At 49.6% G+C, this 106,914-nt stretch overlaps 1 protein-coding gene across 2 annotated transcripts; it reads right to left on the reverse strand.

Annotated features, from left to right (window-relative positions):
- Positions 1–2,354: 2,354 nt before the first annotated feature.
- Positions 2,355–103,108, reverse strand: ACACA (acetyl-CoA carboxylase alpha). Of its 2 annotated transcripts, XM_054287459.1 has the most exons (56): positions 103,062–103,108; positions 98,952–98,998; positions 98,061–98,313; positions 87,360–87,492; positions 86,183–86,321; positions 85,882–85,991; positions 85,365–85,446; positions 84,908–85,006; positions 83,916–84,022; positions 83,449–83,559; positions 83,132–83,341; positions 82,247–82,417; positions 81,483–81,644; positions 81,069–81,232; positions 80,066–80,216; positions 79,503–79,606; positions 78,912–78,993; positions 77,546–77,691; positions 76,756–76,906; positions 75,443–75,577; positions 74,930–75,076; positions 74,569–74,757; positions 73,956–74,056; positions 73,763–73,851; positions 72,677–72,801; positions 69,208–69,321; positions 67,400–67,513; positions 66,780–66,869; positions 66,192–66,310; positions 60,338–60,361; positions 57,818–57,961; positions 56,626–56,722; positions 55,283–55,390; positions 52,556–52,612; positions 52,195–52,239; positions 49,414–49,455; positions 48,828–49,043; positions 48,165–48,320; positions 46,331–46,534; positions 43,783–43,938; positions 42,476–42,622; positions 35,050–35,319; positions 34,014–34,111; positions 33,414–33,534; positions 32,846–32,956; positions 22,247–22,390; positions 22,022–22,142; positions 20,349–20,445; positions 18,899–18,995; positions 18,151–18,286; positions 13,464–13,641; positions 12,741–12,853; positions 6,444–6,598; positions 5,708–5,878; positions 2,824–2,960; positions 2,355–2,633 (listed from the first exon to the last, which is right to left on the reverse strand). In XM_054287459.1, exons 3-56 carry the CDS (start codon positions 98,285–98,287, stop codon positions 2,507–2,509), a joined length of 7,044 nt encoding a protein of 2,347 aa, XP_054143434.1. In that variant the 5' UTR covers positions 98,288–98,313; positions 98,952–98,998; positions 103,062–103,108; the 3' UTR covers positions 2,355–2,506. The 2 variants fall into 2 exon arrangements, with proteins under 2 accessions (XP_054143434.1, XP_054143435.1); XM_054287460.1 differs by lacking the exons at positions 98,061–98,313; positions 98,952–98,998; positions 103,062–103,108 and adding an exon at positions 91,092–91,164.
- Positions 103,109–106,914: the final 3,806 nt, after the last annotated feature.

Below are 106,914 nucleotides of genomic sequence, written 5' to 3' on the forward strand. Positions count from 1 at the left end.
TTTAATATGGAGATATTTTAGGCTAAAGAGTTTTAAACATGATGCTGGAGTTCAGTAGGGTCTGTCCCCTCACCACCCCCCAAATTTTAACTATCCGGATTCTGGTTTGAGAAATGTGCAAAAATCAACTGCTGGAGTTGTGGTGGCTCATGTGGGCACATTTAAATCTCACCTTTCATGGGGACCCCTCCAAAGGTGTTGGTGGATCAGCTCCCAGGGACATCCTTTAAATAAAGTCCTGCTGGGCCTTTCCTACTGAGCAGGGCATGAATGAGGCTGGAAAAGGCCTCCAAGATCATCCGGTGCAGCCATCGCTGCCCCAGAACAGCCCTGCAAGAGGGTCCCAAGGTTCTCCCACCTCAGCAGCAGCCACTGGGGCTTGGGGTTTTCTCCCTGTGTGTTCCATTCACTGTGATGTTGAAGATGGGAATGGGGAGTGGCCACCATCAGGCTTGGGGACACCTGGGGACACCTGGGATGGGGCAGAGCTGTGGGATGAGCTGGGACTCGGGGCAGGGTTGGAGGGTCCCACAGAGCCCTCTGTGCAGTCCTGGCCTCGGGCAAAGCTCAGCTCCCCAGGCCAGGGGTGACAGATTGCACTCACAGCAGCAGCAGAGCTGTAATTCATTCTTTTTATTAAAAGAAATTGAGGTAAGTGAAATACTTCAGCACCAGCGAGAACCGTTCGTACCCAGGGGGCTCCCCCCACCCCGTGACCCCCCCAAACCCCCCTGGGGACATCTCAGGTGCTGCTGCCACAGCCCCAGCAGGCCCAGAGCCCCCCGGGCGCTGCCAGAGCCCGGTGCCACCCAAGGGATGCTCTGGGGCCAGGCCCGAGCCGGTGCTGTAACACTGCAATGGGGCTGCTCTGTGGGCACAGGGACCCTCCCACACGTGTCCTGCAAGGGGGACTCTGGTGACACCACCACGGGGGATCCTGGGGACAGGGAGAGCCCACCAGGCCCGGTCCTGCCTGGCTGACACATTCTCTGTCTGCGTGTCCTGCTGCAGCCCAGCCTGGCGTAAGCAAAAGCGTCTTTGGGGCTTGTTCAGGGGGCTCTAGTGGGAAAAAAAAAATCTCTTGAATCAAATTAGGGTTCTTAACTATTAAGAAAAAGCAAGTCCTGCGGGTGGCCGAGCTCTGCTGGCCACGGGCAGGGGAGCAGCGGCCCCGGGCTGGCACCTCCAGTCACTGGCAGCACTGGCAGAAGGGCTGCATTGCACTTCAGGAGCAAACAGGGACAGGGGAGAGGCACTGGCAGCATCATTGATCCATTCTCTCCTCAAACAGCCCTTCTGTACCGCACTTCTGTCCCACAGCCCTTCCTGCTGGACTAAGGAGGGGCTGCGAAGGCTGAAATTGTTCCAGGACCATCACTGGTGAGCCCGGAGAGCCCAGCCCTGTGCAGGAGCTGTGTGTGAGGGCTGGGCTGTGCTTCCCTCCAGCACTGCAGCTTCTCGGAGCTTTTGTTACATAAAAAACATGTACAAAGAGGTTGGGGATCTGGGCTGGCCTGGGGGCCCTGGGCAGCTGCCACCCCTTCCTGCACTCAGCTGCCACCCAGTTCTTCCTGACCATTGCCACGAGATTCCAAACCCAACATTTTGTCACATTCCCAGGTAAGAGTGGCCCCTCCCAGCCATGCCCAGGCAGCTCTGGGGCAGGGCAGGATGATGGAGAAAGCTCTCCACAGACTGAGATTTCCTTCTGCACTTCCAGCCCCACTGGGGCATTTGGCTCTGTCCCTTCTCCTGCCTCACCTCAGCTGCCTGGAGCTGCCCTCAGGGAGGGATGAGCACTGTTAGCCCTGAAAACATCAGGGGAGGGAGAGCAGAAACGCTGAGCAGCTGCACTTTGGTCTCTTGTGCCCCCTCCCAGAAGGGCCTTTCACAAAATTCACAGCCTGCTCTAAAGGACTTGGGCACAAAGGCAAAGCCACGGGGGTTCAGCCCCCAAAATCCTGCCCCCCAAAACCCTTCACAGCCCTGGGGAGCCTCCTGGGGGCACGGCACAGCAGCTAAAGGCTGGTTTTCCTCTACCTAGGAGACAGGACAGACGTGGGGCACACAAATCAAATCACCACTGACAGAGGGTGACACACGAATCACCGGTGACAGAGGGGAGGGCACGGGGGGACGTTGGCACTTGTCAGCACGGAGCTGCCGCTGCCGCCGGGCACGGGGAGCAGGGGAGGAGGGCAGGGGGTCCCTGCAGGGGCAGGGTGTCCCTGGAAGGACAGGAGGGACAGGGGTGTCCCTGCAGGCCCTGCCGCGCCAAGGCCTCGCGGTTCCGGAGCGCCCGGCCCCGCTCTGAGCAATAAATAAGGTCCAGGAGGCCGGCGGGGCTCCGTCCGCTCGTGTGTGTACGTTTGCCTCGTGTCCCTGCCAAAGGACGCGCTCCCTCTGGTCTGCAACAGTCCAGGTGTCCCTGCAGCAGCTCCCGGAGCCTCCCGAGCACACCAAGGGCAGTTCCCACCCCGGGCAGGGCCGGGAGCAGCCCCGGCTCTTACGTGGAGGAGGGAGAGTCCATTGTGGAGAGGATCCGCACCACCTCGGCCCGCTGCGTGGGGGACATGTGCTGGGTCATGTGCACGATGGAATCCATGGCAACCTCGGGGTTGGCCTGCACCAGGCTGTGGAGAGCACAGAGGGGAGAGTGAGGCAGCTCCGGAGCTCCCAGCAGTGATTCTGGGGGATGCAGTGTGAGGCTGGGAGTGTACATAGCCCTGGGAGCTCCCTCAGACCCCGCTGGGCTGGGGAATCCTCAGTGCGTGCCCGCTCTGCAGCCAGCCCTGCTGCCACCCGGCTCCCCTCCCTGCTCACCTCCTGATCTGCTTGAGCACATAATCCCTGGAGATGTATTTGATGTTCTCCTCCACCACCGAGCGAACGCCCTCCTCCTCCGTCAGCTGCTTCTCCAGCCACTCCACCAGGTCCTTGTTGCTGTCCCACAGGTAGGCCTGCCAAAATGCCACAGCTCAGCCTGCACCCAGCCCTGCCACTGCCCGGATTCACCCCACAAACACACCTAACAATCTGCACGAGGTCAAGGATTATCCATTTCCTTTGCATCCTGCCATAAATGTGATGGAAGGGGACCAAGGAGGTGCTTGGTCAGCACTGCAGGAACGAGCTGCAGCTGTCCCAGATAAATCCCAGTCTCCCTGGTTATCAGCTCCCCAAATTCTGGTGGAACATGGCTGACCTGACATGCAGCTGCTCTGGGGATTGTCCCAGTGCTAAATCATCAGCAGGTTGGAGTGCCTGGACCCTCAGCCACGACCCCCTTTGTGCCTTTCACAAGATCATTTCACCTGATATTTGCTAGATAGTTGGCTGTGTAATAACTCAGGAGAGTGTGAGCCCCTAACAGCCTTCTCTCCTCTCCTCTCATTTTCTTTACAAATCATTTAAGAATCGTTTTGTTAATGGTTTCCGGAAAAGCAAGTACTGCCATTAGCACTCATTCATATTTATGTCATTTTATTTGGGTAATTAAACACAAAGCTCCTCATTTAAAGGTGCACTATCCTTCTCTGTTATCACTAACCAAGTCAAAGGCAGAATGACAATGAGCTGGGGGTGGTGACACCGTGGTGGCACCTCTGGGACACAGAGCCAGGAGTCACAGAGTCACTGGGGCTGGAAAAACCTTCAGGGTCATTGAGTCCAACCATTCCCCACACTGCCCAGGCCACCACTGACCGTGTCCCCAAGTGCCACATCCACAGGGATTTCAAATCCCTCCAGGGATGGGGACTCAGCACTGCCCTGGGCAGCTGTGCCAGGGCTGGGCAGCTCCTCCCAGGGAAGAATTTCCTTTTCCATTGAGGATTTTCCTTTCCAAGGAGGAATTTTCCCAATATCCAACCCAGACCTCCCCTGGCCCAGCCTGGGGTTGCTCTCTCTCCTCTGTCCCTGTTCCCTGGCTGTCCCCTCCTGTCAGGAGCTGTGCACAGGGGACACCTCCCACTGTCCCAGCCCTGTCCAGCCTGTCCTGGGCACTGCCAGGGATGCAGGGGCAGCCCCAGCTGCTCTGGGCACCTGTGCCAGGGAGGAATTTTGGTGTCAGAGCCCATCCCAGCCCCTGACACACTTCAGAAATCCAGGATTATTTCATTTCCTTTCACTCAATGTCTCTGATTGTCTCAGCCCGGTGATGTCACTTGAAGATTTTGCTTATTTCATTGTTTTTCTCCTTGTTAAGGTTTGGAACTCGGAGTTTTGCTCCCTGCCCGTGCCCCTGGCAGGCAGCAAACAGTCCCTGCATACAAAGGCACTTCCAGGGAAGGGGGGAAGCCCAGCCCGGGAAGCTGCAGCACAGCCCCAGACCTGTGGAAAGCTCCATTTACCCAAGAATCCCAAAGCTTTTCGTTTAGGAGAATATTTAATACTCTTATTAATCATTTTTAATCCGTTTGCTTTTAATTAAGAAACAGCATGATGCTTCCCTATCAACATATGCCAGGGAGCAGATTAATTGTGGCTTAAGATAACTCTCCTTGATTGGTGTAATGTATTAGCTAACGAGCTGCCTGCTTTTGGAGAGCTCAGGCTCTACCTTGGAAAGGCTGCTGCCCTCCAGAGAACATCCCCCCTTCCCTGGAACCCCTGCGTGTTGGGGACTTCAAAAACAGAATGAAAAAAAAAATAGATTTAAAAAATAAAACACTCAAATTTAAAATATAAAGTAAAATAAATAAAATAAAGTAAAATGAAATAAAGTAAAATAAATAAAGTAACAAAGTAAAATAAAGTAACATAAACTAAAATAAAATGAAACAAATGAAACAAACTGAATAAATAAAATTGAATAAAGTAATATAGAAACAAAGGAGAATTAAATAAATACATAAAATTAAGCAACATAAATAAAATTAGATTAAATAAAACCAAATAGAATAAAATAGAAAAAATAGAAGACTAGAATAAGATAGAATAAAATAGAATAGAATAAAATAGAATAAAATAGAAAAAATATAAGAATAAAATAGAATGAAATAGAAAAAATAGAAGAATAGAATGAAATTGAATGAAATAGAATAGAATAACATAAAATAGAATAAAATAGAATAGAATAACATAAAATAGAATGAAATATAGAAATATAGAAAAAGTATAAAAAATAAAATAGAATAAAGTAGAAAAACAGAAGAATAGAATAAAACAGAATAAAATAGAATAGAATAAAATTAAATAGAATGATAGAGAATAGAATGAAATAGAATAAAATAGAATAGAATAAAATATAGAATAGAATAAAATAAAATAGAATGAAAGAGAATAGAATGAAATAAAATAGAATAAAATAGAATAGAATAAAATATAGAATTGAATAGAATTAAATAGAATAGAATAGAATAGAATGAAATAATAGAATAGAATGAAATAGAATAGAATAGAATTAAAATATAATAAAATAAAATAGAATAAAATAGAATAGAATAAAATATAGAATTGAATAGAATTAAATAGAATAGAATAGAATAGAATAGGATGAAATAATAGAATAGAATGAAATAGAATAGAATAGAATAGAATAGAAATAGAATAAAATATAGAATAGAATGAAATAGAATAGAATTAAAATAAAATAAAATAAAATAAAATAAAATAAAATAAAATAAAATAGATGCTGGCAGGGGGTCAGGGTGGTCAATGCCCCCAGCCCTGGCAGGACAGGTGGGTGCCCCCAGCCCACACTGACCTTCACCGTGCCCTCCACCTCGACGAACCAGCGGCGCAGCATGGCCTGGATCTGCCCGTCCGTCAGCTCGGGGTTGGCCTCGTGGATCTTGCTCTTCACGGCCTCCTCCAGCAGCAGCCGCCGCAGCCGCCAGTAGAAAAACGTGCGCGAGGTTTTCCAGTCCAGGACGTCCTGCCCGGGGCACGGGGACAGCAGTGAGGGACGGCAGGAACAGACACGGCTCGTTCCCAAATTAAAACCCGGGCTGGGACTCCATGGAGATTCCCCCAAGGATCCCACCCTGTCCCACCCGGAGCTGCACGGGGTGATGGAGGCTCTGCTCCAGCCCTGTCCCCAGGGAAGCTGCGGGACACCAGGAGCTGCACAGGGCCATGGAGCCTCTGGCTCCAGCCCCATCCCCAGGGAAGCTGTGGGACACCAGGAGCTGCACAGGGTCACACAGGCTCTGGCTCCAGCCCCATCCCCAGGGAAGCTGTGGGACACCAGGAGCTGCACAGGGTCACACAGGCTCTGGCTCCAGCCCCGTCCCCAGGGAAGCTGTGGGACACCAGGAGCTGCACAGGGTCACACAGGCTCTGGCTCCAGCCCCGTCCCCAGGGAAGCTGTGGGACACCAGGAGCTGCACAGGGTCACACAGGCTCTGGCTCCAGCCCTGTCCCCAGGGAAGCTGCGGGACACCAGGAGCTGCACAGGGTCACAGAGGCTCTGGCTCCAGCCCCCTGCCCAGGACACTCACGGTTATGGCTCCTTTCTCCTGCATCCTGCCGGGGGTGTCGTGCAGGTCAGCGAACTGCATGGCCACCTGCTGGTAGATGGGCACCAGGAACTCCTCCCTCTCCTTCAGCTTGGCCTCCAGCTCCTTCCTGTCGGCCGGGCTCAGCTCGGGGGTGCCTGAAACCACACACAGATCAGAATCCAGGGATACCTGAAACCACACACACATCAGAATCCAGGGTGCCTGAAACCACACACAGCTCAGACCCTGAGGTCTCAGGGGTGCAGCTCCAGCACTTGGGAAAGCCAAAGGCCAAGCCCCAGAGCATCAGCTCCCAGCAGTGCCCAGCAAATCTCTGCTCCAGCCCAGATTCTGTGCCACAGAGACTCTGGCGAGGGCTCTGAGGGTGTTTTCACCATGGAAACTCTGCTCCATTTAAATGCCAACCATCTAAGCCATCAATTAAGTGACATTTACAGGGCTTACTCCTAAAAGAGAATAATGTCCCAACACTGCTGCTCATTTAGCAGGAAACACAGAGCGTGGCACACCACCTCCACCACTGCAAGCTCTCCTTTAGGAGAACTCTTAGGGGCTCTGCAATCACAGCAGGAACCAGAGCACCCCCAAGCCCACAAACCCAGCTCAAACCACTGGGCAGAAGCTCTACAGAAACCCCAGGAGGGACCAGCCTCACCCAGTGCACAATCCAAGGCTGGAACTCACTGCCACTGGGCCCAAAGGGGCTCACAGAGGGTGATCAGACAAATGCATGCAAGGAGATTCCAGCACAGGCTCCTGAGCATGAAGATCAGACATTAACCTGTGCTCAGGAAGCCTCTAAACCACATCTGGGAGCTGGGACAGCATCCTGGGGGCTCCATCCCAGGATGCTGCTGCTCCTTCCACGCCTCATTCCCACAGGCACGATAATCCAAGGCTGCTGGTCCAAAGGGAGGAGGGCCTGCTCACACACCCCATATTTGTATGATTTCAGTGCCTCTCACACACCCCATATATGTGTTTTTCAGTGCCTCTCACACACCCCATATATGTTATTATTTCAGTACCTGCTCACACAACCCATATTTGTATGATTTCAGTGCCTCTCACACACACCATATATGTTATTATTTCAGTACCTGCTCACACAACCCATATTTGTATGATTTCAGTGCCTCTCACACACACCATATATGTTATTATTTCAGTACCTGCTCACACACCCCATATTTGTATTTCTCCAAGGCACAAGCCCTCCAGACAGAGATCCTTGCCAAGGAAGGAATGTTTTCCCTGTGCCTACCAATACAAATGTTACCTAACCCTTCAGACGCGAGTAAGAAGGTTTTAATTAAGAGAAGCTCCCCTTGTAACCTTCAGAATAAAAAATTATCTGTATTTATCCAGGCTGAAGGCCCAGGCTCCCTGGTTTCAATGGCAGCACAGGCACTCAGGGCAGCCCTGCTGGTGAATTCCAGCCCCTGCCACCGAGTCCACCCAGGCAGGCCCAGTAATGATTTAGGTGAGATTAACAAATATGTCAATGTCTATTTTCTGCTTAATTTAAAAGCAGCGTCTATAAAGATTTTTGACTTCTGAACCCTGTTCTCCTGGAAGAAAGAAGGTAACAATGAGGAGGGGGGATAAAGAGTGATTATCCCATCATCGATCGTTTGTCAGGAGCATTTCTTATTCACTGCACCATTGTAAAAAGCTAAGCTCTCGATCAATCCCGTAAGCCCCCTGTACAATTAAATATCTTGGAATGGTTTTCTTTCTTTCCTAGTCAGATCTCGAGGCCTCAGGGTTTTTCAGAAAGCCTGGGTATTTATTTATTTATTTCTTAAGGTAAAAAAAAAAAATAATAAAAGGGAAAAAAAGAAGTCTCCTTCCACAAATCTTATCCTGGCAAGGAGAGGGGAGTTAAAATATGGGATTCCTTTGCTCCAGAGGTACTTGACAGTTAATGAAACTGTTAAAGTTTAAATCATAGGAGCATTATAGACCTCTAGGTATGGATTGGCTGCTAATCAATAGGGAAACAAAAGGAGCAGTGCTCCAGACAGCCCCATTCCATGGGGACAGAGCTGGCACACAGGTGGGGCAGCACCAGGGGCAGCAGTGACCGTCCTGGCCTGGCAGGGAGCACAGGGCAGGCTCTGCAGGGCCAGGGAATGGCACCTTTCCCTTGGAATGCAGCTTCCCTGGCACCATAGCTCTGGAAGGGGCTGGGAATCATCTCAGCTCTGCTCCAACACCCCCAGAGCCCCCCAGGGCAGGGAGCACCCAGCACCTCCTGCTTCCACAAGCTGTGCTCTCTTCTTCTTTAATCAGCAGCAAAATTGCCCTAACCAGGTTGGAAAGGTGCCCTGGGGAAGCAGCAGCCTGGGGTCCCACCTCACTCCACACCTGCAGCAGCAGCCTCACACCTGAACCTCACCTCCTCTGCTTCTGCCTTGTGCAAAACAGTGCCAGAGACGAATTTATTCCCTCCTGTGAGGGTGGGAGGCACAGGGTGCCCAGAGCAGCTGGGGCTGTCCTGGATCCCTGGCAGTGCCCAAGCCAGGCTGGATGGAGCTTGGAGCACCTGGGATAATGGAAGGTGTCCCTGATGGGCTTTAGGGTTCCTTCCAATCCCAGCCATCCTGGGATTCCAGAAAATTCAGCAAAAATGCCAAAGGTGTCCAGGCTGCCCAGAAACGCCCCCAGCCAGAGGGGAGAGGGAAGGTCACAGGGAGCCACTCACGTCCCCGGAGAGACAGGCGTTTTTGGATTGTCTCTTGTTTCTTTAAATGAGACAGGCTGTAATTGCTTCACTAAATATTCAGCAGGATTTATGTCAGAAAGGTGCAGCATGAACAGCCAGTGAAGGTCACACCAGCCCGTGGCACAGGCTGCAAACATCCCTGCACAGAATCCCTGTGGTTCCCACCCTGCCCTTCCCTCCCTCTGCTCCTCAGGTCTCATTTCCCAGCACCTCAAGTGCGGCAGGGACACAATTCCAATAAAATTCCAACCCCAGCTCCTCTGGGAGGATATCCCAGTGCCAAGGAGGGGCTGAGAGAAAGCAGGGCTTGCTCTGGGAGCCCTGTGATTGTGAATTAACACCAATTTAAATGCAGCAGCACCGGCACAGGGATGCAGCTGCTGAAACAGCATCACCCACAAAACCAAGTTACAACCTGTGTTTATCCAGCACCCCATGAGAGGTGGGATCAGAGGAGCAGTGTTCCTCCCAGGTTTTCCTGAAAAACTGGCAGTGAGGGTCAGTTCTGGTCCTGCACCCCAAAATGTTCATTTCCAGAGAGGAACTGCTGTGCTGAAGTGGAGCTGAGGGGTGAATATCTGAGCGTTCACTCATTATTTGGAAATGTAAAGGCAGTTTGGATACTCAAGTAAGGTGTGAACCAAGCCCCAGCAGCACGGACTGACTGCCCTAGGAAATGAAATAAATGAAATAAATGAAACCAGAGGTGCATTCAGCACACAGGAACACCTCACAGGAGCAGCAAGGACATCCCACTATCACAATGTACATCAGGCGATGGCTGGATGCTGCCTTTTCCCTACAAGAAACACGGAAATGCAATAGCCAGCCTTGCTGTAACTGGAGCCATTCTCCATTCCTCTCACCCACATTCCACCCCATTTTTGCACCCATTTCCCTGCACCTCTGACACAGAATCTGTGCAATGAGGCTTATTTTCACTACATGTTTTAGTCCAATTTAATAAATAAATAAATTTGAGTCTCTGTACTTTAAACTGTGGCCCAAGGCTTGCAGGCTGCCCCGCTGCCACATTTCTGGGTGATCCCTGCACACCTGTGGGATGTCCCTGCCCACGTGGGGCCGTGCCCTGGGCCCGGGCCACCCTGTCTCCCCTCGCTGGAGCAGCCCAACCCTGAGTGACACTTTAATAAACCACGGGGGGGCTAATCAACATTTCAGCAACGCTGCTGCAGAATTGATAATGAACAGATTTGTGTCAAATGATTCAATACCTCCCCAAGCGCCGCGTCCAGCCGCGGCGTGGGCCGGGGGAGAGCAGCTCCCGGTGCTGCTCCCCAGAGCTGCGGGCAGGATGACAGCCACTCAGGGGTTAAAGAGAGGCAGTGAACCCCCAGCTAATGAGTAAGAATTCAGCAGGCAGTGTAAGATAAATGGAGCTTTCTCTGCTTCTGCTGGAGTCAGCATGAACCGCGGCCCTGCGGCTTGTTTGTGGCAAATGGAGTGCGCGAAATATCAAAGGGCAGTGATCCAGAAGAAGACCGACTTTGACAAATTTTAAATTGGCCAGAAAGAAAACCGGCAAAAAAAAAAAAATAGGGAAAAAAAAAAAGGGGAAAAAATTATGCAATTCAGTGTGTCCTGCAATCCTGGCTCTGCTGCTCTGGTATGGAATTAGTGGCAAAACAACAGCGATGATCAGGCGGTGCTGGCAGCAATTACAACCATCTCAGGGAGATGCTTATCAGTGACTGAAGCTTTTAGAGCTCTCCCTGTGTACAGTTGTAAGTGACTCGCTCTTGTGTTGCAGTCATTTTAATTAAAGTGTATGGAGTTTGCTGGGAGTAATTACCCTGTAGAGGAACAGGGGGGAAAAAGCCCTGATCAGGCTCCTGGCTCCTCACACGGAGCTGGGTCTGTGAGGCTGTTGGCAGAAACTCTCCCATCTTTGCCCTTGTGGGTTTTTTCAGTGTCCCAGAGGATTCAGGGGTGTCCTGCAGCCACAGAGGGGAGTGAAGGCGATGCTCTGTTCCCTCTCCCTGCAGTCCTGAGCTGGGTCCCCATGGTTTGGGGTGGTCGCTGTCCCTTTGCTCCTAAAGGGACACTCAAATCTGACAGAGGCCAAAAGTGAGGTTTGCTGAAAATAACCTCCTTGCTGCAGCTGCAGACTTTTAAACTGGGATTTAAGTCATGGAATAACAGAATGGTTTGAGTTGAAAAGGACTTTAAAGATCATTTAACTGGACACCTTCCACCATCCCAGGGCACCCCTCACCCTTCACCCGTTACTATTCCCTTCCCGAGGCATATCAGGAGGGTTGTTTTGTATATAAATTGTTGCCCTGCCATAAATTAAAAAAAAAGCAAAACAAATAATAAAATGTAACTGCAGCAATAGCCCGGATTTATCAGTCATTTGCAGAACACTTTTCCTCCTGAAGGATCCCAAAAGGCTTTATAAATTCAAGCCATACCCACATGGCACGCTTCTCCCTCCACTGAAATGTAGTCAATTTTGGAGGTAAAAGGAGGCTCTGTAAGATTATACTCTTATAGTAAGAGCCAGTAAAGGACTATTTAAAAAGCCTATTCCCCCAAGAGAGAACATATCTGATATTAAGTGCATTTTGCTGAACACTCTGTATTTTGGGATGTTGAGTGTACAGCAGGCGCTGGGATCACTCGGAGTGGTAATAACACAACCCAGCACTGAGCCCTGCTCACAGAGACATGGACAACGTTCCTCATTCCCTTGGAACTGAAGAGCACACAGACATCATTACTGCAAACTACCCCAGACACTCAGTGACAGTCCAGCAGCCCAAATGTCTCTGATCAAACCCTTCCTTACGTGAAACAACGCTGACTGAAGGCCTGGCCCACAAACCTTTAGTGAGCTGAGCAATTGCTGAGCTGGAAATCAGACCCAAGCATCTGCAGTGAGGGGCTGTTGTGAGACCCAGTCAATAAAATATAACAAAAAAGAGAAATCAGCTCAAAACCCCACAATATTCCACACCCTGGGTATGCTGAGCATGCATGAGCATCATCTCACAGGTACACACCTGTCACAGACATCTCTTATGGAAAATCCTTTCTTTAGGATTTGTCCTCCTGAGAAGCTGAGAGGCTTCAGGAACAAAATGTAAATAATGGTTATCTGCTGCTGTGGGATGCAACAGGTGCATCTGTGATTGGCCCATGTTGGTTGTTTCTAACTAATGGCAAATCACAGCACAGCTCGCTTGGACAGAGAGTCCAAGACAGAGCCTTTGTTATCGTTCTTTGCTATTCTATTCTTAGCCAGCCTTCTGATCAAATCCTTTCTTCTATTCTTTTAGTATAGTTTTAATGTAATATATATCATAAAATAATAAATAAAGCCTTCTGAAACATGGAGTCAGATCCTCATCTCTTCCCTCATCCTCAGACCCCTGTGAGCAGGGTCACACACACCTGCCGTGGTCTCACTGGTTTTCTTCCCAAGTCAGACAAATAAAACTGTCAGTAAATAAACCTGTCAGTAAATAAAAGCGAAAAGCAGTGCTGAGCTGCCCCCGAGGGGTGCCCGGGGCTGTGCCACGTACCCAGGCGCTCGGCCAGGCGCATGTACACGGGGTCCACCCTGCGCATGGTCTTCACCAGGTCCTTCCTGCGGAACCGGATCTCCACCGTGCCCTCGGGCTCCAGGATCCCTCCCCTGCAGGAGAAAACACAAAAGCACTTCTTGCACCTGACCTTGTGTCATCAGACACTAAACTGAATGGTTCAACCCCTGCTGGAAAGCGTGGGGAGGGAGACAGGACAAAGGGAGAATTGTCACTGTCGTATTTTGTGAAAAATCCCCTCTCCAGGATTTCCTCTCCTGGGAAGCTGAGAAGCTTCAGAGAAAAATGAAAACAATATTATCGCATTTACTTCTCCTGTATTTTGCTACTTTGGAATGTAGTTTAGAGATTGTTTATCCAACACGTGAATTGTTTTTACTTAATGACCAATCCCAGTCAGGCTGTGTCAGGACTCTGGAGAGAGTCACAGCTTTTTCAGCAGTATCTTGTTAAGCCTTCTGTAAATATCTGTGATATCTGTATAGTTTAGTATAACATTCTTTAATATAACATAATACAAAAAAACAATAAATTAGCCTTCTAAAAACACGGAGTCAGATGTTCAATTCCTCCCCCATCCGGGAGACTGGAGGAATTTTTAGCTCCACTTTCTCCAAGCCGAAAACGCAGACGAGGCCCCACATGTCCAACCCCATGGAAACCACCCAGGCCATGAGGAGTGTCCCAGGCAGAGGTGTGTACCTGCTGTCCCTGTCAGCGTACATCTCCATGTGCCTGGGGTTGATGGTGGGGTCGATGACCACCCAGGAGCCGCCGCGCAGCTCGCCCTGCGGCGGGATGTACACCAGCACCGGCTGCCGGTACTCGCGCAGGCCGTCCACGATGTACGCGCCAAACTTCAGCACCTGGTCATACATGTCTGGGGAGGGACACACAGATGGTCAGCATGGCTGGGGAGGGACACAGAGATGGTCAGGATGGATGGGATGGACGCAGAGATGGTGTGGAATGGCTGGAGATGGACACAGACATTGTCAGGATGCATGGATGGGACACAGAGATGGTCAGGATGGAAGGGATGGACATAGAGATGGTCAGACATGGCTGGGGAGGGACACACAGACTGTCAGGATAGATGGACAGGACACAGACATGGTCAGGATGGATGGGGATGGACACACAGATGGTCAGACATGGCTGGGGAGGGACGCAGAGATGGTCAGGATGCATGGACGGGACACAGAGATGGTCAGGATGGATGGACGGGACATAGAGATGGTCAGACGTGGCTGGGGATGGACACGGAGATCGTCAGGATGGATGGACAGGATATAGAGATGGTCAGGAATGGATGGGATGGACATAGAGATGGTCAGAATGGATGGGGATGGACACAGGCACAGCTGGGGATGGACACTGAGATGGTCAAGCATTGCTGGGACAGGGACAAACAGCCTGGAGTCACAGCTCCAGTGACTGCAGGTGCCCTGGGGATGATCCATCCCTGCCTTCCCAGCCCACAAACACTCCCACAGTTTGGGGAATCAGCCTGGCTACATCTGCACTGCCCAATTTCAGACTCACTACCCCAGACCTCTCCCACAACTCATGTAATGTGAATAAAATGCACCTAAGGGCAGCAGAGCTCTTCCAGATCTTCATAAAATGTGTGTGGAGAGGGATGGGGAGCAGCACTCTGCTCTTCCTCCATTAAAATTTGTTTAAGGCACTTTGCTCAAAATTAATAAGAACAACTCCACTGTGTAAAGACAGTACATTGAAAATATCAGCCCCAAAGGTGATTTAAATAAAAGAGAAAAAGGGAAGGCAGAAGAATTTCTATGAGATGATATAGTTTCTAATGGATACAGCTTGTAATGGAAACGGGCACTCTTGAATATATATATATTTTGTTACATATAATTATATCTACAAGTATTAAATCAAAATAGAAGAAATGAAAAACATTTATTAGGCTCATCTAGCCCACCTCTTTGTTCACACAGGACTGTTTCTGCCACAGTGCTTTTGAAAGCTCCCATTTAGAAACCCCAAACAATAAATCTGCTTCTTTAGGGGCATTTCCACAGTCCAACAGACGAGATTTCCCTCAGAACTCAGCCAAACTTCCCCTCCCTCCCCATTAATTTCATGTCACTACCCCTTGTAGCACCTGCACAATGCCTGCTCTCCTTCAGGCTCACCACAAACAGCAGCAGGATCAGTGGGGTTTGTCCTTCTGCAGGAATCCATCTCTCAACCCTTCCAACCTCCTCCATAATTTGGGTTTTTGCTTGGACCCTCCCAGTTTGCCTCATTAAAATACCAGTGCAGAGAAAATAAAAGATCTGCATTTATGTACTCACACCTGCTGCAACAGGAACAGTCTGGGAACACTGAGACACTTTTATTCATCTAAAATCCTCCTATCCCTCGAGAAAAGCCAAGGTGCCTTTGTCATTTAACCCTCATTTTAGTGTTAAGCATTAACAGGAACATAATTAAGCAATTAACTCTTTGGGAAACACTCTTTTATACTTTATGTTTATATAAATATATATTTTAATATTTATAATATTTTATATTCATATATATATATATGTGTGTATATATATATACAAACAAATATAGAAAAATATATATTAGTACCACAGGCACTGATAGGATCTTTCCATTTCATTTCCAAGGTCATTGCCCAAACACCCAAGAAAAGGAATTTCATGTTATTTAAGAGGTATCAAATGCTGACAAAAGGAAGAACAATTTATTCCCTCTAATTGGGAATAAACATAAATCCCAGCAGAGACAGTGAAGAGTGAGAACAAACAAAACTCCAACCTTTCCCTTTGTCCTGAGCAAAGAAAAAGACTCAAAAGGGGTGACAAATTTATTACTAATTATACAATTATTTTATTATGTAGTGCTAGTAATAAACCACTTGAAGTACTTTCAGCTAATTCTAGTGTTAAGAAAATAATTGCTTGATTCAAATTATTTTAACTGAATTAATTCTTTACTAGACATTTTTTACTAGTGCTACATAATAAAATAATTGTGTAATTAGCAATACATTTTTCACTCCTGCCACGGGTGTATATTTTACTCAGGTGAAGTGCAGGGAAGAGCAGCACTAATTGTTTGAACAGGGCAGAGGGAGGAGAGGCAGAGGAACTGGGGGAACCTGATGCATTCTCAGAGCTCCAAGGTGTGATCAGGAAGGGATTTCATTTCCCAGGAGCCTGCAGGTGCTCAAGGAAGTGTTTCTGTGCCTGTGGATGCTTTTGGATCCTTTCTGTGCCTGAGGATCCTTTGGGATCCTTTCTGTGCCCATAGATCCTTTGGAATCCTATTTGTGCCTGTGAATTCTTCTTGGGATCCTTTCTGTGCCCGTGGATCCTTCGGGATCCTTTCTGTGCCCATAGATCCTTTGGGATCCTATTTGTGCCTGTGGATACTTTGGGATCCTTTCTGTGCCCGTGGATCCTTTGGGATCCTTTCTGTGCCTGTGAATTCTTCTTGGGATCCTTTCTGTGCCTGTGAATCCTTCGGGATCCTTTTTGTGCCCATAGATCCTTTTGGATCCTTTGTGTTCCCGTGGATCCTTTTCTGTGCCCATGGATGCTTTTGGATCCTTTCTGTGCCTGAGGATCCTTTGGGATCCTTTCTGTGCCTGTGAATCCTTCTTGGGATCCTTTCTGTGCCTGTGCATCCTTTGGGATCCTTTCTTTGCCCATGGATCCTTTGGGATCCTTTCTGTGCCTGTGCATCCTTTGGGACCCTTTTTGTGCCCATAGATCCTTTGGGATCCTTTCTGTGCCCACAGATCCTTTGGGATCCTATTTGTGCCTGTGCATCCTTTGGGATCCATTCTGTGCCCGTGGATCCTTTGGCACAGGCACAGGAAGGACGTGCCTGTGCACAACCCAGAATCCAGCCCCACAACCCATCACTCACCATCCAACCCAGAATCCAGCCCCACAACTCAGAATCCAGCCCCAGAACCCAGCATCCAGCCCCAGAACCGAGGATCCAGCCCCACAACCCAGGATCCAGCCCCACAACCCATCACCCACCACCCAGCCCAGCCTCTCCCCTCTGCTTTCCTCTTTCTTTTCCCTTTATTTGATGTTGTTGGGGCTCTGTCCCGGGCAGAGGGGAGCACAGTGGAACCCCAGCCCCGCCAGGGGGATCAGGGCTCCCTGTGGGAGGTTTCCATGTGCTCAGCCCCGCTGCAGGAGGACCCTGGTGCTCATTCCCAGGGAATGTCACGCTCGGGGTGTCCCCGCCGTGGGTCAGCGCCGCCTCACCCAAACGGAGCCCAAACCAGCCCTGCCAAATGGCTCCTCCAGCACAACGTGCCAGCCAGATCTTCAGCATTTCATCCTCATTGTGCTCAGGAGCCTTCTGGCCACAGAAGGGGACAGCACCACACCACAAGCTGCCTTCATTTAGGGGGTTTTTTATATATTTATTTATTTTGCAGCAAGAATTAGACCTCCCAGGCTGACTGGGAAAGAGGGGGTTTAATTTTTTCCCTCTTATTTTTTTTTTCCTTTTCCTCCCCCTTCACTAATGTCAATTTTCAGCATAGCAAGAGCTGTCTCTAATCTTTTCCTACTCATTACACACAATTTTGGAGTCATTTTACCCACAGTGCAGTCAGCTCCTGGCAGTGTGTTTGTGTGCACTGAGGGGTGGCATAATTGTTTATTTTCCCTCCCTGCATAATCCCCAGCCAGCACTGAAACCAAAACTGCAAACAACTCCCCGAGGGACCCCGGGAGTGTCAGGAGACACCAGCAGCAAGCAGGAGGCTGGAAAATGCAAGGAGCAAGGTGCAAACTGCAATGGCTCTGTCCTGCCCTCCTCCTGCTGCCAGCTGCCTGGAATAACTTGGGATGTGCAATATAAATATTAACATCCTCGTGCTGCCTGTTCCACACAACCCCAAAGCTCAAACTCAGCTTCTGAGGAACCCAGCAAGGCCAGACCTGACATTTTAAGGTAAAACAATATTTAAGGACTAAATAAGGTAAATAAATAAGCTAAAATTACATCAACAGCATCCCAGTGAGTTGTGTGGCTGGGAAAGCAGCTCATGTAGGGGGTGCAGAATAAGCAAACGGAGCAGAATCCACCTCAAAGGCAAATGGTGTTTTCCAGAGGGAAGAATTTTGCCCTCTTTTGCCACCTTTGCCTCTGCAAACTGAGAGGCTTTGCCTTGTGCCCAGCAGCCTCTGCCACCCTGAGAGCTCCAGTGCTCCCTCACATAGGCAAGAGGCCCTGATCCAATCTTTCACTTCACATTTTACAGCATCAATCTCACATCCCTGGCACTTCAGCACACTTCAAGCAGCACTCTGTGGTGCCCTGAGCAGCCAAGCCAGAGCCCAAACCAGACCCAGGACAGCTCCAAAGTGCTGCTTACCTTTCATTCCCCCAGAGAAGCCTCTCCAGTTGGCAAAGACCATCAGGGGCAGCCCTTCCCTGTTGAAGTCCTTGATTGCCTGGGCTGTTTTGAAGGCAGAGTCAGGGAACCACACCTGCCCAGCCTGCTGGATTATCTGGTGGCAAGAAAAATCCACTGTCAGGCCCTTGAAGCGCATTAATGTAAAAGTTAAAACACAGAAAAAAACATCAGGAGCTGTGATGTGGGATAAACAACGAGGAGCATGGCAGGTGAAATGCGTGGGACCTGCTTGGCCGTGGGAAAACTGGGACAATCCTTTTGTCACCAACTTCAGCATTCCCATTAATTCAGCTAAGAAAAGAGAGTGTGGACAGCCTGACACTGATGCTGTAAGGAGAAGAGAAAGAAAAGGAGATGGAGAGGAAAAAGCCCTGGAGAGATGAAGCAGGGCCAGGGCTGTGAAACCAGGCAGGGGAACAGCAAAAGGAAGGTCATGGAGCACTGCAGTCACACAAGAGAGCAGGGAAGGGATTTTTGCTTGTCACATCTCCTGATCCCTGATCCCTGCCCCTCCCTGAGTCCTGAGGGAAGCAGGGCTGCAGGGAATCTGGGAATTCCTGGAGGTCAGGAATGTAGGAATGGTCACACAGCAGAGTGCAGGCAATGCCAGCTCCCCAGGAATGGGAACCACACCTGGGGAAAGGAGGGAACTGCACAGGGACACTGGCAGGGGACACACAGGGACAGGGGCACACGGCCCACCCACCTTGGCCTCCGAGTCCAGGTTTGCAGGATCAGCAGGAATGCTGAGCTCCACCGTCCTCGTTTCCACAGCAACCACTCCTACAGGTATTCCTCCCAGCCTGCAAACAGGTGAGACACTGAAATTCCTGCTTCACACAGCCAAACACCCAGGGGGGACAAGGAACAGGAGCAGAGTTGGGGCTGGAGAGTTCCAGAGAGGTCACAACCCTCAAAGCAAAATCTACTCCAAAGATGAGCACATTCCTATCTAAAAATCAAACATAATAAACCACATCCAGATTTTGAGTGGTAAAGTAAATCTGTGTATCCATCACCCTTTCCCTGCCATCACCCAGATTTTGGTACTGGTGGATTTGACCATGAAAAAACAGAGAATCCCAGAAGGGGATGGTATTTAGAGGGACTTTAAAGAATTTCTGTGTTTTCCCCAGATCTGCTCTGCAGGGTGACAGTCAGGGGGACAGGGAGCAGGGACAGAGGGACGGACAGCAGAGCAGGCACCAGGGAAGATCCCAGCTCTGCCTCCCAGGGCAGCCAGCCCTGCTGCACACAAAGGCCATGGAAGCCCTGCTGCCAGGCCAGTCCCAGCAGAGCCCCTCTCCCTCCCCAGGCAGCCCAAGCTGATTTCCCACAGCCAGGGCAGAGACAGGGCCCATGTGCACCGAGGGGCTGAAATATTCCCATTCCCTGTGATGAAGAGTCTGCTGGAACCCCATAATTGCAGGAGCCGTCCTAAATCGGTAACTTATAACTTCTGTATTAGGGCCCATGTGACCTAATAAAGAACATCTTTATCCAAGTATTACAGTTATTTATTGAACTTGAAAACAGCTCAAAACAACTTCTGTTTTCCATAATACTTCATATAAATTTTATCAGGCTAGCACATGAAGATGCTACATCTTGTTTTATAGTGTGTCCCTGGACAAGTTGCCATAGAATAATAAAAGACAATTTACAGCCAACAGCACACATATTCCAAACATACATATGAGAGATGAGTTTTGGCAGCACTTACAGTAACAATCCCAGAAGAATACATTCATATTTGTTTTTTTTCAAAGTGCCACTGCTTTTGAAAGGAGTCTGTTTCATTTGTGTTATATATCCCTGCTGTGTGAGAGTCCAAAGCCACTCGGAATTTGTCAGAAGAAAGGAGCTGCAAGTGAAGCTGAGCATGGACAGAGAGCTTCTGGCTTTGCCAAATCATTGATTTCCACCCCTGGCACACTGCTTGGCCTGGAAGCCTTTAAATTATAGAATTATAGAGCCATGGAATGGGTTGGAAGGGACCTTAAAGGTCATCTCATCCCTTTCTTTTCAACTCCTTCTATTAAATATATATAGACACAGAGAGAGAGAAGGAAATAATCACAGGAATGTTGTGTTCTAGAGAAATGCAAAGCTAATCCAAACTTGATTTCTACAATTGCACAAAACACAGAACTTACCTTGCTCTCCCCACCACCACTGTCTGTGCCCAGGGCTGCATGATCTCCATGAATGAGCCATGGTCAAAGAAGCCACTCAGCCACTGCCCTTTCTGATCTAAAAGGAAGGGGAAAAAACGAAAATCAAAGGAGGAAGGAGAGAGGGAAGAAAGAAAACAGAATATCAAAGCAACAAATCAAACTTGCTTAAAAATGCCAGCTGGAGAACATGGCACTGTCTTTTTATTTATTTAATTTTAAATAGATGACAATACAAGGGAACATTAGACAGCTGAGCATTTGTCTGCCTTCAGCCATCATGTCTTATTTCATTTCCTAGTCTGCATAAAGACAGCAATTTATCAGCAAAAGCATCATTTATTGTTAAACGATGGGGTTCGGAGAGCAGAGGGACTTCCCGTGCTTTTAAATAAATAACTCTGCTTTTTTCAAGACTACAAACATTTGTCAAAAGGCAGTAAAGTCATTAAAGATGGTTTTCAACACATCTATTTCTATTTTAAAACTTATCTCATATTCTTCTCTTGATCCTGCCTAATCTTTCTTTGAAAGAAGGAATGCTGCAGAAACCCAGGAACTAAATACGAAAATTTCAATGGTATTTCAGAGTCAGTTACAGAAATCACAATTCTGTGGGGCAGCTGCTGTGCACTGGGGTTTTGGGAAGCTCTGCATAAAAATAACCCACAAAAAAATCCTCCCAAAACCCCAAATCCCTCCCAGCCTCACCCCCTGGCACAGAGCTCCCGAGGAACTCTTCCCTCTGCTTCTGCAAACCCAAGTCCAAAACCAATTAAAAAGTGGAGATCCGAGCACGCTAACCTCTGCTGACTTAAACAGGATGGAGAGTGTTTTATCAAGCCCAAACTTGTAATTACTGTGTTCTACATTCTTTGCCTCTGTGGCCCCACTGTAAAATGTGACCATCCATTTCAGAATTATCTCTTTATCGCGAGCCCGAAGCTGATCGTTGAGATTCTGGCCTCGTGTCGGGCGTCACTTTGAAGAATATCACGGCAATATCTCCTCTAATAAATGGCTTTAACTTTTCACCTAGGAGATATCTGCTTTAACTTATCACAGGGAATCATCTGCTTTCCTTAACGCTTCCACTAAATTAAAATCTGAAGTCACTCGATTTGGAGGCCGGCGTTTGCGGCGCCCGGACAGCTGGATGAATTGCTTGAGAGATGATGAAAAAATATTATCCAAAACCAGAAAACTTAGTTTATCACAAATCTCATTTCAGCCCCCCAAACTCATTAATAACAGCGGGAGTAATGGTCACCCAGTTTGCAGCTTGTACCTACACAAGGCTGCACAACCCCAGTGGTGCCAACACAACAACTCCCCAAGATCTGCAGGAATATTGTGATTCCCTCTGTGGATGGACTTTCCCTAAATCATAAAAAGAAATCCATAGAAGTGCCTATTCTCAGTATATAGATCATCTATAAAAGTATGGTGTCCTTGAGCGCTCAGGATTTACATGCTACTTTTAAATATTGTTTATAAATAATATAATTGATTAATATTATTATGTGTAAATATTTATATATTCTAGCCATACTGCTCAGAACTAATTATTTTACAGCATCTGAAATATATCTGGGTAGCAGACACGTGGCAAACAGCCTTGGAACAAGGTGAGCTGCTGCATGTCCTGGCCTTACTTGGGTTGGGGCGTCCAGCCAGCATCCAGCGAGGGTCGTAGGGGGCCTTGGTGGGAACAAAGTCAATGGTCCTGTCTATGGGGTCCTTGGCCTTCAGGATGGGCACAGGGCTGTGGATGTTCTAAGGGAAAAAGGGAAACACAGAAGGAAGTGAGAGCCCCTTTCCCAAAACCCTGCAAACACAGCAAACAGTGGCACCTCTCACCTGGCAGGCCCAGGAATTACCTTTGGCATGTAGGAAAGCCACTGCAGAATGGTGTAGACCCCTTCAAAGTCATCACACACAGTGCCATGGGTCACCCCGTTGTTGTGCATGATCTGGATCCCTCCCAGCTGGTTGTTGGAGGTGTAAACTTCCCGTCCAAGCACCTGGGGGAAGAGAAATGGGAGAGCCATCAGGGCTGGGGTGTGAGCAGGAGGTGCTGGCCAAGGAGGGACACACAAACCCAGCCCTGCAGCACCTCAGCATCACCTGGAAATGGAAAGGATGGAGCAACCTCTCCCAGCACAGCCTCCCAAGCCCTGTGCGCAGATAAGAGCTGCTGAACAGTGATCCCCAGTGAACAGAGGGCAGGGGTGAGTGGGATATTGGGAAGGAATTTTTCCAGGGGAGGCCCTGGCACAGGATGCCCAGAGAAGCTATGGATCCCTGGAAGTGTCCAAGGCCAGGTTGGACTGGGGTTGGAGCAGCCTGGGATAATAGAAGGTGTCCCTGCCCATGCCAGGGGTGGAATTGGATCTTTAAGGTTCCTCCCAGCCCAAACCATTCTGGATTCTATGAACCCCAAGGGGAATGATACCAGTGGGGAAACTGAGGCAGCTTTCCCTCTCGCCCTCCCCAAGCAGCAGTGTGACCAAAGCTCCTGAGTGCTGAGCCCAGCTCAGCTCACTAATCCCAAGCTGCTCCAAGAAACTGTGGGTGGATGTATTGAAATATATAACTGAGAAAAAATAAAAAACAACAGACAAAGGCCCATGAGCTCCTGGGAGAGGCAGGCCAGAGGCAGGCTGGGGCTGCTCATTCCCTTGCACAGCTCCATCTCTAATCTGAGCCTGGGCAGCACAGCTCTTTTCTCATTCTCCTGCTGTCTCTTCCCATTTGCCCTCTCCCTGACTGATACACTGATCTCTCGGTCACTTGGCTTTCTGCTCCACTGACTCCATATTACTAATAACACCTCTGCCACGGCCAGTTTACCTCATGAAGGCAGGAGCACATCATTACAAAATAAACTCATAACTTTGACATTCCAGCAAATACACGCCGTTTGTTATTTTTATGGGTTGAGTCTTTCTAACAGACAGAGGACATTACACACCTGCTTCATTTGGATCTTCAAAACCCCCTCAAACACACAGCACCAGCCTGGCCTCCCCCAGACACCCAGCACAGCTCACTCTGGGCACTGAGGAGCTGGCACATGCCAGCCAAGGTTTATGTAGAGAAAAAACCGAGGCACAGATGTCACAAACCTAACCCCAAATATAGAATTCAGGGTGTGTTTTAGCACAGGGATGTTCCCGGCTCTCCCTTCTGAGCTCCAACACCTTCCTCCTCCTCCTCTAACAGAATCAGTGCCAAGCAAAGCCGTGGTAGAGAAGACAGCAGCACAGATTTAGGTTCAAGGATAAGAAAAGCCCAGGCCTCCAGATGCCAGGCACAAGCCTAGCTAAATGCTTCCCACAGAGGAAAATAAAAATAAAGAGGATTTAAACTGCCCCTCTCTGAACCAATGCAAACGCGTGTACATGCAAAATGGGCCTCTGCTCCTGCTTATCTGGAGACTCTGCAGACAGCTCAGGTTTAGCACTGCTGACAGGCAATGAAACAGCCTAACATAGCACTGCTCTCACCCCTAAATCCCTTTTTAGAGATGCAGATAAACACACAGCTCCTTCTGAGAGCTGCAGCCCTTCCAGCAGAGCCTGCGGCAGGGGGAGAGCCCAGAGCAGGAGGGAGCCAGGCAGAGGGAGCCCAGCTGCAGGGAAAGGTGCTTGAGGAGAGCCTGTGCTGGGGCTGGGATGAGCTGGAGGGGCACAGGTGAGAGGGGACAGTGCTCTGAGTCACAGAGCCTCAGCACAGCATGGGCTGCTCCATCCCCTGCCTGGCACTGGGGGTTCGGGAGGGCTCAGGGGGCTCAGGAGGATCATGGAACCGAGAATGGTCTGGCTGGGAAGGGACCTTAAACTCTTCCCATGAAGGAATTCCTCCTAGTGTCCAGCCTGTATCTCCTCTTGTGCTGCCATTTGTTACCTTGGAGAAGACCTCCAAAATATTCCAAAATACTTGGGGCAGTGTTGCCAACACTGAGTTCATAAGATCTTCAAAAAACCCATGAGGAAAGCACATTTTTTGTTATTTCAGAGGATCCTTTGGCAAGCACGAGCAGAGCCAGGATTCCAACAGCCTCTGAAGGATGGTCCTCAACAGGTTCATAGGCCCATCATGTGCATATTTATAATTTTCCAGCACTCCAACCCATGCTGAGCAGCTGCTTTCCCCTCTCAGAAGCTGAGCTGCTGGAGAGTTGGGACTTTCCCTGCAAAGCTGGGCTGGCTCATCTGTTTCACCCAGGCTGAAAGATCTGAAAACATGACAGCTTGGAGGGCTTGAATGGGAATCATTATGTAACATAAGTGCTGTTATTATTCCAAGCATATCATGTGTTCATATCAAATATAAGTGCCAGATTTTTATCCAAATAATTTCAATAATTGCAATTCCCATCCCACAATTTATATTGTCTGCCAGGAACACGAAGCAGGAGAGGCATATGCACGTCCTATAAATAGCCTATTTTTCATAAACAGGCAGAAATGATGGGAATGAATGTCTCATCAGAAAAAATGTAGGAACACAATGCAGGAACTTCAAACCTGACTGCTATTATGTGCAGCCAAGCCTCGACAGAGCTCAGTGCTCATTTCCAGCTCTTCCCCCACACGGATCACGCATTAGAGGGGAAAAGCAGCAAGAGGGAAGAGAGCACAGAATGCAGAGCCCCGTGCCTGGCACTGGGAGCACAGACAGCTCCTCTCTGCCCTTCCTGCATTGCTAATCCTGGCTCTGTGCAGTTCCTGCACTCGGAATTTACGAGCGTGCGGTGGGGGACCCTTCTGACTGGGGAACAGATTGGCTCGGTCTAATGCTTGGAGATTATTAAAGGCAGAGCTATACTCCACTATCAAGTCTACAGATCTTTTATTTAGAAGATATGGTGCTCTAAATGCACAAAGAGCTCCCTGTCACCTTCACATTAAAGCCCCTAGTGCCTGGTAAATGGAATTATATAGCTGTCATCTCCTTTCCCCAAAGTTTTAAGAGTACAATGGGCTCATTTTTTCCCACTCCATCCCAGCTTCAGAACTAAGAGACCTACTTTGTATTGATTTAGAGTCTCGGAAATAAATAAACCTGCTTCTCCAATGTGATTCACAAGAAATTCATGATACACTATTGCATGATATATTTCAAGCTGCAGCCCCGGCTCTTTTTTCCCTTTGGTGAGTGATGGGGGAGGTGGGAGCTGGGGGGAGGTGGGGAGCTGACAGCCTGATGGTTATTGGGGATGGCTCCTGACTGCAAATCCAGGGGCAGGTCCTGCTGCTGGAGTCCTTCCCTGCTTCCATTTGGTGAGATCAGAGGGGGAAGGGGCAAAAAAGCAATTGCACTTCAGCAGGGCAAGGTGCAGCCAGGAGCACGTGGAAATGCAGCTCCTGCTCCTCCCAACGCTCCTCACAGACACACAGGGAGCAGGGCTCCACAGCTGGTCACACACACCACAGGTTCTGTCTGTCTGTCTGTCTGTGTGTCTCCATCACACATTTTTGGTGGGAAGGTTTTCCCACCTTGCGGTTACTGAGGAAAATTTCTGGGCTGCAGCAGAAAAATCAGGTTTTGCCATCTTGAGGGCTGAACTACAAACTCGAGATCAGACAGGCTCCAAATGACCTCTAAAATATCTGCTGTACGTATTAAAAATAAAAATTAATTTGGGAAGAAAATCAGCTGGGAAATGAGAACCGAACAACTTTTCATTCGACCCAAAAAATTCCTGAGAAGAAGCTCATCCAAACTGATACTTCTTCCTGAAGAGCTCCAGATTCAGTGAAGTGGCATTTCCAAATGAAAAATGTCTTGTCAAAACCCTCGTGCCCCTCTCTCCTCTCCCTGCGTGTGTTTTGCTCAAGGTCACTCCCTCAGCCAGTGGTAAATCAAAAGGACTCAATTCACTTTGCAAACTAAAATTACAGCCCCTCTTCTGCATGGTGCCAACGCCCATAAATCCCACCTGTCCCAGCCAGGGGTTCCCTAAGCTAGATATGAACCCCATAAACAACATCAATGGCTGTCTCCAACGCAAAGATCTTGGTCATTTCCTTTGTCACCTTCTGGACCCCAGAGAACCTTCTGGACCCTGTCACTGAGAGACCCTGGGGCAGAGGCTGCAGTGCAGGGACCTCTTCACCAGCACACTGAAACTCTGCTCACTTTGCAGTGTGAATTTAGGTTCAGTCATGAGAAATGCTCCAATGCAATTCTCCAGTGCTGTTCCCGCAGTTCCCATCATGTGTCCAGAATCACAGGGAATTCTTACAGAACACACCCCAGGCTGCTCACCCCAATGTCCCCCTGGGGACAGCCCAGGAGGGATGGTCTGGACCAATAATTCTGGGATATTTTTGAAAAGTTCAGCTCCTGTGGAACATCAGGGAGCAGAGTTAATGCTCCAGTGAGAACACAGCCTGCAGGATCCCCAGGAGCAGGGCACAAACCTGGGGAAGAGCTTTGGACAGGCAAAATATGGCCCATGATGGCAAACTCGTGTTTAGCAGAATTAAACACACACAGAGCCCCCACCCACACAGATAAACTGAGCCAGATCTGTATTAAAAATGATAGAAGGAGGGAGAATAAAAAAAGTCAACAGAAATCTATTAGACTTCCCTCCCTAAGCAAACACCAAGGGACTGATAATGGCATGCCTGGAACGTAAATTGTCTCTAATGGGAACAATACACAAATATCACCACTTAAAGAAAGGCAATTAAAACAAAAATGCAGCCACGGAGGGTGAGGGTGGTTGTTTATCTGCACTGAGGCCAGGCATCCATCCTGCCTGCATGCACTGCTCCACACAGAGCAAGAGAACACGACCTCCCCCTGGGCCCACCCTTGTTCTCAGCACCCAGGGCACAGCTAGGTTATCCCTCCTGCTCCCCAGGATAACCTTGGGCAGCCCCAACCTCCACACAAGGAGCCAACCCTCGATGCTGGTGAGTGCTCATTTCTGGTTGACATTCCCAGCCCTCCTTGCTTAGCATTCTCCAACACCCTGCACCCATCCAGATCTCCCAACAGTCCTGCTGTGCCACTACAGAATGATTCATATCATGCATTAATAATTATAATGCTCCTTTGAATGACAGGGCTGGCACTTGCTGTTCTAACTCACATGATTGCTCTCACATGATTGCTTTGATCTAATCCCAGGACTGGAGTCATCTTGAGCAGATACTGAGCTATCCCTGCCTTGAATCTCAAAAAAAAAAATAGCTTTCCACAGTACAAACCCCAAACAGCATCAGGCTCACAGGGCTTTTATTTATTTTTGCAGATTGTGAAATTGAAGGGTAAATATTGCTGTTGGCAATCACTCCCCAGGCTGTGTGAGCCTCCTGTTCCTCCCTGAGGAGCCTGAGAGCTGCCCAGACCTCTCTCACAGCCCCCCGAGCAGCCCTGACCTATTGTCTCATCCTGTTCTGTGAATCCCAGAGCATCCAGAACGTTCTGCAGCACAATTCAGGACCAAATCAAAACCACAAAGATATTCTCTTCTGAACTCGTGCAAAGGAATCCAACAAGACCAAATAACACTTTTTTTTCTTTTTTGACCCATTCTGGTCATAAATGCCACCCCATGACCAGGCAGGGAGATGAAGCCCAAAGTGCTGAACTGTGCCTTGAATGTTTCATATTTCAGTTTGTGGCCCCTCATCCTCCCTGCAGAGTCCTGGCAGGTGGGGTTTGTCCAGCTCACCCCTGGTGCTCTGAGCAAACCACGGCGAGCACAGGGCAAGTCAACACCAGAGGGTTTGGGGGAAAATAAAGCTAAAACAGGAGGGGAACAAACCAGGGCTGGTCAGAATTCTGTCACCTCTGGCAGCTTCGGGGCAGCTCTTCATCACCATCACAAAATGAACTGTCTGAGAGCCTGGCTGAGCATGTACACAACAAACTGATGGGAATCCTGCTCCCGAAAGTCTCAGCCTAACCTGGCTTCCCTCAGGAAAAGCCCAGAACACCCATCTGCAGGGAAAACGTGACTGAAAGCCACTATTTGTTTCCATTAACACAACAGCCTCCAAGACGGGATTTCTTTTAAACACAAAAGACAAGGAGGAGCAAACTGATTAAAAATAGGTCAGAGGCAGACTCTGGAACATCCTTGGAAGGGCTGAAATGGAACACAGCCCTGGAAGCAGTGCAGGAATGGGGAATGCCAGGCTCTTTGGTCTGACTTCCATCAAAAAGAAAACCCGTGGAAATGGAGGTGTTGGTGCAGGGCACAGCACGTCAGGTCTGAAATCACCCCGTGCTCAGGTTATCATGAGGCAAGGGAGGGAGGGAGGGAGGAAGAAGAGGAGGAAGGTTTGGGGGCAGAAAAAGGGGGAGGCAGGGGAAGTTTAAAAAAAAAAAAAATAAAAATCTCTGCCTCAGCAAAAGTTTTCATTAAAATTTTAGACAAATGATCTCTGTGTCCTTCTCCCATGCTGCCTGGGGCTCCATGCTATTTCTATGCAAATAACAACCTCGTGGTTTATATCTTATTATTTCCACCGGAGCTGCGGCGACATGACCCGAGACGTGTGTGAGGTGGAGACAGCGCCAGAGAGAGAGGGAGAGAAAGAGAGGGAAGGGAGGGAGGGAGATGGAGTGGCTGCTCGCTGAAGTGTGAAAAAATATTGTCAGGAGTGAGCAGCAAGAACAAAAAAAAAAGGGGGAAAAAAAAAGAAAAAATTGCAGGGATAACGTGTTTATTTCAGCCCCTCTCCCCATGTGAACCAGCATCTTTTAAAATTCATTGGGCATCAGGCGATCATGCACAATCCATCTGCTTTCACTTTATCATTTGCATTTCATGCCTCCTGGCTTTTGATGTGCTGATACTTTGATGCAGTCAGGAGACGCGCATTATCATTATTTCAATTTGCAGGGGGGTCAGCGGGCTCGGCACAGCGCGGCACACGCTCACCCCGAGCGGGGAAATGGCATTTCCACCCCTCCAGCCACCCCTGCTGCAATGCTCTGGGGACACAAAAGGGGCAGGGAAACACAGCCCTGTGTGCCCTGTGCTGGCACCTGGGGCATGGCACCTTCACCTGGGCATGGGGACAAAGCTCCACCAGGGAAACCCTGCACAGCCCTGCTGAAATGCTCTGGGGACACAGAAGGGGCAGGGAAACACAGCCCTGTGTGCCCTGTGCTGGCACCTGGGGCATGGCACCTTCACCTGGGCATGGGGACAAAGCTCCAGCATGGAACCCTGCACAGCCCTGCTGAAATGCTCTGGGGACACAGAAGGGGCAGGGAAACACGGCCCTGTGTGCCCTGTGCTGGCACCTGGGGCATGGCACCTTCACCTGGGCATGGGGCCAAAGCTCCACCAGGGAAACGCTGCACAGCCCTGCTGAAATGCTCTGGGGACACAGAAGGGGCAGGGAAACACGGCCCTGTGTGCCCTGTGCTGGCACCTGGGGCATGGCACCTTCACCTGGGCATGGGGACAAAGCTCCACCAGGGAAACCCTGCACAGCCCTGGGAAATGCATGGGGGACACAAAAGGGGCAGGGAAACACGGCCCTGTGTGCCCTGTGCTGGCACCTGGGGCATGGCACCTTCACCTGGGCATGGGGACAAAGCTCCAGCATGGAACCATGCACAGCCCTGGTGGTTCCCTTCCAGGGAAGGGCTGCAGGGTGCTCTAACCCAGCTGTCTCCCCAGGATGTGCCCTGTGCTCACCAGCAGCACGTGAGGAGCCAAGCCCAGAAGGCACCAGGAGCTGCAGCTCCAAGCGACACTGACCTTGAGCTCATCATCTGAGTTAGAGGTCACCCCTGGCTCTGGCAGCTGGACCTTTCCCTCCACACCTAAACCCTCAGGCTGCTTTTACATAATGATAATGAACAAGACCAGCAGCAGCTCTGGCTGCACATAATGTTTGTCACCATTCCCCTCTGCTCCCTTTGTAAATTAGAAAGAATCCAGCGTTTCACAGGGAAAAAAATAAAATGAAACAACTTCCCAGAAAGGCCTGCCTGCTCTCTGAAAGCCCAATTGTCTCCATTGCTGCAGGAACAGTTTTGTGCTGCACGTTCTGCTGGCGGACAGGAGACATTTTGAAGATGTGCTTGCATGGATCAGCATCCACTGCTTGCTTCAGATCAGCCAGACTGAGCTCAGACATTCCAGGCTAGCCCTGGACACCAGCTCCCTGCTTCAAACACATTTCTGGGACACAACTGTAGCTGGATTCCTCCAGGAAGCCCTGAGCAGCACTGCAGGCACTGGAAACTGAGGATCTCTGAAGGAGCAGACATCACACGCACCCAGGAGTGAGGGGACTGGTCAAGGGCAGGTGAACACTGCTGGGGCTGGCTGGGAAAGCTGGGGAGGATGCAACAGGTTCCTCCCTCACCTTCAGGCAGGTAGAGCTGACACAAGCATCCCAGCAGAGCAGGGAGGAGGGGAAGGGACACACAGGATTTTGTTGAGCCCACTGAAATTCTCAGGATGGGATAAATCCCCCACAGAAAGCAGCTCCTTCTGCCTGTGCCTGCTGGCAGAGGTCAGGTGCTTAATTCACTCCATACTATTAATTTTTAAGTGCCTAAAATTCAGTGGGATTAAAGGAGTCCTGTGCAAACAGGCACTGAGAGCAGGGGCAGGGAGTGCAGCTAAACCTGGAAGAGGGGAGAGCTGAACAGCCTGGCCCTGCCATCTGGGAAACTCTGCAGGGCCCCAGCAAGTGACAGCTGGAACCAGGCAACTCACTGCACTCCAGCAAGCACTAAACTGACTCAATTTCTTTTTAAAGGCTGGATCTTCAAATGCCTCTTTTCCTCCCATTGATGCAGGTGTGTGTGATGTGTGTAAGAGATCTAACTGAGGGTGCTGCAGCCTAGAGTTGATAGGATCAATGCTTCATTTTCTGCAGAGCCCCCTTTATTCAGGAGAATAATTCAACAAGAGCCTGTTTTCCTTTATCTCCCATTGTCAGGCAGGCACTCCTGGAAACACAGCTTGCCATGGAGTACAGGCACCCCAGGTGCTGAGAGTGCCTGAGAACAAAGCTGCTCGATGGGGAAGGGCACTCACAGCACACAGCCCCAACTCAGGGAAACAAAGCCCTCAGGGACAGCCATGGAGCAGAGTGGGCTGGGAGCTGTGTCTGCACCAGGCTGCAGCCTGGGGGATTAATGGGCTTGGGGCAGCAAGGGACAAGAAAATCTGCCTCTGGAGTGGGGGGGAAAAAAGAGCCACTTTAGCAGTGAGGCTGTAAGTTTTCTTTGTAACAGCCCCAGTTATTCCTCCTGTCCCCACACAGCTGAGGTTTCCAGCAGGAGATCTCGCTCCCAGCCTAGAAAAACAGTATCCAAGCTCCTCAGAACTTACACAATGCTGGGGGTGGCCAGAATTCAGGGGACTCTGGGCCATGTATTTTGGAGCAGGAACTTTCAGACCCTGAGATTAGCCCTGGTTCCCCTCACAGCCCTCAGAGGGTGGGAGAAGGCCCTGCCTGGGATTCAATGCGTGCCCACAACTGTCGCAGACATCTTTTTATTGAAAATCCTTTCTTTAGGATTTTTTCCTCCTGAGAAGCTGAGAGGCCTCAGGAACAAAATGTAAAGAATGATTATCTGCTGCTGTGGAATGCAACAGGTGCATCTTTGATTAGCCCGTCTTAGATGTTCATAATTAATGGCCAATCACAGCCCAGCTGGCTTGGACAGAGAGTCTGAGGCAGCTGCCTTTGTTATCATTCTTTCTGATTCTATTCTTAGCTTAGCTGGCCTCCTGAGATGAAACCTTTTCTTCTATTCTTTTAGTATAGTTTTAATGTAATATATATCATAAAATAATAAATCAAGCCTTCTAAAACATAGAGTCAGATCTCCGTCTCTTCCCTCATCCTCAGACCACCATCACACACAACCTCTATGGAGAGCTGCTCTCCTCCTTGAGCCCACACCATGCCAGACTCCATGAGCACCCTGAGGGCTTCTCTCCTCCTTGAGCCCACACCATGCCAGACTCCATGAGCACCCTGAGGGCTTCTCTCCTCCTTGAGCCCACACCATGCCAGACTCCATGAGCACCCTGAGGGCTTCTCTCCTCCTTGAGCCCACACCATGCCAGACTCCATGAGCACCCTGAGGGCCCTGAGGGCTTCTCTCCTCCTTGAGCCCACACCATGCCAGACTCCATGAGCACCCTGAGGGCTTCTCTCCTCCTTGAGCCCACACCATGCCAGACTCCATGAGCACCCTGAGGGCCCTGAGGGCTGCTCTCCTCCTTGAACCCATACCATGCCAGACTCCATGAGCACCCTGAGGGCTTCTCTCCTCCTTGAGCCCACACCATGCCAGACTCCATGAGCACCCTGAGGGCCCTGAGGGCTGCTCTCCTCCTTGAACCCATACCATGCCAGACTCCATGAGCACCCTGAGGGCTCTGAGAGCTTCTCTCCTCCTTCAGCCCACACCATGCCAGACTCCATGAGCACCCTGAGGGCCCTGAGGGCTGAAATGCAGGCACTCACCTTGTTGAGGGCCCCACAGCCCGTGAGGATGATGTGGGAGTTCTCCACCTGGATGGTTCTCTGGCCCAGCCGCACGATGTAGGCCCCGATCCCGATCGCCCGACACGTCACCTGGGGAAAAAGGGAAGAAGGGAAAAAAAGGAAAAAGCAACGGCATTGATTTCTGTCTCTCCACACAGCCACAACCTATTGATTCAAACACTGAGATGAAACTAGGTGTGTTTGTAGTACAAGGCCATGAAATCTAGTCTCACTGGAAAATTCCAGAATCCAGTGCTTTGTACAACACAGGATCTGAACATAAATGTATTTTATTAAAAAAAAAACAAAAAAGACAAGCAGCAATTTTCAGACGGAGCAAATGTGAGGCCAAATGCCTGAAGTGTTTTAAATTGAGTGTGGAGGGGACCCAGCCCTGCACTGGTGCCAGGAGCATTGCTCAAAGCCTACAGGAGCCCATTTCCATCAGCCAGAAGGCCGATCCCAGATGGATGCTCGGGATATCATCACAGGATTTTTAGCTGAAACAGACAATACATTTGAAGAATAGAAAGCAGTGGGGGATTACCAAGCTGATGGTGATAACACTATCATAGGCTAAAGATGATTCTCCAGCAATCATGCCAGATGCTCTGAGGTTCTCTACTCCAAGCCCGTCCTCCTTGCCGATAATATCCGTTATCTTGTACCTGAGGGAGACACACACAGCCCCTGAGCCACAAGGTCCACTGATTTGCTGAATCAGTTTGCTACAAAGAAAATGGAAAGTGACTAAATATCATTAAGGCTCCAAGGGGAAATGTGCATGAAGCCCGGGCAGGGGCTGGGCAGGGCCCGTCCTGCAGCACCATGGAACCTTCCCACAGGAGCAGCACTGCAAGGGGAAAGGCCAAGGGAGAGCGAGGCCTGGGGAAAGTGTCCTGTCATTCCCACAGGACCTGAGGAGCAGGCTGATTAATAGGAAAATTAGGAAGGGAAAGGGAATTACGAAAGGAAGGGAATGCAGACAAAGGGAAAGATGAAAAAAACAAGGATTACAACAAGACTCTCACCTTTTCTTCATTTCCTTCTCCCATGCCTCCATCCCCTACCCTAGGGAATGCCCCAGCTGAGGACAAGGACATGCCCTGCATGCCCCAAGGATGAACAGAAAGCTTTCCATGCCTACCTGGACTCTCCATTTTCCTCCACGTGCTCACAGTGAACAGAGTTCAAGGCACTGACTTTCTTGTAGTCTTGAGGAGTCAGGTACAGGTATTTGTATCCCTGCAAGGAAAAACAGCTCGTTCATCCCAGTCCCACCTGTAGCCCCTTCCTCATCCCCTGTAACTCCTTCCAAAACCAAACTTCCACAGAATTAAATTCCACAGAGTGGTAAGAATATTCTCTCTACATTGGAGATGCAGCTGAGGCCAGTGAAAGTTGGGAATGGTGCAATATTTGGCTGGGGATGGTGCAATATTTAGCACTAACTCCTTCTAGATGCCAACCTGCTGTTTGGGAGATGGTAAAATCCTGTTATGGAATGGTTTGGGTTAGAAAAGACCAGGTTGCTCCCAGCTTCATCCAGCTTAGCATTTCATCCAGCATGGACAATTCCAGTGTTCTACATCCAATACTGAGGAGAACCTTGGACACAAAACTGTGAAATCCTTACCCTCGCCTCTGCTAGAAGAGGTGCTGTCACAGTTATATTTTCTGGAAAAATCTTTTTGTTTAGGATTCTTTTCCTGGGAAGCTGAGAAGTCCCAGAGAAAAAAGAAAACAATATTATCTCATTGCTTCTCCTGTGTTTTGCTGTGTTGGAATGTGTTTGGAGATTGTTCCATTAGCTTCATGTGAATCGTTTTGACTTATTGGCCAATCACAGCCAAACTGTGTTGAAGCTCTGGAAAGAGCCACGAGTTTTCATTATTATCTTTTTAACCTTCTATAAGGTTAAAAATATAAACTTATACCTGCATAAGTACTCTTATAAATAATATAAACTTATACTTCTCTAAGTATTCTTTCCGTATTCTTTAGTATAGTTTAATATAGTATTCCTTTATATAATATCGTATCATAAAATAATAAATTAACTTTCTAAGAACACAGAATCAAATCCATCATTCCTTCCTCTGTCTGGGGAGCAAATACAACAAGGTGCTATCAAAGCAAGCCTGCTGTGGGCTGCTGCAGCGTTCCCCCTGTGTTTCCCTCACCTTGTAGGGGTTGTCGGGGTCCTCCCAGGCCACGTGGAACATGTGCCGGATCTCCTCGGCCAGCCCGATCCTGGCCCCGCTGTTGGCAGCCACGTAGATGCGGGGGATGCCCTGGGCCCGGGCCAGCTCCGAGGCCCTGAGGAACAGCACGTCCTCCTGGGGCCCAAAGGAGCCGATCTTGTACGTGATGTCGTTGCCTATGACAATGATATCCCGGCCCTCCGGGTACTCGGGGGTCTTCAGGGTCATCTTCCAGGCCACCATGCCGATCTGCAGGCCAGGAGAAGAGAACGGCACTAAATGAACACTGTGTCCTCAAGGTGTGAGGGAAAGGAGTCACACAGGAATTCTCTTGGACTTGGCGTATTTTCCTGGGGGTGACAGCAGCTCTGATGGGCACTGCCAGTGCACAGCACAGCTGGAAGCACTTGATGCTTCCCACACTCCTTGGAGCACGTTCTGCACTGCCCTCACTCCACCAGGACACTCACACTGGTTCTCCCTCTCCCTTTTCAGGGATTTATCACAGGTCCAACACATCCCTCTCGCAGGGAGCTGTGCATTCCCTGTGCTCCCAGGGTGAGCTGGGATGTGCTGCTGCTCAGCCTTCCCAGGTATCACCCCACACCCTCATCCCCCTCACCCAACCCTCATTTTAAGCCCCTTTTCACTTCATTGCTATCTCAGATATCCCTTCATTTCTTCCTCTCTTCCCTTCTCTCTTCCCCAGTTTCACAGCAGCTCCATCCCAAAACCGCCTGGCTAAGCAACGCCTTTTGCCACACATTTTTCTTCCCCGAAAAATCACTGATCTCTGCTGCCCCATCTCCTGGAGGATCAGCAGCATCCCTCAGATCCCTGCTTGCCCCGTCCCTCCCTCCTTTCCCTGGCTGCCCCATCTCCTGAAGGATCAGCATCCATCCCTCCCCTGGCTGCCCCATCCCTCAGGCAGCGCTCGGGGCTCCGAGTGCCATTAACAGATGGGAGCAGCAGCGTCCCTTGAAAGCCACATGCATCACCCAGTCCCCGCTTGCCCAAGGATCATAAGCCCTGAGTACACATTCCTCAAGCCGATTGCACATCCTCTGCAATCAGCAGGGCTGAGGCTCTCATTGTGGAGCCTCGGAATTCTGAGCATGATGAACTAAAGCGGGAGGGGGAGAGGCAGCAGATAGATCTGTGCCATTTAATCCACATCCAAATGGCACAATACACAGCCCAGATCCAATCAGCATCTGCAATAAGATATGCCATAATAGGCTCATTAAAAAAAATAAAGAGGCAGAGGAATTAATCAAAGGGTCATTGGAAGTAAAGCAGGCAGCAATCCAAAAATATTACAGCCAGCTACTGGCAGATCCTTCCTTACACCTCCCCTTCCAAGAGCTGAGATTGCAAGTTAACAGAGTGTTGCAGTTCACCTTCTCCTTGCATTCCTCCACTCCTACTCTGACAAGTCGGAACAGAATAATCTTTTTGCCTCTGAACATTTGCAGATCTACAGTTCCCCCTCAGCATCCAGCTGCAGGGTTTGGAACAGAGAGATGCTGCAGCTCCAAAGAAGGGAGCAGAAATCCCTGACAGTTGTTTCCCTACAGCCACACTGACCCCACCAGCCAGGGCTGAGGGACCAGTGATGGACCAGGGAGTCCCCAGGGCTGGTCCCACACTCCATCCCACCTACAGGATGTAAGGGATTTTCCTCACTTTCAGCAGCTTGATGATTTTTAACAGCACAGGAAACAGGCCAATTTAAGGCATTTCTTATTTAGAAAATTCAGATTGTAACAGAGGTGTTGGAATAGTTTCCTAACCCAAGGTCGTGGGTCCTGTACACCAGTAAAGTCCCTTTTGCCAGTGCTCACCAGCAGAACAGAAACAACCTAGCCAGGGCACAAACTCCTGAAAACAGTTTACAGCTGACAAATATGGAACAACCCTATACAGTTTAGGAAGAAAAAAATTAAAAGTGCACCACTATTAACTTGGGTGTCTTTTACCTCCCCAATTCATCACATGTTTTGTGCCATTTATCCAGTAATAAAAGCCACGGGGATCTGCACAACTAAGGATTTTTTTTTGCTATGAATTTGCTAGATTCAGTTGAGATTTATGGGCAGTGGAGAATGACTTTCTATTCCAGAAAAAAAAAAAAAAAAAAGAATAACGAGATTTTTAAGTTAACGGCAGCACTCCAAAAACTGGAGAGTTCCCAGGTTAATTAGCCAGGCTGAGCTAATCACCTAAGAGCACTGGCAGGCAATGGTAGGTGATGGTGAGCAGCCCTGGCTTTGGAACAGGCTCCTTTGAAGAGGCAGCACAGTTTGGAAGTGCTGCTCCTGCCACGGCTCCATTCCCAGCACACCCAGGAGTGAAGAAGAGGCAGAGGAAAAATAAAAGCAGGAACCATCTTATTTAACTGTTTTTATGTTGGCAAAATGATTTGTGCCCTGGTATTTCCATAAGAAGTGGGACCATTATTCTCCTGTAGGAACACATTTGGTTTGAAAAGTATCAGTGGGCAGCACGTGAAAATCAAAGGGGATGAATTATTCACAAGCCCCGATCAGAAGTGATCATTATTTCTGATGCTCCAAACTGTGATTAGGATTCAGTGCTCAGCTGTCATTTGCTCCCTGAACGGCCCCAGCCCCGCAGACACACGGAGATGACACCCAAGTTTCAGATGTATAATTTTACACACACCTTCTCCCACTCCATCCTGGCCTTAATGGAAGCATTAAGAGCCAGTAAAACGGGCGCGCTAACGAACGGCGCTTCCCCGGCGCTCGTAAACGCCGCTCGTTTGACACCCAGTGTCAACACTAATCATGGCCTAAAATTAACACCAAAATTGACTTCAACATTAATTGCACTATCGATGGGAACAGTAATACACACACTGATGCAGTTCCAAATTGACTGCCGGTGGCAGGCAGAGCTGTTGACAGCAGGCTCCGAGGGGAGCGGGAAGGAGCCGATCCCAGGCTCGCTCCGAGCAGAGGGAGCCAATGCCACTGGCAGCTGGGGACAGGGAGCTTTGCAGCCTCTCTCTGGCAGGTTCTGTAATTCCTGCAAAAGCACAGCCAACAGAATCACGGAATATCCTGAGCTGGAAGGGATCATCCAGTCTAATTCACAGCCCTGCACAGACACCCTGACAATCCCACCTTGTGCATCCCTGAGAGCGTTGTCCAAACACTCCTGCAGCTCTGGCAGCCTTGACCACTCCCTGGGGAGCTTGTTCAGTGCTCCACCACCCTCTGGGAGAAAAACCTTTTCCTAATATCCAACCTAAACCTTCCCCTGGCACAGCTCCAGCTGTTCCCTTAGGTCCCATCACTGGGAACCAGAGAGAAGAGATCAGTGCTGGTTTATTCTACTTCCCTCACTACAGGATGGTGCTGAGCCTGGGGACTGAAGGCCAGGCTTCATTTTATCCATTCACATTCAAATTTTGAAAGCTGAATGTGGGTATTTACTTGGTGCAGATGCAGCAATTTTGGCATTTCATCATTTGAATCTGCTGTCTGGAACTTCAGAACTAAGACTCTCTGCACTTACACTGTGCAGAGCTTTTGAGTTTTTACCTGGAGCACAAACCAGCTCCCAGGAAAAGGGCAGAGTGCACGTGGCTTGCCAGAGGCATTCCAGCTCCGTGCCTTGAGAAGGGTGGAGTGCCAAAAGCCAGGATTCCTTCTTGGCTCTGGAAAAGGTGTCCCTCAGCAACCCAAGCGTGGTGGTGGCAGCCCAGCCAAGCACGCTGGCACGATCTGAGCAATGGCAGGGAACAGCTCCAGCGTGACACCAAGAGCTCAGGGAAAGGTGTCACAGAGCTCCTGAACCACCCAGGTTTGGAAAACATCTCCAAGATCATCGAGTCCAACCTGTGACCCATCCCCACCTGGTCACCCAGACCAGAGTGCCACATCCAGTCACTGCTTGGACACCCCCAGGGATGGGGACTCCGAACCACCCTTCAAGTGCCACCCTTTCCATGGGGAAATTCCTCCTGAGGTTACAGATGGTAAAGATACATGACAGAGAGCAACACACAGCCTTCATCGGGGGCTTTCCTGTGGGCAAGAACATTCCTGTATCCTTGTGAGCCACATACACCTGTTCAAACATCTGTATGAGCACAGAGAATAAAACTGTGCCACCTCTCCCATCCCTGCTCCTGGAAGGATTTGGAGGATTTGAAAACCCTCCAAGAAACCTGCAGCTCTGGCTGCTGTTTTAATTCCCTGTGCCTGCCATAAAATGCAGGAACAGGGGGTGACAAAGCAGAACATGCAGCTCAGCAATGAAGCTGTGCTTGTATAAAATGCATTAGCTACACCTTCCTGCCTCTGGCAATGTGGGAAGCCACCAGAGCAGCGTTCCAGGAGCCCTCTGCCATCCCGAATTTCCCCTGCCCAAACCTCCCCAGCTAGCCAGGAGAGGTGCAGCAGCCAAAGCTCCAGCCAGCAGCGGTGATTGTGGATTATTTCTGATCCTCGTGCTGCTGAGGAGGAAAAACTGTGACATCTAGTGCCAGTGGGGAAAATGACATTTTCCATGGGCACGGGCAGCAGAGGGATGAGGGGGGATGTGGGGTGTTGCTGCAGGCCCTCCTTACATCACTTTCTCCTTGTCCTTGAAGATTAGTTGGCTCTTATCAGCAGCTGGTGCTTTCCTGGTGCCAGAGGATCAGGGGAAATTGTAGTCAAAATACATAAAGTGCTATAGAAAAGCATCCCAATGCCTGGCTCAGGACTGACAAGGAATTTATTGAGTTCTGCAAGGGGCTGAGGGAATTACCTTTTCACACTGAGATTTGTGCTAATATGCTAATCTGGGGAACAAAGCCCTGGGCTTTGCAGGGGGTGTCACCGTGCTCCAGGTCTTGTCTCCAGCACGGTGATTTACACAGTGCTGGAGACACTCCCAAACTGCTCTGTGCTCACCAATTCCCAGCCCTTTCAGAGAATTCCCCATTTCAGCACAGCCCCACGGCAGGGGTGGAACAGGATGAGGTTTAAGGTCCTTCCAACCCAAACCAGTCTGGGAGTCTGTGACAAAGTGGAAGAGGAGGTGTCCTCTGGATGGTCAGGGGATGGAAAAGGCCCTGCAGCGATGGTGCTGTGCCCCAAGGGCAGGGCCAGCCCACAAGAACTGGGACCCTCTGCTCTGGAGCAGCCTAGGAATAAAGAGCAACTTGTATTTTCACAGTCCATTAATTCCCTGGCCTCTTTGTTGAGACCACAGCAAAGAGCTAATTACTGCAATGGGGTGGTGGGCAAGGGGAGTGGTCCTGAGCTACCAGGAAAACCTCTGGGATTGGGAGAAGCCCTGAGACCTCCAGATTGTCCTGAAAACACAGATTATTGCCCAAAATGCTGCTGGCCAGCTCTGTGAGGACAGGGAGAGCCCAGGCTGGAGCTCCTGCCCTGCCCTGTCAGAGCAGGGACTGCAGCCCTGGCTGCCCACACATCTCCTGATTTTCTGCTGCTTTCTCAATTCCTCCCATCAGCTCAGACACTCGGGGCACTCAGCTCAGCTGAATGCTGTAACAGCAGGGGTGCCTTGACCCCTTTTGACACGGAGGAAATGCACCTGTCAGCAAGGCCAAGCCCTGATCCCCCGGTGCCAGGCTCCCACTGCAATGTGGGAATGGCTCTGAGCCTCTGATCCAAAACAAGGAGAGCAGGAACCTGGATGTACCCAGCAACAACAACCTTTACCACAGACAGCAATTCCCAGCAGACATCTCCTCTTTACTAGAAAACACAATGGGCAACCTCTCCAACGAGTCTGAATTCAGAGAACCAGCACCTTTTGCTGGCAAGAAAGAAAAATAATAACAAAAATCTCACATTTCCCTGAGAAGTTCCTATTTCACCTGTCAGCCAGCTCACTGGGACCAGCTCTGGATGTCTGGGGCACAGACTCAGAGTTGGAGGGACCTCAGTGCCCACCCAGTGCCACCCCTGCCATGGCAGGGACACCTTCCACTGTCCCAGGCTGCTCCAAGCCCATCCAGCCTGGCCTGGGGCACTGCCAGGGATGGGGAGCCCACAACCTCTACAACCCCTCTGGGCAAGAAGACATTTGAGAGATCACATCAGATCAGATTAATTTAAATACCAACACCGCACACACCACAACAGCCATGTGATTTCTTCACAGACCCAGCACAACCAAGGGTTAAAAAAAAATCTCCTAATTTTTTTTTTTGGTGGTCTTTGGGTACAGAATCTCTTATAATAAGACTATTTGTATTCATACTGGCAGAGTAAACACTACATGCTCATGCCCAGGCAGCTCTGTGCTTGTAATTTCAGCAAGAACAGAGCGACGTCCCTGAGGGACTTTGCTATTTCCCCAGCCACCATCCACTCCAGCGCTGAATGAGAGCAGGGAAGGAGAGAAAGATGATGGCACAGGGCTCCCCAGCAGCCCCAGCCTGCCCTGGGAACAGGGAACAGCTCATTCCAGCTTTAATCAGAGCAGTTCAAACATTTCTGCTCCAGTCCAGCAGAAGACAAGGCCGCAGCGACCCCACGGACACCATCAGGGGTAATTTGCAAAAATCCTGTTCCAAACCTTCCCCCCTGACAAGATGCATGCAGGAAATTGTGAGGAAAACCTCTGTTTCCTTGCATCCCTACCCTGATGGGTTTAACAGAGCCTTTGCAAACCTTAAGCTGTGCTTTTAGGAAAATATAGTTCAACGACACCAAGAAAAAATAAATGATACCATCACTTAAGGCTGTTCAAATTTAAATTACTTTAGAACATTCACTTACTAATTCCCACAAAAATAACCACCACATCTTCCAGTGGTTCTCTTTACTCTGCAGTCATTCCAAAGCTGCAATTTTTTTGCACCCAGCAAAACCCCACCATGACAGCAAAGTCTCCTGCTCGAGCTCCAGGAGTGACCCTCAGCATCAGCTCGTTGTAACCCTTGAGTAAATCCTGCTCCAGAGTGGGAGGTTCCACACACCTTGGTACCAGCTGTGTGGGGAGGATGGAAATGGAAGCATAAAACAGATTTTTCTGTGGTTAGGGTTTTTCTCAGCAAATGAAAATATTTCTATTTAGTCTTGTAAAACACATTTTGCTCAAACACAAACCCCAGTTACCTGGAACAGCTGAATGAGCATTTTTTAATTATGAAGGAAGCCCAGCATAGGCACAGGTTTGAAATGGAACCATCATTTACTAGGGAAGTTAAAATACCCATTGTAGGGAAGGCATTAATTTTTAATGAAACAAAAAAAATCTCATTTTCAAGAGTGAGATTCCATCTGTGAGAGGCTGAAGGGATGGATTCTGTGCCCGGCTGGTAAATTCTCATTACAATGGCCAAACCCAGCCCAAAGCACGGGGTCCTGAGGGGCAGGGAAGGAGCAGCAGCAGGCAGGGAAGGGGCACTTGCCTCGTTTCCTCCTGGCAGCCTGTTCATGTGCACGAGCTGGCCCTGGTCATCCAGCACCAGCTCCGTGTAGGTCAGGATGTCCGAGGGCAGCGGCGCTGGGGGCAGGACGGCGTGCTCGCTCATGGAGTTCCACAGCTTGATCAGAGACTGGGGACAGGAGAAATCCTCGTTAGCACTGCCACCCACAAATATTTGTATTCAATATTGATATTTCAATCTACTTAATATTTATATTAACATTATCATAAATATAATAACATTATATTAATATAATGATATTGTTATATAATAGTATAATTATATACATATAGTTATATTGCATAATATGAATATCATATAGATATAAATAATAATATAATATATTTATATTATATATAAATATAATAATTTAAATGTAAATATTTACATATCGTATATAACACAAGTTATATTGACATTATATCATATACATCGTAAATGTAACGTTATATTGTATATAACATAAATATCTACGTCAATATTGATATTTCAATCTACTTAATATTTACATTAATAGTATTATAACTATAATAATATTATATTAATATAATAATATTGTTACATAATAGTATAATATAAACATAGTTATATTACATAGTATAAATATAATATAGATATAACTAATATAAATATAATAATTTAAATATAAATGTTTACATTATATAATATATAATGCAAGTTATGTTTACATTATATCATATATATTGTTATATTGTTGTAAATATATTGTAAATACAATGTTATATTGCATATAACATACATATCTACATAATATATATATATAACATAATATGTAACATAAATATAACATTATATTGTATATAACATAAATATCTGTGTTAATATTTATATTTCAATCTACTCCAGTGTGGTATTCCCAGCAGAATTTGGGGGCATTCCCAACTCAGGGCACCCTGAAATATCCCTCTCCTGCCAGCGTGACTGACAGTATTCCAGGGACAGCACCTGCTCTGGGATTTGCGTTGTGAAACAGTTTCACCCAAAGTGAAATGTGAATGAGGTGGTTAGGGATAGAAGCAGCAATTTAGAAATGCCTCCTAGGAAAGGCAAATGAGATCATGGGAAAGCAAACAGCAACAAGAGAGGGGAGATGGTTTATGTTTCACTGTTTGACCCATTGATGGAACTCCAGTTTATCCTAATTTCATTCAAAGTAGATTCAACCCATAGCTGATAATCCCTGGGGACCACTGGCAGCCGCTCCAGGCTCCCCCAGCAATGAGGATGGCAAAGACAGGAGCAACAAGGAGAGCCCAAGGAACACTCACCTGCCTGAACATCTCAGGAATGTCATAGACATAGGATGTCCCCAAGGTCTGTGCCTGGAACCTCTTGGACTGCAGCAGGTCCTTGGTCACGTAGGGAGTGTTGATCAGCATCCCGTGGAGCGGCCCCTGCTTGTCTCCATACGCCTGGAACATGATCTGCAGGACAAACCAGGGGTGGTTCTGAACATTGAGCTGACCCAGCCCTCAGCAAACCCCCCAGGCTGCTCCAGCCTGCTCGTCCCTGCCCTCTGCAAGGCTGGCACAGCCAGGCTCCATCACTCACTGCTGCCCTTTGGGGACACCTCAGGACCGTCACTGCACCGTCCCACACTCACTGCCCATCCCAGAGGAGCACACAGAGCCACTTCCCCAGCACAAACTGGGCCCTGGGAGGAGCTCCCGGTGCCCAGCAGCTCCCTGAGCCCTGTCAGTGCCCAGGGATGCTGGCAGCAGCCAGGAGAGCTCCGTTATTTACGGATGGGGATCCGCGGCTGCGCCCGCCTGCCGGGTCAGGACTCGCGTATGTCATGGGGCTTGAAGTTCTGATATTGTAAGTCTAAAAGATTTTCCCAGAGTAGCAACATGAATTATCAACTGCCGTGCTGCACGGCACTATATATTCTGGGCAGGCAGGACTTGGAAGGGAAGCTTTCCAAGGGAGAAACAGGAGGAGATAAAAACGGGATAAAAACGCCTCAAACGGCCCAAACCCTGTTTAACAGGGACACACCTGGCAGAGGGGACATGTTCAGGATGTGTTTCACAGAATTTGGCTAAGTGAAGAGGAATGAATTGAAGAGTTACACAAAATTCAGTTAAGCCTATTTTTATTTTTAGATCAAACCAGCAGTTTATGCTCTCTTCAGGCTGCACAAACATTGATTTGGGAGGCAGCTTCTTTAATGGGAGAAGCATTTATTCAGGGTAATGAGTGTTTGTGGCAATGCCTGTCTTGGGATCTGCCAGGATCTGCACTTGGAAATTCTCCTTAAATCTCTGGAAAGCTCCACAGCAGCTCTGAAGGGAACTGGAGAAGTCTGTGCAGAGCATTACCACTTATCACTACTGAGAAACAAGAGATCAGGGTCATTCTCTCACCATGAAGCCATCCTCCCATTCTTCAGAAGTCATGAAAGTACCCAGCGCATCAGAAATATCTGAATTTTTTTGGAAAGATTTCTCTAAGTTTAAAAGAACCCTCTGGAAAGACAGGAAAAATCCCCAGATCTGAACTTGCCCTATAAACCTCCACCACGAGGACGAAGCTTCCTAAAAATATCAGTGTATTTTTTTTACTAAAATGTGGTTAATATTCTGGAAAACAAATCAAATTTAATACTGGAAAGCATCTAAAGCCTCACACATCCACAGGAGCCCATTCCCCAAGCTTTAAATAACAAAGCTCATCAGTTCAGAGTTCACTTGTGACCTTCACAAGTGACTGACCCAACTCAAGGGTTAAGCTGAGCTGCTGGAGATTATTAAAATGTTCTTTTCTTTCCTCATCTCCCCTCAAAGGCAGGAATGAGGTAAAACACACTGACACTATCTGCTCTGGGATCTCAGAGCTGGATGGACTCCACGGCCAGCACTGGAAAAATTAAATGGAAAAAGGGGGAGAAAGGTGACTCAGCACTTTGTGTGCTACATTCACAGCGCCCAAGTGATTTATTCTGCTGCTTCTCCTGCCTGGCAGAGAGATGATTACAGAGGGAGATGTAAACATTTCTCTATTTAAATATTTTCTATGCATCCCATGCTCCATGGATTTTAGCATATGTAGGTATTGCAGTTAACCACACTGTTCCCACACCATGGAAAACAGAAATGCCACAACAGCCACAACCATTCCAAAAGAGCCCATTACGCTTCAGAAAAATGATATAAAAGCACCTTCCATAATTTTACATCTTCCTATCCAGGTCATCCCTTATATCTTTAGAATTTAAAGGACATGTTCACACATTTTCTTCTATCTACTCAGAAAAATGTACAATTAATAATATCTTTTTATTACAACCTACAGGATGAGCATCAGCAGTGATTCCTCTTCTAGTATTTTTTTGAGCACTCTGAGGAAAACCGTTGGGGAAAACAGGTGCCCAACTGACTGAGGGCACAAAACAACCAGAAATCCTGACTGATTTAATTGCTCACATTTTCACATCTGCTGCTGCAAGTTTATTTTTCCATTCTCCTTCCTTTGGCTAAGCTGAACGGCAATTTTGTGTTAAATTAAAATGTATTATGGGGCTTGAAGCAACCTGGTCTAGTGGAAGGTGTCCGTGTGAGGATGTGCCACTTCATCACTGCATTGCCTCCATTTTCTTGTGCCCTTCAGCACAGAAAGTTTAAAATTCCCAGCACCCAGGACTCCAACATCCATGCCCAGGGCAGGGGGCTGGAATGGGATGAGCTCCAGGGTGCCTCCCAACCCAAACCATTCTGTGATTCCCTGGAAACACCACAGCCCACAGAGGAGCTCCACCAGGTGGAACATGTCCCCTTCCCGACGGTCCCACCCAGCCCCGCATCCTCAGGCACGCACCTGGCCCGTCCTGGAGTCTGTCACCTCCTTGTAGAGGCTGATGTCCAGGTAGTAGCCCGACTCGTTGGTGAGGAAGAGGCGGATGGGGATGGCCTTGCCCGTGGGCGTCAGGCGGATGTTGATCTTCAGCTCGGCCTGCAGCACCCGCAGCTTCCACAGGCGGCTGCCGTAGCGCATCACCATGGAGCGCACCGACTCCTCGATCTGCATGGGGGAAAGGGGGAAAAGCCTTCCTCAGCAGGGCTCTGAGGCTTCCTCAGCAGGGCTGGGAGGTGGCCCTGCCTGTGCCAGGGGCTCTAAGGTCCCCTCCAACCCAAACCATTCTGGGATTCCTCCTGGATCCATCACTGCTCTGCGTCCCTCTCTTCCCACGGCTCCAAGGTGGTGAAGAAGCACCACACATCAGCACAGTGTGCCCGGTGCAGTGACAGCACCTTGGTGACCCTGTCCCTCCTCATCCTAAGCCTTGAAACACGCAGGAACTCCACCTGGGGACTGATGTAGTGGGACAGGGCTGGATTCACATCCCTGCTTCCTCATGGCACACAGAATAACAGAATAATTAGGTTGGAAAAGATCTTGGTGATCATCAAGCACAACCAACACACCCCACCCCAGCACAGGGAGCCCCTGCCTCCCCTGCACAGGCACCACTCACACCTGGGAGCTACAGAATCCAGGGAAGCCAAATCCTTGGCAAGCAGTTTTGTAGCCCTTGTATGCACAATAATCACATTTCACTGCCTGCACGGAGCTTTAAATCAACAAAGCAATTACCACTTGGAGCTGGGCCTTCTGCTCTTCTATTAAACTTTATAAAATACCACTGTGGGCAAAGCACATATTAAAAGAAGGCAATTTATAGGCTGGGTTAAGCATTTTTCCCAAAAAAAGTCTCTTTTGCACAGCAGCTCAAGGAAAAGTCATGGTTTGTATCTGAGGGCAGCCCAACTTCCAGGGATGAATATTCCAGCTTCTTCTGAACTTCCTGGGAACCAACACCTCTGGATGCACGAGGAAAGGCTCATCCAAAAGGGATTTAAGCCACCAATTTCTAATCATGATTTAAAAGTCAGCAAGCAAGAGAGAGTTATTTTGATACCCAATTCATCTTTCTAACTTTCGGCTGCTCTCCTCAGGAAAGGTCAGCTCTCATCTTAGGGTACCCATGAACTGAATGCTGATTTCCAGCTAAGTTCAGCCTGGGTTTGGGACTTGCTTTGTGGTGATTCTGCTAGCCACAAACCTCCTTTATGCCTGAACACTTTCATTTGTGCATCTACAAAATTTAATGTTCATTTATTTATAACGTTCATCTCTGTGCTTTTGCACCAGAGACTGAAAATGAGCTACTTTAGTAGCTGAATTTACAGATTCTTTTTAAGCTCCTAATTTATCTCATGTTTTATTTGCATGGAATCTCAACTTTTGCAACAAACAGAAGACCTGCTTCCTTATTAAAACTGTTTACCTCAAACACACAATGAAAAAATAGGTTTGGTTTCAAACACAAAACATATTTCCAATAATTGTCCCTCAGTTTACACAGAGGAGCTGAGCTGCACAACAAAACGGCTTTAAAGTGCCAGAGGGCAGGGTTGGGTGGGATATTGGGAAGAAATTCCTGATTATGAGAGTGGGGAGGACCTGGCAAAGGCTCGGAGTGTCCAAGGACAGGTTGGATGGGGCTTGGGACAGTGGAAGGTGTCAGGGTTGGAACAGGATGAGCTTGAAGGTCCCTTCCACCCAAACCACTCCATGATTCTATGAACAGAAAACATTTTATTTCTGACAAGTGAAGCCCTGGAAGGACGAGCTGGGCAGGAGGTCCCACCTTGGAGGGGTCCATGATGACGGTGGGCACGAAGTTGAGGAAGATGTGGTTGCAGTCCGTGCGCACGTTGGTGTTGTTGAAGGCCACCTCCAGCTCGTCCATGGCCTCCAGCAGCAAACGCTCACCCTCGTTCTGCAGGTACTCAAAGGAGGCTTCCTGCCAGGAGTGCCAACAAAACACTGAGTTCTGGCTCACAAATCACTGCCACACAGAAAGCAAGGCTTGGAGAGCTGCGGGAGGGTGGGATGGAGAGGAAAATGGAGAGGAATTCTCCACAGCTTGGAGAGCTGCAGGAAGGTGGGATGGAGAGGACAAACCCCACGTGCAGCCCTGGAGCAGATCCATCCCCAGCACAGAGCCAGTGCTCCCAGTGCCTGGGTCCCACCCCTGGCTGCCCTGTGCCCTCCTTTAGCTCACAGTAAATCTGAAACTACACAGGGCAAGCCACTGCTGCCTCCAGATCTAAGGATTTATAGCTCTCATCTTGGGCCCTGAAAAATCTCCCTCGAGCACAGGAACTCCAAAGGGCTGGTTCTGAGAGCAGCACCAGCAAGGAGAGGGCACCACCCCAGCCCTCCACACAGGGAATGGTCCCTTTTGGCTCCTGCAGCTCCCCAGGGTGACCCTGGCGTTACCCACAGCCGTGCACGGGCACAAACCCACCTTGGTGACCAGGTCCGAGTGCCTTATGATGGCCCTGACGAAGAACCTGTAGTCTGTGACCTCTGTGCCCACCTCCACCTTGGCAGCCCCCAGGTAGAGGTGCATCTTGTGGTTGGCACAGGGGATGGCCGTCAGGTCAAAGTTCCTCATGCGGTTCAGCTCCAGCTGGAAGGCCAGGGCAGGCTCCAGGTGCCTGTAGATCCTGTCCTCCTCAAACTGCAGGGACACAGCACAGGGGGGAAAGAGGGCATTGGAGAGGTGAAACACTCAGGGAAGAACCCCACAACGCCCCTTATGAAATTTCATATTTGACTCAAACTCCAAAAATTCAAACAAATCCAACCCAGACTCTTCCATCTCACGCAGCACTGGGAGCTGTGAAGTTGTTGAATAACACAGACTGCAGGGCAGCAAGTTCTCAAGCCCACCCCCCTCAAAAAACCTTGTTTTCCACAGAAACCAGAAGGTTTTGTCCTGATTCTTTTCCACAGAAACCAGAAGGTTTTGTCCTGATTCTGAGCAGTGAATCACCGCACGCAACTCCAAGCCAACACTTGGAGAGAAGTATTAAGAATATCCAACTCACCTTATCCCGGGCACGGAAGGTGAAGAACTTGGGGAACTCCCTCTGTTTGAAAATGAAAACAGCAGTGTTAGTGCCCCCAAAGCAAGCACTGATGTGCCCAGAGTGCTCCCAGGCCACTAGCACAGCACAGCAGGTGACACAAGCTGTTCCCAGCTACCTCCCCAACATCACAAAGGGGGTGGAAAACCAAATCACCTTCAGGACAGCAGAGGCAGCTCAAATCTGCCCTCACTAATGCAGAAGAGGCTGCTTGATTGGCTTTAGATTATTATTGTCAATTATTAACAGATAACAAAAGTGTCCAGACAGTAGAGGGAAACTTTTTCTAGATTTGTTATGATTAAAATTCCAGTGGAAACGTCTGGAGTGATAGGAACACTCTGTTATGGACGCAGACGTACACACAACAATGATCTTATTCTACAACTCTCTCCATACCATTACTGCCAGAAATACTCTCTTCCCAAGGAAAACTGGGACTTGCAATCAAATCACTTTGTTCTCCTGTATGAAGCAGCAAAAACATTACAGAAATCCCCCATCTACCACTCAGTTTCTCTGGTTTTCTGTTGCATAGGTAAAACCCTGGCAGAGCCTTGAGAGTTTTTTGAAATATTGTAGAAATCTGAGATGAAGAGAGGAAGCCTGGACAGCATCCAGTGCCTCCAGCTCCACCCAGGCAGATCCATCCCCTCCTCTGGAACTGGAGTTTTACTGGGCAGGGCTTTGGTCAGTGCTCGCCCCACGTGGGAGCTCTGCTGCTCAAGGTGACCTGAGGGACACACACACAGCCCACCAGGACTGGCTCACTAAGCAAAAACCAGGAATCTCACCTGGAGCCTCTGAATCTCTGGCTCCCATTCCGTTATCCATGAAAGATGAACAGCCCCAGCTGGAGGGAGTGCGACAAGCAGTGACACTGCACCAGCCACCACTGATTTTAGCACAGATTTTAAGGCTAAAAGGATTGTTCCAGTCAGTCATCTTCATTCCCTCCCAGGTGAAACAGCCCCCAGACCTCACCTGACGGCTCTCAGTTGAGCAAAACTTGAGTTTGCCTGGAAACCCTTCCAAAATAAGCAGTGGTACAAGAAATGCTGCCTAAAAATCCAGGCTCACGCAATCCATCAACTGCCTGTGAGTTTCATCTAAGAGAAAACCTCTTCCATGTTTCCTGGCTTCTCCCCATCCCTCCTACCTGTCCTCCCCTGCATGCTGCCAGCTTCTCCCACCATCTCCAGGCTCATTCCACCACTAATGGAATTGCTTCCAGGGCACCTCACTGGTGTGCTGGGCAAATATCATAATTAGATGTGCACACACACAAAAATCCTCAGTGCCCTGCTACCAAAATCCAAAAGAGTGCTCCATTTCCTAGGCAGAAGAATTATACCCCTGCTGTGTTCTAATCAACCAACCATCATCAAGACAATCAAAATAATTTGCCTAAATTAGCCAATCAAGACACCCTGCAAACTGCAGAACGCGAGGAGCTGCACCAGAAATCATCAGAGTTGATTATTATACTAATAATCACGTTAAAAACCTAATGAGATGAGGAAATTGGAAGCTTGCTGGAGCAACTCTCTATTACCTCGACATGCTGGGAACTAATTATATAGACTGTAATTAAAACAAAAAACAAACCCGAGCCCAGGCCTGGCTAAGTTAATGGTTGGTCCAGTAATGAAGGGGCTGGGCCAGCAGACAGCAAGGACAGAGTGACAGAGCAGCTCCACAAGCTCTGCAGCCAGGTGAGCCCACATTGAGGGCGCAGGCAGAGCTTGGGATGGTTCTCTCTATTCTGTGCCTCCTTTCTGACCTCTGGCACGTCCCACAGCACTGACTCAGCAATTCCCATTTTTCAGCGCCCATTCCGTTCTCCAAAACTTCCTTTTTCACACCTAAAGCCCAGATTTTCCTGCTAAATGTCCCAAAAGACTCTCCACAAAATCCAGTTTCCTAAGCTGTTGACTGACACCTCTGTACCTGTGCTGTGAGCAGCAATTCCCATGTGATGACAGGTTGAAGCACTATTTCTGCTGATTTGTAAACCAGTTTTCCCTTCACAAACCTTCCCAGACCAGCTGCGTTGAGCACAGGGGGAGTTTCTTGCACTTCAAAGGCCCCTGACAACTTCCAGAATTGAAAAGTAGAGACCCAAGAGATAAAAATCTGGTTTATGCCTGACATTGCCACCTAAACCAGATCTCACTGATGCCCAAGAGACAAAAATCTGGTTTATGACTGACATTGCCACCTAAACCAGACCCCACTGATGCCCAGGCCCTGGGGAAAGAAGGAATTCCCAGCAGTAAGAGCACCAAACATTTCCCACACCACAAAACCACTCTGCAAAATTTAACAGGTCCCTCCAGTGACCGAAGTTGTTTTAAAATCAGTAAGAGGCCAAAAGGAATCACCACACTACATAGGAAATACAAAGGTTTCACTGATAATTGCACTTTGGAACAGAAAGGGAACACAAGAACCACTGGAACACAAGGAAATCTCTGTCAGAGTGGCTCCCTGAGCTCAGCCAGGGAACCAGGGACACTCTCAATGCCACGGGCACAGCCTGGGTTTGCAGCCAGATTTCCAAATAAATACTATAAATACTTCAATACATAAACACTTCAACTCTTCACTTTGTGGGCACGAAATGCCTGCCTGAGGTCCAAATGAGAAGGCCTGAGGTCCAAATGAGAAGGCCTGAGCCCCCTGGGTGTCCCCTGGCCTCGCAGCAGCAATGCCACCCTGCTCCAGGCCCTTTTTACTTACATGGAATCTCTGGTCCACCTCATAGTTGACCTGTTTCCTGAAGTCCTTACAAACGAAACATACACACATAGGAAGAAAAAAAAAAAAAAAACAAAGCAGAAGACAGCTAGCAATTAGGATTAAAATCAAAAATTAATTAATTCAAGAATACAAGAGGCGTCAAGATTGCGTACAATTGTAAATTAATTCTCTTAAGCGAATTCATGAAAACCGTCTCGAGTTTTAGAGGATAAAAACAGTGAGGAGAGAACTAAATACAATAAATACAGCATTAAATTTGGGGGAAAACCATGTCAGATGCCAATGGCACAACGAGCTAGAAAGCAGGGAGGTGTGAGCATGAGGAGAGATGTGGGAATACCTTTTGTGCCACAAGGAACGTCAGCCTCCGAATGCCATGCTCAATCAGGACTGATTTCTGCAAAAACAAGGGTGCAAACAGTGACTGGAGTGCAGAAAAAGGACAATTAAAGCAGGCTGGAACCCTCTGTGCAGTGGAAAATCTCTGCAGATCCTTCGGAGCCCCTGCTCCCCTGGAGGGAGGATTTCCCACCTGCTGCTCCTTTGGCAGCACAAACACCCAAATCCCTTCCCCTGAGCAGGGAAGGGGCTGAACCACAGAGCAGTGAGCTCAGGCTGAGCCTGGCTGGGCAGGAACGCAGCAGAGCCACCCCAAACCGTGCAGGAAATATCCTGCATTGCCTTTTGAATGTGCAGGAAATATCCTGCATTGCCTTTGGAACAGTGCAGGAAATATCCTGCATTGCCTTTTGAATTGTACAGGAAATATCCTGCATTGCCTTTGGAACAGTGCAGGAAATATCCTGCATTGCCTTTTGAATGTGCAGGAAATATCCTGCATTGCCTTTGGAACAGTGCAGGAAATATCCTGCATTGCCTTTGGAACTGTACAGGAAATATCCTGCATTGCCTTTTGAATGTGCAGGAAATATCCTGCATTGCCTTTTGAATGTGCAGGAAATATCCTGGATTGCCTTTGGAACTGTACAGGAAATATCCTGCATTGCCTTTTGAATTGTACAGGAAATATCCTGGATTGCCTTTTGAACAGTGCAGGAAATATCCTGCATTGCCTTTTGAATGTACAGGAAATATCCTGCATTGCCTTTGAATTGTACAGGAAACATCCTGGATTGCCTTTTGAATTGTACAGGAAATATCCTGCATTGCCTTTGAATTGTACAGGAAATATCCTAGATTGCCTTTTGAATGTGCAGGAAATATCCTGCATTGCCTTTTGAATGTGCAGGAAATATCCTGCATTGCCTTTTGAACAGTGCAGGAAATATCCTGCATTGCCTTTTGAATGTACAGGAAATATCCTGGATTGCCTTTGGAACGGTGCAGGAAATATCCTGCATTGCCTTTTGAATGTGCAGGAAATATCCTGCATTGCCTTTGGAACAGTGCAGGAAATATCCGGGATTGCCTTTTGAACCATGCAGGAAATATCCTGCATTGCCTTTTGAATTGTACAGGAAATATCCTGCATTGCCTTTTGAATTGTGCAGGAAATATCCTGCATTGCCTTTGAATTGTACAGGAAATATCCTGCATTGCCTTTGAATTGTACAGGAAATATCCTGGATTGCCTTTTGAATTGTACAGGAAATATCCTGGATTGCCTTTGGAACAGTGCAGGAAATATCCTGGATTGCCTTTTGAACTTTTTCAAACTTTTCTCCTTCCTCCTCCCTCTTCCAATTTAAAAGAAGGAACAACAGCTCAGCTCAAGCAGGAGCAAACCAGCCCCTCTCTGCACAGACTGTGATGTTTTACTAAGGTTAAACCCTTTGGAAATGAGCAGCAGTGACTATATTCATGGCAAGAGGAAGAAAATAACTTTAATAATGCCATGATTTAAAAAGCAAAAATTGTTATTGCTTTTAAAATTCCACAAGTGGCAGACAATAACAGCAGAGCAACAGGATTCTGATTACATGGTAATAATGTGGGTCTCCCAGCAAGGCCACAGCTATTAGAGAGCGATTAGCCATCAGCACCTGGAGAAACTCCATTTCCACTGACTGCCTCAATCTCCTCCACAAGTCATTTACAAGTATATGATCCTAATTTCTATTAAAAAAACCACACACAACATGCTGGGACTGGAAGATTATTTGGACAATTTGGATCAACCTATTTGATAGTTTAATGTGGTTTTGGATTTTTTTTTTTTTTTGTAATATATTTTATTTCTTTCCTTTTATCCCCTCCCGTAAAACGCCTGGAGCATGATCAAGCAGATGAAAAGCAGAACTAGTTTTAATTCTTGAATTTGATTGTTTTCCTTGTTTAAAGAGACAGGAGGCTGCTGAAGCCATGTGGGTGCCAGTCTCATTTTGGAACCCCTGATTTCCGCAGGGTGTGTTCCCATATTCCACAATGGGAAGCTGGAAATACAATGAGCTTTCCCAAACCAGCACAGCTCCAGGATCCCAGCTCCTGGTGGGATTTTCAGCCCCACAAACCACTGGAGCTCTTCCCACCCCACAAAAGCAGGTGCAGGCAGAGCCCAGGGTGGACACAAGGAGGCTGTTCCCAACCCAGGTGTCCCACAACTGACATTTGGGACTCTGAGGTGCATCCCACACTAAGAAAGGAGCAACAAAACATGCCAAAGAATTCCTCCTCATGCCAGGAATGTTGTGTAAGGTGGCTGCTCCAGCACCCTAACAAGGGCAATAAACTTTAATTGCATTAGGACTATGGTAACACACAAATACAGGACATTTTAATGCTATTTTACATGGTTCTGTTGCTCCTCCAACAACTGTTACTGAAGATTGGCCTGATGTGTTTAAAACCTTCCAAATCTTTGATCCCATCAAAAATTAAAGGGAAGAAGTCCTGACCTGACAGATTAGAAGGAGCAACAATGACCTGGTGCCCTCAGGAAGGTGCAGCTGCACCCAAAGCAATGGGAAGGCTCCAGAGGGGATAAATTGAGGATGTGACTGCAGCGTGTGTGCTTTGAAACCAAACCAAACCACCCCAAACCCAGGGAGCACAGAGACAGAGTTTCCCCAAGCTGTCCTGCAGACCCCAGAGGGGCAGAGGGGCTCACCTTGCTCTGGGTGAACTCCCTGAACATGGCAGCCAGGCCGTCGTCGTCCACGTCGCCGTCGGTTTTGATGGCCACGTTGAGGATGTGGATGGGCTCCTCCCGGGCACTCTGCAGGGACAGGGGAAGGGGAAGGTCCTCATGGGGTAGGAATTAACAGTGAGCACCTCCTGGATCCCCATGGAGCAGGAATTAACAGTGAGCACCCCAGAACAGGCTCCCTAAACCCAGCAACAGAGGTGCTCGGAGGGAAAGGACCCCAGAGGAGCACCAGGGAACTCTCGGAGGGAAATCCTTGGCCAAACAGCCTCAGAAATCTGCAATTTCACATAGGTCAATGTCCACAAACACCAAACAGGAGCCTCCTTGGGGGAATTCAAGGATGAGACAGGGCACAGGGTCAGGGCCTCTCTTTGCCACATGCAACACAAGGACAGTAGAGGGCTTTGGCATCAAGGAAAGTAATTAAATTAATTAAAGCGTAGGGGCAAAACAGTGTGAGTTTCCATACCTACAACAACATGAAATGATGTGGAAACATCAATTCCACTTGAGCTCCAAGGAATTACAAATTCAGCCTCCAGGAGCCTGTGATTAACTGGGAAAAACTGAGACTGGACAGGAAATTACCTCGGTGAGGTGAGGGGGATGCAGAGAGAGGGATCTGAGGACATTAAGGTTGACAGTAATGTTCTGGAAAAGGCTACAGTGCTTCCACACATCAGGATCAATGGAGCAGAGGAAAACAAAGCCCTGTTCTGGACACAGGCTGTGTTCCAGCAGAGCTTCCCACTCTTGTGGAGCAGCTCCTGTGTCTTAGGGGAAACTGGACTTCCATCCCTATGGATTAGGGACCACCTGCCTCCTCTGCACCTGTTCTCCACATCTCTGCACAAACTGAGCGGCTCCACTCAGCTCTTCCTCCCAAAAACAGTTCCAAGAGGCAGAGCAGAGGGAAGAGTCAGGATTTAAGGGGATTGGGAAGGGTGTAAGACAGGAAACACAGCAAGTCAGACGGAGGACAAAGACAGCTGAAGATGCAGTTCAACATTCTGGTGCACAGAGAGGGTCTGGAGACTTAATGGTGGGTTTAAACTCTGTTATGGTGCTGTGGACCCAGGAATTGTGCTGATGCTAAAAGCCATAAACTAAATTTACATGGGGAGCAAGAGCTGAGCTGCAGAGCAGAGCTGGGAGCGGCCGCCCACGCCGAGTCACCTGCTGTGGAACAGGCAGGCAAATCACAGCCATAAATACACACAGCTCCCAACTCCTGCTGCCAGCACTCAGCCAGGGAGGAGCATCCAGCCCCAGAGAACCTTCCAGAAAAACAAACAAACCCCTACCTTGTCCTCATCATAGAGGGAAGCGTGGCCGGCCTCGGGGAACGTGGGGCTCTGCGGGGGAGAGTCGCAGAAGCATCCCATGACTTCATCAAAGATCCTGGGACACAGAGCAAGGAGCAGTGAGCACCACAGCACTGCAGCACACACAGCACCCTGCACTGGCCCCTCCAGCCCTGCCAGGACAGGGCTCCCTCCCTGCTGGGCTCAAAGATCAGGAGGCAATTCCTCAAACCAGGGTCTGCACTGGCCAGCCCTGGTCTGAGCTTCCTGGGTGCGGGCTGAGGGCTCTGCTGTGTTTCCAACCTTTCTGTCCCAAAAGGTTGGAAACACAAAGAACTGCCCCCCTCCCACACCCACAGAGCATCAGGAGGCACCAGCACGTTCCCAACCAGCAGAACCCGGGGTGCTGATCCCTCAGTGTGCAAACTGCTCCTCCTGCAGCCTGGGCCACACGCAGGGATCCAAGCAGGGAAACACCCCCAGGACTGTGGGAATCTACAGAATCAGAGGGGTTTGGGGGAGCTGCAAAAGGCAGGCCTCAGATACAGTAGAACTGTGATTGGAGCTAAGCAGCAGCCATGAGATAGGTCAGCAAAAAATTATTTAAACTGTAGAAAGGCAAAGACAAATAGAACAATGGTCTGTGTATTAAAACTTGTCTAAAATAGCTCTCTAAGCTACAGGAAAGTTTTTCTAGCAAGATATTAGGAAGGTTAAAGCTTAATAATGGAGCTCTGTGCATTGTGTTTTAAGGTTTACAAACAGGTGTTGTATTTGAAACAAGCAAGCATTGTTTTAACCATGGTACGTGTGCTTATAGTGGTTGGACAGAACTACTGTCAATATAGTATATATACTATACAGATATAAATACTGTCAATGTGGTTTTGCTTTGTGTGATTGGTCAAGAAACTTATAAATGAGTAGTAACATTGAGTTCTGTGTCTGCTGCCTGGGATGTGAGCTGCTGGCATCTTCCCATTGTCACAACCATGTAATGAGACTGATGCTGAACATAAAACAGCTCAAGGCAGTTCCACAGCAGTCCTGTCCTGTTAGTGATCCGTAAATAGCCCCTGCTGGCGTCAAGGACCACCTAAACCTGACTGTAGGCCTGGCAAAGCCTCTCCCCAGCTCTGCCAGGGCCCAGGTGCAGCGGTGGGCACAGGAGCAGGCCCAGGGCGGCACCCACCTGACGAAGTCCTCGAAGGTGCGGAAGGAGACCATGCCGCCCATGCGCTGGCACGGCGGCGTGAAGGAGTTGTCCAGCAGCACGTCGCTGACGCTGGCCACGTGAGCCATCCCATAGTGGTTGAGGTTGGAGGAGAAGGACATCCTAAGGAGCAAGGCAGCAAGGGCACAGTCAGCAGGGGCAGGGGACAGCACGGCAGCAGGTTTGGGCAGCGCTCTGCAGCGTGGCTGGGCTGTGTGGTGGTGTTCACAGGGGTCTGAGGATGAGGGAAGAGATGAGCATCTGACTCCGTGTTTCAGAAGGCTTGATTTATTATTTTATGATATATGTTATATTAAAACTATACTAAAAGAACAGAAGAAAGGGTTTCTTCAGAAGGTTAGTTTAGAATAGAATAGGAAGGAATGATAACAAAGGTTTGTGGCTCGGGCTCTGTGTCCGAGCCAGCTGGGCTGTGATTGGCCATTAATCAGAAACAACCAACATGGGCCAATCAAAGATCTACTTGTTGCATTCCACAGCAGCAGATAACCATTGTTTACATCTTGTTCCTGAGGCCTCTCAGCTTCTCATGAGGAAAAATCCTAAGGAAAGGATTTTTCATAAAAGATGCCTGCAACAGCTGGGCAATCCCTGCTGGGCTGCTCAGCCTGCCCAGAGCCCTGCCATGGCTCTGGTGCCACCCCTCCCTGGATGGGCAATCTCTGCTGGATTGTTCAGCCTGTCCACAGCCCTGCCATGGCTCTGGTGCCACCCTCCCTGGATGGGCAATCTCTGCTGGATTGTTCAGCCTGTCCACAGCCCTGCCATGGCTCTGGTGCCACCCTCCCTGGATGCTGTCTCAATGACAGGAACACCCAGAGTTCACAAATAACGCTATAACCCCTTAAAACAGCTATTTCTCGAGATGACAGGAGAATTCTGACTCAACTTTCCTCCTGTCTTTATGTTTTGCTTTACAGGTGGAACATGACTCAAGCAGCAGCAATTCTGAGATTTGACACTTGAAGGATTCAGTACATTTTTACCAAGGCTGTATTAACTTATTGATTCCATGATTTTTCTGATCCTACTATAATTTTCACTGCTCAAATGCAGCACGGTACAGTGACTTGTCCAAAGTTCTTTACTGAGTCTTGCACTCTCATTCCCACCCCTTCTGTTCAACAAACAGCTGGATGTGGCACTCAGTGCTCTGGGCTGGGTGACAAGGTGGGCATCAGGCACAGCTTGGACTCCATGGTCATGAAGGTATTTTCCAACCTCAACAATTCTGTGATTTTTGTGGTTTTTTTTAAAAGATTCACAGTGCCATGGCCAACACTGGCAGAAGAAGCTTCTCCCACAATGAGATTGGACTTTCCTCTGGTGACCACAGCTGGGCTCTGCCTCCTCTGCAGTAATTATCACCAATTTCTGAGCTGTACTACAGAATTAATTCAGACTCCCTTCCAGAGCTGCCTGCAAGGTGCTGACACTTCTGAAGAGACCCAGGGACCTCACCTGCTCTCCCTGGGCTTGGGGACACGTTAATTTTGCTGCCAAAACTGGAGGAGATGGGGAAGAAAGGCAGGGAATGGATTCTGGAGCCTCAGAGCTGTGAAGTGCAGGGGCTGCTCACTGTGTGAGAAACCAGGACCTGGCTGAGCCACCCCAGCCTTGCTGGGATCTCCTCCTTGCCACACACCAAACCCGCTGAGATCCAGCCCTGAGCACAGTGCCAACAAGCCTGAACTATCAGCAGGGTGATTAATGGCCCTCCATGCCTAAAGTCACTCTCTGTTTCTGCAATTTATCTCTGATTAAGAGCCGTGAGACTTCCAGGCCCATTTTTACTATTTTTCCCTAAATAGGCTTGTAAGCAGCAATAAATAATAGGGATTCAGGTTTTGAAAGAGGGGAATTTTTCAGGACATGCCTTGGTGTACATTCTTACAACTCACACAAAAACTATCACAGAACAGGAACTGAACAAAGAGACAGCAGACATTTTTCATCTATTATTTAAAACAAGAAATACTTCTCAACTGAGACACAGGAGGAAAAATTAGTGTCCAAAGCACAACAAAACATGCTGTCAGCTGTTTGAGATGTAGATTCATCTGGGGTGTGAGGGGGGTGAAAGAGCCCTGACAAATCCCAAGCCATGCACAAGAAACCAGGGAGGGCTGGGAGGAGCTGCCTGGGGTCACTGTGGCACCCTGGGACCCAAACCTGGGAATTCAGTGCCAAAAAAGACCCTAGGACAGCATTCTGCTGTGTAACACACTGCAGATGAGCTGAGAAACACAGCAGATTTAATTCCAGAGATTGCTGCATGCAAAGTTTTGGGTTTTTGTTAAAGGAAAGCTGAAAACATGTTTTAGACAAAGGGAGAGGAAAAGGGGAGGTAAATAAGAGTTATGGCTGAGAGTTTCCCAAGTAAAGAGAAGGGCACTACAACAAAACATGCTCAAACACTCAGGGTTAGGCTCCTTTCTAGTGTGGATTTGGAATTTGAGAAGATGGTGGGTACTGTACCTGTTCAGGGTGGGGATGTTCCCTCTGAAATCAAACAAGCACAGTTAATCAGACTGGTTAGTGAGAGCCATCACACAGAACCATCATCAAACAACCAGCAACACCTTCCCAAGGGGCTGCCCCAAATCAGGGGGAGCTGCCAGGGCCTCCCTGCCCCACAGGGCACAGCCAGGCCATGCAAACAATGCAATTGCCCAGGAGAACACCTGGGATGTGCCAGGGACCCTCAGCCCTGTGCACCTTCCACGGTGCCCTCCAAGCCCAGAGCGAGGGCCTGCACTCCCTGACAGAGCAGCAAACAGCAGAGATGCAAAAAAAACAAAGAGAAAAACAAACCAGCATCTCACACAGGGAAACTGCAACAGGTTCAGGAGAAGCAGCCAATGCTCAGTGCCAAAGCTGCAGGCTGAGAGCAGCCCACGCACAGCTCCCACCAGGCAGGGACAAAGAGACACAGAGCACCATGGAACACTGGGGATGCTCAGCACTCAGGGCCAAACAGAACAACCTGGAGGCTGAAAACAATAACCTGGAGGCTAAAAGAACAACCTGGAGGCTCAAAAGAACAACCTGGAGGGTAAAAGAACAACCTGAAGGCTAAAAAGAACAACCTGAAGGCTCCAAACAACAACCTGAATGCTAATTTGAGGAAAACTTTCCCAGACTGGTTTGGTGACAGCAGAGTCATCTCCACTGCAAGGGGATGTGCTGGGTGCATTATTGAGAAACAAAAAATTCCCATAGACTTAAACCATATGGGGAAAAATACATAAAACCATAGCTGTTATAAGTACCACAGAGCAGTATTTAAGTATTAAGTATTTATTAAGTGGCATTTAAATTAGCACTTATATTAGTATTAGTATTTATTAGTATATATTAGTATATTTATTAGTATTCATTATAACAATATTTATTATTATATTTATTTAATATATTTATTGTTATAATCGTTATTCATATTAATTATTATAATATCTATTTATTATTATAATATTTATAATTTTTATTTCTTATTGGGATATTTAATATATTTATTATAATATTTATTTAATATCTTTATTATTACAATATTTATTAGTATTTATTGCTACAATATTTATATTAGTAGTAGTATTTAAATTGAAATTGTTTAAATTAAGCAGCAGTAAGTAGTATTTAAATATTAAGTGTTTAATTTGGGGGATGGTGGGGACAGACCCTGTGCTGCAGAGCCTGTGTCAGGACAGAGCTGGCCTCCAGCCCTCAGGGGGTTGGGACTATTTTTTGAGCTTGGCAAGGAGTGGCAGAGCTGCATGTGATCCACTTGAGTGGGAAAAAATAGCACGGAGAGAGGACTGGCAGTTCCTACCCCAGCAGGAACCCTCCTGCGGCCGTCCCTGGAAGGCTTTCAGCAAAGAGAGGGACAGAAAACAGCACAACAAATGTTCAGCTCAGCCTCGAGAGGGGCACCTGGAGCCCTGGGAGCCTCTCCTGCCTCTCCACAGCAGTGAAACAGCACAGGGAGGATGGGCGGAAACTGAGAGGGAGCAGCTTCAAAGAGGGATCAGGAGAAATTCCTCCTTGTGAGGGTGTGAGGTGCCCAAATCAGCTGTGGCTGCCCCTGGATCCCTGGAATTGTCCACCTTGGATGGGGCCTGGAGCACCCTTGTGACCGTGTTCACAGGGGTCTGAGGATGAGGGAAGAGACAGGATCTGACTCCGTGCTTCAGAGGGCTGATTTACTATTTTGTGGTATATATTACATTAAAACTATACTAAAAGAATAGAAGGAAAGGTTTCATCAGAAGGACAGCTAAGGATAGGATAGGATAGGATAGGACAGGACAGGACAGAATAGAATAGAATAGAATAGAATAGAATAGAATAGAATAGAATAGAATAGAATAGAATAGAATAGAATAGAATAGAATAGAATAGAATGATAACAAAGTGTCTTGGACTCTCTGTCTGAGCCAGCTGACTGTGATTGGCCATTAATTAGAAACAACCACACGAGACCAATCCCAGATGCACCTGTTGCATTCCACAGCAGCAGATAATCAATGTTTGCATTTTGTTCCTGAGGCCTCTCAGCTTCTCAGGAGGACAAATCCTAAAGAAAGGATTTTTCATGAGAAGATGTCTGCGACACCTCCTGGCACAGGGGAAGGTGGAATAAAAGATCTTCAAGGTCCTTTCCATGCCCTGGTTGTGTGCCAGGGCCCCCCCAGAGCCCCCAGCCGCACCAGGCTCACAGCCTGTCCTGCAGAGCCTGCTCTGATCCCAGGATGGGCTGGAAATGCTCCTGTCCTGGCTCTGATCTCCAGCCCCATTGGCCCCACTGCTCCTGCACCCCTGAATTCAGCTCCCTGTGCCCCCTCCTCCTTTATTTCCCTTTTTCTGGGAGCTGCCCCATGGCCACGCAGGGCTCAGCTGTGGGCAAAGCACAGGGCACAGCTCAGAAATGAGGCAGCAAAGCAGAACCAGCCCAGGCTGGCTCAATACCCCACTTTAGTCATTAACAGCGGTGCCACAGCAGAAAGAGCAATTCCACAGGCTCTGGCCAGGGCCGTTCCTCTTATGTTTCCTCATTTCTGCAGCAGATCTCAGCAGAAGGCAGTGAAACATGCCTCCAACCATACATTTTGATTGGCTTTTCCCTCTCCCTCTTCCTTCCCTCATTCTTCCGCTCCCTCTGCGACTCAGCCGAGCTGAATCTGCTGCACGAGTCCAATTTGCATAAAATTATCCTGGTTCCATTCACTCTGCTGCCCCTTGCACAGCCCCTTCCCTGCTCTGCTGGAGGATTCTGCCCTTCCTGAGGCCGGCAAGGCCAGGGAACAGCAGCACATCACTGCTGCCCCATTAACACCAAACCCAGCTCGGGGCTGCAGGGATCTCCAGGTGTCCTGGCACCATCCTCCATTCCTCCTTTCCCCAAAAACCACCCTCACAACCAGGAGGGGACCCTGGCACCCCCCGAGTGCCCCTCTGGGGCTCCAGGTGGGGTCAGAGCCCACGGCTGGGTCACGCCTGGCATCCAAAGATTGGTGCCAGAGGCTGCTCCAGCAAACAGCCCACAGAAAATGCTGTCACTGGGTCAGAAATTCACATTTTGGGAGTAGAGCAGTGTAGAATGACAGCAGGGAAAAAAATCTCTGCACACTGCTCTAGATGTGAGTGTGGGGTTCTTAAAAATGCCCTGTTTGGGATGAGGGATATTTCACCTGAATTTTGGGATATCTAACCTGAATTTTGGGATATTCAACCTGGCTTTTGGGATATTTCACCTGGTTTCTGGTATATTTCACCTGGCTTCTGGGATATCTCACTCGGCTTTTGGGATATTCAACCTGGCTTCTGGGATATTTAACCTGGTTTTTGGGATATTCAACCTGGCTTTTGGGATATTGGACCCACAGAGCCCTCTGGGGCTCCCATTAAAAGCTCTTCTCCTCCCTGTGACTTCCCCTTGCTGTTCCTGCATGAGGATGTCTGGTGTTAATTTAAACAAATAATTCCCCAATCAGATTCTGCCCACAGCACCCACCAGGAGCAGGCTGCACTCTGTGACTTTGTCACATTAAGAGCTTTTCTGTCCTCTCTGCCTCCCTGTGGGCAGCTGATGGCAATCCTGCCATGGCCACAAGCACAAAGCCTGAGCTGTGATCAGCCAGCTCACAGGGAGTCACTGGGATTGCTTCTGCCACAATTAAGGAAAGGCAGAGCAGGGTTAAATACCAATAATGAAGAATTTAAATACGAATTTAAACACCTAATTAGAAATTGAAACCATTGCTGTTTTCTCTATGTGGATGTTTGCCTCAGTAAAACTTGGGGGCTCTCAAAGCTTCACAGATATCTGACACAAAGGGATCACAAATATCTGAAAAACGTGTGGCATCATAGAACAGCAGCTCCCCGAGGGAATGCTCTCCTGAGGGCTCCCTACACCTGCTCTGGGTCCCCAGCCCTGCAGAGCCTCCAGGGACACTCTGGGATATTCTGCCTCTGAGGTTTGCCCTTGGGATGCATTTTTGCCTTTTCAGCCTAAGGATCTGTGCTACAAAAGACACAGAGAAGCACATGAGGAGCACAGACCATGGTCAAGAACAACAAACAAGATTTAAGCAGGGTTTTGAGATTTCCTTGTCCTGGGTTTAACAGCAGGTGTGGCTTCAGAGCCCCTGTGCCACCATCAGCCCCTGGGCACCTGCAGCCACCCCAGAGGAGGGCAAGGAGCTGCCCAGGGGCCAAATTCATCCCTGGCAGCTGGAGAGGAGCTGATCCTGCCCCTGAGCCTGCCTCCCCTGCACAAGGACCATGCATGGAGCCTTCTCCACCTCGCAGAGCCTGAGCTGAGCTCAGAACCTGCCCCAGCCAAGCCAGAGTAAGGGCAGAGGAGATTTCAGGCCAAGGAGCTGCTCCTGGAGGAGGGAAGGAACATCTCCCCTCTGCCAGCTGCCCTGTCTGATCCAGGCTGTGCCCAGAGCAGCAAAGGCAACGGAGGCCAGCAGAGAGAAATGGAAGGGGAGAAAAAGAGCATGATAAAGGGGCACTAAGAATAGCCTGCAATTATGTACAAACATTCCAGAAATGCAGGGACACAGATGAGCCCAGCACATGTCCCACTGGCAGCAGGAGAGGCTGGGGCTGCCTGGGGACAGCCATTGATCCCCAGCAGAGCAGAGCATGAAAACCATTCCCTAACAACTCCTGATGGGTTCCAAAGCAACGAGACCAGAGCCCACCAAAAACCAGAGCAGGGCAGAGATGTGGGGAACAAAGGAGGCAGGAGGGGCCCGGCACGGACCAACAGTGGCACCCGGTGGCTGCGGGGACTCACTGCGACCTGGGAGCCAGCAGGGACAGCACAGACAGCTCCCACCCTCGGGGGAAAGAGGGGATGGGCTGAGCCCAGAGACAGCCAGAACAACCTGCTCCAGTGCAGCTCCAACCCTCCTGGAGAACGCTGGGATGGGCAGAGCCACAGACACCACAATAACCTGCTCCAGGGACAGCTCCAACCCTCCTGGGGAAAGCTGGGATGGGCAGAGCCACAGACAGCCAGAACAACCTGCTCCAGTGCAGCTCCAACCCTCCTGGGGAAAGCTGGGATGGGCTGAGCCCAGAGACAGCCAGAACAACCTGCTCCAGGGACAGCTCCAACCCTCCTGGAGAACGCTGGGATGGGCAGAGCCACAGACAGCCAGAACAACCTGCTCCAGGGCCAGCTGCCCTTGGAATAACATGAGCTGTAAGGTCCTTCCAAGCCAAACCACTCCAATCCAATGGTGCTGCAAGTTCTGATAATCAGGTTTGCTTTTTTGAACTGGAGATGCCACTCTCCCCTCCGGGAGGTGGCAGCAAGGTAAGTGCCCCTATCCATCATTGTTATGTAGCCCAAACCATCACGCTTTTGGTTGCTTTTGGTTGTTTTTGGTTGCTTTTGGTTGTTTTTGGTGGTAGTCACAAGGAATGCAAAACTGAAAATCAAAGTGTGCCAACCCCACATAAATCAGAGTTTTATTTTGTATAAAACTCTGATCTTGGTCTGCTCCATCAAAGAATCCTGTGCTACAGAAGATGTCACCCTATGCAGCCAAGGCAGGAAGGAGCAGAGCCACACAAGCAGTCAGAAAGGGCTGGCAGGAGGGGGACAGGGACTGTTTGACTGCTCTGTATTAAAATTCCGATTAATTGATCATTCTGTCGGGAACTGCACCTTTTGGAAGGCTCTGGATTCAGCCAGAACTGCCATTCCAGAGACCACATCCAACCCAAGCTGCAGCTAAAAACCAGAAAACTCATGAAAACCACCCCAGTGAAATGAAGCCCCTTTCCCCAAAGCCCCCTGCCGGGGCAGTCTGACCTGTTGGGGTGGGAGGTGGGCAGCATGAACTGGAACTCCACCACGCAGGTGTTGTCCTTCAGCTGGCGGTGCTGCACGCTGTTCAGCTCGTAGGCAATGTAGGCTCTCCTCACGTACACCTGGCAGGGACACAGAGCCATCAGACACCCCCGGAGGGTCCAGAACAAACACATCCCTGCAAAGGAGCACCTGGATAAACTCCAACCAGAGTTTGTTCTTTGAGAAAGGCAGAACCATCAGGGTTATGATCCTGTGCTCGGGCTGCAGCTTCACCTTCTGCCTTCAAGCACCTCAGTCTTCACACAAACTTAACTTGATTTTTAATTTCACTCAATTATCAGTGTTAATGCTGTTAACATTAATTCTAACCTCAGTCTTCACACAAACATAACCTGAATTTGAGATTTTACTCATTATCAACGTTAATGCTGTTAACATTAATTCTAAGCATACCCATTCTCACACAGCCTACAGCCCTCTTAGATCTTGCAGGTTGGCTCAAAACAGTCGCAGACAGTGCTCAATATAAACCAAATCCACAGGAAAATTAAAATATGATTTTTTTTTTTTCAATGGGAATAAACTCACCTCCAAAGCTGCCATTCTCACCACCTGGTTACTGTGGTAGAAGAAGTTGGGAAGCACATCAAAGATGGATGTCTCAGACAAAATGAGTTTCTAGGGGAGATCACATTAAGCAGAGGTTTAAAAGAGTGTCTTGCAACCAGGATCAGGCAGAAAGGGAAAAACCCGAGATCAAGCTTGGGTAGTTTTGACTGCTAAGCTTTTCTTGTTGTTCATCAAGGATTATGACTTTTTTATATCAAACCACAGAAAAGCTGAAGTTGGAAGGGGTCACTGAGTCCAGCTCCGTGCTCCTCACAGGACTGAAACCAGAACCATGTGAGAGGAGCTCATCCAGCTGCCCTGGAGCTCTGGGGCTGTGCCCATTCCCCGGGGAGCCTGGGCAGCGCCAGCTCCCTCTGTTCTGGGGAAGAACCTTTCCCTAATGCCCAGCCTGGAGCTCCCCTGGCACAGCTCCATCCATCCCCTCGTGTGCCCAGAGGAGGAACCAGCACCTCTGCCCTGGCAGGAAGGTGCACAACTGGCACCAGGCACAGGGACAAAAACAAAACCCAGGGCAAAGCTGGACAGCAGAGGGGTGTGAAGGTCAGTGGGAAGGCAGCCCAGGAGAGGGGCTGGGGTACCTGCAGGTTCTCAATGCAGAACTGGTGGCCGTACATGTCGATGGCAGACAGGAAGATGGACTCCACCTGGTTGTGGCGCAGCTCGTAGGAGGGCAGGTGGGAGGCAATGAGCACCTGGGGAAACACAGGCAGGGTCAGGGGAAGCGAACACGCAGGGCCAGCAGGCTGCTCCATCCCTGGGGAGGCATCCTGTGCCCTCTCCCCTCCCCAGCTCATTTGTGCGCCCGCTGTTGGTGTCACTGGCAATTCCCCAGGGCACAGCTCCAATCAAGGCCCATCAGAGCATGGCATTGAGCAGGGCAGAGCTGCCAGGGCTGCCCAGCTGCTCACGGGGAGGCAGAGCCGGTGGGCAGCAGCTCTGGGGGCACCCAGGCTCTGCTCCTGGGCAGGGGAGGGAACAGCCACAGTGCCAGGCACCCAATGCCCCAGGTGAAGGAGGCAGAGGCAGGAAATGGGAGCAGCCTGCAGGGAAAACGAAGCGGGAGAGCAGCACCAGGGCTGCAGCTCCATCCCCAGCTGCTGTGGGGAGGTTCAAGGACACAAGCACAATCCCGGAGGAAACACGAGGTCACTGAGCAGCTTCAAACACCCTGCTCATCTTCAACAGCCAAGCTTTGAAATAAAAGGAGAGACCCCCCCAAGTGTGAGCTTTCCTGCTTTAGGCTGGAGATGGGGAGGGTGCAGTGAGAGCAGTGACCACACTCTGGGGTCAGGGAACCTCTCAGCCCCTCCTGGCAACACAGGGAGGTTCAATGAACTGCTGAGGAGGAGGCTCACAACAATATCTGGGTGCCTGTGTGACATTCAAATCAGTTCTGCAGGAATTTACAGCATCCAGAGTTTTTCCAGTTATTTCCAGGTTAGAACAAAACTGACAAAGCCCAACTCCGAGATGGGAGAAGTCCTGCAAAAGGGCAGCATAATTCTTTGTGGCAATTCCTCAGCAGCTGCAAAGAACAGCTGGTTCTTGTGCAAATGGCTCTCCCTGCTCTCTGCACACATGGATCCACAGCTGAGGGACCAGGAGTTCCAGCTCCAGCCACGCTGTTCTGCACAATCCAGGCAGCCTGGGCTGGTCAGGTGTGCAGATGACAGAACCACCAAACACCACAGTGGCCACACATTCCCACCTCCTCCATCACACAAACCATGGGCCACTCACAGCTAACCCCTGCGTGAGCCACACAAAACTTTTTTTTGGAGGAGCAGGGACAAAGGAACGCGTGTTGAATTTAAGTATGACAGTGATTGGGAATGCACCACAGTTAATCACTGTTAATTAGCTTCACTGTCCAAGTGCTGCTCACAGGAACCTACTGTCCCCATGTGCACAGTGACCAAAACAAGCACCAGGAGCTGTGGGTGTCCCAAGGCTGAGCTGCAGGCAGGAGCAGCCTGGGTGTCACAGACAACTTTTATGAAAAATCCTTTCCTTGGGATTTTTCCTCCTGAGAAGCTGAGAGGCCTCAGGAACAAAATGTAAACATTGATTATCTGCTTCTGTGGAATGCAACAGGTGCATCTGTGATTGGTCTCTCGTGGTTGTTTCTCATTAATGGCCAATCACAGCCAGCTGGCTCAGCTCTCTGTCCGAGCCACAAACCTTTGTTATTCATTCTTTCATTCTTTTCTATTCTATTCTTAGCTGGCCTTCTGATGAAACTTTTTCTTCTATTCTTTTAGTGCAGTTTTAATATAATATATACCATAAAAGAATAAACCAGCCTTCTGAAGCACGGAGTCAGATCCTCGTCTCTCCCCTCACCCTCAGACCCCCCGAACCCCGTCACACCTGGGCAGAGCCTCACCTGCCGCGCCCTCAGCGCCACCTTGGCGTTGGTCGTCTTGCTGAGCTGGGTCAGCTCTGTCAGGATATTGATCAGCTCGTCTGTCAGCGTGGGGTCACGGCCACACAGCTGGTCCTGGCAACACAGACAAGGAGAAGTGCTTGGAGAGGGGGGAAACATCGGCTGTGCTCCCCCCAAAGGAGTGTGAACCTGCAAACACACACTCAGGCTGGACACAGCATCCCCAGCAGTCCCGACCTGAATTATCCTGCAATTCTGCGCTGACAAGGACACAAATATTCAGCATTCAGCAATTTCACACACATAAATAAAAGGTGAAAGAAGGGACAGGCACCATCTTCCATTCTCCTATTTGCAGCACCCAAACACATGAGAAATGCTGACTTCTCAGAGAGACTCAGGAAACCTTTTCCCATTACCCAGTTTCAGGTTTGTACCAGAAGTTTCTCCTTCTGGTAAAAATGCAAAATTCAAAGAGCTTAAACTGTAGCCAGGCACCTTGTGGAACATGTAAAGGTCAGCAAGCCTTCCCCATGAAGGGTGACCAGAGTTATACACCACCACAGAACCTCCTGACACCCACCTAAAAACACCTCAAACATCAGAAGTCCCCACAAGTCCACAGCCACAAACCACCCAGGCTTTGTGCAGCTTCAGCCAACACCACAAAAAGGATCTGTCACTCCTCTGACAAGGCTAAGCAAAGCTAACTAAACCCATGAATAATGTTCTGTATTTCCTGCCACGGTACTGGACTGGCTCCATAACATTCGTTCTAACCAGAGAATCCTGGATCTGAGCAAATCCACAAGCTTTCCTTGCTGCCTAAACTGGCTGGATAAAACAACAAAACTGAAGAGCACAAACTTCCAGTGTTAATGCTGTTCCAAAACTCCCCTGAATTCATCCATTCAAAAAAATGCCAGCAGTAGAGATTTCCTTCCAAAAATAGTTTCAATTCCCATGAATAATCCCACAGTCTTCAACACTTCTTGTGAGCTTCTCCCCTCCCACCCCGAAGCCTCTAACGTGATTCTTCCACACAGCACTTAACAGCTTGTCTTGATAAATTAATCATAGCAGGGAAATGTGAGATGAAACAGGGATTTGCCATGAGAAAGAGCTGAGGCCTAAAAGTTTAAAGAGATCTTGAACACCCACAGACCAGAACAGGCCATCTGAAGAGCCAGGGAATAGAAAAGGATAAGGGGAAACCTCCGTGCAGCAGGTGGGATTGACAAACCTGCCAGGGAAAATGAATTAAAAAGCAAAGCCAAATAATACAGAAGTCCTACAGAGGAGCACAGAACTGCTGGGTTTGAAACACAAACTCCTGATGTTGCTCCAGGGAGCAGAAATCCCCCAGGACAGGGGACCCTGCCATGGCAGCAGCCACTGCATCCTGCTCAGGCCAGGGTGTGCATAAGCTAAGCACAGAAAATGAACACACAACAACAAATCACACCACATTTCAACAGATGTATGAAGGATGAAGCCGTTCCCACCCTGCCTGCAGTGCCTGCTGGCTAGAAAAGGTGAGTGATGGCAGCACAACAGCATTACTGAGGCATCCTCAGAGTCCCTGGTTAATAACGGGCTCCTGGATCCATCAATAACAGCCCCACGGGCAGCCAGGCTGCCCTGGCCCAAACACACCGACAGCCTGGGCCCCGAAAACACCACAGGGTCACCATGGTCACCCCAAATTGGTGTCACTGTGATCACATCAAACACACCGACAGCCTGGGCCCCGAAAACACCACAGGGTCACCATGGTCACCCCAAATTGGTGTCACTGTGATCACATCAAACACACCAACAGCCTGGGCCCCAAAAACACCACAGGGTCACCATGGTCACCCCAAATTGGTGTCACTGTGATCACATCAAACACATCGACAGCCTGGGCCCCAAAAACACCACAGGGTCACCATGGTCACCCCAAATTGGTGTCACTGTGATCACATCAAACACACCGACAGCCTGGGCCCCAAAAACACCACAGGGTCACCATGGTCACCCCAAATTGGTGTCACTGTGATCACATCAAACACACCGACAGCCTGGGCCCCAAAAACACCACAGGGTCACCATGGTCACCCCAAATTGGTGTCACTGTGATCACATCAAACACACCAACAGCCTGGGCCCCAAAAACACCACAGGGTCACCATGGTCACCCCAAATTGGTGTCACTGTGATCACATCAAACACACTGACAGCCTGGGCCCCAAAAACACCACAGGGGTCACACCAAACACAGAACAACTGTCACCATGGTCACAGTTGCCACCATGGTCACCCCAAATTGGTGTCACTGTGATCACATCAAACACACCAACAGCCTGGGCCCCAAAAACACCACAGGGGTCACCCTGGTCACACCAAACACACCACAGCACATTTGGAGCCACGAGCTGGGAGAGGAGTGATGGCCTTTTGGTTGAAGGGGAGCCTGGAAGCTCAGGGACACCCAGCTGTGCCAAGGGGGACCATGGTGTCCCTCCTGAGCCCCTGCTCCCACTGCAGAGGGAAATCCCTGTGCCCCAGCGAGGCAGCACTGTGGATTTGGATAACCAGGAGTGGCTCCTCCACCAAGGTCTCCCTGGTGATTCTGGCTCCAGCTGGCCTTTATTTGAGCAGAACTAGCAGGCAGTGATGGTGTGAGGAATGCCCCAAGAGCAAGGGACAAGGGAGGGTCTCTGAGGCCTCCCCAACGCCCCTCACACACCAGAGCCAGCGAGGCACGGCCACACCAGTGACAAACACTGAAAGCTCCAGTCCTGCTCCAGCAAGGGCCGCTCAGGATGACAACAAGAAGCCAAAGGCAGGGCTGGCTGTGCCTGCACTGATTGGCAAAGGCAGCAGCAGAGCCTGAGCCCAGCTCCCTGACAGGGGCTAACGCCTCGCCCGCACCCCCGTGTAATTACACACTTGAGTGACTGGACTCTGAAGAAAATTGAAGGCCTGAGCTGTGAACAGCTGCCATTTTCTCTCTCCATCACGCCAGCGTGATTACTTGAGAAATGAACAGCCCCAGCTCAAAGCTACTCCAGAATTCTCAGAGGAAATATGGCTCCGTGTTCAAATAATGAGATTCTTAAGGCAAGCGTTACTTACAATCACACCACACACCAAAGAGGGAAAGGGGGAAAAAGGGGGAAAAGGAGGGCCAGGAAGAAAGAACACCACCATCCTTACATCTTGCAAATGAGAATTTGAGAAACCCAGCTTGGGTCTAGGAAACTATGACACTTTTCTTGCTTTGGAGAGTTATTTCGTGGATGGCTAATTTGGATGTATTTTGGGCAGTAACGGACCACAATATGGTTGTAAAATAAAAGACAAAAAGAGAGGAAAAAGAAAGAGGGAAAAAGAAAGAGGGAAAAAGAAAGAGGGAAAAAAAGACAGAGAGAGAAAGAGAGAAAGAGAGAGAAAGACAGAGAGAAAGCAGACAGCAGGCCCTTACAATGAGCATGGTGACCAGCAGGTTCTTCTTGGTGACCTGGGCGTGGGAGAAGATGTAGTTGAGCACGGCGTTCATGTCACTCTTGTTCTCCTCACGAAGGGTGAAGACACACTTGTCATAGTGACCTGCAGCAGAAATGCACATTGCTTTTCCAGCCCTCACACCTCCGTGGCAAGGATTGCAAGTTACCAGATGTGTCTGTCTTTTTCTAAGTGTGTTTTTTGAGGATCTGCTTGGCTTGAAGGGAGCTGACAATGGAGAGAGACTATTTACAAGGGATGGAGTGACAGGACAAGTGGGAATGGCTTCACACTGACAGGGAGCAGGGTTAGGTTGGGTATTAGAAAAAAATCCTGCCTGTGAGGGTGCTGAGGCCCTGGCACAGGTGCCCAGAGCAGCTGTGGCTGCCCCTGGATCCCTGGCAGTGCCCAAGGCCAGGCTGGACAGGGCTGGGAGCAGCTGGGACAGTGGAAGTTGTCCCTGCCCATGGTAGGGGTGGAATGAGATGCGCTTTAAAGTCCCTTCCAAGCCAGACCATTCTGTGTTTCTCTGTGGTCCACACAATCAATCTGGGAAGGAATCATTCCCACCATCACCTACTGCAAACTTTAATTCTAACATCCCACTCTTAATAAACAGCTCCGACACCAAATGCCTCCTTTGTGAGCAATTCTGAGAGAGGAATAGGGAGCTCAGACTTTCATTCAAATGACAACCAAAATGAAATAACAGCAAAAAGCCTTGCACCATCCTCTGCTGCCAGCAAATTGAAGTGGAAATGAATCTGCAGTACCATTAGGCCAGGGCAGGTAATGGAGCAGGACAAAAGAGTGGAATCTGAACTACCTGTAAGAGCCAGAGCCTTGAATTAGCCAGGGCTCCATTGCCATCTTGTGCCTGGATCCAGCAGTGCAAGGCATTGATTTCACCTCTCAGCTTCAGCTGAGCTTTGGGGCAGAATCTCCTCCACAAAACCCAGGGAGACCCCAAAACCAATCCTGTGCACCTCACCTCAGCACAAGATGAGGGCAAACCTTCCCCAAAGGGCCCACATGGGACTTTGCAGGACCAAACTCAGGAACTCACCGTGCTGGAACTGAGTCTCCACCTTGAGGTACTGCCGGAGCAGATCCATCACCACGGCCTTCATGTGGCCCCGAATGCCACTGCGGTACCTGCAGGGGCACCAAGGCAGCCCTGAGCGAGCTGCAGGCACAGCCAGCCCCTGCCAGGGCTGCTGGGGGGCTGCTGCTCTGCAGGACAGCCTGGCAGGGCTCACCTCTGCACCAGCTGCACGATGCTCTGCGTGTTCATGAAGAAAACCTCGCGCTCCGACTTGCGGTTCAGCGTGGCCGCGTGGCTGTCCAGGATGTTGGCAATCTGAGAGGGAAAGGGACATGGGGAAAAAGCACAGGGAAAAGCCTCAGTGGGCTGGACAACCAGCAGATACACAGCAGAGCCCCAGCAGACTCCAGCAAAGGAAGATCAAGATGTGCCAGCGATACAAAAATCAATGCAGCGTATCATACCGTGGAGAAATCCTACCCGGCCTCCCTTGGCAAATCATCCCATCCTCCCTCAAAATCATCCTATTTTGAGGATCCACTGGCACTACAAACTGCACATGTACCATGCCCACAGGGCCACTGATAAGATTAAAGTGCTCCCAGCAGTGTGCCTGGTTGAAGCCACGCTGAGCAGGGAGCACGGACCCTGCAGCACAGGTAAAGAGACAGCCTTGCAGTGACACAGGTAAGGACCTTCCACCATCAGCACCCCCTGTTCGAACACACCTTTCAGGTCCAGTTAACCTCCATGTCATTCAAAGGAACCTTCTCTCTCTCTGCCCCAACACAAAGCAATTTTCCCCCTCCAGGAAGGCGGCTGCTCACCTGCTGGCTGGGGAACTGGCAGAGCACCGAGGTGATGTTGCTGGCATACTGCGCCATCTCCTTCTTGATGGACTTCTCCACGTTGGGTGGGATCCTCCCAGAAACGCTGGTCATGATGTCCTGGAGCTCCAGCAGGGGCAAAGAGGGATCCCTCAGGGTCTTCATCAACCTCTCAACCCAGCCCTTCACCTGGAGACAGACAAGGCAGTGAAGGCAAGAATGAAGAACAGAAAAAACAACAACAAGAGGAAAAAGGAGAGGAGTGATGTCCAACATCCCCTCCCCTGTGGCAGGAAAATTGCCCAGCCCTTCCCTGAGCTGCAAGAAGGCTGTTTAGGCTCTGGAAGAGAGGCCCCAGTACCTTGCTGCTGAAGAAGGGCTCTGGCAGGCAGTAGCCATTCATCACGTTCACCAGGTTGTCCAGCACGTAGTGGAAGATGCGGTGGAGCTTCTCACCCCGCAGGGCTGTGCTCTGGATCTGGGGCAGGGTTCCTGTGTGCAGCTCAGCCTGCAATGGGGAACAGCCTCACTGAGCCTCCTGTGGGCCACCAGCCCTGGGAACAGCCAGCCACCCTCAGCTGGAGCCAAGGGTTAACCTGCAAGGATTCCCAGAGTGGGAAATGCACTGGGTTGAGAGGTACAACCCCACAACAGTGCTGAGGTAAGCAGAGAGCAGGAATGGTGGATAAGTTTGGCCTGAATCAGAGAGGGAGAGAAAAATCTCAGTGCCAGTCCTCATCTGAGACAAATAAACGGTGAAGTGACAATTCCAGTGCACAAATGGGAAACTGGCTCACTGGAACATCCTGTACCGCTCCCAACATTACTCCCTCATTAAAACCCCACAAAATCTGCGCCTTCTGCAACTCCTCACCTGCTGAACCCTGCTGGGATCATCCAGCTGCAGCTTGGCAATCACACAGCCTGGGTCCAGGACTGCCCCCGGGCGTTTGACATAGTGGATGCAGCCTGACTCCCCTGCTGTTATGGTCATCACCATTTTCATCACCTGTAGCAAGGAAACAGGTTACACATCCATCCCCCTGTGCCCCAAAATGGCTCTGGTTTTGGGGGGCAGCAGGCAGTGTCCCACCCCAGACAGAGCTGTACTCAGGTGTGCCCAAAACTCACAAGATGTTGGGAACAAACCCCAGACACTGAAGTGAATGGGAGAACAAAATAACTGGCCACAAAATAGTGCAGCAGGAGCTTCAGGAATGGCACTGCTCACGCTGCCTGAACCAACAGGGCACTCAGGAAGGTCCCACACTCAGCACAATGAACAAGGCAGACAATTTTCTGCTGCGTTCCAAAGGCTCCTCTCAAAGGCTGCAGCCACATCTTCACTTCAAGCAGAGGGAAGCAGGATCACTTTCTAGAGCTCTCAGACAGCTCTTCCCAGACAGAAATGCTTCCCTAGATCAAGAGCTGCTGCCTTTGGAGCAGAGGGGTTGGGCATGGGGGAGCCAGCTTGGTTTTACCCTTGCTCTGCTCTACACCACAGGGATTGTGTGGGTGGTGCCTTCTTACCCATGACCTGTTGCAGTGCAAAAGCACTTACATAAAATAGCTGCATCTCTGTCTTGATATTCTTCTCCTACACATTGTCCCCAGCTGGTTTAATTGCCCCTCTGTCATCACACACCTTCCCCTCCCTCAAATCTGTTTTGAGCCACACACTCCTACACAGCCGCTTGTGCTTTCCTCATCGTGATGCAGAAACTGCTCATCCTCCTCCTCCTCCTCAGTAAGAGTTAAGTAACTTCCTAGGGAGAAGGGAGGAGTGGCACTTATTAACTTCTGGGATCAACCTGATAAATGATCAGCTAACCAGGATAAAGTTTGTTACCTCATCCTGGCACACAACTCTGTGTCAGCAGTACAAGTTCACCTTGTACTTGTGTCACTGTACATTCACCTCAGCTGGGAATGGATCCCACCTTCCCTTGGAATCTCAGGAAGGTGACAATCTCAGGATTTTTGGGGAAATTTTGCTCATCACTTGGTGTAGAGTCATCAACACTCAAATTTCTGCTGTTTAATTTCTTCCCCACCCCATCACTCTAACCTGTATTCAGGTTAAAATTTGTAAATTAAACACTGTGAATGATCCCTCATGCTCGAATCCCAGTCCCAGAGCATCCAACACCCCTCCCCTGGTCCAAACCAGTTCTCTGGGAGTTTTACCTCAATTTCTGCAAAGCACTGGCCTGCAAACACGTGTCCCCCATCCTCCACCACATACTGGATCAGCTTCCCCGCGGAGGGGGAGCGCAGGATGGAGGGATCGTTCTCCTTCTCAAACACACAGGTCTTGTTCCCAATGGTGATGCGGTACCTGGGGGACAGCAGGACACATCAGCACGACAGAATTCCCTGGGGAGGGACAGAATTCCATGGGGAAGGTGTGGGAAAGGGAAAATCCACTCTGCCTTTCCCTGTTCTACTTTGAAACAAAACTACGGGAAAACACCTCAGCCAACGGAGAGGTGGAGATTGCAAACCAAGAGTTACCCAAATTCCCTGTCCTCCTGAGCAGATCCATTACTCTTCCCAGAAGATAACACAGCAGAGGGGGCAGAGTTCACATTCCAGACCTGGGGATACCCTTTACTGCCCTTACTGCTCTGATCCTTGCAGGGAATTTTGAGGGCATGCACTGAAATTTGTCTTTATTTCTGAAGCGGCCATGGAATTACAAGAATTTTAAAGATCTTCAGGTTCTGTTTTTTTGGGTTTTATAATCTCAAAAGTCACTTTTAAGGACAAAGCAGAGGAATATGGACTCCACTCGGTGCACAGCCAGATCCTTCTTCTAACAGCAGCCAAGATCTGCTCTGTCTCAAAACTCACCCGCAGCGCACCCAGTAAACTCCTCCTAGGAGAGAACTCCCCTCCCAGCTGACCTTTTGGGAAGCATGAAGTCACAAACTGCACCTCACATTAGCAGTGTACATGCTAAAGATGGAGCTGCTACCTGTCCACTTCCTCCTTCATGTAGGTGGTGTAGCTGCTGCCGTCGTAGGAGAGCAGCAGCCCGCCGTCGCTCAGGCGGTGCACGTCCACCTCCACGCAGGAGCTGTTCATGATCACCACGTAGCAGTTGGGAGACTGCCTGGTCACCTGCCAAGCCACAAGGGTGGGAATTACCCGGGGAACTGAGCACAGCACTGAGGGTCTTGCCTGCCACAGCACAGAGTTCTCCAAGTGCTGCAATAGCGGGAATTGATGAAGAGGAACGGAGGGGTTTGACGTTGTGTGAAAAAATTGGGGTCACAAAGGCAAGGAAGCGGGCTGAGCAGAGGGATGGAGCAGCTCGGGGCTCAGAGAATTGGGATTGTTCAGCCTGGAGAAGAGAAATTCTGGGGAGGTTTAAATGTGGCCTTCCAAAAGCCCACAAGAAAAATGGAGAGGCTTTTCACAAGGGCCAACCCAAACCAGTCTGGGATTCTGTGACACAGCAGCCAAGAGATGCCAGGACTAGTGCTGTCCATGAATGCTGATTTAATCCTCTCACACTTCTGCACTGAAGGTTGAGGTTTGGTTGTGCAATCACGATTTGCTCACCCTTATCTCCTTACAAGGTACAGTTGTGCACTTACACTGCATAATGGAGGAAATAATTTGGGAGGAAAATGAGAGATTGTCCCACAGCAACAAGTGTTCTCCCTGAGAAAGGGATCCTATCCCAGTCTCTGCCCCAGAGCTGCTATTTGAAGCTGGGTAAATCCTTTAAAGAACACTTCAGCTGCTGTTCAATGCTTCTATTCCTCACCAAAGATAAATCCAGGGAGGTGCAGAATTCTCACTGCTGCAAAAAACCAGCCTATGGCCTTGCCATTAAAAACTTCACCAACACAAATTTGCCCCAGTAAGCTAAAGAGGATTGCACAGGCAACCTTAAGTCTAATATTTCCTAACTTTCATATGTTTGTTCGGTTTTGCAACATGAGGCTTTTGCATGTAGCAAAAAAAGCAACACCGTGGGGAGAAATTGCTGCAAATTCTGTCACGTTGCTGTGTCAAAACCCCAGCAGAGCAGACCTACACATTCAGAAAAATCAGCTGGAAGTTTTGCTCAACCAAAACAAAACTACTTTGTAGTAGCCTTTGCCTGTAACAAAGCAAATTTCACCCTGCTCAGAGCAAGAGGCTGAAATGTTTACAGACATTGAAATGGGGCGATGCGAGGGGTGCTGTCCTGCTGATTTCCTCACCCACTAAAGCAGGGAAAATCAGCCCTGCTCAGACAAAACTCCCTGCACAGATGTGTGCAAAGAGGAGGCCAGAGCAGCACAGGGGGCCATGTGCAGCCCAGGCAGGGGATGGGTCCCACTCTGTACCTTCAGCACGTATTTCCGTCCCTCGTAGATGAGCTCCACGTCCACCGTGTTGAGCAGAGTGTGAGCAGGGAGGACCTGGCCCCTGGAAAGGGAAGGACAAAACAAAACTGATCTTCCACAAGCCACCCAATGACTACCAGGGGTCCAAAGAGCTTCAGAGATGCATGCAAGGCTTTAGGAAACACTGGCAGAGAGATGGGAGTAGGTTTTTATAGAGCCTCTTCTTAGGAGAGACGCGAATCAGTTTGACCAAGTCAAGCCAAGTCCCTCCAGCCACACAGGGCAGCTTTGCTCTCCTTTCCATCCACTCCTGGGTGATTCCAGACTCCCTAATGCTGCCCTAGCAGCACACAGAGCAAGAACTCGGTGTTTCTGAGCCATTTCCTGGAGCTCCTGCTAGAAACCAAAGCAATCTGTGCGGCCAGCAGGGGATGTTTGCAGATGCAGATACCTGCCAGTTTTCCCAGCAGATAAAGAGCTCCCTGGGGCCAGGCAGCAGCCAGCAGATAACAGCCCCTGAGCATTGCTGGGCTGCACTGAACAGAACCTGTAGAGCAGCAGGGATTCCTGGAGAGCAGCTCGGCCTCTCACCTTTCCAGGGAGTGCAGGAAGTTGGAGACGCTGTTTCGGAAGCTCACGTCAGCCACGTGCAGGGCCCCACACACCACCCCCAGCATGGTGTCAGGCCTCTCAGCCTAAAAAAGGGACAGCCACAGTCACACCTCCCCCAGCCTCAGCCCAGGCTCAACACACAGCTACAAGAATCAGCAGCCTCAGCTCCATTTTTGGTTCACGGCCAACGCTCTAAAATCAAGTCAGTGTGGCAGCCATGTGAACCCTACACAGAAGCCATTATTTCTGTAACCCTTTAAAACTACATTTTCTTCTGCCTGGATCACATCTTGAGGTTCCAACAACACTTCCACTGTCATCTGTCCCAGATTCCAAACATAACATTGTCTCAATGGTTTTCTGGACAACTTTAAGACCAACTTTAGCCAACAGGGACGACCTAGGATTCTGATATATGTAAGAAGCAATGCCTCGAAAATATTTATTCATCAAGTGGACAGTGACCATTCCTACACCCTTCAGCAGCAGCAGACACCACCCCTGCCCCTGCCAGGTGTGTCCCTGCAGGGCAAGCAGCTCACCTGCACTTTCTCAGCGATGAGCCGGTCCAGCCAGCCCGTGTCGATGCGGTTCTGCTGGAAGCTCTCTGTCTCCAGCAGCTTGATCAGGTATTCCACAGTGGTCCTGAAGTCCCCTCGGATGGACAGCTCCTTCAGAGCCACCACCATGTTCCTGAAAGGGGAAAGAAGCCCTGTTATCTATCCCATCCTAATGGCAGCTGCAGACAGAAAAGCACCTGAAGGTCAGAGCAGAGGAGCGCGGGCACTGGATGGAGCAGGGTCCTGAAGGGATGGTTGGGAATGGGAGAATACTGATTTCCCTGCTGAAGGGATGGTTGGGAATGGGAGAATACTGATTTCCCTGCTGAAGGAATGGTTGGGAATGGGAGAATACTGATTTCCCTGCTGAAGGGATGGTTGGGAATGGGAGAGTGTTGATTTCCCTGCTGCTGGTGTGAAGAGCAGCTCAGTGGGATCAGGAGTTTCCCCTGTTATCATCACCCAGGCCCTACCACGTGTCAGGGGTGTACAACAGACAGACAGACAGACAGATGTGGTGTCCACCCCACCCAGAGTGGAACTGGGAAAGGCTCTGGATGAAAAACGTGGATGACAGGTCAGACAGGTCTGCCTGAGGACCACGTGCTTTAAAATCCCACACCACAGAGGACACTCCATGGTCAGTCAGGTTAGCAATGTTTTCCTGTTAGAAGCCTTCACCTGGATGCTGTAAAGAGGGATTTTCACCCTGTGGTGGCTGTGTCACAGCCCAGCAGCAGGTATACAAGGCAGGGATGAAACAAAAAGGACGAAAAAGAAAAAAAATTAAGCAAAAAGTGTAGAAATGTAGGTGGAACATAGTGGAATTGCAAAGCAAGATAGGATGAGAAGCCTGGCCACAAAATGGAAAACAAGATAAAGACGGGGAAATTGCTCTTGAAACTCCCAGAAGTAAGGAGCCTTGTTTTCCCTGGATCAAAGAGGACCAAGCCAAGCAATTGCCAAGGCCTCCCACATCACTTACGAGATGGCCTCCTCACGGTTCTCCCCCCAGGAGAAGCAGTGGCCAAACTGGGAATCAGCAAACTCGTGGAGCCCTCCTGCAGCAGCCACGCTGAAATAGCCCCAGACATTCTTATTGCTGCGGAAATTCAGCTCCTGGACTGTGCCAGAGCTGGGCTTGAACCCCTGCAAAGACAGACAGACACTCAGACATTGCTCTGTGCCCTACAGAAAAGGTGAATAACCCAGAATGAGGGCTCTGAGAACAGCTCTTTGTGCTGCACCGTGGTGTAACAAGTTCAGGCTGTGTCTAACAGGGTATAAGTGAGGTAAGGGAAGAATCTCTTCAATTTGCTGCCAAAATGTCGAGCAGCAGCAGCAGGGAGAGGCCCTGGGCAGGCCAGGGTGAGCAGCAGGCCCAGAGGGGAGGCCTCACCTCGTCAGGGTTCTCGCTGGTGATGCGGGCAGCGATGACGTGCCCACGAGGGCTGGGCACGTGGGCCGAGTTCTCAAAGTCAATGGTTGTGTCCCCCCAGGGGGAAACTCCATACATCACCCTGATGTCCTTGATCCTGTGCAGGGGGATCCCCATGGCAATCTGAGGAGGAAAACATAGATAAATAAACAAACCCCACCAGTGAGTTTGCCTCCTCACAGAGCCAAGCACTCACACTTCCCAGGACAGCTCAGCTCAGTGCAATATCCACCTTAAGCCCTCCAGCCAGCATTTTCCACTGACTGATTAAAAGGCTCCAGGGAAAGCTGGCAGTGCCAGGTCAGCTGAGGATGGGCATGCATTAGGCCTGGTAAAAATACACTGAGGTCCCAGTGAGGCAGAAGGGCCCTAATTATTTAGAGGAAACTGTGGAATTTTGGAATTATAAACTGTGGGGAGAGTAAGCTGCAGAACCAGCTGCTGGCTGCATCCTCATGGAGCAAATCCCATTTTCCCTGTTCATTAGTTGGGGTTTTTTTATAGATACAGTTTAAAAAAGAAGTAGAAAATCACACAGAGCCTTACTGAGGTGTGAGGGGACTGTGGCATCCACCCACTGCTGGGAAGTTGGGGGACACACAAGGGACTGACAAGCCACAGCACACCAACAACTGCTCTCTACAGGATCTCTGAGGGAACCCCTGGTGCCTTTGGGGAGCATCAAACAACTGCTGAAAGGTGGGAAACTCCATGTGTGTGCTCACCTGGAGCTGTGCTGCTGGCAGGTTGACATCTGCCACCATCTCAGTGCAGGGATGCTCCACCTGCAGCCGTGGGTTCAGCTCCAGGAAGTAGAAGCTGCCATCCTGGCTGTACAGGTACTCCACAGTGCCTGCACTCACGTATCCCACCATCTTGGCAAGCTTCACTGCACACTGGGACACACAAAACAAGAATATTGCACTGCCAGACACACAAAACAAGAATATTGCATCGCCAGACACCCCTGCTCGCTCTGTTCACCCAGCACACCCACTCCAGATTTCTGCTGCCATTCTGAAACACCCCAACACTTGTAACAGGCCCAAGAGAAAAGCCAGTGGAGTTTTGATTTCTGACTTATTTCATTTACAATTCACAGAAGGCAGAGTTTGAAGCAAATATTTGCAACACTCAACATCAGGCAATTCCTGCAACTCCTGAAACTTGCTTTTGATATGATAACACATTTAAAACACACTTCTCTCCCCTTTTTGGGGGGGCATTTATCTTTGAAAGGAGCTGTTGGTGAGATTTAGTGTGGAAATGTGAGTGGCTGCCCACACCAAGCAGGTGGAGAGACACAGCCCTGCATCGCTCCTTTAGAACACTAACCAATGCAAAACTTAACACATTTAAAACACACTTCCCTCCCCTTTTTTGGGGGGGCATTTATCTTTGAAATGAGCTGTTGGCGTTGGAGATTTAGTGTGGAAGACTGGAGATTTAGCTGTTGGTGAGATTTAGTGTGCAAATGTGAGTGGCTGCCCACACCAAGCAGGTAGAGAGACACAGCCCTGCATCGCTCCTTTAAAACACTCAACAATGCAAATGTAAAACAAAAATACCAAGTCCTGGCGGGGCAGGGCAAGCTGCAGAGCCCCTCTCACCTGCTCCATGTGCTCAAACACTGCAGAGGTGGCAATGGAGGCTGGGGCCTCCTCGATGATCTTCTGGTGGCGGCGCTGCACGGAGCAGTCGCGGCCGAAGAGCGAGATGGCGTTGCCGTACTGGTCTGCCAGGATCTGCACCTCCAGGTGCCTGGACTGCTTGGCCAGCCTCATCACAAAGATGGGGGAGCCTGGCACCTCTGTCTGAACCTGCAGCAGGGGCAGAGAGAGGCCGAGCACCCCGTGAGAGAGGCGCCCTCAGTGCTGGGGTCTCACACAGAGCCGAGCGAGGCAGCCCAGGGGAGTGGGAGCATCACCTGTCTGAACAGGTTGGGGAAGTCATCTGCATTGTTCACTTTCCTGATCCCTTTTCCTCCTCCTCCTTCAGAGGCCTTGATCATGACAGGGTAGCCAACCTCCTCAGCAGCCTGGCAAGAGGGGCAGAACAGCAGGTAAGGATAAAAAGGCAGCAGAATCCAGCAAAAAGATCATTATTTCCTTATTCCCCTTCTGATTCACATCCACATATGACTATTTAGCAACCAATGGCATAGAAACCAAACATCCCATTGGCAAGAGTGCTTGTAGCTGGAAAAATCAGCAGGGATTTTGTGATTACAGAGAACTCTGACCGCTGCAAGCGATCACAAAATGTTTTGTCAGTGCTTCAATGCTATTAAATCTACGAATTCACAGAAAAGCTTTTGTGTAATACAGAAAATCATTAAAAAATCTGGGTAACGTGAAAACCCCCAGAGCCACGCTGGGAGCCCCCCAGACCCACCCTGAGGCCATCATCAGCGTCCCTGACGTAGCCCTTCTCGTAGAGCTCCTGGGGAACGCTCAGGATGCGCTTCTGGAGGTCGTTCTCCTGCCAGTCCACTCGCAGCCCTGGAGCACAAAGTGACTTAAAACCAGAGCACAAACTGACAAAGCCAGACTGGAGTCTGTATTTCCAGCTGAAGTCTGATAAAGCCCCTCCAAATGAACCCATTCATCTCCTCTGTCTATCCAATAATTCTCAGGGGTGAATTCCAAACCCCAGGGGCAGAGGAACCCCCTGAGCTGGTCTAGGCACAGTTAAAATGTGCACAATCTACACAAATCACACCTTTAAACCAAGAAATGTCCTCAGCACCCTCTGAGCTCCCTGTGCTGCCAGGCTGTGAGGAGCCACTGCAGGACACAAGTGACAGTCACAGTGCTGAGCAAGGGCTGGGAGCCCTCAGAAAAGGAGAGTGGAGAGAGCAAACAGACATTGCTGATCTCTGGGGAGCAAGGGGTTTTATCCAATGCATCACATCCTCCTCTATTCATCTGAGAGAAGCAGGCTGTTATTTACAGGGCTTTGGAGCTGCAGAGGAATTCCACGGCAGCAGAGCATGGGCTCCAAAACTGCACAGGATCATGGGGGGCTTTGGGTTGGAAGGGACTTCAAGGATCACCTTGTTCCAGGGCAGGGACACCTTCCATCAGACCAGGTGAGCCCGTGAGGATCAGCTGCACTCCAGGAAAGAACCCCTTCCATGTTTGCTCACTTCTCCTCCCATCCCTCCTCTGCATGCCGCCAGCTTCCCCCACCAGCCCACGCTCATCCCACCCCCAGTGTCACTGGTGTGCTGGGCAGACAGCACAAATGGGAAACCCTGAACAGACAGAACACCTCCTGGAACACACTTGTGAGCACAGAGCTTCCTAAAAATTGGACATGCTGGAGGCATGATCAGGAAGAAGATCAGGATGCTCTTGATAAACACAGGACAATTTCCCTCTTACCACTGCCACTCCAGGGAAGAGTTGGGATGCCAGCAGTCTGAGCCACGATGGAAGAGGCAATTTTATCTCCTAAGGCCCACATGGCTTGGCTGGGAGGACCTGCAGAGAGCAAAGACCATGCATGAGAGAGACACAGGGGTTTGGGCATTAGGGCAGGTCCAGAAATCTGATTCAGGAAAAGCCCCACTCCTCCCATAAAACTGAGCCCTGTCTAAAATGAGAACAGGGACAATCTGCTTTATCAGGAATCTTTTCTGATTTTTTACCTCTACATTAAAGGATGTTTTGGAAAACTTTCCCCTTCTTCCATACAAGAACTGCTGTAAAGAACATTTCATCCATCCTGCACTGCAGACCACTCCTCATGGCTCTCTCTTGGGCTCGGGGTTTCTATCCCGCTAAACCTCCCCACCTCCAAACAAGGAACAGACACCAGAAGAGCAGTCCATCTCCTCACCCATGAATGCAATCCCGTTTTTGTGGAGAAGTTCTGGCAGTTTGGGGTTCTCTGATGCATGGCCCCAGCCAGCCCACACAGCCTGCAGGAGAAAACAAACAATTTGCTCTTTGTCTGAATGCAACAAGCAAGTGAGCAGAAACAGACACATGCAAACACTCCAAGTCTTTCTTTTCCTCGTGGAAAACAGAACAGCCTCTGAGCTGCAGGGTGTGCTGAATTTAAAGGGTGGCTTGCACCTTGCAGGCAAGTGCAAGCAGGCTGAGGAGGAGCTGAGGAGGAGCTGGGTGAGGAAGATCTGGGTGAGGAGGATCTGAGGAAGATCTGGGTGCAGGAAAGTGCTGCAGGGATCTCCTTCTCCTGCAGATATTCCCACTGGGACAGCCCTGCACTGTCCCATGGCTGCCTTTGGGTGCCCATCTGGTTTGGAATTCCAGTTTCTCTGTCCTGCCTTGCTCCCCAGCACAGCTCCTTCCTGAAGGACAGGAGACAGCTCAGGGTCTGTGGCACCTCTCACCTGCACTGGGATCCTCTTGGCAATGTCCAGGATGAGCTCCACGTTTGCATAGTTGTTGTTGTTGGGTCCTCCTGGCACGGGCACGTAGTGATCTGCCATTTTAATGTACTCTGCAAACACAGGGGTACATCAGGCTGCAAATCTAACAGCACTCCAAAATCCTGCTTTTTTAGCGCAAGACTCGCTCCAAAATCCTGCTTTTTTTAGAGCAGGACTCACACCAAAATCCTACTTTTTTAGAGCAAGACTCACTCTAAAATCCTGCTGTGCCAGGAGAAGGCTGTGACCCTGCCCAGCTCACCTGCATTGGCTTTGAGGTCCTCAGGGGTGACCATGACCACGAACCTGATGGCCCTCTCGTTCCTGAACATCTCGTAGGACCAGCGGCGGATGGACCTCATGCACTTCACTGCTGCAATGCCATTGTTGGCTATCAGCACCTGGGGGCATCAGAAGCTGGCATCAAACAGAGTCTAAATAGCACAGAATTTATATTAATATAGTTATTAATATTTTATATATTTATATATTTTATATTTATATAAAAATATATAATATATTTATTATATATTATTATTTATATATTATAAATATACACTATTAAATATTTCTATTAATATATTTTATATTTATATAAATAGCACATATTTATATTTATATATTTAATTCATAATTTGTATGTTTATATTTATATTAAAATGAGTATTATCTATTTATTATATATACATAAATATACATTATTATATATTTATATTAATATAGTATATATGTATATAATAGCAGGAAAATATATTTATATATTCATTCATATATTTATATAAAAATACACTATATATTTATTATATATCATTATTTATATATTATAAATATACATTATATATTTTATATTTATATAAACAGCACAAAATTTATATTTATATTTATTTATATTTACAATTTTATATTTGTATATTTTCTATTTATATATTTACATTTATAGTTACATGTTAACAGTCATTAAAGAAGTTTTTTTCCCCCACAGATTTATTGCCCAGTTTGGGGCTGTGCAGTTTTTTAGCCAGCATCCAGCTCATGGCCCATCTGTCAGTTCAGACAGCAGCTCCTGTTTCACCATAAAATTTTAATGTGCTATGCCTTGGTTGGATTAAAGAGCAGAAAGACTCAAATCAAATTATTAAGCATTTTAAAATACATTTCTTAATGTTTTTCCAGTCTGCTTTTGGGGTTTTTTTGTCTATAAGTCCTTCTGTACCAGCAGAAGTGCTCTGGCTCACTCACATATTTTTTCTTATTACTTTAAGATAAAATAATCAGATATTTGTTTATCACAGAGAAAAAGGAAACACGATGATTCCAGGCAGAAGCACAACCTCCAAGCTCAGAAACGTCAGTAATTTGATACCTGCAATGTACAGCTTTAGAGACAAGGCAAAGCTGCAGAGAGGAGCTGGGATATCTGGAACAGGACAGGGAGTTACCTTCTCAATAACTTTATTGCCTCCAAAGCGAGTCACAAACTCCGCTGGAGAAGCCACGGTGAAATCCCGCTGCACATCCACCTTCTTCCTGTCCCGGCCCTGCTTGACAAGGTGCAAACCAGACATGCTGGGCCTGGGGAGAGGGACAGACACACACAGCCTGTCAGGACAGCTGGACACCAGCAGAACAAAGTGTGTGAGCAGTGGGAAGGTTCTCTTTGGCCACACTCCCCAGTCAGACAAGCAGAATCTCTCCTTGCCCCCAGACCCTCAAACTGGTGCTCTGTTTTGCAGGGATAACTCCTTTTAAACTACTTTTCAGTTATTTTGCAAAAGTTTCAGGTTATCTGGAAAAATCCCAGCTATGCCAAAACCATAAATAGGTAAAATTACTTTTGCTGTGTGTTGCTGTCCAACACAGAACAATGCTCCACCAGATTGCTTTCAATCCATCCAGAGAAGCTGGAAACAACAGTGATTTCTGGCTTTGGCAAAGCAAGCTGCAAAGATCAGGCTCTGTAAGGAAATCCTCCTGGAAAGCACAGCAAATTTATCTCCAGGTGCAAATGAGAGACTCAGACTGGCTATGGAAATCATCTTCCAGGAGTTCTCCACTAGTCTTTAATATCTTCCTCAAAAGCTCTGGGAGCCAGAGGACAAATTAATCACATTACTCCTACTCCAAACACAGAAAGCCAATTTTGTGCCTGCCAAGCCCAGCCCCGTGCCCTGCACAGCTCCTGTGTGTGGGAATGGCAGAGCCACCTCCCCTCCTCCTGCTCCAGCTCCCACAGCAACGCCACAGGCACAGATCCCCTCTGGCTCTGCTCTGCCAGGGCTCCCAAAGCTCAGTCTGTGAGAGGAAATTCCAGGGGAGAGCACAGAGCTGCTCCTCACACCCCGTGTCTGCCCTGGTGCAGCAGGATTGGAAATCAGGGAACTCATGAGAAATGTCACAGGCACTGAAGCTTCACCTCTGCTCAGCCCACAGATCACTTGTTTTCACTGTGATTTCCCCAAGTTTCCCTCCCCAGGAGTACAGGGAAGCCCTTCCCCTGCCCCTGGCAGCAGCACTGACCCTTATGAAGGAATGAGGATTGGAAAGGAGGATCTCAGCTCAGAATGAGGAATCCAGAATCCTCAGGAATGGGGATTGGGAAGGAGGATCTCAGCTCAGAATGAGGCATTCAGAATCCTCAGGAATGGGGATTGGGATGAGGATCTCAGCTCAGAAAAAGCAATCCAGAATCCTCAGGAACGGGGATTGGGATGAGGATCTCAGCTCAGAATGAGGAATCCAGAATCCTCAGGAATGGGGATTGGGAAGGAGGATCTCAGCTCAGAATGAGGCATTCAGAATCCTCAGGAATGGGGATTGGGATGAGGATCTCAGCTCAGAAAAAGCAATCCAGAATCCTCAGGAACGGGGATTGGGATGAGGATCTCAGCTCAGAATGAGGAATCCAGAATCCTCAGGAATGAGGATTGGGATGACAATCTCAGCTCAGAATGAGGCATTCAGAATCCTCAGGAATGGGGATTGGGATGAGGATCTCAGCTCAGAAAAAGCAATCCAGAATCCTCAGGAATGAGGATTGGGATGACAATCTCAGCTCAGAATGAGCAATCCAGAATCCTCAGGAATGAGGATTGGGATGAGGATCTCAGCTCAGAATGAGCAATCCAGAATGCTCAGGAATGAGGATCTCGGCTCAGAGCTTTGGGAAGCCCCAGCAGCACCAAGGGTCACTGCAGATCTGTGCCCAGGAACCCTCTGGACGGAACCTCTGCCCTACTCAGCTGCTCCATTGAGCAATTCCCCTGGGAACGGCATGGGATGCAGGGAGAGCTGCTGGGGGAGGGCACAAAGGGAAAAGCAGCACCAGGAGAAGCCAAGGCACGGGTTTCCTTCTGCCACCAAGGCCAGGGAGCCCCAGAGCTGCTGCTGGAGCATCCCTGCCGGAGGGAGCTGCTGCTCCAGGGGCCTGGCCACAGCCTGACAGGGAATTCCCCCTCACATTCCCCCAGAAAGCCTTTATGGCCATGAAGGTTTCCCCATATAGAGCACAGAGCCTCCTCAGCACCTCACCAGGAGCACAGGGACACCCCAGAGCACGGCTGTCCCTGCCAGTGACACCCTGGGACCTGTGCTGGGTCACAAGAACCCCATCCACTCGAGTATCTTATCTCAGAGAGCAGCTGAGAGCCAGAGAAAGGCACAGAACGAGCTCTGTGTGCACAGGTTCAGCCCCTGGTACTTTCCCTTCTTCCACCCAGCTGCACTTGCAGACATTGCCACCAAACTCAGAGCTGTCCCCAAAAGTTCTCACACTGCTGTGAACTCAGCCTGGGAATGCAAGGGCAGGAGAAACAGGCAAGAAAGAGAGCAAAGGTGCAGTTAAGGTTGAATTTCTACTAAGTGGATGCATTTAGGGGGTCAGAGTCTTCCTGGCAAGGAAGGAGCACAGTCCAAGGAGCCAGAGAGGTTCATGCATTACAGGGTTACTGAGAGCAGTCTCAACAAAAACAAGACCAAAATGCCAAGGAGAGGATTTGTGAACATGTTTAAATATGAACTGTCCCATCAAGAAATTACCAAACACAAAGACACTGCTCCAGGCAAAATGTCAACACAGACTGAGGTTCGTAATTCAGGATGCAACAAACATTTGGACATAAACAACTACAGTTTGATTTGTGAGCAAGCCAAGAACACCAAGTTTATTTATCAATAATCACAGGCTGCACACTGTAATCAAAACAGAAGAGTTGGGGGATTTTTTGCAGGATAAGATGGGGTAGAAGCTGGACAGGAGGGAAGAAAGCATGGATCTTTCAAAACAAAACAGAATAAATGCTGAGTTAGTGACTGTCATCCCTATTAACCACCTGCTCACAACTGCCACGTTTTGTGGTGGACAAATTCTCAAAATGCTTTTCTCCCCTTTATTTGTATATATAACATACCTCCATGTTTGTGTATATACCTCTATATGTGCATAGATTATACAAGTATATTTATAAAATACAGTCTCTATATTTATATGTAATTCACCTCCACAGTTGTATATATCTGAAGTTTACCTTTATATTTCTGTACATGAAATATACCAGTGCACAGTGCACAGCCTTGTGCATTTCACTCCCAGCACTGAGATCCAGTGAAGAGATCTCTGAGAAAGTCCCTGTGTAATTTAGCCCCAGACAATGCTGAAATTAATTTAAATATGAACGAGGACACAGGGCGTAGAACTTGTGCAGAACCTCCAACTTGAGCATCCCTGATCCCCCAGCTGAGCTGTGCCCTGGCACCTCTGTCACAGGCTGCATGCACGGAGAGCCCAGGGGATAAAATGAACCCCAGGAACTCAGAGAGCATCCCCAGCACAGAGCCCAGGGGATAAAATGAACCCCAGGAGCTCAGAGAGCATCCCCAGCACAGAGCCCAGGGGATAAAATGAACCCCAGGAGCTCAGAGAGCATCCCCAGCACAGAGCCTCTACCAGAGTTCCAGAGGATAAAATGAACAGCAAGGGCTGAGAGAGCATCCCCAGCCCAGAGCCCAGGGGATGTTCCAGAGGATAAAATGAACATGAGGAGCTCAGAGAGCATCCCCAGCACAGAGCCCAGGGGCTCTGCCAGAGTTCCAGAGGATAAAATGAACCCCAGGAGCTCAGAGAGCATCCCCAGCAGAGCCCAGGCAGGGGAGGCAGGCAGATCAGCCATCCTTACCTCTGCAGCATGTGGTACCTCATCTCCTGACTCTGCTCCGCAGAATCCTCCATGCTGAGTGAGTGAGTGAGTGAGTGAGCAATCAGCGAGCTGGGGCTGCTCACAGCTGCTCCCTGCAGCCCTGCAGCTCACGGAGACGCTGCCGGGAGCCTCCCCGGGCTTCTCCTGCGAGCAGGGCCCATCCCGGGTGCCCCAAGCCCGTCCGCTGTGCGCGGCAGCCCCGGCCGTGCCACCCTGGCGGTGACAGTGACACGGACGGTGACGCAGCACGGGGACCGGCCCCCGTCCGTCCCTCCTTCCCTCCCTCCTGCCGCCAGCGGAGCGGCTGATGGGGCAGGGACAGCCCGGCCGCCGTTACGCAACGAGCAGCGAGTAACGGAATGAGCAAGGCAATAGTAATGAGCCCCAGCGCGGCTGCTCCGAGCACCGGGGCTGCGGGAGATCCCGGAGCGGGGCAGCACCGGCAACGGGCGGCACTGCACCCACGGGCGGCATGCTGCACCCACGGGAGGGATGCGGCACCCACGGGAGGGATGCGGCACCCACGGGAGGAAAGGATGCACCCACGAGAGGGATGCGGCACCCACGGGAGGGATGCGGCACCCACGGGAGGGATGCGGCACCCACGGGAGGAAGAGGAAGGGATGCCGTGCCCAAGGGAGGGGATGCTGCACCCACGGGAGGAAGAGGAAGGGATGCAGTGCCCAAGAGGGGGATGCAGCAGCACCCACGGGAGGGGAGGATGGAGCAGCACCCAAGGGAAGGATGCAGCAGCCGCAGGAGGGATGCAGCAGCGCCCAAGGGAAGGATGCAGGAGCACCAACAGGGAGGAGGATGCAGCAGCACCCAGGGGGATGCAGCACCCATGGGAGGGATGCAGCAGCACCCACTGGAGAGGGGATGCAGCAGCACCCAAGGGAGGGAAGGATGCAGCAGCACCCAAGGGAGGGAAGGATGCAGCAGCACCCAGAGGAATGCTGCACCCAAGGGAGGGATGCAGCAGTACCCACGGGAGGGAGGGATGCAGCACCCACGGGTGAACATCCGATGCAGCACCCACTGGGAACCCTGCCCAGGTGAGCACTCCCCCAGCTGCTGCAGGCTCTGTGACCCCAGGGGTTCAGTGCATTTGCAGGATTGCAACAGCCTGGTTGTAACAGCCCTAGGCATTGCTTGAGCCCTGGAAATCTCCAAAATAGCCCAAACACTTATGCTCACAAAACAAACCCCTCTCTCAAACTTCTCCACATCTCCAGGGTACTTTAACCCCTTAACCCACCGCCTAAGCACAACTAACCTCCTCAACAGAGGACAAAACCTTGCCTCTCACCTAACTGACCTTTCCTGATACAAAACACTCGGCCCAAAAGGACCAGCCAACCTACAACCACAGCAACCAGAGTGGGGCTGTCAGCAGGGGTGGGGAGGGCACAGGGACGGCTCTGAGGGAATGCCACAGGCACTGGTGCAGGCACACACACAGCGTGACACAGCTCCTGCAGGGGAAGCCCTGGCTTGGACCTACAGGTCAAAACAAACGAAACCTGACTCAGCTCTGACATGAGCTGAGCCTCAGGATTTCAGGAATTAAACAAAGGATACAGCACAGAACAGGACCAGCCCTCCCTGCACTGCCTGGCAGGTAACCTCCCTTCCCTGCTAACACACAATGCAGCATCAGCCCAGGCAGGTCTGTAGCCTAAAGCTGGAATATTTACAGAGCCCAAATGGGTACAAGCTGCCAGGATTCCTCCCAGATAACCCAGTGCCAGCAGTTTGGCAGCAGTTCCTTTTTCCTAGCCACACACCTGGCTGCTCACCTGCCGTGCCAGGTGCACTTGGAACAGGAGCATTCCCAGGACACACAGCCCAAATCACAGGACACACATTCCCAGGACACACAGCCCAAATCACTGAGCTTCCCTGCAAGCCCAAAAGCAACACCCTGACACTCAAACATCCACTGAATCCACATCAATCCAGATGAACAGCCAAGTTAAAATCAAATTAATACCCATACTCCAGTTCCTAGAAAGAGCCAAAAGAGCTTTGCTTTTCCATCCTAAAGGAGTATAAAACTTCACATGTTCCCAGAGCAGCAGACAGCCCAAAGGTCTCCAGGTCAAGCCGTGGCACCAAGATAAAAGTGAATAACAACAACAGCAGAGAGTTGTGCAGCAGTGAGAGGAACTGGAGTCCTGGCAGGGAGCCCTGCAGTGCTCAGGTGTTGGACAGATCTGATCTGCACAGCACCAGAATGGACCCTTTTACACCAGCTGGGGCAGGGGGGTGTCTCACATTAAATTCACCTCAGTGAGATTGGTTATCTCTCAGGCAGGAGGATCAGATAAGCGAGCACGTGGCTCTCACACTGGGCTGTCCCAGCCAGGGAATCCCTGCACAATCTCCCAACAATTACTGAATTTAGAGAGGACATGTCTGTTAACTGAGGCTAAAGGGAGCAAAATAACACCAAATTAAGAACACAGCTTCAGAGAGGCAGGCAGAGCTATACAGTGTTTGTTCAGGGAGCAGAGCAGCTTCCAGGGAAGGAAGGAGCTGCAATTCCCATGTGCAATTCCCACCTTATCAGCACAACCAGGCACAGCCACGAGGCCAAACCACCTGTTCTTCCAACAGAGAGAGGAGGAAGTCACCTTTTCACTGCAGGTGGATGAAGTTCATGAGGGCAGGCTCAGGTTGGAAATTAAGCAGAAACTGCTCCCTGTGAGGCTGGGGAGGGCTTGGCACAGGGTGCCCAGAGAAGCTGGGGCTGCCCCATCCCTGGAAGCACCCACAACCAGTTTGGGATAGAGGAAATGTTCCTTCCTCAGAAATCTGCCCACACAGAAGCTCCAGCACAGGGAGAGCCAGAGGGGGAACCTTTTTTGAGGGTAGAGATGAAGGGGAAGCATGACCAGAAAGTTTCCCTGCCCACCTGTGATGTGCCAGCCAAACCAGGCAGGGAGATTCCTTTAGCTGAGGGGCTCAGACAGCACAAACCCAATTCTGTTCGTGCACACAAAGGTGCAGACAGTGCATATTGATCCTGAGCCTGCAGACAGCCTGGAACAGAAGGATTCCTCCATGCAGCAGAGGAGAAATCCCCTTGGAGCAGCCCCACAGCACATCTGTGCCTCCCTGCCCACAGCTGGCCCAAACCACAGCATCAATGCTCCTCAGTGCAGCTCCAGCCACAACCTGCTGGGCTGCAAAGGAATGTTTTCATTCAGAACAGGCTCAAAAGGATCTTTCATTGCACCCAGGGCTCTGTGCAGCCACTCTAAGCAGGCACCTTGTCCCTCTGCCAGGCTGGGCACGCTCAGCCCCTGCTGCCCAGGCTGAAATTGGGGCGTTTGGCCAAATTTCCTTTAGCAGATGATTAGTTCTGCTTAAGCATCCCCATAATTTATTGAGACACCGAGGAGTCCATCCAGTGTTAGGAGCAGCGAGCTAAAACTCTGTGGGCTTCATGTGAGGTAACAGCTGAACTGCATCCAAAAATTTGGCTTTCAGCTGATACAAGTGGATTGTCAGGTGACTGTGCACCCATGTCACTGCTTATGAAACCAGAGCCCTGATGGACAAACACCAGAAGACATCCAGGTTTTGTTCTATTTTAAACAAGAATTTGATACAAGACACCGTCTCGGAAACTAGGAATTAAATTTAGCAATAATCAACAGCGATTTATTAAACAAGACAGATGGGCCCAAAGAACTTTCCAAGTGGCATTTATGGAGGAGTTTACTTAATCTGCCACTAAAACTTCAGAAAGGAGCTCAGCAACTCTGTCACAGGTCACTTCAAGGAAAACTCTCCCAGCAGGGCTGGTTGGAAGTGCTGATGGAAAATTCTGAACTCAGAGACAACACAGGCAGAAAAAAGGAAAAACAAAAAAAAGGCAGGCTTGGATTTATTATTGAAAGGTGCAAAATGCAGCAGAGACCCCCTGAACACCCAGCCTGGGTGGTTACTGTCCCCACACACATTTTTGGGTGCTGATGACCCCCACAGCAATTGGAAGCTCATTTTAACCCTCAGAGCAGCAGCCAGCTGGCACACCTGAAGGTCTGCATGGATGCCCAGGGCAGGAGAGCCCAGAGTGCACAACCTGTCCCGGCAGGAGTGACTTCAGCAACAGCACAAACACTGCCAGATCAATAGGTCACACAAACCTGCCCTCACAGACCCTCTGGCAGCTGAGGAAGTCCTGCATTTTAACTGTAATTGCTCCCTGAGGACTGCCCTGCAGCAAAGCCCCTCACCCCAAACAGAGCCATCTCCATTTTAACCCTGTGGGAAAATCACCAGCAAGTGGAAAAGGTTTTTGGCAACTTCTTCCAAAAGTTATGGTCCCCTGGACCTGCACCTTGTGTCCCAGGGTACAGAACTGCCTGTGAAATCTCCTTTATCACCTGACACAGCGTGGTACCTTTGTGAGCACCCAAAGGAAGCTGGAAGCCAGGGCACCTCTGTCCCATTAAGTGACACAAAGTGACTCCAGGCAAGCTGTTGAACTTGTCTCTGCTGTTGTCTTTGTCTCAGTTTCCCCATCTGCAAACATGATTTAGAAATCTCCTGATGAAAGTGACAACCATCCTGAAAAGCATTTCAGCTCACCTGAGTTTACCTTAGAAAAACAGCCCACAATGCTGTAACTTTTCTATTTGAATTGGCATTTCTCTCCAATTTAACTCAAAAGTCAAGAGTTCCCCAAAGGGGCTGCCAAAGTAAGCAGGTTACAACAGAGGTGCCCAAGGTTGCACACCTATTGCACTCTGGGGCCAGACACTGTCCTGAAAGTTTCTTCCTCTGATATTTCCATTTACACACTTGTGGTTAGGAACAGAAGAAATTGGATGAGCACCTAAGCTGTATATAGTTACAGTTTCCTGCTCCAAAATCACCTTTTGTGCTGCCAGATCGTTGCACCTGGCAGGCTGTGGAAAGGCAGCCCTGTGTAAATTTGCTTTAAGGTTTTGCATCAGTTGTGCAGGTGCCAGCTGGCTGGACATGCCTCAGAGCCATGCACAGAGCAATGTCCCCCCTGTCCCATCTGGGGTTTGGGACTCTGTGATCCCTGAGCTTCTCTCTGAAACTGGGATGGGAAACACCACAAAAAGGAGAGATTATAACCTTTTCACTTTTCCTCAGCCTGCACAAGCAAAGGAACCAGTAAAACACAAAACAAGGATTAGCTGGTTGGTTTAGATAATATTGTATAAAATATTATATAAATATGATGTTTTATATTTACATATATAGTTGTGTAAATATAAACTGGTCAGGAAACTTGCTGGAATCGAAATTCCTTCAAAAGCAGCACAGCAGAGGCAGTGAGGGGCTGTCCAGTGAACCTGGAGTGGGATCCACTCTGTCCTGGGTGTTCCTGGGATGGGGAGGCACAGGCACACAGAGCCTGAACCTCCTGGAATATGGCAAACAAATGAAGGGTCCATGGGAGAGTGAAGCCAGGCTGCAGGACTCCAGGCTTTACTGCAACCAGCACCATTTTCCCTGTTCTAACCAAAAAAATTCCAGTACGGAGCCACTGATCCAACTCGCTGCCAATTCCCTGGCTACACTGGAAGCAGCAAATCCATGCAAAGACAAAACAGGCAAATGTTGTTCTGGTCTCAACAAACAGGGCCCAGAAAAACCACACATGAGTGAAAACTTGAAATATCTCAGTGAAAACACTTCCGTTTTCTGAAAGCCAGGACAAGACAGGCAAGGAATCTAGGCACAAATATTTCACTAAAACCAAAGGAAAATCAAAGGGTTTGATACAGACAAACATAGAGGAGGTCATTTAGAAACAGAATGCCAGAGTGACACTTGAAACCAAACACAGGTATAAAGCTGAATTTTGGATTATCTTTGGACAGGGTAAAAAAGACTGGGGAACTTTTACTATTTTATTTAATAAAGAACTTTGATTTAACCATGTATCTGTACCTCATGTGGCTTAACTATTTTATTAAATGGAGAATTTTGATTTAGCTATGTATCCATACTTCACATGGCTTAACCATTTTATTTAATGGAGAACTGACTTAACTATGTGTCCTTACCTCACGTGGCTTAACTATTTTATTTGAGAACTTGGATTTAACTCTGTGTCCGTACCTCATGTGAGAACTTTGATTTACCTCTGTATCCATACCTCACATGTCTTAACTATTTTATTTAATGGAGAACTTTGATTTAACCATGTATCCATACCTCATGTGGGTTAACTATTTTATTTGATGGAGAACTTTGAATTAACTCTGTTATCCGTACCTTATGTGGCTGAACTATTTTATTTAATGGAGAACTTTGATTTAACTCTGTATCCATACCTTATGCAGCTTATCTAATGGAAAATGGAGAACTTGGATTTAACTCTGTATCCATAACTCATGTGGGTTAACTATTTTATTTGAGAACTTTGATTTAACTCTATCCATACCTCATGTGGGTTAACTATTTTATCTAATGGAGAATTTTGATTTAACTGTGTCCATACCTCATGTGGGTTAACTATTTTATTTAATTGAGAACTTTGATTTAACTCTATCCATACCTTATGTGGGTTAACTATTTTATCTAATAGAGAATTTTGATTTAACTGTGCCCACACCTCATGTGGGTTAACTATTTTATCTAATAGAGAATTTTGATTTAACTGTGCCCATACCTCATGTGGGTTAACTATTTTATCTAATGGAGAATTTTGATGTAACTGTGCTCATACCTCATGTGGGTTTAACTATTTTATCTAATGGAGAATTTTGATGTAACTGTGCCCACACCTCACGTGGGTTAACTATTTATTTAATAGAGAATTTTGATGTAACTGTGCCCATACCTCATGTGGGTTAACTATTTTATCTAATGGAGAATTTTGATGTAACTGTGCCCACACCTCACGTGGGTTAACTATTTATTTAATAGAGAATTTTGATGTAACTGTGCCCATACCTCATGTGGCTGGCCAGGCCATCCTGAGCGTTGGGGAGCCCCAGGTCCGAGAGGGAGTCAGAGCAGACTGAGGCAGGGGACAGGGACCTCTCCTTCTCCTCCAGCAGGTCCAGCTTCACCAGGGAGCTGGTCTCATCCTCAGAGTTGTCCTCGGACACGGAGCCGATGATGAAGCGCGAGTGAGCGTTGGCATCCGCAGCCTTGCTGGCCTCTGAGGAATCCTCCATGGCTGCCCCAAACTGGGCTCTCAGCACTGCAGGACAAAGGACAAAGCCAAACCCGAGTGAACAGCCACCCCTGGAGGGCAAAGCAAGGGGCACTGGTGGGAAATGCAACGTTAAAAGGGCAGAGCTGAGCCCTGAGTGCGGGATCAAAACCGGCTCTGCTCCAAGCACTGATTTCCCTGCTTGCACAAGGACTCTGAGATTCACAAGCTGCAGAACCTCCCACCTCAGACAAAGCTGCAGGAGGCATTAAAGGAAAAAAAAAACCCACCAAAATAACCCCACACACCAGACCAAAACCTACAGACAAAGGCAGGGGACTCCGAGTATCAAAATTTACAGGGTCAGAGAATCTCTGACTGGTTTGGGTTGAAAGGGACCTTAAATCTCATTTCATCCCCTACACTTCCACCAGTCCAGGCTGCTCCTGGCCTTGGACACTCCCAGGGATGGGTCTGTTCCAGTATTCCAGCAGGGAATGAAAGCATTTTCTTAAAAGTCAAAAGAGTAATTTCAACTGAGAAAGGAAAACAAGGAACACCCCAGAGCACAAAGGTGGGATGGGGAATAAACGTTTGATCCCCCTGCTCTGGCTGACTTTGCTGCACTCCCATGGCAGCTCCAGCCAGCTGCAAACACACCACTGGGAACTGAGGAGGGCACTCACCTCTGGATATCCGTGCAATCTGCGCACTGAGCCACTTCCAAAACGAACTGGAAAGGAAAAGAATTGGGAAGTAAACATCAGGGTTATAATGAACATACCCCATGTGTGTTTTCCTATTTACACAGTCAAAACCACCCCAAAAAAAAACCCCACAGGCACTCCACAGGCTGGCAGGCTTGCTCCAGGCACAGACTAACCCAGGAGCTAAACCTGCAGTGCCCAAATCCAGCCCTGGCAGGTCCTGCTGGTCCATCCTTCTGGAATCTTCTGAGACCTGCCAGGAACAGCGGGGTGTGCCAGCACTATCCACTGGTACCAAACCTCTCCCGTCCCCTTCTGGCTGCTTCCAGCTGAACCCCAGCGAGGGAAAGGCTCATCAGCCCTGCTAATTAGAGCCCCGTTAGCCAAGGGTGCAGCACCAAAACCTGGCCCGTGGTGTCACAGCAATGGTGGTGTCACAGCAATGGGACACGATGGGGCCTTAACAAGGCCCAGAGGGGTATTTATAGGCAGAGCAATCCCCAGACACCCCACTGCTGCTCCCCATCAGGGACTGAGAGCTGAGAACCCATCCAACTGGCTCACGCACTCCTGCCACCGAGGTGCCTGGCTGAGTTACTCAGATCCAATCCCGTGTTGACATCACTCCTCCCACAAACTCCACTTGCCCTGTGGCCACGGGCACTTCATTTGGCAGAGGCATCATTAACCATTTTATAACTGAAAAGACACAAATATCTGTCTGACATGGACATTAAAAGCATTAAAAAAAATGTATTTTTTGAGGGTAGAGATGAGAAGAAGGGGAAGCATGACCAGGAAGTTTCCCTGTGCACCTGTGATGTGCAAGCTCAACCAGGCAGGGAGATTCTTTAGCTGAGGGGCTCAGAGAGCACAAATCCAATTTTGTTTGTGCATACAAAGATGCAGACAGTATTTATGTGGATATTTATCCTGGCAGCAGATCTCTCCTCAAGTTTTTCATCCAGACACATTTACTGTTGGCACCGAAGAGGCTGGGATGCAGCCAAACTAACTTCAGCCCAACTTCATTGAAGAAAACCTTTCCTCATTTCAATAACTAATACGTTAATGAGCAAGTTTCAAGGATTTGGGGTTTTTCAGAAGCAGAGGAGCAGGAAGGGAGGTGTTTCACTCAAATATTCCATGAGAAACCATCCACCCAAGGCAGGCATTGCCATGCTCACCCAAGTTCACTCCGGCACCTCGTTTGTCCGACTCAGCTCCCAAAAACCAGGATAATATCCACGAAACCCCACTCAGGTCCATTTCCCAAGGCACTTCCCAGCCCTGGGAGCCAGTCCCACAGGCAGCAGTTCCACTGGGGTTGTGCAATCAGTGCTGGGGTGATAAGCTTGGCTTGTTCTCAGCACACCGAGAGGCCTCGTTCATATTTAAATTAATTTCACCATTGTCTGGGGCTAAATTACACAGGGATTTTTCTCAGGGGTCTCCTCACTGGATTTCAGCGCTGGGAGTGAAATGCACAGGGCTGTGCACTGGTAAATTTCACATACAGAAATATACAGGTAAACTTCAGATATTTACAACTATGCAGGTGAATTACATATAAATATAGAGGTGTGCAACATACACAAAAATACACTTACATTAGCTAGACTCATATAGAGGCATATTTTATAAATATACTTGTATTATATATAGAGGTATATTTTATAAATATACTTGCACTATCTATACACATACAAAGGTACATATACCAATACAGAGGTATGTTACACATATACAAATAAAGGGGTATACTTATGTACTTATATATACAAATAAAGGGGTATATTTATGTACTCTATATATATAAATAAAGGGGTATATTTATGCACCCTATATATATAAATAAAGGGGTACATTTATGCATATATGAGCTCCCTGCTCCAGGCAAATCAGCTCCACTGCCAGCAGGTGTCCAGGCATCCAACACCCAAATAAATCCGTGCTACCAGCAGGGAAAACTCTGCAACCCAAACCCAGAGAGTGCCCAAGGCAAATCCAGCCCCACTTCACTCCTCCACAGCTCTGCTGCTACCATTACTCACATCTTTGGCTTGACCCTGAAATGCACTGGTAAGAATACCAGACTTGAGAAGTTTTCTAACAGCCTCACCTTAAAATCACTTTTAATTCTGTAAAAATATACCCAGGCATGAAACTTGGGCAATGACAGGTGGGAATTAAAGTTGCTTGTTTTTCTCTAACCATTCCATGTATTCATAGTATTTCAGTGGGCTCTTTCAAAAAAATTACAGTAACACTTCTATCATATTGATGTGGCACATGAAAAGGAAATTAATAAAACTAGATAAAAGGAGCTGTGCTTAAATGCCTCCTGATTAGAGCTGTGGCATTGCTGAACAACCTGAATCACTTCAAAGTGATGAAATGGATTTGTGCTCTCACCTGGAGAAACACAGAAAACAACGGAGCAAAACAAAGGTAAAGCCAAATGAAAACGGCAAAAAGCAGCAGAGTGCTCACCTGTACCAGGGCTGGGGGGGCAGTTCCAGCTCGGGAGAGAAGGGAGACTCCTGCAGCACAGGGTCCCCGCTCCGAACACCCCAGTGCTCCCTGGCCACGCTGTTTTAACGCCCCCGCGGCTGCCCCACCTGGGCCTGCCCCACCTGGGCCTGCCCTCCTGGTTAATCATTGAGCATTGCCTCATCCCCGGCCCCAAACACGGCCCAGGAGCGCTCCAAGGGCTCCTCACAACCGCCCCGGGCACAGAGAGAGCCAAAGGAGATGGATGGAGGGTGCCCAGAGGAGGGACAGGGCATGGGAAGGGTCTCACGGCAGAGCTGGGGGTTTGTCCAGCTGGAGCACACTGAGGGACACTCGCCAGGGGCTGCAGCTCCCAACTCTGCTCCCTGTGAGCCAAAGGAGCAGCTGGGGCTGTGCCGGGGCAGGGCTAGGATGGGTATGAGGGGACAAACAACTACCTAGAACCTTCCACCTGTGGATGTAGAATGACAGAATCGTGGAACTCCTGAGCTGGGAGGGACACACAGGATCATCCGGGCCAGCTCAGACACCCCAAAATCCCACCCCGGGCATCCCTGGCAGCCTCGGGGCCGTGCCCTGGGGAGCCTGGGCAGTGCCAGCACCCTCCAGGGAAAAGCTGTTTCCCATTATCCAGCCCAAACCTCCAGAGAGCAACATAAGAGCCTGTATTTACAGCTATCCCAGTCTGCTGAAAGACTCGAGACTGGCTGAATCCCACTGTCTTGGAGAGATTTTGGCATCACTCAAACACTTTGCTGAACATTTCCTGCCTGCTAAACTGGAACAGACTCCACTCACGCTTCAGATACTTTCAAACACAGCACTTCTTCTCATTCTAAACTTCTTCAAGAATATTTAAGAGAATGGAAGGGCAAGAACAAATATTGGTTTGCCAATCTGCTTTTAAAACTTGACTGGTTTGAGCATCTCAGGGCTGCTCTCAGCCCCTCGGCGGGACCGGACCCAGAGAGTTCCCAGGATCCCGAAACTGCCCCGGGACAGCGGCTGGGTGGCACGGAGCAGGGACGGGACGGAGCAGGGACGGGACGGAGCAGGGACGGGACGGAGCAGGGATAGGACGGAGCAGGGATGCCCAGCCCCGGTCCCGGCCCAGCCCAGCCCGGCCCGTCGGTGCCGGACTCCCCGCCGCCCACGTGCTGCTCCTTTCAGGCCGCGGGGAACCGGCGAGGCCACGCGAGACACGGCACCGGCTGAGCGCGGCCCGGGCCCGCCCGGCGGAGCGCGGGGAACCGGGAGGGAACCGGGAGGGAACCGGGCGGCGGCTGCTGCGGCGGGAGGGGCGGCTCCGGCCCGGGAGACCCCCGCCCGTCCCGGCCCGGCCCGGCCCGGCACGCCGCCATCTCCCGCCGGCACAGCTCGGCATGGCACGGCATGGCCCGGCCGCCTCCCGCCGGCGCGGCGCCCGGCCAGGTCCCGCCCGCCCGGCACGGCATGGCCCGGCCATCTCCCGCGGCACGGCACGGCCCCGCCCAGCCCCGCGCGCCGCCGCCGCCGGTGCCGCGAGCCCCCCGCGCTCCCGGCAGCCCCCCCACCCCGGCGCGGCCCCGCCCTCACCTCACGGTGCCGGTGCAGCGGAGCCGCCGCGGGCCCCGGCCTGGCGCTCCCCGCCACGGCCCCGCCCCGGGCCCGCCCCGCGCCCGCCGGGCCCCGCCCCCGCACCGCCCCCCGGTGGTGTGATCGGGGTTACCTCGGGTCAGGCCCCGCGCGCCCCGCCCCGCGCGCGCCCCGCCCCGCCCCGCTCCCATTGGCTGCCGCCCGGGCCGCGGCGGGGGGCGTGACCAATGGGGAGGTGCCGCGGGGGCGGGGCCCGTGGGGCGATGCCCGTGGCCTGAGAGACGGGCGGGGCCGCGCCGGGGCTCGAACCCGCGATCCCCGGGACAGCCGCGACCCTCGGGGCAACCGAGACAGCCGAGACCCCCGGGGCAGCCGAGACTCCCGGGACCGCCGGGACAGCCGGGACAGCCGGAGCATCGCTCCTGGGAGGGAAGGCCGAGAGGGCTGGGCCTGCTCAGCCTCGACACGAGGTGACCAAAGGGACCTCGGCAGTGCCCATCGGTGTCCATGGTGGGGGCCAAGCTGGAGCAGGCTCCTCTCGGTGGTGCCCGGCAACAGCACGAGGGAACACGGGCAGGGACTGATGCACACAAAGCTCCACCTGAACACAAGGAAGAGCTTTTCTGTGCAGGTGATGGTGTGCGGGAACAGAGACCAGCCAGGGTGTGAGTGTCCTGAATGGAGATATTTAGATACTCCAGCATGGTCTGGAGCAGCCTGTGCTGTGTGCTCTGCCGTGACCCTCCTGCAGCAGGGACAGCACCAGGTGCCCCGTGGGTAGGTGGCAGCAGCAGTCCCCGGGCTGTCCCTGCACACGAGGGGCCCGCGTGGCTGGGGGACGCTGCCCTGTCCCCGCCTTGGCACAGGCAGGAGGACAGGGCTGATAACAGGTGCTGAGGGCACGGCCAAGCAGGGCCAGGCACTGCCAGCGCCTCTCCTGCCTGGCTCTGACCTTCAGCTGCTTGTTCTGCTGACAGACAATGGTTTAAAGAACTCCTCCTCCTCCTTCTTTTCACATTTTGTGTTTTATTTGAAGTCTGCGCCGTTACAGGGTCGCTGAAATTCAAATGGAAGGAGTAACACGAGTTTAGATGCTAAAGCTGCTGGATCTGGTGAGCTGTGCAGGCTGATCCTGCTGCAGGTGCCCCAGGATCTGCACAAAGTGGGATCCACTGCTCCCAAATACAGATCATTCCCACCAAGGCGGTGGTTAGCAGGTGTGAGACTGCAGGAAACTGCACATCATGGGATGGGTGCCCACTGCAGGCAAGGAATACCCAGAAAATCCAATTTGGGGCTTTGGAGTTAATACAATTATTGAGGGAACAGAGCATATTCTCACATCCACTGGACTAAATCTGGAAAATCTGTGCATGGACAGTTTTATTCATACCTCTGTAGGCATAAATGCATAGCTACAGATGTGTGTTTCACACAAAGAATCCTCCTCTCAGTGAGTATTTCATGGAGGAGCTCAAGAGAAGGGTTTGGTGTTGGTTAATCCTCTCAGTGCTAAATCCCAAGTGCTGCAGGAGTGAGGGGGAGTGCTTGGCTTGCTGAGGGGCTGGTCCCAAATCACTGATAATAACCACATACAGAACTTACCAAACCAGAGATTACAACAGGCTCTGAGTTCATGCTGGCTGCTGCTCCCAGAGCTCCAGGCCTGCTAAAACCTGCACCTGCACTCTGCCTGCCCAGCCCAGCACATCCAGCCAGCTCCAAACGCTGTCCAAACACTGCTGGGGAGGGATTGCCTCACTCTCTGAAATCTGCAGCAACTCCTCCAGTCAAGGGCACACAGAGACATGAACACGTGGAAAAGAGAGAGTTAAAGACATTAGCCTTAAAAATCCAGCGTGGCTTTGGATTTGGAAGGAAATAAAATAAAGAATTTGTTATTTTTTGGGCTGTGAAGATGGTGGAGGGTCTGGAGGAGAAGGCATGTGAGGAGAGGCTGAGGCCACTGCAATGATCAGCTGGGGGACAGTGAGGCTGATCCTTGTGGGGCCCTTTCAACTCAGGAGATTCCATGAAATTCAACTGGTCACAGTGGAGGGGTCCCCATGCCTGGATGTGGCCTTTTCCACATAACAATCCAGGTCTTTTCCTACATAACAATCCTGGATTCAAGTCTGGGCAGGAATAATCTGTGTTTCAATTGTTTCACAGGGTTCACACACACTTTGCAATGGGTTTCTTTCAACTGTTTGAATCATAACCATGTCCTGCTTTGCAGGAGGGGTGGTAAATGCACCTGACCCCTTTCCCTGTCCTGCCCCAAAACTGGCCACAGTTATTGACTCTCATCCATGATTCCAAGCACGTGCACTGGGAACTCATGCCCCTCTGCTCTCTCAAAAAAAGGAAGTTCAGCCTGAGTTAACAAACCCCAAAACACACGGGGGAAATGTTTTTACCTCTGGTGACGCCAAGTGCTGGTCCCACCTCTCCTGACCAGGCTCTGGTGACAGCCCCAGTGCAAACACAGCCCAGATCAGCCCGGGTGAGGGGTCGGTGACACTGCCAGCCTGGCACCAAGGAACACAGAGAAAGGTCAGATCGCCTTTTAAAGCCAAACACCAGCCCTCCACTGGCTCTTGTTTTTAACACAAACATCTGAATTTAAATAATACCAGTGCCTACGAGAAAGTGTTCTGGATTCTCTGGAGCCGCGGCCAATTGAAACGTCAGCGTTTATTTGGGATTGAACAGAAATATTTCGTCCTCCCATGCTGGGGGACACACACGTGTGGTTAGCGAGCAGTCCAAAGGCAGGAGCTGTGCAGGAAAAGGTGATTTCCATCGCCACCGTGTGTCCCAGGCAGAAAACGCCACAAAAACTTCTCCCAACAGCGCCGAGAAATCCCTCCGAGAGCAGGGAGAGAGAGGCCTGATAATGCTCCCCATGATTTCTGTGTGTGTGGCCTCTGGGTTTGAACCACAAAACTGTTGTGTTTCACCTGGGGCTCGGCCTGCACTCCTGCACTGGGCTGCAGGGGAGCACAAATTATCAGCAAATAATTCCAAATAGCAAATGAAAGTGACCTCACTCACTAAAACCTCTGGGTAGCAGCGTGTGAGCACTGAATTCATCCCAGAGTATCCACCTGGATCTTCCTGGAGTGCAGCTGGAGGGACAAACAGGTTGGGAGTTGAGCTGAGACCCTTTGGATAAACCTCTAAGACTCCATGGATTTTTAATATTCTTTATAAATATTTTTTCATTCCCATGCCAGAGGCATAACAGGAAGCCCCTCAGCACTGAAATACCTCAAGTTCACAGAAAGCTGCAGGCTCCAGGACAGCATTTTTACCTTGCAGATGCATCACCTTTCCTGAGAACAGCAGGAACCAGATCCCCACAGGCTGATTCCTTCCCTTAACCACCCAGAGTCCTGACTCCCAGATGCAGGAAAAACCTGTTAGCAGAAGCAATAAATATTTCATTGACATTCCACACTTTGCCTCTCCCAAATTCTAATTTTTTTCCCATAATTTTTCACACCCAAAAGGAAAAGGAAATAGTTGCCAGCGTTTTTAGTCTTGTTGGTAAATAGTCCAGACAAGGAGCAGAGATGGACAGGGAGGAATGGCTCAGACTGCCAGAGGGCAGGGTCAGACGGAATACTGGGAAGGAGCTCTGCCCTGTGAGGGTGGGCAGGCCCTGGCACAGGCTCCACATCCCTGGCAGTGCCCAGGGCCAGGCTGGACAGGTTTGGAGCACCTGGGCCAGTGGAAGGTGTCCGTGCCATGGCAGGGGTGGCACTGGGTGATCCTGAAGGTTCATCCACCCAAACCGCTCCGGGATTCTGTCCGTTCTATCTGTTTTAATCCCCCACAGGGCCCGTTC

This window comes from Melozone crissalis, unplaced genomic scaffold (genome assembly GCF_028551555.1).
Source record: "Melozone crissalis strain CALT ecotype California unplaced genomic scaffold, PUWL_Pcris_2 ptg000057l_1, whole genome shotgun sequence".
Taxonomy (NCBI): domain Eukaryota; kingdom Metazoa; phylum Chordata; class Aves; order Passeriformes; family Passerellidae; genus Melozone; species Melozone crissalis.

Coding starts and splice junctions, on each gene's coding strand:
- ACACA (XM_054287459.1), bottom strand. CDS start 98,287: ATGGAGGATTCCTCAGAGGCCAGCAAGGCTGCGGATGCCAACGCTCAC. Junction 83,342..83,448: donor TCCCCAACCTGTTCAGACAG/GTGATGCTCCCA, acceptor CCCCTGCTGCAG/GTTCAGACAGAGGTGCCAGG. Junction 81,645..82,246: donor TGCCAGCAGCACAGCTCCAG/GTGAGCACACAC, acceptor TTTCCTCCTCAG/ATTGCCATGGGGATCCCCCT.